Genomic DNA, 139,724 nt, shown 5'->3' with positions numbered 1-139,724 from the left:
CCCACAGCACCACTCACTGACTTGTGCGCATTTCCAGCTAGGAAGACAAGCATGGCACAGGTGTTGCAGAGCACTGCAGTAGCTCCCTTGCCAGCCATGTCTCTTGGCCCTATGCACACTGTGAGACAGCACTTGGCCAGTCCAGGGATGTGGAGGGAGTCTCTCAGAGCAACCGTAGAGCCATTTACAGTATAAGGTAGTGATGGATCCAAGGCTGGTGTTTGTGATGCTGACACAGTTGCCCAGAGAACATGGAGGTGAGCCATGGCATGGTAGAAGTTCAAAACAACTCATTCTCCTTCCACAAGGCCGACCAAAAAGTGTTCATTTTGGAGCTTAGCTGATGCGGTTGGGACCTGCCAGTATCAGCGCTCAGTTTGACACCCATCTGATCTCTAAATGGGATAAAAGGAATGAGGATGTCTTCTTCTAAAATCATCTCCTGCCAAGGAGGTGCCGTTATTTCCTCTTGGGAGAGAGTCAGAAACCACACAAGCCCACTCAGAACCTGCTCAGATGAAGGATGTCAAAACTTGATCTTGATCCCTAGATCCTGGTGTCACCATCTTTCTGATTGGCCAAGTTGAGCCACGTCAGGCAAGCGCTGTCCATCGGGAAGGGGATAAAACTTGGAGGTGCAGGACTCCTCTGGAAGCAGGGAAGTCTCAGTTCCAGCTTGGGGAGAAGAACCTGTGTCTCCTGTCCCACCAAGAGCAACAGACGCTCCTGCAGATCCCGAGAAAGAGAGGCAAGGTAAGTTGAGAAAACCCACTGGATGTGATCTTTGAGGTCTAGAACTTCCTCCGCAAAAAAAGAAGGTCCTGATCCTTATTGGGTAGATCTAAAGCTGTATATTTACTTTTTTAAAGCCTGTTAATTGATTGTTAGGGATCTCCAGCACTTTGGAGAAGGACAGTTCCTACGGCCAGCCTAGTCACAGATTCTGAATTCAGGACTCTTAGCTATCATCCAAGTCCTGCAATGGTGCTAAAGGGGAGCTCCCCCCCCCCATGACCCCATTACTGGATCCTCACTCACTGCCTTCTGTTCTCCCCCTTGCAGGATGATCCTCACTCGGACTTGGCTGCTGGCCCTGGTGTTCCTGGCCGGATGTTGGGTGACCCAGAGCTGCGATTCTGACGTGCAACATTCTAGTAAGACCTGGGGGGAGAGAGGAGAAAGTGGGGCGGGTCTGTGGGTGAAGCTAAATGGTTCCCCTCCCTGTGATCACTCTTATTCCTCCCAAAACCAGTAGCTTATAAGCTGCTTTGTGATGGTGAATAATAATAATAATAATAATAATAATAATAATAATAATAATAATAATAATATTTATACCCAACCATCTGGCTGGGTTTCCCCAGCCACTCTGGGCAGCTTCCAACACAATATTAAAATAAAGTAATGCATCAAACATTAAAAGCTTCCCTAAACAGGGCTAAAAGTCAGGTACTGTAGTTGCTGTTCTCTTTGACATCTTGGCTTCTCACAGGGAGCGAACTGCCAGAAGGTGCTCGGAGCTGGACTTCAGTGTCTGGGCAGAACGATGGGGATGGAGACGCTCCTTCAGGTATACTGGGCTGAGGCCGTTTAGGGCTTTAAAGGTCAGCACCAACACTTTGAATTGTGCTCGGAAACATCCTGGGAACCAATGTAGGTCTTTTAAGACCGGTGTTATGTGGTCCCAGCGGCCGCTCCCAGTCACCAGTCTAGCTGCTGCATTCTGGATTAATTGTAGTTTCCAGGTCACCTTCAAAGGTAGCTCCACATAGAGCGCATTGCAGTAGTCTAAGCGGGAGATAACCAGAGCATGCACCACTCTGGTGAGACAGTCTGCGGGCAGGGAGGGTCTCATCCTGCGTACCAGATGGAGCTGGTAAACAGCTGCCCTGGACACAGAGTTGACCTGCGCCTCCATGGACAGCTGTGAGTCCAAAATGACTCCCAGGCTGCGCACCTGGTCCTTCAGGGGCACAGTTGCCCCATTCAGGACCAGGGAGTCCTCCACACCTGCCCGCCTCCTGTCTCCCAAGAACAGTACTTCTGTCTTGTCAGGATTCAACCTCAATCTGTTAGCCGCCATCCAACCGCCTCTAGACACTCACACAGGACCTTTGCCGCCTTCACTGGTTCTGATTTGAAAGAGAGGTAGAGCTGGGCGTCCTCTTACTTAATGGGTAGGGGTGTGTGATATTTTCCCATGATCCATTGCAAAGCCTGAAGGGTGAACTGAGTCTTGAAGCATCAGCTGACAAGCCATGATGGGACAGTGAAATTTCCCCCTGCGTCAAGCTGTTCCCTCCAAGGGGAGAGCAGAAAGTAAACAGAAGGTTGCCTGAGAGCGCGGGGAGAAGCAGCAATAATTATACTCTTGATCATCTTGGGTTATGTAATCTCCACTCCCCTACCAGGGCATAATTGGCATCCACAGCAAAATGTAGCCACTGGTCCAAAATGGTTGGCGACACTTGATCTGAGAGATCCTTCATGTCTGTGGATGTTTGGGTTACCTGGCCCAAAGGTATTTAGGTCTTTGAATGTTAGAAACAAGACCTTGAACATATCCGCAACCAGAAAGAAGAGGAGACACAAGAAGACTGGAAGAAATTTAAAGAATACTTAGCTAAATATTGTGGTGCAAGATAAATAGAAAATTATTGGAAGTATCAAATAGGCTTAGGGGTAGAATAAGAATAGGTCTTAGTAAGTATTAAAGATTGGAATAATAATAAAGGAGAAGAAGTTTGTAAATGAACGGAGTTAATATTATTAGAAATATATGTGGAGAACTGCTATAAAAGTGATATAATGAAATTCAGTTAGAGGGGATTTGAGGAAGTCACTAATTAATGTGAAGAAGTTGGGTATTAGAAGAAATAATCTTTTTTATATGTGTTTAGTTTATTGTTGTGTTTTCTTTGTTGATTGTTTTTATGTTTGTATGTGTTTATGGGATGTTTTAAATGTTGAAAGTCAATAAAAAAAATTGGGGGGGGGGAAACAAGACCCTGAACATGGCCTGGCAGGTGACTGGCAGTTCCCTCAGCACAGGTGTCTGCATGTGGACCTTCCACTCAGCAACCCGGCCAAAATATTCTGCAGCAGTTGCAGGTTCTGGACCAACATCAAGGGAAGGCCCACATGGGACACATTACAGTAGTCCAGTTGTGACATTCCCAACGCATGAATCACAGCGGCCCAGCTATCCCTGTCTGAGAAAGGGCACAGTTGATGTACCAGCCTAAGGTGATAATGGGTTCTTCATGCCACAGAGGTCATATGAGGCTCCAGGAAGAAAGATGCCTTGAGGAATTTCCCCAAACTCTGTTCCTCATCACAACCCCATCCAAAGCTGATGAATTCCGCACCTGGAAACTGGTCACCCACAAATTGCCAGAATTATTGATTATTTAGTGGGGAGTTTTACTGGCAAATGCAATATAAATTTTGTAAAACAGAATGACATTTATTCCTGGCTTATTGGCATTGCTGTTATCTGTAGGTTAACTGCTAGTTCTTATGATGAAGGAAAAGTAGAAGCATCTGGGTGGCGACTGGGAGAACAGGATTGGCCCTTTTGGCCTGATTCTGCAGTGTCAGGGCTCTTCTTGTGTTCTTACTTCTCCCCGTCTTCTTTCCATCAAGCTGCTGCTCCAGCTCTCAACTTGGCCAAAGGCCGTCCAGCCTGTCAGTCCTCCACTTACCCCCATCCAAGAGATCCGTCAGCCGGCAAAGCTGTCGATGGGAACTCTGACGGGATCTTCTTCCATGGCTCCTGCACCCACACCAACTCTGAAGATGCCCCGTGGTGGTATGTGGACCTGGGGGAGCAGTATTCCATCTCCACCGTGGTGGTGAAGAACCGCATGGACTGCTGCGGCAGTAGACTCCTGGGAGCCCAGATCCGTGTGGGAGACTCCGTGGCTGACCATGGCAAGACCAACCCTCTGTAAGTTCCCGTTGCCTCTTGGGAGACACCCTCAAGATCACTTACTCTGGATTAGTTAACTTCCTATGCATGCGGGTGGCACTGTGGGTTAAACCAAAGAGGAGGAATGGATGTTCTCCCAGAATGTCTGCTTTATATACATTATTTACACAATGGGCCCCACATGATTGGCTAATTCCAGGATTCTCCTGTAGGCCAATCAGGTTGTGGATTCGCTTCCAGCTGGAGCTGGATTGGGTGGCTCCTGCGGACCAATCACACTGCTGCATTCTGAATCCTATTGTTCTAGGACCAATTAGACTGCTGCCTTTTGGATCCTATTCAACTCAGTACATAACACCTATCTTCCTCAGCAAGCAGAAAGCTGAGCTGTTCCCTTTGACACCTCTCCATCCTGCCCCCTGCACCAGTTATTTAGTACATACCCCACTGGTGGGCTGTCCACTTTGACCCTCTAGATGTTGTTGGGCTATAGCTCCCATCATCCATAGCTATCGGCCATGCTGGTTGATGGGACTAGAGCCCAACAATATCCAGAGGTCCACAGATTAGCTATCCTGTCATACAACAACACTGACCATGCGATCCTCCGAGATGGAGCGTGTGGGGTGGAATCTGAGGTTCTGTTCCTACCTGCATGGTCAAGTCCAGAGAGTGCCATCAGGGAGCGCTTTAGGAATCCTGGGCAGCTGTACTACAGGGCTACCACAACCATGGAAATAGAGGGAGTCATTCTGAATTGCTTCCGCCCCAAGGCTGACCTCCCTTTTCCCTCTGCAGCTGTGGGAAGATTACAGATTATAATCGTGGCTCCATCAGCGCCATCAATTGCCAGGGGATGAAGGGTCGCTATGTGAGCGTGAACCACCCGGGAGAGCCAGCTATCCTGACCTTGTGTGAGGTGGAGGTTTATGGGACAAAGGTGGAGGATGAGCCTTTGAAATAAGCAGCCATGCGTCGCGTGGAAAGGGGCACGGGCAGAACTGATGGAATCGGTGTTGGTTGTCCAATAAATATCCTTTGAGCAGCCTTCTTTTGTCTCTCCAGTTTGTTCGTCAGAACCAAGGGGGTCTGATTTTGCCAGAGCCATAGAGGAGGCCAAATGACGCCTTGTGGAGACTGCAAGTCCTATTTGTCAGGGATCCCTCACAAAGAGAACAAGTCACAGAACGAGGGAGGCCAGAGAATTCTGCTCTTTGATGACATGGATGTAGAAATCCCACCTGTGTGCATTATTCTTCACTATTCAGGACCAGAACTCCTGATTGCACCCCACATCTGATGTTAGTGAAGGGAAGGGTTAACACTGAAGATTATCTCTCTCTCCACCCCAACACACAATTTCCTAAAGCTGTTATCATGAACCTTGGTAGAAGTTTAGGACCCATCAGGAAGAGGTTAATTGATGGGCCCTTATTGACTTTGAAAGAAGGAAGAGTCAAGGTGTATATGTAAGACAACACTCTCAAACAAGTTTGTGTTACTGTTGTAGTTAGGAAAAGAAGTGGAGTGGATGGCTTTTTTAGATCAAAAGTGCCCTAAAATCAAAACACCATGAAAAAAATGGAATCCAGACGCTTGAAACGCCTGCCACAAGGGAAACAAGTAATACCGTATTTTTTCGCTCTATAGGACGCACCCGACCATAGGACGCACCTTGTTTTAGAAGGGGAGAACAAGAAAAAAAATTCTCCCCCTCTCTGCTCAGCGCCCCTTCAGCGAAGCAGCAGGAGAAACAGAGCCCCTTCCATTTCTCCTTCTGCTTGGCTGAAGGGGCGCTGCGCAGCTCTCCCTCTCTGCTGAAGCCAGGAGAGTCTTGCTCTCCTGGCTTCAGCAAAAGGAACCCAAAGCCTTTGGAGCACAGCGCGAGTTCCCGGCTATCCCTGAAGCCTGGAGAGCGAGAGGGGTTGGTGCGCACTGATGCCTCTCGCTCTCCAGGCTTCAGTGAAAGTAACGCGAAGCCTCCGAAGCGCGGAGGGAGCGCTCCCTTTGCACTTCGGAGGCTTCGCATTGCTATCGCTGAAGCCAAGGAGCCAGCATTCACTCCATAGGGCGCATACACATTTCCCCTCAATTTTTGGAGGGGGAAAAGTGTGTCCTATAGAGCGAAAAATACAGTATATACAATCTAAGCTGAAACCTTAGATCTTCGAGTGCTCCGCAGGTTGGGAATGGGTGAAGAGCCCTCTAATGTTGAAGTGGGAAGGATTCTGAATCCCGGTGGTTGGAAACCAGGGGAGGGGAGAGTTGCTCTTGCGCTCATGTGCTGCTCTCTGGTTGGCCACTGTGGGAAAAGGAATAGCAGGCCATTCTCCTCTTCTGAACCTCCTGAGCCTATGTCTAGGCCTGCTCTAGCTGGAGGGGCCAGGGACTTCCCCTGAGCCCGCCTGCCTGTGTTCTGGGCTGCGGCCCCTTCCACCTCGAGCACAACACAGTCGGGTGTCAAAACATAAGGGGTGGGGGGGTCATCCGAGGCTTGCGGCTTTCCCGCTGGCACCGGGGGAAGAGGACGCTGGTCTGATCCTGCAGGCTCTGATGCTGCTACCGAGGAGGTAGCAGGCAAGGCTAGCAGCAGCCGAGTGACTCCGCCAGGGGGCAGCAAAGCAGCTTCGTGGGGTTTAGAGTCCCTGGGATGATCTGTTCAGGGGGGTCTGGTGCTGCCTGCCCTGGCGGGCGGGGGGGGAGGCTCAGGAGTCCAAGGTGGGGGGCACAGCTCCCTGGGGTGCACAGCCTGTGGGGTGTGGAAGGGGTCAGAACGCCATCTGAGTCCCCCATCACTAGTCACCACCCTTGCTCTCTGCCCCCCCTTGTGCCAAAGGGACCCCTCCTTCTCTGAGTTGCTCTCTCCTGGCCTCTGCAACTGCCCGGATCTCAGAGACTTTGGCTTCTTTTCCCAGGCTTTGCTTGGCAGAATTTCCCCTGGGCAGAAACTCCCCTGGAATTGCCCGCTGCGATTCCCATTATTCCAAGGCACCAGCCACAATGTTTGGAGCCAGTGATAGCCTTCTAATCCTCCATGCATTTGCCTAATCCTCTCCGATAATGGCCATTCAGGTTGGTGGCCATTACTGCCTCAAGTGGGAGGGAGTTCCACAGGTTAACTGTGAAGAAATCCCTTCTTTTCTTGAGTGCTTTGGTTAAGAACAAAGGAAGAAAATCTCTTCTCTATCCACGTTCTCTGTGCTATACTTAATTTCACACACCTCTTATTATGCCCCCCCTCTTTTTCTCAGCCAAAAAGCCCCCAACACGATGACCAGCTTGACTCTGGAACGGTTTTCAAGCAGAGGTTGGGCGGCCGTCTTTCAAGGATGCTTCAGCGGAGATTCCTTCATGGCAGCGACTTGGATTGGGGTCTCTTCCAACTCTACAATTCTATGATTGGAACCTTTCCTCTCTGGGATGAAGTCTCAAGGCCTGAGTGCGGGTCTAATGGAGACTTGTGGGTCAACCTCAGACGGCAGGTGGCCTGTTCTGTGCTGCAGGCCAAAGGACAGCATCTCTCGCAGGGAGGATCTGAACGATAATCTTGGTCATTTGACGGCCCTTTTTACTCATTGCTGTCTTTTTATTTGTATATATTGCTTGTTTTATGTTGCCCTGGCCATTGGCTGATGCAAATCAAGTTTATCTATCTATCTATCTATCTATCTATCTATCTATCTATCTATCTATCTCACAGGGAGGGATGCGGGAGAGACAAAACAAGCCAATTCAGAGGAAGAATAATTCTTTATTTCCTCACCCCCCAAGACACACGCGCAGAGTCTGCCACTCCCTAGCACTGGTCTTCTGCCTTGGTGCCATAGACCTCCACCTCGCACAAGGTCAAGTATTCGGCCCTTCCCGGGATGTGGATGCTCACATAGCGGCCCTTGAGCCAATTGCAATACAAGGTGCTGACGGAGCCACGGCTGGTGTCTGTGATGGTCCCACAGCTGCAGAGAGAAAGTGGAGGGGATCATAAATTCAGAACAGCTCAGTCTATGGGGACATTCATACATTTATTCATACGTTTTGTTTCTATGCCGCTTTAGATTTTAAAGGGAAAAATCTCAAAGCTGTATGTGAAAGGACTCCCAAATGTCAGCCCCCTCCCATTCGTATCGCTGAAAGGTGGCTTCTCACATTCCCCAATTTTCATTATTAACCGCTGGCGTTGTTTTAAGGGTCCACTGCATGCCCAGGTCTTCACAAAGACTGGGGGGCCAGATATCTGTGCCAAGGCAGGACAAGGGGCGTCTAATGGATCTCCGAGGGATTGGAGGAAGGGCAGCGCCTGGTGGCCAGTGGCTTCTGGCCGAAGAGAGCAGACAGGAGGCGGTCAGGTGGAGTCCGAGGAGGACCCAGGAGCAGGGGGCCGTGGGGGTCAAGGGGGGTGAGGAGCTGATGGCGGAGCAGAGCTTTGGCTAAGGGAAGCACAACTTCACAGAGGAGGGGGAAGCAAAGTGAACTAGCGATGTGATGAAGAGGTCGGGAGGAGGAGAGGAGACCAAGGAAGCCTTGACTCCATCCCTGAAGGAGGGATTGGGGTGGGGGGTGTTTTTATTTATGGCCTGTCTTTTCCCCTGATGGGACTCAGCATGGCTTTGTCAGGTGTGCGTACAGGAGCCAGGCCCTGTGACCAATAGGACTCTGCAGGACTGGGGCCTTCCTAAGTTTGTTCTAAAGAGGCAAGGTGAGGCCAATTGGTAACTCACAGCACCTGGTGGCAAGAGCAGGGAAGGGATATAAGGTCAGCATTTCCCTTCAGCTCTTTGCCACAGCAACACGTTCCCTGCCTTGCTGCATTTGGCTTCTTGCTTCCTGACCCTCGGACCCTTGGCTTCTTGACTCCCTGCTTCCTGACCCTCGGACCCTCGGCTTCTTGACTCTCTTACCCTCGGACTCTTGGCTCCTGACTCCTGGCTTCTGGACCCCCGTTCCTGCTCCCACCCCGCCATCTTGCCCTCGGTCCCGACGGCCCCTGCCGGGACTTTGATCGCCTGTGAACCGGACTGTGACACGCTTACAAATAAAAAGAAGAACTGCAAAACAAACAGAAAAGCAATCATTACCCAAATCCCCAATTAAACGTTGGTAGAATTAAAACTGTACACATCGTGTTTGCTGGGACCTGTGTAGAGGAGGGCGACCAAGATGGCCAAGAGTCTGGGAACCAAGTCTTAATGAGGAACGGTTGATAGAATTGGGGATGTTTAGCCTAGAAAGGGAAATATGAGAGCCATCTCCAAATATCTGAACAGCTGTCACCTGGAAGATGGAGCAATCTTGTTTTCTCCTGGGGTGGAGGGGAGGACCTGAACCGAGGACTCCAAGTTACAAGAAGGGAGATTTCTGGAAAGAGATTTTGGGAAGAGGCAGCTGGAACTTACAGGGGGTTGGACTTGCCATGGTCAGCCACAGAGTCTCCCACGCGGATCTCAGCTCCCTGGAGTCTCTCACCGCAGCAGTCCCCGCGGTTCTTCACCACCACAGCAGAGATGGCGTACTGCTGGCCCAAGTCCACGTGCCACCAGGGCTCCGTGTCCAGCTGCGTGTGGGTGCAGGTGCCCGTTTTATACCAGTCCCCACCGCAGTTCCCATCCACGGCTTTGCTTGCTGCTCCAATAATCTCGTGGGGGAAGACGGAGGACTGACAGGTTGGGCGGCCTCTGGCCAGGTTGCGAGCTGGAGTCAGGGAATGAGAGAAAGAAGGTGGGGACAAGGACAAATAATAATGCAATAAGAGATCAGCCCATCTCATCCACTCAAATACTTCTGGGAAGCCCCCTAGCAGGACAGGAAGGCAACAGCAAGCTCATTATTATTTTTAAATTTAAATTTCTTCCATGCTCAGAACGAGCAGTGACACTAAATAATACAGTACCACTGATGTGGTAGCATTTCTTAATTACACTGCAGCCATGTGCCCTACTTGAGAGAAGGAAGCCCCACGTCCGCACAGAAGCTCAGGGAAACGAGGAGGTGCTTACAGAACAAAATTAGACTTCCTATTGAATTGCACTCGCTTACTAGCAGTACCTGTGAGAAGGATCTAGGGGTCTTGGTGGACCACAACTTAAGATGAGTGATGCAGAAGCAAAAAAAATGTGAATGCTATTCTAGGCTACATCAGTAGACGTCTAGGGTCCAGATCAAGGGAAGTAATTGTTCCACTCTCTTCTGCCTTGGAATACTGTGTCCAATTCTGGCCACCATAATTTAAGGAGGATGTTGACAAGCTGGAAGGTGTGCAGAGGAGGGCAACCAAGATGATCAAAGGTCTGGAAACCAAGCCTGATGAGGAACGGTTGAAGGAGTTGAATATGCTTAGCCTGGAAAAGAGGAGCCTGAGAGGAGATATGAGAGCCATCTGCAAATATCTCAAGAGCTGTCACCTGGAAGATGGTGCAAGCTTGTTTTCCCCTGATCTGGAGGGTAGGACTTGAACTGATGGCCTTACGTTGCAAGAAAGGAGATTCCTACCAAACATTTGGAAAAGCTTTCTGACAGTAAGAGCTGTTTGGCAGTGGAACAGGCTCCCACGAAGGGGGTGGACTCTCCTTCCCTGGGGGTTTTTAAGCGAGGTTGGATGGCCACCTGTCCTGGGTGCTTGAGTTGAGATTCCTGCATTGCAGGGGGCTGGACTAGATGACCCCGGGGTGCCTTTCAACTCTACAGTTATATGATCATATGAGGCTGACCCAGGGTCTCTCTCTCCAAAAACAGCCAGGTCAACAGACTGAAATGGAATCCTATTTACTTAATAAAGTCTGTCTCATGCTTGCTTGTAATAAAACTCCAAAGTGTTGCTTTGACCCATAGACTGGCCCTTGCGTTCCCCATGTCTTACCAATGCCTTGCAGTTCTGGCTTGCAGCTCTGGGCCCCCGCCTGGCCTGCCAGGAGCACCAGGGCCAGCAGCCAAGTCCAGGAGGGGAGCATCCTGCAAGGGTGGAGATGGCAGTGAGGGACAGCCCCCTGCAGGAGCCATGGGGGGTCTGGCCCCCTTAGCAGCCTCAGAGGGCTTTGCTTGCAGCCAGGAGTGCTGAAGAGGCTTTCAGGTGAATCAAGGACCACGTTGGGCAGGAGAACGGTTGTCGTCCTCCAGAGATTCCTAACAGTCCTATATAAGCCCTGAACAACAACAATGCCATTTCAGATCTGCCCATTCAGGGTCAAGACTTCTAGGCATGTTCTAGGCTTCAAGGCTCACATCCAATGGATTTTCCAGACTTACCTTGGCTCTCTTTCTTGGGATCAGCGCCTGTTGTCCTTCTTGGTGGCTTGGCAAGCCCAGGTTTTTCTCTTGAAACTGAGACAGAGACCTCCCTGCTTCCAGCTGAGTCCTGTCCCTCCTGGTTTTATCCCCTTTCAAACAGGCAGTTCCTGTTTGACTCAGAACAACCCAACCAATCAGGAAGGCGGGAATTTGGCTATCAAGATCCACTGTTTACATCCGTCTTTTCACTTAGCTTGTGTGGTTTCTACATCTCTGCCAAGAGGGGGAATTTGCACCGCCTTATCACCAGGGGATCTGCCTTGAGTTTAGCAATATATCCTTGTTGCATTTAGAGGGCAGGTGGATGCTAAAGTGAGTACAGTAATGCCTTTAGTTGAATGTGCTTCGGGTAGAGCGTGTTGCGCTCCGTGGCAACCCAGAAGTAACGGAACCCATGCATGCGCAGACACGCCGTCGCATCTTGCGTTCTGTTCAGGATGTGAACGGGGCTCCAGAACAGATCCCGTTCGCATCCCGAGGTACCACTGTATTGGACGCAGCCAGTCTGGGATTTCCTGAGCCCTGCCATGACCACCACACTCTGTGATCTATGGCAGTTGAGAGCCAGACGGCCACTAAGGCCTTCTATGGCTGCTAGTCATGGTGATGATGTTCTTCCTCCTCTGAAGGCCAATTGCTGGGAACCACAAGTAGCGAGAATGCTCTTTCACACCTCTCCTTCTGGTGGGCTTTCCATGGGCACCTGGTTGGCAACGGAGAGAACAGGATTCTGGACGAGGAGATGGACCTCTGGTCTGATCCAGAAGGTTGCTATGAAATTCTTAAGAGAGCCTCTTGACCTCACATAGGTAGACTTTGTTTACAAAGCTATTGTACTGCCAACCTTACTATATGCTTGTGAAACATGGACCACGCCATGTCCAACTCCTTGAAAGATTCCATCAATGGTGTCTCTGAAAATTTTTACACATCACTTGGGAAGACAGGTGAACTAATATCAGTGTACTGGAAGAAGCAAAGATCACGAGTGTCAAAGCAATGATTCTTCAACATCAACTTTGTTGGACTGGTCATGTTGTGCGGATGCCTGATGATCGTCTTCCAAAGCAACTACTCTATTCCAAACTCAAAAATGGAAAGCGTAATGCTGGTGGTCAACAAAAGAGGTTTAAAGGCTGTCTCAAGGCAAATCTTTAAAAATGTAGCATAAACACTGACAATTGGGAAACACTGCCCTGCAAGTGTTCCACTTGGAGAACAGCCTTTGCCAAAGGTGTCATGGACTTTGAAGACACTCGAACTGAGGACGCAAGGGAGAAACGTGCTAAGAGGAAGGCATGCTTGGCAAATCCACAGTGTGATCAACTCCTGCCTGGAAACCTATGTCCCCACTGTGGAAGGACGTGTGGGTCTAGAATTGGCCTACACAGGCACTTACGGACTCACTTTTAAAACCGTGTTTATGGAAGACAATCTTGCTCAGCTACGAGGGATCGCCAAAGATGCCTCTGAATGGCAATTGCTGGGAATCACAAGTTGCACTGTTTCGCTCTTCTCCTTCTGGTGGTCTTCTCATGGTCACCTGGTTGGCAACGGAGAGAACAGGATTCTGGGTGAGGAGCTGGACCTCTGGTCTGATCCAGAAGGTTGCTGTGAAATTCTTAAGAGAGCCTCTTGACATTGATGTTATCAATGCTTCTTCAGACTATTGACTTTGGGTTTTAATGGGCATGGCTGGGATGTGGCCAAAATAAATATGGCTTTTAGTGTTTGTTGCAAACATGTGTTAAATGAGAAATTGGAGGCTTCATATATTCAAATCACTTGGCACTGCCTAGGGTCAAATATTACTTCCTCTTGCAGGTCAGAGTCTGCGCCCAGTTGGAGGGGACAGAGTCTTAGAGTTCTAGGAGTCCAGAAATTGCATTTTTTTGAAGGCAAGTTCCAGTCCCTTGGAGATTTACACTGCTCAGAATAATTAAGCAAGTCTGGATTTTGCTTAAAGTAGGTTTAAATGTGTTGTTTAGACATGTTAGGCTGCCCAGTGGTTGTCCTAATTCACCTTCGTGCCTTGTCTTTAAACTCACCTCCTTTTTATTATTTTTTGGCCTTGTTATGAAAAAAATTCCGGGGTGAGAGACCACTCAACAGCCCAGGTCATTGAAGTGCAAGTCCCCTGTGGGTCCATGCAGTCAGTAAAAGAAGGAAGTTCCAGCCAAGTACCGTATTTTTCGCTCTATAACACGCACCCGACCATAACACGCACGTAGTTTTTAGAGGAGGAAAATCCGTAGCCATGCCACCCGTAGGCATTCCCTCCATAACACGCACAGACATTTCCCCTTACTTTCTAGGAAGAAAAAAGTGAGTGTTATGGTGCAAAAAATACGGTAATTTGGAACAAAACAGCAGTCAGTAGACCATGATCTTTACTGTTGCGCAACAGCTCCCCCCAGGAGTAAGAACCCCGAGTAAGGGGTGACCTCCTCTTTTAAACCTTCCATCTTTCCCCCAGAATACACTTCGAGAGGCATCACTGATACATAATCACTACATCACTAGCATGTCACAAATGGGGAGGGGGGTAAACAAGTTCAACATTAGGCCACTTTCTCAGACCCCTTTCCCAACACCTCTTAAGTCCCCATCACCAAAAGAACAATAAAACTCTTGACATCTCCTTGCCCTCAGTCTGGAGATGGGCTTTCAGAAGACCTGACTTGCTCAACTGCCTCTGCGGATGTCTAGTGTTGCCCCCCTGGTCGCTCCCTGGGTGGGGGGCCGTGTCTGTGCACTCACGCTTGGGGAATTATGGCGGGATGCCCTGTTCCTGCTGCCTACATGGCTTCCCGCTTCTTGGTTCATGGAGGGAAGTGGAGCCCAAATTCACCTTTCTTTAAGGGTTAAAATGGTGTTGGAATGAGAAGACCCAGTTAAAGTATGGATTTTCTACGAATTTATAAAGCTAAGTATATTCCCTGAGCTGTCAAGTCGAAAGGATGGTGTTGAATAGGATCCAAAATGCATCAGTCTGATTGGTCCTAGAACAATAGGATTCAGAATGCAGCAGTCTGATTGGTCCTAGAACAATAGGATTCAGAATGCAGCAGTCTGATTGGTCAAAGAACAATAGGATTCAGAATGCAGCAGTCTGATTGGTCCTAGAACAATAGGATTCAGAATGCAGCAGTCTGATTGGTCCTAGAACAATAGGATTCAGAATGCAGCAGTCTGATTGGTCCTAGAACAATAGGATTCAGAATGCAGCAGTCTGATTGGTCAAAGAACAATAGGATTCAGAATGCAGCAGTCTGATTGGTCCTAGAACAATAGGATTCAGAATGCAGCAGTCTGATTGGTCAAAGAACAATAGGATTCAGAATGCAGCAGTCTGATTGGTCTGCAGGAGTCATCCAATCCAGGTCCAGGTGGAAGTGAATCCGCAACCTGATTGGCCTACAGGAGAATCCCAGTATTAGCCAATCACGTGGGGCCCATTGTGTAAATAATGTATATAAAGCAGATATTTTGGGAGAACATTCATTCCTCGCTACTATGAGCTGAATAAAGAGCATGAAATCCACACTCGACTCCGAGTATATTTCAGATACATTCAGGCATAATATTTGTAATGAGTGCCTCCTTCCTCCTGCCATTTTGCCTCCCTGAGGAAGGAGACCCCCCAGAGCTGCTGCCCACTGAGATCTGGGCTGGGAAGAGGGAGAGGCCACCTTTATAGCCAGGCAACTGACAGGTGCCTTTGTGACATCATAGACAACCCATAGCCAATGGAAGCAGCCAACCAGCTACAAATCCACCTAACAGTTACCGCATTCAACCCACATTTTACCAGCTTCCTCGAGAGAATATCATGGAGGACTTTGTCAAAAGATCTTACTGAAATCAAGATACACTATGTCCACAGCATTCCCCTGATCTACCAAGTTTGTTACTCCATCAAAAGAAAGAAATTGGGTTTATCTGACATGACTTATCACTGAGAAACCTATGTTGGGTCTTAGTAATCACAGCATCCTTTTCTAAGTTTAGACTGACTGCTGAATTATCTGTTCTCGGACCTTTCCTGGAGTCAATATCAAGCTCACTGGTGGGTAGTGATTTATGTGTGGAAATAAGCCAGATGGAGGTACCCATCTGTTCCATGGCACAGAGCAACTGCATTCCTGCATTGCAGTTGGACTAAATGACCCCTCAACTCTACAATTCTTTGATTAGGCTAATCATGGTTCTTAACTGGTCAGCCAAAGCCATTGCCTGACAAACAGACTGGTTTGCAAGCCTCTTCTTATACATTCCACCCACACAGATGCAGCTTCCAGACTGACCCTGCTAAACCTACATCATATACCTAAACTGACCAGGGCTACCAAGGCCCTGTTGTTTAGTCGTTTAGTCGTGTCCGACTCTTCGTGACCCCCTGGACCAGGGCACGCCAGGCCCTCCTGTCTTCCACTGCCTCCCGCAGTTTGGTCACTCTCATGTCGGTAGCTTCGAGAACACTGTCCCACCATCTCATCCTCTGTCGTCCCCTTCTCCTTGTGCCCTCCATCTTTCCCAACATCAGGGTCTTTTCCAGGGAGTCTTCTCTTCTCATGAGGTGGCCAAAGTCTTGGAGCCTCAGCTTCAGGATCTGTCCTTCCAGTGAGCACTCAGGGCTGATTTCCTTACCAAGGCCCTAGTCCCTAGCGAATTCTGAGCTAACGTTTTCATGATTCACAGTGGGGAAAACTGACACCTTGTGCTTTGGGTTTGGGGCAGGGGGAGACATTTCCATTCTTATTTAAAAAGTTCAACACTGAAGTCTTACACAAGGCTAGGTTTGCCCAAATAAGCCTTGCACACCACTGATAAACAGGTCTTGAGCAACACCTCTGCAATCATCAAAAACCCCAAACGATTCAGGACAAACGAAAGAAAGGTCAGGCAGAGTAGTATGTCGGGGGGGATGCCTTTGGCGGGGGCCACATTTGCAAACATCTAGTCTGCCCCTCCTGGTGCTAAAATCCTGCTTGCTGGCTCCCCAGAGGCAACTCTTCAGCCCCTTTGGGAACAGGATGCTGGACTAGAGGGGCCCGATCCGGCAAGCTATGATGTTGTTGTTGTAAAATATGACCATCCCATAGAGAAAGAGGACTCAAGTCTTCACCATCAGAAGAGCAGCTTCTGGGTCATTGGTTTGGGGAGAAATAGGAGTTCTCCCTGTGTGTGTGTGTGTGTGTTGGGGGAAAAGACATGATTTGGGTTTGTGTCTGACCCACAGACAAGCTCCCTTCTTGCAGCTCTTCCCAACACCTGGCAGTTCAGGCCTGCAGCTCTGGGAATCCCCTTCCAGGAGTGCCTGGACCAGCCGCCAAGTCCAGGTGAGTCACCTCCTGCGAGGAGGAAGGGGGTCGTGCTGGAGCCATCGGGGTCTGCCTCCCTCTTAGCATCAGGAAGAGTAAGAAGATGGGAAAGGTGGGCTCAGAGCCAGCCAGGAATGCTGAGAGGAGGCCTTCAGAAGAATCAAGGGCCTTGTTGGCCAGAGAGCTCCATGCGCTTCCTCAAATGGACATGGCAGGCGAACATAAGTGGCGCAAAAGCGTTCCTGTTCAGTATACACACACACATTTTTATTGGGGTTTTTTAAACATCATTTCCAACAACCATATAACTTAACTTCTTATCTTATACAATATTCTAGACTTCCGTCAACTCCTCTGATGATTTTTCATTCTTTATCACTTATTCTGCATTTCTTAATTTCTCTATTACTCTTAATCATCATTAACTAATAACTCTCCTCGTAGTATTTCTTGCAATATTTCAAATCGTCCTCCTTACAGAACTTCTTGCAGTCCTACTAGCGTGATCTGTTCATTACACTTACTTTTCAAATAGTTCACATATTTACTCCAGTCTTCTAAGAATCTCTGGTCCCACAGGTTTTGAACCTGTTAATTTATCTAATTCTGCATAGTCCATGCGTTCCTGTTCAGCCCTTGTCAGCATGGAAATGGAGTGAGCGGGAGAGAAAGAGAGAGTTCTGGAAAATTACGAAAAAAATGGCAATGCTTGCATTAGCATGCTATTGTTACACGTTAAAGAATATGCGGTTGAGTAAGTTTGGGGAAGTCAGTGAGGTGTGGCAGCTGTGTGATTAAATCTGTGGTTTGGTGACCATTGAAATGGGGAACCTGGAAACTAAGGCAAAAGGTTGAAGGGGGGGCAGGAGACCGTTCAGTTGGCGAGAGCATGGCGCTGATTAGAAACTCCGGCTGCTGAGAAGATAAGAGGGGGGAAGAATGAATAAACATGGAGCCAGTGTAACTGCAGATATGTTCCACGTGGACTCTCCTCCTCTGGAGGCTTCTAAGCAGAGGTCGGATGGACATCTGCCATAGATGCTTTCCTTGAGATGACCCAGCTCCCAAATTCTAGGATTCTATGTAGGAAAATGTAGGAAAGATTTGAATTTTATGCTCTTGGGGTCTCTTGCCTGAACCGTGAGGTTGGCAGGACAGCATTCCTGATCGGAAGCTCCCTGCTTTGCGGAGCGACTGTCAGAGATGTCTAGAGGGGCAGCTGCTCTGGCCAAGGGAGCTGAGGACTCTGGGCCCAAGAGAAAAGGTGGGCAGACAGCCTCAAGAGATACCGTACTTTTCCGTGTGTAAGACCAGGGTTTTTATTTTAAAAATAGGTTCAAAATTGTGGGTCATCTTATACACAGATACAATCTCCCTCCATTTTCTCAATTTGGAGTCTTATATGTGGGCGCGTCTTATACATGAAAAAATATGGTAGCCGCCAGGGCAGGAAGGTGAATTAAGGCAGTCTGTACTGCAAATCTAATTCACATTCAGACTTGCTTCTTTACGCTGAGACCTAACGGACTTTTAACATGACTTCAGGGAAAAAAATACTTCATGGTAGTCAACTAGGTTTTACTCAGAGCTATTATTTAAATTAATAGACATAACTTAGGGTGCACCACACTTTTGCTTGAGCCATATTTTGATTGCATTGTGTACCAATTAATTTCCCTGGGTCTGAGAGCTTTTCATGGTTCAGCAGCCAGTAATTTTTCAAGGAAACTTGTGGAGTATTTTCTATTCTATTCTATTCTATTCTATTCTATTCTATTCTATTCTATTCTATTCTATTCTATTCTATTCTATTCTATTCTATTCTATTCTATTCTATTCTTGCTTATTTATCCTGAGACCTTTTTACATGACTTCAGAAAAAAATACTTCATGGTAGCTGTAATGAGTATGGGTTGCTCGTGCGTAAGTTGCCACCACTCCTGGCTAAGTTGGCTTGTTAAACCTTTTCTGTCCGGACAGCCCTTCACTTCATGGCTGCCTCAGTCGCTAGCAGAATCCGTCAGTGGGCGTTTCTTAAACCTTTTCCAACATAAAAGTTGTTTGACGCCAAGTCTCCTCCTACTCTCCCTGCGTGGAAGTCTTCTGCGCAGGGAGGGTGTGGGTAGCAGAGGACCCGTGCTCTCCCCGCTGGTGTCCAGTGAAGAGTCCTGGAGCCCTCTCGCTGATTCTCCCATCAGCCCCTCTATATCCCTGGTGTTGCGCTGATTTGCTTCCCCAGCTGATGAGCTGCCTCTCTCCCTGCTGGGTCCCTCTCCAGCATCATTTGAGAGCCTTCCCTCCGCCTCTAGCTCTGATGTCAGTTCCCTGACAGTAGCCAACTATCATTTAAATTAAAAGACATAACTTAGGTGCATCACACTTTTGCTTGATCCATATTTTGATTGCATTGTGTACCAATTAATTTCCCTGGGTCTGAGAGCTTTTCATGGTTCAGCAGCCAGTAATTTTTCAAGGAAACCTGTAGAGTATTTATTGTTTTGTTTTATTCTTTAGAGCCTTAAAGCGCAAGCCTTTACTACTAAGTACGGTAAGTCTCACTGAGTTCAATAGGGCTTACTCACTGGTATGCGCCTGATCATTATCACATTTTCTTCTTCTTCTTCAACTACTACTACTACAACTACTACAATATGTGTGTGAGGAGGTGCCAAACTGAGTCTTTGACCTGGGTGAAAGAAAGCCTCGTTTCACCCCTGCAGGAGGGTCATCCTGGGGGTGCCCCGGGACAGCCAGAAAAGTAAGGGGGAAGCTGTGGGCAGGGAAAAGGAAGTAGCAGGAGGGGACAGTGGATAAGTATCAAACCACAATTATCAGCTGGTCAACATGTGTCAGGTCAGGCATAGTCTCAACGAGAAATGTGTACATAGTTATTTACCATATATTCAATCAGCCTTTTCTAGTCTTCTTCAAACATATGTTCTTCTTGTTCTCTTCTTCTATATGTTAAGTTGACAGAATATGCGCAGCTTGCAGACTTAACATACGGAACATGCATTTCCCAGACACAAGGACTGTTCACCTTGACCACGTCCGAAGGCTCCCCTTTGCACACGCAGACACACGCCATCCCGTGAGGAATGTCTGTGGACGCATTCGCTCACCAGCCGCTCTCCATTCATAAACACACACAAACACACCAGCTTCAGGCCATGACTATCCACACAGCTTCTGCCAACTGACTTCCAATGGTGACCTTCAACCAGCTGACATCTGCAGCACCTTCTGGCACCCACTGAATCCACGAATTTGTCCAGTCTTCTTTTAAAGCCATCTACCATAGTTCTCTATCCTTTCTCACCCTGTCTTTCTACCCCCACGCCCTCCTGCTTTTCCTCTCAGCGATCCCTGTCTGTTTGTGACATCACAGAAGTTTTGACATCATCGTAGCCATTACACTTTGACATCATCGTAGCCATTGGCAACTACAGAATCAGCTGCACAACCCCTCATGGGAGGGGGCAAGAAAGAATACTAAACATGTATGCATTTAGAAACTTAGCATTGCATTTGTTTTATATGAAATCAGTCAGACACAGTTTTACTTTTTTTAAAAAAGGCATTTTTTAAAAAAAGGCATGACCTAGTCACTGTGAGCCACCAACGGTCACCTCCAGACTGGATTATTGTAACTCGCTCTATGCGGGGCTGCCCTTGAAGCTGACCCAGAAACTCCAGCAGGTGCAGAATGCTGCGGCGAGACTCCTTACGGGGTCCTCACTGCAGGATCACATTCACCCGGTGCTCTACCAGCTGCACTGGCTTCCGGTGGAGTACAGGATCAGGTTTAAGGTACTGGTTTTAACCTTTAAAGCCCTATACAGCCTAGGACCCTCGTACCTATGGGACCGCCTCTCCTGGTATGTCCCATGGAGGACCTTACGGACTTCAGACAAAAACATCTTGGAGGTCCCAGGCCACAGGGAGGTTAGGCTGGCCTCAACCAGAGCCAGGGCTTTTTCAGTTGTGGCCCCGATCTGGTGGAACGCTCTGTCACAAGCGACTAGGGCCCTGCGGGACTTGACGTCTTTCCGCAGGGCCTGCAAGACTGAGCTGTTCCACCAGGCCTTTGGCCAAGGCACAGTCTGACCCCCTCTCTCCTTCTGTAATCCTCACTGAACTCTAGCCCAATGGTTGCCATTAATTTGATCCTGAACTGATTTTAAAATGAACTGATTTTAGAATGGTGCATTACTTTTATTGTTAGCCACTCTGAGCCCGGCTTCGGCTGGGGAGGGTGGGATATAAATAAATGATGATGATGATGATGATGGTGATGAAAATAAACGGCCTTGCTTCAGTCCTGCTGTTCTCTTCATTACTTTCACGATCGGTCTCGGGGGAAACCTCACCAGCTTCCTGAAAGGCAAACACCACGTTGAGTGGGATGGCCTCTGTCCAGCAGCCTCAGCCAGACCCTCCACTGGCTGCTGCCTGGCAACTTCACCCCGGACGGCCTGGTCAACTTCTGCTGGTTTCTGCCCATGAATATCCACTGGTTCCATTCACCCTGTGCCCAGAGGATGGCATCTGCCACCCTCTGAGCATGTATTTCCCAGCCACAACACTACTTACCTGGACCACGTCCGAATGCTCCCATTCACACACGCAGACACCCACCATTCGAAACCTCCCATTTGCACTCGCAGACACACGCCGTCTGCCATCCCGTGAGGAATGTCTGTGGACACATTCACACCCACACACCCCACACACACAGCTTCAAATCATGAATATCCACACAGCTTCTGCCAACTGACGTCCAAAGGTGACCTTCAGCCAGATGACATCTGCAGCACCTTAGGGCAGTGTTTCCCAACCTTGGGCCTCCAGCTGTTTTTGGACTACAACTCCCATCATCCCTAGCTAGCAAGACTAGTGGTCAGGGATGATGGGAATTGTAGTTCAAAAACAGCTGGAGGCCCAAGGTTGGGAAACACTGCCTTAGGGCACCTGCTGGCTTCTGCCTGCAAACTCCACCAGCCACCAACACCTGCCGGCTTCTACCAGGTGTGTTACCAGACACCAGCCAGCTTCTGACTGTGGAAATTAGCTGCATTCAAGCTGCGATCCCACCCAGCAAGCGAACTTGCCTTCTCCCTGTTCTTCAGCATCCCATTGCAGGATGCCATTTTGCCTCCCCGAGGAAGGAGACCCTCCAGAGCTGAGTGCCACAGCTGCTGCCTCTGAGGTCTGTGCTGGGAAGAGGGAGAGGCCACCTTTATAGCCAGGCAACTGACAGGTGCCTTTGTGACATCATAGACAGCCCCCAGCCAATGGGAGCAGCTGTGGACGCGTCACCACAACCTCTTTGGGCATCACAACTGGGGCTGCCCCTCAGCAGTGGCTTATTTCTTTGTCTGTTGGTTATTAAAAACACTGTTAGTCCCCCCCCCCCAATGCTCAGGTGGGGGAGATGTTTGGCCCATCTGCTCAGGGTGTCGTCACGCCCACCCCACTGGGAACCCGACACGTCCTCCTGGGACAAATCCTGCCACTCACACCTCATCCTGGCTGTCGCCGTGGGGCGCAGGGCAGAGGGGGGCCCCCAAAGTGTGTGAGGCCCTCCCACCTGACACTGCCCACCAGTGGGGACAGGAAAGAGGGAGGTGGATTTGGGAGGCATGGAATCAAAAGTGCCCAGCGGAAGCCGTGACCCACAGGAGTGGGTATTTATGCCCTAGTGTGGACACAGCAGCCATGTCACATTGCCTGTTGGGCACCTTTGGACAGGCTTAACAGAGAGCTTGTCCACTGCAGATCTGAAGCGGCTGATGTCTCGTTGTGCAGCATCCAGACAACATCCTCCTCATCCAAGGGGCAGCCCAGAGCTCCCCACTCACCAGAATTGTTATAGGAATCCCAGGGTCTCATATATATCAATCATATGTTCATAAATTTACAAGGCAAACACATATGTAAGTATATAAACCACGTGTCCGAAATAGTACAGGAGAGCAATCCCAATGCCATATTGGCTCTCCTAAATTGACCCCAAATATTTCTCTGCAAAGAAGGAAGGAAATGGGGAAGCCTCTCCATTGTCTTCTGCTTCCCTGTCTTAAGGGCATCTTTGTGTATGAACAGGGTGAGACTGTGACCTGGTTTCAGGAATTGAAGTATTTGCTATCACAAAAGAATGGCCAGGCTGCTCAGATAAAGCAATCAGTGACCATTGTCAGGTATCCTGGCAGACAGGGTTTCTGCTGTAGACCGCCTCCTTCTGTGATGTATGTATGATGATTTTGGTGGGTGGTCTTGGGCTACAGGGTGGGCAATTTCAAAAGTCCATATAGGAGCTTGTGCACCTTTGTTCTGGGTCCTCCTTCTGAGTGTGAGGGGAGCACCCTGTTGCAACAGATCAATAAAGATCAGGCTTACTAGCTGCTTTGCTTCTCAATATTCTCTGGTTGGCATCTGTTATTTTCTCCAACCGATAGGGAACCCACTTAAGGACTCTTTACGGGCTCTTAGATACCCCATATGGGAAAAGGAGCAGTAGTTTTCTTATAACACCAGTTTTACCCGAGTGTCACATTCATGATGCCACATGCAGGCACTGGGAAAGAGTTGCCCTGGCTTCATGCAATGGGTGTTGGGAGGTGAATTTCTACTCCCTTGAGCCGTGAAGTGTGGCAGTTAATGACCCCTGGAAAAGTGAGGCCTTTGTCTTGCAGTGGAATCAATGTCCCCAGGGTCAGACCAGTGTGATGAGAATTTTAAAGTCTTAGATAAATAATAAATGTTCATAAATGTACCAACCAAGCACGTACATAGATCAGCACAGGAAGACCGACCTGAAACCATTTTTGATTCCCAAACGGACCAAATGTTTTCTCTGCGAGGTCAAAGGAAAATGGAAAAGCCTCCCCATTGTCTTTTCCTTCACAAATCCTGCCTTAAGGGTATGTCTGTGTATGAACAGGGTGAGCCTGTGACCTGGCTCAGGAACTAAGTATTGATCATTACAAAAGACTGGCCAGGCTCCCCAGGTAATCCAATCAAGTGAGCATTAACAGGTAACCTGCCAGATAGGAGATAAACAACACACTCAGATTTCTGTCGTAGACCGCCTTTTCTGTGATGTAGGTATGATGTATCTGGGGTGGTGGTCTTGAGTTACACCCCTTCTGTGATGTATGCATGATGTATGGAGGGGCAGTCTGGAGCTCCAGGACAGGAAATTTAAAATGTCTATATAAGGGCAGGCACACCTTGGTTCTGGGTCCTCCTCCTTTCCTGCGTGTGAGGGCAGCACCCTGTTGCAACAGATCAGTAAAGATCAGGCTTACTAGCTGCTTTGCTTCTCAATATTCTCTGGTTGGCCTCTGTTCTTTTCTCCTACCAATAGGGAACCTACATAAGGGCTCTATATGGGCTCTTGGATACCCCATAAGGGGAAAAGGGGCAGGTTTTTGTAGACAACACCAGCCTGTCCTGGAGACTGGCCTGCCTGCCTCCTTTGTTTTATGTCCTTTGTAAGCCAGGAGAAGGCGTGAGGGGCGTTGCTGGACTTGGCCAAAAGGGTGTATCTCACCCTGTGTCCCTCTTCCAGTAATGGGCAGGCAGGGGCCTCCAGGAAGCCTCTCAGGGGGGCTTGAAGGCAACGGAATCTCCCAGCAACTACCCTTAAGAATCTAGTTACAGATAGGTAGCCGTGTTGGTCTGCCATAGTCAAAATAAAAAAATTCCTTCCAGTAGCACCTTAAAGACCAACTAAGTTAGTTCTTGGTATGAGCTTTCGCGTGCATGCATTGTGTATCTGAAGAAGTGTGCATGCACATGAAAGCTCATACCAAGAACTAACTTAGTTGGTCTTTAAGGTGCTACTGGAAGGAATTTCCTTAAGAATCTGATAGACTGAACAGATTTGAAATTCACAGCATGTTGTGCACTGAAAGAAAATTATATGAAAATGATGTACCGGTGGTATCTGACTCCTACTAAGCTATTCAAAATGTATAGAACAAGCTCCAATATTTGCTGGAAGTGTAAAGAAAAAGAGGCTATCTTTTATCATATGTGGTGGTCATGTAAGGTAACAAAGTCTTTTTGGGAATGAATTGGAAAAATGTTTAAAATAACATTTGTTAAAAAAACAGAAGCTTTTCTACTAGGAATTGCAGGTTTCGACATCCCAAAAGACCAGAAAACACTGTTTATGGATGCGGCAACAGCTGCAAGGATGCTACTAGCCCAAAGATGGAAAGAACCAACAGAACCGACCAAGGAAGAATGGCAAGCCCAACTGTTGGACTATGCTGAAATGGCAAAACCGAATGGGAGACTCAGGAATCAAGAAGATAATGACTTTTTAAAAGAATGGGGGAAATTCATAACTTACTGAGGAGACCATTGTAAACAAATAAAAGCGTTAGCTGGACTTTAAAAATAACTTGTAGAGAAACGAAAGACATGGATAATTTAGAGAGATGAAAGCTGTGGAGAACGTAATGATATGTGTGGGATGTTAAACACAAGAGCAGCCAAGTACAACATTCCTAGAGTGAACATGTTTATACATGGGGAAGAATGTTTGTCCAGCCAACAGGTAAACTTCCTGTTTCCTTCTGGGTTGGGACAGACTTCCTCTGCATGTGACTAGAGGTGGGTGTGGCCTCACCTGTGCAGGTAACGACAAAAGCACAGGGCAGGGTAGCCATCTCTCTCTCTCTCTCTCTCTCTCTTTCTCTCTCTCTCACTACATGCATCGAAGAAGCAACATCTGCTTAGCTAAAGATGCTTCCAGCCAAGAGAGGACAAAGGGACTGTCTTCTTATGAGATAGTTTCCAGGTGTATGTTACTTTTCTAAGCTAAGTCTGCCTGTTGGGATCCAATTGTGAACAGAATGATGTGTGAGTAAACTCTTTTTATACTTTTATAGAAGACTGTGTCGTGTCTTATCTTTTATGAGGGAATAAGGGGAAAATACCAGAACAGTTATTATAGAGGCTTCAGCGAGCCTGAGCAAATGCATCTGCTGCAAGTTTAAAAGGGGGAATGTTACTCTGCTAAATTGTGAACTTGTTAACACAAGTTGGAAAGGCTATAATCAAACAATATGTCCTCTCCCGCATCCCTGAACATTCCCACAATATGTAGTCTGAGAAAAATTATTTTAAGGACCCATGCAGGGGATAGGGGGAAGCAGAGAGATTCAGAGAATCTCATATATGGATATGGTAAAAGTTTTTTCTCTTCATTATTTTAAATTTGTTCTTGCAAAAACCAATAAAAATATTTCACACAAAAAAAGAATCTGATAGACTGTTTCTGAGTCTGGAGATCCCATCGCCATCATGATCAAGAGCCATACAATGAACAAGGATGAATGAAACTGATTAATGCTGCAGTCGCTCTCTCTGGCACAGGCAAAATCCTAGACTCTCTGGGTTTTCAGGGCCCAATAAGTCAACTGAAGAGACGAAGGAAGCCCACTCAATGAAAATTTATTGGAGAGACAACATCAGTTTCATTACTTTTGCCCTCCCCTCAAAGGTGTGGACCTCTAGCACTGGTCTTCTGCCTTGGTGCCATAGACCTCCACCTCACACAAGGTCAAGTACTCTTCAAGGTCAGGGATCTGGACACTCACGTAGCGGCCCTTGAGCCAATCACAGTTGAAGACACTGATGGGTCTAGTGGTGTCTGTGATGGTCCCACAGCTGCAGGGAGAGAAAGAAAGTCACCTGTAGGGTGGGATCCATGTGGAATCTCCATCCTATGCTGTGGAGAAACGCACTCCTAAACTTACAGTGTTTCTAATGATACCACAACAATGCGCTCTCCCTCTAACGCTGGCCTCCTGGGTGGATCTCATATCATTCGCGAATGTTGCTGCTACCTGTAATTGTAGTCTAGACTAAATATTCCAAAATAACTACCACCTGCTTGTTCCGTCTCTGTTCCCAGCCCCAAACGGGGACCAGAGTCACTGTTCTGCCCAGAAGAGCATGGTTTAAAAAGGAGGCAGAACCCTCGATTTCTCCTACTCTCTAATTTTGACTACAAATTGGAACTCTTAAGACGTCATCAGTCCACATATCTGCCAGGGACTGGCTGGATGCAGAGAAGTGGTGGGAGATATCAGCTGGAGAACACCCAAGGGAACCCCCAGGGGAAGAAGGCTCCGGGTCAGGGGACTGGTGGTGGGACAATAATACATGGGGACAGAGAGAAGAGGGAGCAGACTGGGAGCAGGAGGAGGAGGTCCTGGAAACTGAAGAGGCAACAGGATTTTGTGAGCAGGAAGAGGCTGTGGCAGAGAGAAGTCCAGACTCAGAGGCAGGAGAGGAGGGGCCTAGGAGACAGAGATGAAGCCGGCTGTGGGAGAATCCAGGTGTCTCCCCCTCCTCCTGCAACCAGCTCCCCACCCCCTTGGTCTCCCAGAACACACAGAGAAATGAAAAGAGCAGAGGAGAGATTGGTTGTGCACAGACGCAGCCTCTGATTGCTTGGGGAAAACCCTGGAGTGGAGGGGACTGTGGGAAATCAGGGACCTTCAGTCCTCGCAATTGCCTCCTTAGGGCAAGACCTACTGGGCAGAGTTCCTGAGATCACCAGGCCTGCGCTTTCTTGGTTCTTTGAATAAAAGTGGAACGCTCAGGAACCAAGAGGACAAGAACTTTTTTTAAAAAATTGGGGAAAATTTATAATTTATTGAAGAGAGCATTGTAAGCAAATGGGAACATTAGCAGGATTTTAATCTTACTTGTAAGGTAACAAAGATTATGGATAAATAGATGGACACAAAATGTGGATAATGGATTGATGTGCAGTTGCAAGTGTAGGCGTTAGACCCATGGAGGGGGCAGGGGATGTCATGAGATTCAGATAAATCTCTTTATATGGATTTGTAAATGATTTTGCTGTAAAATTATATTTGTAAAATCAAATAAATATGAGAGAGAGAGAGAGAGAGAGAGAGAGAGAGAGAGAGTGTTAACTTCAATGACCGTGGTGGTTTTTTACAAAATTGCTGACCTACTCCTGACACCAGTTCCTGACATCCATCAAATTATATTGGATGTATTCTGGGGTGTCTTTGTTGTCGGAATCTCAGTACGACCGAGCTACCCCTCCAGTTGTGTCTTCAGAATCTCCTCCGACGGTGATTAACGACTAAGCCTTTGATGAGGCTTCAGGCACATCCCCCCATTCCGCAGAGTACCCGGACAGCAGAAGGAGTCGAAATATGTGCTACATCGCTACATTTTATTTCTAACTACACAGGACAGAAAAGAATATGCACCTGCTCTCTGTGAAAGGCAGAGAACCAACTGAAACAAAGAAACAGGAAACCAGTAACATCAACATCCGTCTCCCGTGAGACTTCCAAGAGTCTGGAATGTAAACAGAGTCTTGTGACTCCAAACACTGCACAGTGGCGTAACGGAAACCTAACATTTGTTACAGGGATTGAGGGTGTGGGAAATGGAACTTACAGGGCGTTGGACTTGCTACGGTGAGCATTATTGTTGCCCACACGGATCTCAGCTCCCCGGAGTCTGTTGCCACAGCAGTCCTGGCGGTTTCTCACCACCACGGCTGAGATGGCATACTCATCGCCCAGGTCCACGTACCACCAGGGGTCCCTTTCCTTCTGCGTGTGGGTGCAGGAGCCCGAGCTGAAGGCCCCGTTACAATTCCCGTCCACGGCTTTGATTCCTCCTGTAAAAATCTCATGTCGGTAGATGGAGGACTGGAAGGCTGGGCGGCCTTTGGCCAAGTTGTGAGCTGGAGCATGATGGGAAGGAGATGGAGGGAGAATAAATGGTTAGAGAGTTATACAGCCTCCATGGAAGCTCCTTTCTGGACAAGAACAGGGAGCAGCAGAGACCGGGGGAAGCTTTGCAAAGCCCTTCAGGAGACCCACTTTCAGTGTTCAAAGAAGCTGCAACAGAAGAGGGAGGAATATTGCCACACTGATATTAAAATAGTTGCATTTCCAGATTTCGATTTTTCATGGCCCTCCAAGCAAGAGGTGAGGCTCTGCTGTGTTTAAAGGCTTTTAAACCACCTTGGTAGAAAAGTAAGCTGAACAAGCTCAGAGACGGGCCTTCTGCAACCTTGGAATGGCTATCAAAGGAGGCCAATGTTCCTGCCCTCTTCCCACCTCCCTGCATTTTGGGGGAAGCCCAGTCCTGCAAGAAGCTGGTGGTGCTGAGAGCCAGAGGCCGAGTTTGGTCCTTTCTCCTGCAGCCTGACACACCTCGCAGGGCTCTTGTGAGGATAAAACGGGGGTTGTCATTCTGCAGTGTAAGGGCAGGACAAAATCGCAGTGACAACAAAGAGGTTGCGCTCATTGACTCCCAATGAAAATTACATCTGAACGTGTTGTTGGAGATTTCAAGAGTGTGTTGATCTTCTGCCATCCTTGAGTATCTCCCAGCACCTTCACCCTCATTTCACCTCTACCAAGACAGAGGTCGCATTGGGCAAATCGGAAATGTAAAAGTGCACCAGTTCCCCCTCCTCCTCCCCAAGCAGTCTTGAAGGATAGTGTAGAATATAGTCCTACGAGGACCATCTTGGTACTGAGTATGAAAGCACTCTGAACATGCTTAGAGACTGGTCCTCTCCAACCTTGGCATTGATGTCAAAGGATGGCAATAGTCATGGCCTTCCCTCTCCCCAGACCCATTTTTGAGGGAGCCCAGTTGTGCAATGGGTTGGTGGTTCTGAGAGCTGGAGACAGCGCCATCAGGGTGTCTCTTGGAAACAGCAGCCACCACAGTGCTTCATCCTCCCCTCTGCCTGGGGATGGAAGAGCCTCAGTCTGAACACATAAAGGGAGGAATCGGCTGGATGGGGCCCTTCCCAACCAAAGGAATGCACATGACAGATGGTTAACTCTTTATTATCAAAGAGAACACGGTTGCTGCTGCAGCTCTGGAGACCTAGGCGTGCCAGTTGAGCATCTTAGTGGGTATTTCCAGGTCCGCGCTTTAGGGAGCGATTGCAGCAACAGCAACTGCCTCTGACTCTTGCCTCCTGGTGGGAACAGTTCCTACCAAATCACTGACCCCCTCCCCTTCTCCTGAGTTAGGCAGCAGTCCCTCTTCCCCTGGCTCACGGTCAGCAACATCCTGCCAGTTCCCCGGCACGAAATCCCTGTAAGCCTCTGTCGAAACAAAATAAAAAAATTCCTTCCAGCAGCACCTTAGAGACCAACTAAGTTTGTTATTGGTATGAGCTTTCGTGTGCATGCAAACTTCTTCAGATACACTGAAACAGAAGACGTCAGCAGGTTTACCACACCTATCAGGCAATCACCCATTCCCACCACCCTTCTGAGTGATACCCCTCCCCACCCTCTCACTATATATAAGGGTCTGGTGACTTCTGCTTCAGTGTATCTGAAGAAGTGTGCATGCACACGAAAGCTCATACCACGAACAAACTTAGCTGGTCTAAAGCACGCCAGTGCAAGTAGATAAATAGGTACCACTCCAGCAGGAAGGTAAACAGCATTTCCGTGCGCTGCTCTGGTTCGCCAGAAGCGGCTTAGTCATGCTGGCCACATGACCCGGAAGCTGTACGCCGGCTCCCTCGGCCAATAAAGTGAGATGAGCACCGCAGCCCCAGAGTCGGTCACGACTGGACCTAATGGTCAGGGGTCCCTTTACCTTTACCTAAGGTGCTACTGGACAATTTTTAAATTTATTTTGACTGCGTCAGAACAACATGGCTACCTACCTGTAGCTGTAAGCCTTTGGTTAACTTTTCCATGAATAAATTTGATTTCCCCACTGGATGAGATGTCACCAGTTTGGGGAGGAATAGGAATGCTTTGGTGATGGTGGAGAGAAGTATCTCTTGGGTTGGGGTCTGACCCACAGGTAAGCCCTCCCTTAGCAGCTCTTACCACTTTGCCATGCATACACGCAGTTCCAGGCATCCCCACATGCTGCCAGGAGCGCCAGGGCCAGGGGCAAAGTCCAGGTGATGAGCATCCTGCAAGCGGGGAATGGAGACAGCCGTGAGGAGGAGCCATTGCTGAAGCCATTGCTGAAGTCTCTGCCTCCCTTTTGCACGAGGAGCAGGAAGAAGGTGGGCTGAGAGCTGGCTAGGAATTCTAAGAGGAGGCCTTCAGATGAATCAAAGGCACTCCTAGCCTTCCTCAAATGGCCAGGAGCATTTTAAGGCAAGTGGTGTTTGTGGTCAGTCCTCCTTGCTAGCATGGATGAAGGAGACAAATCCTCTGTTTAAGGGGGCAGATCAAGGGTGCTGGACCAAGAAAGAAGGTTAGCTGATAGCCCTAAGAGGCCTAAGAGGGAATAAGGTTAAAGGCAAGGCAGGCAGGTAAATTAGGATCGCCAGCGGACAGTCTGGCATGTCTACACTACACTTTGAAGAAGCACAAACTCAGGACGGAAGGGAGAAACATGCTAAGAGGAAGGCACGCTTGGCAAACCCTCATTGTGATCAGTGTCCCCACTGTGGAAGAACACATGGATCCAGAATTGGCCTCCACAGTCACTTACGGACTCACTGTGAAGACCATGTTTTCATGGAAGACAATCTTAATCCTCTACGAGGGATTGCTAAAGAAGAAGTATTGCTTTATTCTAGTTCCTTCTTGCTTAACTCTAATAATAATAATAATAATAATAATAATAATTTATTATTTATACCCCGCCCATCTGGCTGGGCCTCCCCAGCCACTCTGGGCGGCTTCCAAAAAAATATTAAAATACTGTAATACATCAAACATTAAAAGCTTGCCTAAATAGGGCTGCCTTCAGATGTCTTCTAAAACTCTGGTAGTTGTTGTTCTCTTTGACATCTGGTGGGAGGGCGTTCCACAGGGAGGGCGCCACTACCGAGAAGGCCCTCTGCCTAGTTCCCTGTAACTTGGCCTCTCGCAGTGAGGGAACCGCCAGAAGGCCCTCGGAGCTGGACCTCAGTGTCCAGGCAGAATGATGAGGGTGGAGACGCTCCTTCAGATATACTGGACCGAGGCCGTTTAGGGCTTTAAAGGTCAGCACCAACACTTTGAATTGTGCTCGGAAACGTACTGGGAGCCAATGTAGGTCTTTCAAGACCGGTGTTATATGGTCTCGGCGGCCACTCCCAGTCACCAGTCTAGCTGCTGCATTCTGGATTAGTTGTAGTTTCCGGGTCATCTTCAAAGGTAGCCCCATGCAGAGCGCATTGCAGTAGTCCAAGCGGGAGATAACCAGAGCATGCACCACTCTGGTGAGACAGACAGCAGGCAGGGAGGGTCTCAGTCTGCGTACCAGATGGAGCTGGTAAACAGCTGCCCTGGATACAGATTTGACCTGCGCCTCCATGGACAGCTGTGAGTCCAAAATGACTCCCAGGCTGCGCACCTGGTCCTTCAGGGGCACAGTTGCCCCATTCAGGACCAGGGAGTCCCCACACCTGCCCGCCTCCTGTCCCCCAAAAACAGTACTTCTGTCTTGTCAGGATTCAACCTCAATCTGTTAGCCGCCATCCATCCTCCAACCGCCTCCAGGCACTCACACAGGACCTTCACCGCCTTCACTGGTTCTGATTTGAAAGAGAGGTAGAGCTGGGTATCATCCGCATACTGATGAACACCCAGCCCAAACCTCCTGATGATCTCTCCCAGCGGCTGCATGTAGATGTTGAAAAGCATGGGGGAGAGGACAGAACCCTGAGGCACCCCACAAGTGAGAGCCCAGGGGTCTGAACACTCATCCCCCACCACCACTTTCTGAACACGGCCCAGGAGGAAGGAGCGGAACCACTGTATGACAGTGCCCCCAGCTCCCAGCCCCTCAAGACGGTCCAGAAGGATGTTATGGTCGATGGTATCAAACGCCGCTGAGAGATCCAGCAGAACTAGGAAACAGCTCTCACCTTTGTCCCTAGCTGGCTGGAGATCATCAACCAGTGCGACCAAGGCAGTTTCAGTCCCGTGATGAGGCCTGAATCCTGACTGGAAGGGATCCAAATGGTCCGCTTCTTCCAGGCGTGCCTGGAGTTGTTCGGCAACCGCTCGCTCAATCACCATAAGAACTGTCCCTCTCCAGAGGAATAGAAATACCTAACAGACTTCTAGCCTGCCTTCAAAAAATACTTTTTTCTGGACTCAAAGCCTTGAAAGTTATATTGGTTTCAAACCAGATTGAACATCCAGTATAGATATGCCCATTCAAGCTCTGGACTTCAGACATCACATCCAATGGGTTCCCACAACTCACTTTGGCTCTCTTTCTTGGGGTCAGCAGAAGTCTCTGTTGTCCTTCCTGGTGGGTCAGCAGCCACAGGTTCTTTCCCCCAAACTGGCTTAAGAGATCTCCTTGCTTCCACCTGAGTTCTGGATCTTTTACTTGGCAGTCCTGGTTTTATCCTCTTCTGAAGGGGCAGCTCCTGCCTGGCTCAGAATTACCCAGCCAATCGGAGAGATGTTGATACCAGAATTGAGCCCATCAATATCAGGTTTCTGTATCCTTCTTCCAACTGGGCTTATGCGGTTGCTGACTCTCTCCCAAGAGGAAATAACATTTTGTTAAGGGTTGTATTACTTAATCCACAATAGCCAACAGCCAAGAGCAAGGAAGAAGTTGCATATTTATGGGCAGGTGAGAAGTTTATCTTGATGCCCTCAACTGCTACAAGGTGTGCATCTGAGTCCACACGCATGTCCAGCCCTCGCGGGTATTCAGCAACAGCTTTGGGAGGACCAAGATCTTTTGCTGGAATTTGTATGTGTGTCCAGTATTAATACGTGTTTGCCATGGACTGGTTGGATGCACGGGAATGGTGGAAGGAACCAGCTGGAGAACCGCCAGGGGAAGAAGGCTCAGAGCCAGGGGACTGGTGATGGGACAATGAGGAGTGGTCAGAGGGAGAAGGCTGAGAAGAGGAGGTGTTGGAAGCTGAAGCGGTAACAGGGTTTGGTGAGCAGGAAGAGTCTGTGGCAGAGAGAAGTTCAGACCAGGCCAAGAGGCAGAGTTGAGTCAGGCTGCTGAAGAGTCATGGGCGTCTCCCCCTTTTCTTGTGCTGGTCCCATGGGTTACCCGAGAGGCGAGATCCAAGTCCAGTCCTTGGTCAAGGTGCAATGGGGAGGCAGTCCATAGTAGCAGAAGCTGGGTGCAGGGCAGGGAGCTGGGTGAAGTCAGGAACAGGCTTGCAAGCAGGGAGCCAGGGCGGGTCAGGAGCTCAGGCAGGAAAGCAGGACAGGGTCCAGGCAGGAACAGGCAACCAACAATTTTGCTCCTGCAACTTGGGACTGGGGCTGGCTGGCTTTTATCTGCCCCGAGGCATAGGGTGGCCCCGGTCCACAGGTGACTCGCCCCTCCTGGCCTGGAGGCGAGCACTCCTCCTGCGGGAATTTAGTTCCCTCCGCCTCTCTGCCCTGAGCCTCTGCAGCTCAGGAGAGGCTGGAGGGTTACTGGACCCAGAGGCAACCTCAGCTTCCTCTGACGGGGCTGAGAGTGGAGCACCTGCAGGCAATGGGTCCTCCATCACCTCAGGAGCCAGAGCACAGGTGAGGACCCTTCAGGCTCAAGCCCCAGCCCTGGCTCAGCTGGTTCTGGAGGTAGGGAATCCTGTGCAGGCTGGGATTCCTCGGGTTCATCTGAATCCGAATCCCAGGCCATCACACTTCTGCTGTGACAAGCAGAACTAGAAGAGGGATAAAAAGGGCAGAGGAGATGTTGGCTTCACAAAGGAGAAGTCTCTCATTGCTTGGGGAAAGCCCTGGAGAGGAGGGGACTTCTACGGCTGGGGGGGGGGACTTTCAGTCTCTGCAACTGATGTTCATGGGAATGAGCTGCCTCTCTGCTCATTGGGCCTGGCATTCAACCAAGTCTTGCTTTTGCTAATCAAGAGTTAACTCCAACTTTGAACTGTACAATTGCTGACCAGCACATTCTGTAACAGTGTTTACCCATCATCTGATAACCATGAAGATGTTGCACTTACCAGGAACTGAAGAAAGCTATCTTTATTACACGAAATAAAAGAGACAGAATATTTGGACACTTCTTCAGAGAGCCCAATGTTGTAAATAATAATAATGGGGTTGGCTTTAACAGCCCATATCCCAATCAAGGTCCGCTACCCATCAGAGAAAAACAAACAGAGGCTACAACCAGGTAAGAGGAAGCAAGGCATCTTATTGGATCTCTTGCAACAGTCTCTTCCTGCCCCTCACTTTCAAGGAGCTGAGGAGCCCAGAGCAAAGTGTGCAGCCCCTTTTAAATCTCAAGAACTTGTAACAGAGAAATTGTAATGCAACAGAATTTGCATGAAGTTCATGTATATAAAAGGATGTCACATAGAGGAGGGAGAAAGGTTGTTTTCTGCTGCTCCAGAGAAGCGGACACGGAGCAATGGATCCAAACTACAAGAAAGAAGATTCCACCTAAACATTAGGAAGAACTTCCTGGCAGTAAGAGCTGTTCGACAGTGGAATTTGCTGCCAAGGAGTGTGGTGGAGTCTCCTACTTTGGAGGTCTTTAAGCAGAGGCTTGACAACCATATGTCAGGAGTGCTCTGGTGGTGTTTCCTGCTTGGCAGGGGGTTGGACTTGATGGCCCTTGTGGTCTCTTCCAACTCTATGATTCTATGATTCTATGATTCTATGAGTATTCAAACAACTACATGATAACCCCACGGCGGGACATTTTGGTCAACACAAAACCATGTTGCTTCTCCCCCGGGAAGGCCCTGGGGTGACACCCGTAATTGGCCATGAACGGACTCATCCCCGTGGACACATGTTCAGCGTTATTGTATGCAAATTCGGCCAGCGCTAGTTTTTCCACCCAATCGTTCTCCCTTTTGTTGACGTAGCAGCGTAGGTACTGTTGAAGTATGCTATTAGCTCTTTCTGCTTGTCCGTTGGTCTCCGGGTGTCTGGCCGTCGAGAAGCTCACTTCGACGTCCAGCAGGCTCATGAGCTTCTTCCAGAATCTGGAAGTAAATTGCCTGCCTCTGTTGGACAAAACCCTCAAGGGGGCGCCATGCAACCTGAAGACGTGATCTACAAACAGCCTAGCTGTTTCCTCTGCTGTCACTGCATGCGAGTAAACGGCGTTTCCGTGCGCTGCTCTGGTTCACCAGAAGCGGCTTAGTCCTGCTGGCCACATGACCTGGAAGCTGTATGCCGGCTCCCTCGGCCAATAAAGCGAGATGAGCACTGCAACCCCAGAGTCGGCCACGACTGGACCTAATGGTCAGGGGGCCCTTTACCTTTTCACAAATAGGTAAAGGAGTCCGTGATCATGTAACACAACCCATGCTAAAAGAAAAGAGAAAAGGGGAGCATGTGAGTATATCTGATTTTGAAACCTAATGGAACACAAAGTCAGGGTTCAGAGATCTGTGCCTCCTGTACATGCTCAGCACTTTGAAATCCTATCCAGCCAAGCACAGAAATCTCTCGCCCATTCTTTAGGTCCATATCCAGCGAGGCATATAGCTGATCCCTGAGGAGAAAATTGGAGGTCCCACTGGCACTTGTGAGCTAGCTGACTATTGAAAATTTGAGGTTTAAGTACAGCAGTCGGGGGTCCAACTCTTCTCTGTAGGGAGGGGAAGGGCTTTCTGAGTAAGCAAATAATGAGAGCCATTCTCCCAGAGATTCATATGTTTGCAGGTGCCACTGTTTGGATATCTGAATCAGACATTCGTGCAGTGAGGTTAGGATACAAATCCTTCATGTTTGGGTAACTGAAGGGTTTTATAACAAGTGTTTTGAGCCAATGCTAGGTTATGGAGGGGTTATAACACAGATTCCTCCTTATCAGCAGGTGATCTGCTTTGAATATAATAATATGTCCTCGAAGGGACACGGGTGGCACTGTGAGTTAAACCACAGAGCTTAGGGCTTGTCGATCAGAAGGTCGGAGGTTCGAATCCCCACGACGGGGTGAGCTCCCGTTGTTCAGTCCCAGCTCCTGCCAACCTAGCAGTTCTAAAGCATGTCAAAGTGCAAGTAGATAAATAGGTACCGCTCCAGCGGGAAGGTAAACGCCATTTCCGTGCACTGCTCTGGTTCGTCAGAAGCGGCTCAGTCCTGCTGGCCACATGACCCGGAAGCTGTACGCCGGCTCCCTTGGCCAGTAAAGCGAGATGAGCGCCACAACCCCAGAGTCGGCCACGACTGGACCTAATGATCAGCGGTCCCTTTACCTTTACTGGGGGTTGAAGGGATCTTAGACAATCTCTATAAGGAGGTGCCTGATACATACAAATAAATGATAATGCGTGAGAAAGATTGGTGCTGCAATGCCTGCTTTCTGGCACAGGCAAAGCCACAGACTCTCTTGGTTTTCGGGGCTCAAGAAGCAAAAGGGAGAGATGAAGGAAGCCTGCTCAATGGGCATTTATTGGAGATACAAAATCTATGAAATCCCCTCACCCCTGAAACAAACAAAAAACCACCACCCACAGGTGCTGATCCCTAGCACTGGTCTTCTGCCTTGGTGCCATAGACCTCCACCTCGCACAAGGTCAAGTATTCGGCCCTTCCCGGGATGTTGACACTCACGAAGCGGCCCTTGAGCCAACTGCAGTACAAGGTGCTGACAGAGCCAAGGCTGGTGTCTGTGATGGTCCCACAGCTGGAGAGAGAGAGGGAGAGAGAGAGAGAGAGAGAGAGAGAGAGAGAGAGAGAGAGAGAGCATCAGCTGTAGGGTGGGTTTAATGTGGAATCTCCATCTAAACTGTGAAGGAATACATCCCTAAATATATGATATTCCTCATGATCTCAGTCAAAGGGTGATGCCCAGTCTCCCCCAAAAGCTGGCCTCCCTGGCATTTATAATGATGATGATGATAATTTATTTATTTATTTATACCCTGCCCATCTGGGCAGCTTCCAACAAAATATTAAAAATAAAACAATAAAACATCAGACATTAAAAACTTCCCTATACAGGTCTGCTTTCAGATGTCTTCTAAAAGTCAGATACAGTGGTACCGGGGGTTACAGACGCTTCAGGTTACTGACTCCGCTAACCTAGAAATATTACCTCGGGTTAAGAACTTTGCTTCAGGATGAGAACAGAAATTGTGCTCTGGCGGCGTGGCAGCAGCAGGAGGCCCCATTAGCTAAAGTGGTGCTTCAGGTTAAGAACAGTTTCAGGTTAAGAATGGACCTCCGGAACGAATTAAGTACTTAACCCAAGGTACCACTGTAGTTGTTTATTTCCTTGACATCTGATGGGAGGGCGTTCCACAGGGCAGGCGCCGCCACCGAGAAGGCCCTTCTGCCTTGTTCCCTGTAACCTCACTTCTTGCAGTGAGGGAACTTCCAGAAAAAGGCCTTTGGAGCTGGACCTCAGTGTCCGGGCAGAATGATGGGGGAGGATGCATTCATTCATATCACTCACTACCTTTCACTGTAGTCCAGAAAAATTACTACAAAATTACCACCACCCACTTTTTCCATCTTTGGTCACTGTCCCTGTCCCACCCTTGTAAAGGAGGCAGGATGGAGGTTGGGGAAAATGAAACTTACAGGGGGTTGGACTTGCCATGGTCAACCACGGAGTCTCCTACATGGATCTGGGCCCCCAGGAGTCTCTCACTGCAGCAGCCCTGACGGTTTTTCACCACCACGGCCGAGATGGCATACTGGTCGCCCAGGTCCACGTACCACCAGGGGTCCTGGTCTTGCAGGAGCCTCCGGCGAAGAACCCGTCACAATTCCCATCCACAGCGTTTTTTGCGCCAGTAAAAACCTGATGTGGGTAGATGGAGGACTGGAAGGCTGGGCGGCCTTTGGCCAAGTTGTGAGCTGGAGCATGATGGGAAGGAGATGGAGGGAGAATAAATGGTTAGAGAGTTATACAGTCTCCTACTTTGGAGGTCTTTAAGCAGAGGCTTGACAACCATAGAATCATAGAATCATAGAGTTGGAAGAGACCACAAGGGCCATCGAGTCCAACCCCCTGCCAAGCAGGAAACACCATCAGAGCACTCCTGACATATGGTTGTCAAGCCTCTGCTTAAAGACCTCCAAAGTAGGAGACTCCACCACACTCCTTGGCAGCAAATTCCACTGTCGAACAGCTCTTACTGTCAGGAAGTTCTTCCTAATGTTTAGGTGGAATCTTCTTTCTTGTAGTTTGGATCCATTGCTCCGTGTCCGCTTCTCTGGAGCAGCAGAAAACAACCTTTCTCCCTCCTCTATGTGACATCCTTTTCTATATTTGAACATGGCTATCATATCACCCCTTAACCTCCTCTTCTCCAGGCTAAACATGCCCAGCTCCCTTAGCCGTTCCTCATAAGGCATCGTTTCCAGGCCTTTGACCATTTTGGTTGCCCTCCTCTGGACACGTTCCAGTTTGTCAGTGTCCTTCTTGAATTGTGGTGCCCAGAACTGGACACAGTACTCCAGGTGTGGTCTGACCAGAGCAGAATACAGTGGCACTATTACTTCCCTTGATCTAGATGCTATACTCCTATTGATGCAGCCCAGAATTGCATTGGCTTTTTTAGCTGCCGCGTCACACTGTTGGCTCATGGCAAGTTTGTGGTCAACCAAGACTCCTAGATCCTTTTCACATGTACTGCTCTCAAGCCAGGTGTCCCCCATCTTGTATTTGTGCCTCTCATTTTTTTTGCCCAAGTGCAATACTTTACATTTCTCCCTGTTAAAATTCATCTTGTTTGTTTTTGCCCAGTTTTGGGCAAGGTCGTTTTGAAGTGTGATCCTGTCCTCTGGGGTGTTAGCCACCCCTCCCAGTTTGGTGTCATCTGCAAATTTGATCAGGATGCCCTTGAGTCCATCATCCAAGTCGTTGATAAAGATGTTGAATAAGACCGGGCCCAAGACAGAACCCTGTGGCACACCACTAGTCACTCTTCTCCAGGATGAAGAGGAACCATTGATGAGCACCCTTTGGGTTCGGTCAGTCAGCCTGTTACAAATCCACTGAGTGGTAGCATAGTCAAGACCGCATTTTACCAGCTTCTTTACAAGAATATCATGGGGCACCTTGTCAAATGCCTTGCTGAAATCAAGGTAGGCTACATCCACTGCGTTCCCTTCATCTACCAGGCTTGTAATTCTGTCAAAAAACGAGATCAGGTTAGTCTGACATGACTTGTTTTTCAGAAATCCATGCTGACTATTGGTGATCACAGCATTCCTTTCTAGGTGCTCACAGACTGTTTGCTTAATGATCTGCTCCAGAATCTTCCCTGGTATTGATGTCAGACTGACTGGGCGATAATTATTTGGGTCCTCTCTTTTCCCCTTTTTGAAAATAGGGACAACATTTGCCCTCCTCCAGTCTGCCGGGACTTCGCCTGTTCTCCAGGAATTCTCAAAGATGACTGCCAGTGGTTCTGAGATCACATCTGCCAGTTCTTTTAATACTCTTGGATGCAGTTCATCTGGCCCTGGAGACTTGAATACATCTAAACTAGCCAAATATTCTTGTACTATCTCCTTAGTTATTCTGGGCTGTGTTTCCTTTGCTGAATCATTTGCTCCAAATTCTTCAGGTCGGGCATTGTTTTCTTTATCGGAGAAGACTGAGGCAAAGAAGGCATTGAGGAGTTCAGCCCTTTCTGTGTCCCCTGTTTGCATTTCACCATCTTCTCCTCTGAGTGACCCCACTGTTTCTTTGTTCTTCCTTTTGCAACGAACATACCCATAAAAGCCTTTTTTGTTGCTTTTAACCTCTCTAGCAAGCCTGAGTTCATTCTGTGCTTTAGCTTTTCTGACTTTGTGTCTACACGTGCTGGCTATTTGTTTGAATTCCTCTTTGGTGGTTTCCCCCCTTTTCCATTTTTTGTACTCATCCTTTTTTAATCTTAATTCAGTTAAAAGTTCTTTAGATAGCCACCCTGGTTTCTTTAGGCACCTTCCATGTTTTCGTCTCATTGGTATTGCCTGAAGTTGTGCTTTTACTTTCTCCCTCTTAACAAACTCCCAGCCATCATGAACTCCCTTTCCTTTTAGTATTGCTGTCCATGGGATCTCACCCAGCACTTCCCTAAGTTTTATGAAGTCGGCTTTCTTAAAGTCAAGAAATTGAGTCCTAGTATGCTTGGCTGCTACTTTCCGCTGTATAGTAAACTTCAGAAGAGCATGATCACTCGCGCCTAATGATCCTTCCACATCTACCCCACTAACCAGGTCATCAACATTGGTTAGGACCAGATCTAAAATGGCTGTTCCTCTTGTTGCTTCTCCCACTTTCTGGACAATGAAGTTGTCTGCAAGGCCAGTGAGGAATCTGTTTGACCTTATGCTCTTGGCTGAGTTTGACGTCCAACAAATATCCGGGTAATTGAAGTCCCCCATTACTACTATCTCCCTTCCTTTTGCATGCTTGGCCATCTGTTCCAGGAAGGCAGCATCTATGTCCTCCGTTTGGCTTGGGGATCTATAGTAATAGATATGTCAGGAGTGCTCTGATGGTGTTTCCTGCTTGGCAGGGGGTTGGACTCGACGGCCCTTGTGGTCTCTTCCAACTCTAGGATTCTATGATTCTATAAGTGTGATTAAATCTGTGGTGAGGTGGCAATGGAAATAGGGAACCTGGAAACTGGGGCAAACTGTTGAAAGGGTGGGGCAGGAGACAGAGAAGTTGGTGAGCCTGTGGGGCTGATAAAGCCACTTCCGCCCTGCAGAGGAGGTGGGGTTGCGGGCTTCATGCCCCCACCACGCACGATTGGGGGAATCCCTGGCTGCGTCACCCCCAGGCCAGCTAATCGGCTGGCTCTGGGGGCTTGGCCTGCCCTATTTAACCAGGCGCGGCCGGGGATTTCCCTCTTTTCCCGCCTACCAGCTGTTCCTGTTTCCCACCCTCCCGCCCTATAAGGTTTTCATTCCTTGACCTTGCTATGGACCTTGGTTGGTCGCCATTGAGGGGCCTGGTGGGAATTTTTCCACTTGGCAAATTGGCACCAGCCCCTTGGTTTTCGCCCACCTCGTAGCAAATCATCACAACTTTCTGGGTATCGGTGGTTAGGCATTGGTATTGCTCTGTAGATGGAAGAGGGGAGGTAGCGCCATCACCTGCCCCGCATATTGAAGGGTAGTCCGATAAAGGATTCCAGGGGGCGTGGCCCTGTCCAAAGCCTATGGAGGTGAGGGCCTAAGGCACGCCCCCTTTTGGTGACCCCGGGGGAGTTCCTAGTTGATGTGCATCAGCAGGACTCCCCCTACTGGTGGTTAACCCTTCCTGGACTTCGGGCGGACGGGCTGAAGTGGGATATAGTCGGTTAGGACCAATGCCTAAGCCAATACCGCTCATCACCTGTAACCAATAAAGTTGTGGCCTTATTTAGCCCATTAACCTTCATAATTGTGCTATGTGTCTTTATTTCCACTTGGGGGGGCAGGAACTCGCCACGCAACTAGAAACCGCTGCTGCTGAGGAGATAAGATGGGGGAACACGGAACCAGTGGAACTGCGGGCATACAGGTAAATGTATGAAAGTTCTGGATTTTGTGTGCTTGGGGGTCTCTTGCCTGAACCATGAGGTTGGCAGGGCACCATTTGTGACCAAGAGCAAACACTGCCTGTTTTGCTACCGCTGCCTGCCTTCCTGACCACAAGGCAATGAACACTTTGGACCGCTGTCCCTTGACAAGAAGGACAAGCTCCAAAGATGCTTGAAGATGCAGGAGGCAGTTCCTCTGGCAACGGGCCTCACTGGGGGTCCCTAACAGACTTTTTAAGATGCCTCCAGAAATATAGGGTGGTAACCAACTATGTTTATCTCAGCGTGGAACAACTGAATACACCTATCTTGGTCATTCTGACTTCTGTGGTATGATAGATAATTATTAGAGAATATAATATTGATGAAAATTAACAAAAGAAAACAAACAAAAAAATGGTGCGCTAGATAGACTAAGTGGTAGGTGCATGATGGGGTGGCTGGAAGCCGTTAGAAACTCAAGAACGACGTATTGTGATGCGAAATAACAAATATTGCCATTTTCTTTTCTTTCTTCTGGATAAGCCTTTTGTTTGTTATTCCTTTTTAATTTCAAAAAGCATTTAAAAAAAATTCTTGGTCATTCTCATTTATTTCAATGTGTCTATTCAGAGTAATGCTACCCATAATTTTCTGGAATTTTAGAACAAAGTCTTGAAAGTTAAATTAGTACTGTAAAGATGCTCCAAGCTCTGGACTTTCTTTGGAAGACGGGGGATATTCTGGGCTTCAGGTTTCACACCCAATGAGACACCTCCCTTCCAATTTTATTCATTTCATAAAACTTAAACCACTCAATTGTAGAAAACCTCAAATCGGTTCACAAAACTTACCTTGCTTCTCTGTGTTGGGATCAGCAACCAGAAGCGTCTTTCTTCAGTGTATCTGAAGAAGTGTGCATGCACACGAAAGCTTATACCAAGAACTAACTTAGTTGGTCTTTAAGGTGCTACAGGAAGGAATTTTTTTATTTTCCCCAAAACGTTTCCTCTCTGCTTCCAAATGAGTTCTGGAGCTCTCAGGCAGTCCTGGTTTTATGCTCTTCAACTCCCCCAATCAGGAAGATGTTGAAACCAGAATTGCATGCCCTTCTCCTAATCGGGCTTTTGTTTGTTTCTGACTCTCTCCTTTGATTAAGGGTTGTATTACTTGATCCACAACTGCCAGCACACACAACAGGTGCAAGGAAGGAGCTTGCATTTATGGGGAAGTTAAAAAGTTGAGCTGCCTCATTTGCATCTGAACATAACCTCCGGTGAGAGATCTTTTGCTGGAGTCCGTATGGGCATCTGTAACGAATACATGTTTACCCTTCACATTATGCCCCATTGCACACACCAGGAAATGAAGAAAGCTTGGCTTGTCAATGAAATGAAAAAGACAAGAGTATTTGCATGCTGTTTCAGGCAGCCTGGGGACAGATATGCAAGCAGGAGGGGGGAAAGCCTGCATAGCTCAGTTGGTTAGAGTCTGGTGCTGATAACACCAAGGCTGCAGGTTTGATCCCTGTATGGGATCCTGCATTGCTGGGGGTTGGGCTAGATGGCCCTCAGGGTCCCTTCGAATATGATTCTGTAAAATCATACAGCACAAACAAATCTGGTATCTAAAAAGTAAAGGAGTCCCTTGATATCAGGTTTAAGAAGGTATTGTTGCTGTTGTTTAGTCATTTAGTTGTGTCCGACTCTTCGTCACCCCCTGGACCAGAGCACGCCAGGCACTCCTCTCTTCCACTGCCTCCCGCAGTTTGGTCAAACTCATGCTGGGAGCTTCGAGAACACTGTCCAACCATCTTGTCCTCTGTTGTCCCCTTCTCCTTGTGCCCTCCATCTTTCCCAACAACAGGGTCTTTTCCAGGGAGTCTTCTTCTCTTCTCCTGAGGTGGCCAAAGTCTTGGAGCCTCAGCTTCAGGATCTGTCCTTCCAGGGAGCACTCAGGGCTGATTTCCTTCAGAATGGAGAGGTTTGATCTTCTTGCAGTCCAGAAAACAATTAATTAATGGGTCTAGATGGGGGGGGGGAGCAGGATACACTTAATTAAAACAATCATCATCATCCCAAGGGGAATATTTTTGCAATATCCGCCACATTTCCCCAAGCATTTCATGTCGCTATTTGTCTACTGTGGGGCTTCGCCGACACACCTGACAGATGGTTCCAGCGAAACGGCCTCAGGGTCAAGCTTTCAGGGTGGTGATTCCAACACAAAAGCACATTCACCCTCTTTCGACAAGGCCCCAGCAGAGTATTTGCTTTGGAGCTTATGGGCATGGTTGGTACTGGCCCAAAACAAATACCCTTTTCCATGTTTCTTTGCATGATAAATTTCTTATTTTCAAATCATTTGGCACATGGCAGTGGATTCTCTTTTTATTTCCACCTGTGGCATGCAGTTGCAGATAGGCTGGAGAACCCACAACCCATAACCAGAGTTGTGGGTTGTGTAACTGGACCCCCACAGGTGTTGGCACCTGGGAACAAGAAAGAAACTGAGTACAGGAAGGAGAAAAGTTGATGTCTTCAGTCTTGGTCTCAACATCTTTCTAACCTGCTTAGGTTTTTCTGACCTAGGCAAGAGCTGCCCATCACGAGGAAGATAAAATCAGCAGGGCTGCTCTAGAGGAGATCCAAGACTCTTCTCTAAGAGCTCACAGACCGACTGTGTGATGATCTGTTCTGGACCTTTCCTGGTATCAAGGTCAAGGTCACCAGTCGGTAGTTCCCTGGGTCTTCCTTTTCCCCCTTTCTGAAGATGAGGACAACCTTTGCCCGCCTCCAGTCTGCAGGGACCTCACCTGTTCTCCAATAATTCTCAAATATAAGAGGCAAAGGCTCTGAAATTACCGTATTTTTCGCTCTATAAGACGCACCAGACCACAAGATGCCCCTAGTTTTTGGAGGAGGAAAACAAGAAAAAACATATTCTGAATCTCAGAAGCCAGAACAGCAAGAGGGATCGCTGCGCAGCGAAAGCAGTGATCTCTCTTGCTGTTCTGGCTTCTGGGATAGCTGCTCAGCCTGCATTCGCTCCATAAGATGCACACACATTCCCCCTTACTTTTTAGGAGGGAAAAAGTGAGTCTTATAGAGCAAAAAATACAGTACATCCGCAAGCTCCTTTAGTACCTCTTGGATGCAGCTCATCTGGACCTGGAAATCTGAATTCATTTAAAGCAGGGGTCAGCAAACGTTTTCAGCAGGGGGCTGGTCCACTGTCCCTCAGACCTTGTGGGGGGGCGGACTATTTTTTTGTGGGGGGGGGGAATGAACGAATTCCTATGCCCCACAAATAACCCAGAGATGCATTTTGAATAAAAGCACACATTCTACTCATGTAAAAACACAGTGATTCCTGGACCATCCGCAGGCCGGATCTAGAAGGTGATTGGGCCGGATCCGGCCCCCGGGCCTTAGTTTGCCTACCCATGATTTAAAGTAGCTAGGTGTTCCCTTACTACCTCTTTTCCTATCTGGGCTGCAGCTCCCTCCTTGCATCGTTTATTCTGTTATCACCAGGTTGGGCATCGCTTTCCTTTTGGGTGAAGACAGAGGCAAAGCAGGTGTTGAGTAATTCCACCTTCTCTCTGTCACCCAATAGCATTTCTCCATGTTCCCCAAGCAGAGGACCTACTACTTGCTTGTTCTTCTTCTTGCTTCAAACATAACCAAAGAACCATTTTAAATATTATTCTTAACCTCTCTTGCAAGCATAGGAGCCAGCTCCCAGGGGCCAAGATCCCTCCAGGCCCTCAATAAATTATTTGAGGGGGCCAGCCCCCACCCCCAGTTGATGGAAATTGCCATTCAAATGGTGTGCGTGTATCATGTTATGTGATTGATTACCTGGAGTGTAATATTTTATTCAAGTTGGAACCCCGGTTTGCAAGCCTGAGCTCATTCTGAGCTTTAGCCAACCTGACCTTCACCCTGCAACTGTTGGTAGCTTGTGTATACTCCACTATTGTGATTTCTCATTTCTTCTGTTTCTTATACATCTTAACTCTCATTTCATCTGTAAGCTCTTCATGCAGCCAAACTGGTTTCTTTTGATGCCTCCCATTCCTTTCTTGTTGGAATTGTCTGCATTGTGCCTTCAATATTTCTCCTTGAAGAAGCTCCCATCCATCTTGGACTTCTGGATTTCCGACCATGGGATCTCACCCAGTGGTTCCTGGAGCCTTCTTTAAGTCCAGAGTGCATGTCTGACTACACTCGGCTTTCTCTTGTATAATGAAAACCAAGAGGACACGATCACTTCCTCCCAAGGTTTCATCGATCCTTCTTCAAGTTACAAGAAAGGATTCCAACTAAACACCAGGAAGAACTTTCTGACAGTACAGCTGTTCATCAGTGGAACAGACTCCCTCATGATGGGATGGGCTGTCCTTCCTTAGAGGTTTCTAAGACAGATGGCTATCTGTCATGTATGATCAGGCTGAGAATCTTGCATTGCAGGGGGTTGGACTAGATGGTCACCCAGAGTGGCTGGGGGCCCCGGCCAGATGGGAGGAGTATAAATATTATTATTATTATTATTATTATTATTATTATTATTATTATTATTATTAGGGTCCCTTCCAACTTTACAATTCTATGATTCTGTTAGAAGAAAGCCTCTATGGCAGGCATCCCCAAACTCGGCCCTAAAGCTGTTTTGGGACTACAATTCCCATCATCCCTGACCACTGGCCCTGTTAGTTAGGGATGATGGGAGTTGTAGTCCCAAAACAGCTGGAGGGCCAAGTTTGGGGGTGCCTGCTCTATGGTCTCCAGGGACGGACAGGTAAACTGGGTGCCCTCTATTATCCCCTCCTAATTATTTGCCTTGGACTCATGGAAATAACTTCTGCCTGTAGACACAAGTATTCTCAAGACAAGACTGGCCTACCCAGACTGGTTGTGTTCAGAAGAGAGAGAAATGCCTCTGTCTCACTTCTGACTTGATTTCAGGTAAGGGAGGCAAAGACATTTCCATGAGTTTGTGGAGACCAGAAGTGCCTCCCCTCTCTCCAGAAGGCTGAAAGCAAAGTGTTCATTCTGGAGCTTGGTGTGTGAGATTGGGACCTGCTAGAGTCAATACTGACATTATCATCCATTTGTCCTCTTTATGAAATAAATGCAGTGAGGACATATTAGGTAAAGGTAAAGGGACCCCTGGCCATTAGGCCCAGCCGTGGCTGACTCTGGGGTTGTGGCGCTCATCTCGCTTTATTGGCCGAGGGAGCCTGCGTCCAGCTTCCGGGTCACGTGGCCAGCAGGACTAAGCCACTTCTGGTGAGCCAGAGCAGCGCACGGAAACGCCGGCTACCTTCCCGCTGGAGCGGTACCTATTTATCTACTTGCACTTTTGTGCTTTCGAACTGCTAGGTTGGCAGGAGCAGGGACCGAGCAACAGGAGCTCACCCCATCGCAGGGATTCGAACCTCCGACCTTCTGATCGGCAAGCCCTAGGCTCTGTGGTTTAACCCACAGTGCCACCCGCATCCCTTCGAGGACATATTATTATATTCAAAGCAGATCACCTGCTGATAAGGAGGTGTGTCTTTCCCCTCTTGGCAGAGAGCCAGAAACCACCTAAGGCCACTCTGAAGAAGGACGTAAGCATCTGATTTTGACAGCCAAAACCCCAGTGTCAACGTCTTTCTGATTGGTTGGGTTATTCGGAACCAAACAAGAGCTGAAAGGGGATAAAACCAGACGGGGCGGGACTTCGCTGGAAGGAGGGAGGTCTCTGTGTCAGTTTCACTAAGAGGTTGGGTCGTTCTGCTGATCCCAAGGTGAGCTGGTGTGATTCCTGAAGCCTGGATCATGTCCCCTACACCAGGGGTCTGCAACCTTTAAGACAAAAAGAGCCACTTGGATCCGTTTCCGAAGGAAAAAAAACCTGGGAGCCACAAAACCATTGTGACATTTAAAACAAATATATCTCCGCAGCTGCGATCTGACAGCGTGCGGGAAGGTGACGTTGGGACGGTGCGTGACTAACGCATGCACCGCCCCCATGCGACGTCACAGCCAGTACAGCGCCTGCCACAATGGGGAGTGTCGGGGCGCACAATGCGCCTCCTCCCCTCGCTAGTATCCACCCCGGAGCCGCGGCAAAGGTGTAAAAGAGCCACATGCGGCTCCGGAGCCGCGGGTTGCAGACCCCTGCCCTACACCCTGAATGGGCATATTGAAAACTGCATTTTTTAAAAAAGATTTGCTGAAGAACTGTTTAGGAGTTCCCAGAATTCTGGAGGATGACTGTTCTCCTGGTCAACCTTGATGGATCTGAATGCCTCTTCAGCACTCCTGGCTGTCTCCAAAGCCCTCTGAGGCTGCTATGGGGGAGCCAGACCACCCCACCCCATGGCTCCAGTACGAGCTTCCCCTCAAGAACCCCTCCATCCAACCACCTAACGCCATGTGGGCAGTTGCAATGCATGAAGGACTCAAAAGGGGCTCATGACTTGGTCCCAACCTGGGTAGCAGTTTGCAGCTCTGAGCTTGGATTTTATAGAACGCATAGTTCCCTGGAGAAAAGCGTTTCATGCTTCTAGGACCCCCTTCTTCATGGTGTTTTGAATTTAAGACATCTTTGATGTAAACCCACCCACTCCATTTGTTTTCCTGACCACAACAACAGCAGTACAAAGTTGTTCTTGAGGGTTGTCTTACAAACACCATGGCACTTCCTAAATAATGGCCCATCTTCCTGACGGGTTGTAAACCTCCACTGAGCTTCATGGTAACAGCTTTAGGAAATGTCAAATTAAAAACAAAACATTAATTATATCTAATTTCTGGTGTTAACCCCTCCCCTCCCAGCACTATAATCAGGAATCGCTTCAAGGAGTTCTGGCCCTGGACACTGAGCAACCCTGAGAACTGAGGGAATTTCTGTATCTGCTTCCTCTTAGAGCAGAAGTCACCAGCATCTCTAGTTGTGTGACTAGTTCCCTTTGTGATAGATTCTTAGCAAGCGGGACTTGCAGTTCCCACACATGGTCAGTTTGCTCTCTGGTTCTGTTTTCTAGCACGGGCAAAACCATGCACCCTCTTTGAGGGCCTGCTGAACAAATTGGAGAGACAAAAGAAGGCTGTTCAATGGATATTTATTGGAGAGTCAACATGGGTTCAACTAAATCTGTCCCCTCCCCCAGTGATTCCTAGCACTGATCACCCAGCTTTGTCCCATAGACCTCCACCTCACACAGCGTCAGGGTGGATGCATCTCCTGGGAGGTTCACACTGACATAGCGGCCCTTGAGCCAGTGGCAGTTGAGGCTACTGAAGGAGCCACGTCTGGTGTCCGTGATGTTCCCACAGCTGCAAAGAGAAAAGGGAGGTCAGACACATCTTTTTCCCGATGCCTCTGCACAGCACTGGGCTCACAAAACCATCCATGGTTGCACTGGAAGAGCCCTGAAGCCACCTAGGCCAGCATCTTGCATTTATGGTGGCCTACCCGGTGCCCCAATGGAAGTCCGCAAGTGGGACTTTAGAGCAGCAGGGCTCTCCATGTGGGAGTCCCAGAAACTAGTATACACCTCTGACAGTGGAGGGAGAACATACCCATCATGGCTAGGAGCCATGGATAGCCTTGTCCTCCAGGAATTTGTCTAATACTCTTTTGAAGCCATTGTGATGGCCTGGGACTCAGGCTCGGACTCGGAACCAGAGGAGACTCAGTCTGCACTGACTCCTTTGCCTCAGGCATCATCTGAACCGAGTCTGGGGCCTGATCCTGAAGAGTCCCAGTCTGCACAGGTTCCCCTGCAACAAGCACCAGCTGGGCCGAGTCAGGGGCCTGATCCTGCCCTGGCTCCAGATGCGGGGATGACCTCGTTGCCTCCAGCTGGGCCACCACTTACAGCTGCTCCACTACCGGTTGGGTCAGGGGAGGCTGAGGTGGCCTCTGGGTCTAGTAACCCACCGACGTCTCCCAAGTTGCAGAGACTGAGGTCTGAGAGAAGGAGAGACCTGAGTACTTGCAGGAGGAGTGCTCGCCTTCAGGCGAAACAGGGAGGTGAGTCGCCGGGGGATCAGGACCGGCCGCTACCCCAACAAAGATAAAAGGCTGTTGGACCCCGACCCAGGTTGCGGGAGCAACACTGGTGTATGCCAGATCCTGTTAGCCCCCTAAAAACTCTGATACCCCATAATTAAATACAATATACTCCCCCAGAGACTACCTTACACTGTATTTAAAACCAAAATCGCATTTGGGTAGAAACTGTTTCTCAGGCGGCTAGTCCTTGTTCTTTATAACCCTGGACTTTCTTCCAGAAGGCAGAAGCTGAAAGAGATCATTTCCGGGATGCGCACTATCCTGCCCTATCTCTGCAGCTTTCTTGTGACACCTGGAAGCATAGATTTGATCCAAGGGGGGAAGAGTGCACCCAATTATTCTCTCCGCAATCTTTACAACCCTGGACAGCATTGTTTTTCCCCTGACTATGCAGCTCCCAAACCACACACACAGACCATAAGTTAATACACTCTCCACAGTACAATGGTAAAATGCCATCAACAGGTCCTTTGAGAGATAGTTTTTCTGGAGGATTCTTCAAAGATGTGCAGGATCCACTTTTCTGCTACTCTCCCTTCTCCTCAATTATGAATGGGGGAGGAACTACAAGTGATCTTGAGGGATGCAGTTGCTGCAGAGCAGGTGGGGAAGGAAGAGGCAACTGGTACTTACAGGGGGTTGGACTTGCCATGGTCAGCCACGGAGTCTCCCACACGGATCTCGGCTCCCAGGAGTCTCTCGCTGCAGCAGTCCTCGCGGTTCTTCACCACCACAGTGGAGATGGCGTACTGCTCCCCCAGGTCCACATGCCACCATGGTTCTTTCTCAGTGCTGGTGTGGGTGCAGGAGCCATGGAAGAAGTTCCCGTCACAATTCCCGTCTATGGCTTTGCTTGCTGACGGAATAATTGGATGTGGGGTGATGGAGGACTGACAGGCTGGGCGGCCCCTGGCCAGGTTGCGAGCTGGAGAAACAGCGTGGTGGAAAGAAGATGGGGAAGAGAAAGAAGAACATGACGAGAGGAGCAGCATTCCGTGGGTTTACTGAGCTTGTAACTGCAGGGGAAAAAGAAATGAGATTTACAGAACTGTAGAGTTGTGTTGTTGTCTGGCAGAACTTGTTTTTGCAAAACCCATGCTGGGTCATGGTAATCACAGCATCCTTTTCTAAGTGCTCACAGACAGACTATGGAATTATCGTTCTAGGACCTTTCCTGGTCCATGGGGTCACGAAGAGTCGGACACGACTAAACAACTAAACAACAACAACAGGACCTTTCCTGGTATCGATGTCAAGCTCACTGGTCGGTAGTTACCTGGGTATTCCTGCCCCCCCCCCCTTTTGAAGATGGGGACAACATTTGCTCGCCTCCATTATCATTATAAAATAATATTTATTAAAAAGCTTTTCCAACAATTTAAACACTACAAAGAAACAAGGAAAAAACACCATACAATACAAAAACACTACATAACACTAACACATTAACCTAACAAAACATAACAAAAACAATTTAAAACACATCAAACAATTTCAAAATCTTATCTTTCATTCACTTGTTTCAACAACTTCCTCACACCTCCCTTTTAGTATTCCACTTCTATTAATTGTTTCAGCAATTCCTTTCCATCTTCCTCTGTTTTCTATCTTATAATTATCTTAACACATTCTAACCTTATTTTTCCCTTTAATCCTCTATTAATCTATTTATACTTAATTCCTTATAACATTTCTACTAAAGCCGTATAACTTCATTCCAACATTTTTCTAACATTCATCAATTTTACAGTATTTCTGTAAATAGTCTTTAAACTTTTTCCAGTCTTCTTCCACCGACTCTTCTCCCTGGTCTCGGATTCTGCTAGTCATTTCCGCCAGTTCCATATAGTCCATCAACTTCATCTGCCATTCTTCACGGGTGGGAAAATCTTGTGACTTCCAATACTTTGCGATAAGTATTCTTGCTGCTGTTGTTGCATACATAAAAAAAGTTCTATCCTTCTTTGGCACCAATTGGCTGACTATGCCCAGGAGAAAGGCCCCTGGTTTCTTCAGAAAGGTATATTTAAATACCTTTTTCATTTCATTATAAATCATCTCCCAGAATGTCTTAATCCTTGGGCATTGTAATTGGTTTAGGGGTTGCTCGTGCGTAAGTTGCCGCCACTCCTGGCTAGGTTACCTGGTTGAACCCTTTCTGACCGGACAGCCTCTAGCTCCGTGGCTGTCTCAGTCGCTGGCAGAATCCGTCAGTGGGCGTTTCTTGAACTTCTTCCAGCACAAAAGTTCTTTGACGCCTAGTCTCCGCCTAGTCTCCCTGCGCAGAAGCCTTCTGCACAAGGAGGGTGTGGGCAGCGGAGGACCCGTACTCTCTCCGCTGGTCTCCGGTGAGGAGTCTTGGAGCCTCCTCTCCGATTCCCCCATCTGCCCCCCTTCTCCATTGGTGTTATGCTGATTTCCTTCCCCAGCAAATGGGCTGCCCCTCTCCCTACTGGGACCCTCTCCGGCATCCCTCTGGAGCCTTCCCTCCGCCTCTAGCACCGATGGCAGTTCCCTGACAGGCATGTTCACCAAAGGTGAAAGAATGTACCTTCAGTCTCATTACATTTCCAACATTTATTATCGGGCAAAGCTTGACTGGTGTCATGTACCACCTATAAATCATTTTCATTAAATTTTCTCTTAGAGCATTACATGCCGTGAATTTCATACCTGTGGTCCATAACTGTTCCCAGTCAGCCATCATTATGTTATGTCCAACATCTTGTGCCCATTTAATCATAGCTGATTTCACCATTTCATCCTGAGTATTCCATTTGCTCGCCTCCAGTCTGCAAGGACCTCACCTCTTCTACCAGCTCCATCTGGTACACTGGCTGAGACCCTTCCTGCCCGCAGACTGTCTTGCCAGAGTGGTGCATGCTCTGGTTATCTCCTGCTTAGACTACTGTAATGCATTCTACGTTAGGTTACCTTTGAAGGTGACCAGGAAACTGCAATTAATCCAGAATGCAGCAGAGCTAGACTGGTGACTGGGAGCAGCTGCCGAGACCACATAACACCGGTCCTGAAAGACCTACATTTCCAAGCAACATTCAAAGTGTTGGTGCTGACCTTGAAAGCCCTAAACGGCCTCAGCCCAGTATACCTGAAGGAGCGTCTCCACCCCCATCGTTCTGCCCGGACACTGAGGTCCAGCGCCAAGGGCCTTCTGGCGGTTCCCTCGCTGCGAGAAGTGAGGTTACAGGGAACTAGGCAGAGTGCCTTCTTGGTGGTGGCGCCCACCCTGTGGAACGCCCTTCCATCTGATGTCAAGGAAATAGACAACTATCTGACTTTTAGAAGACATCTGAAGGCATGATGTGGAATTAGCAGGGGGTGTAATTGTTCTCCCATCATGGCTTGTCAGGTCAAAACTTTGGTTCCCTGTCAGATGCTGGTGATGGTTGCTTGTGAGTAACCAGGCAGGACCTGTCTTTTACAGGTTTTATTTGGTGCAAACTATTTACAGTGCATAACCCCAAAGTCCATGTCTGTCTCAGTCACTTGCAGATTTTGGGAGTGGCCCCTTCTGGCTTTTCCCCCAACATAAGAACGTGGACACCCCTTCATCCAGATTAGATCTCTATATGCTGAGAATCAGGCTCAATCAGTGAAGATAGCTTTGAGACTCTTTCAAATGAAAGTCCTCCCCCTTCTTTTGGTGGGCATCTCTTTAGGCTCCCGTAGGGACTTTTTGAAACTGGATTCTATCCAAACGCGATTCCTTAGAGCCATCCTTAGGATTCCCCCCTCGGTAGCGGGTGAGGTTATGAGATTAGAGGTTGGCTGGCAAGCGCTACGGTATGTGGCCTTGAAGACCAAGCTCTGGCTATGGCTCAAGCTTTGTTTTAAACCAGTGGGTATTGCCCCCTTGATATTGAGGGACGCTTTCCAATCATCGTGGGAAAGGGAGGTCACTAACGAGGTTCAATCCTGCGGATTGTCTCATCTTTACTTTGAGTCTATGTCGTACAATCAAGCTAGAGCTGTGATCTCCCGGAGACTGAGTGACAGTGCCAGACAAGAGGACATAGCCCAGGTAAAACCAGGGATGTTCCTTGTGGACCAGATTTATCGGACCATACCAGCCCCCTACCTTGCAGAAATCCACTATGTGGAATACCGCAGACTTCTTACAGCGGCTAGATTAAATGTCCTTGACTCTGCGATATTGTGGGGAAGGTACAGGGGAGTACCATACGCCCAGAGAACCTGTCATTGTGCCATGGGTGTGGTTGAGTCCACTGAACACATTCTCTTGACTTGCCCTTCTTATGCAGAGCTTAGACAAAATTTTATAGACCCACTCCTATGTCAATCTAGCTTCCTACCTGGAGAAAACCAGGTTTTACACTTGCTGAATAATGTCGCTAGAGCTATACCTTCCTTGGTGGCCAAATTTCTTTTTTTAGCTTTTAAGCGCCGCAAGACTATAATTGATTGTATTGATATGGGGCTATCTGTTTAGCCCATTTTAGTGTTGGCTAAGTTCTAAAATCTTCCTGGAGCTTTTAACTGTGTATTGACAAATGTACTTTTTTCTGACTGACGGTCGAATAAAAGGTTGATGATGGACACCCCTTCACCCGGCTACCCCCTTACCCCTCTGCTTCGCTGGCGGTGTGGCTTTCCCCACTGCCAGACGAGGATGCTTCTGAGAAGCGTTGGAGGCTCTCCCTCCTCCGTTCCAAAGGCAGTCCCCTGACATTCCGCCATCAGGCTTTGCAATGGATCATGGGAAAATGATGCCAATCACCACCCACTGGGTAAGATGATGCCCAGGATTTCATTGTCACAAAGCAGCTTAGAGGCCATTGGTTTGGGCAGAAATAAGAGGGCCCTATGGGGATAGGGGGCACCATTTGGCTTTGTCCACAAATCAGTCTCCCTTTCCCCAGGTCTTACCAGCACCTCGCAGGTCAGGCTTGCAGCTCTGGGCCTCTGCACATTCTGCCAGGAGCGCCAGGACCAGCGGCCAAATCCAGATGGGAAGCATCCTGCAAGGGAGAAGAAGAAGAAGAGTTTGGATTTGACATCCTGATTTATCACTACCCGAAGGAGTCTCAAAGCGGCTCACATTCTCCTTTCCCTTCCTCCCCCATAACAAACACTCTGTGAGGTGAGTGGGGCTGAGAGACTTCAGAGAAGTGTGACTGGCCCAAGGTCACCCAGCAGCTGCAGGTGGAGGAGCGGGGAAGCGAAGCCGGTTCACCAGATTACGAGTCAACCGCTCTTAACCACTACACCACACTGGAGAAGGACAGACGTCAGTGAGCAGGAAGCCTGTACTGGAGCCACGGGGGGGGGGGGTGTTTGGCTCCCCCTTAGCACCATCACAGGGTTTTGGTGACAGCCAAGAGTGATGAAGGGACATTCAGAATCAAGGGCCATGTTAGTCATAATATTCTCCAAAGCGCTAGAGATCCTTAACAGACTTTAAAAAATAAAAGTACAGCTTTAGATCTACCCAATAAGGATCAGGACCTTCTTTTTTGCAGAGGGGGTAGGGTAGGAAGTTCTAGACCTCAAAGATCACATCCAGTGGGTTTTCTCAACTTACCTTGCCTCTCTTTCTTGGGGTCTGCAGAAGCGTCTGTTGCTCTTGGTGGGACAGGAGACACAGGTTCTTCTCCCCAAACTGGAACTGAGACTTCCCTGCTTCCAGAGGAGTCCTGCACCTCCAGGTTTTATCCCCTTCCCAATGGACAGCGCTTGCCTGACGTGGCTCAACTTGGCCAATCAGAAAGATGGTGACACCAGGATCTAGGGATCAAGATCAAGTTTTGACATCCTTCATCTGAGCAGGTTCTGAGTGGGCTTGTGTGGTTTCTGACTCTCTCCCAAGAGGAAATAACTGGCACCTCCTTGGCAGCAGATGATTTTAGAAGAAGACATCCTCATTCCATTTATCCCATTTAGAGGTCAGATGGGTGCCAAACTTGAGTACTGATACTGGCAGGTCCCAACCACATCAGCTAAGCTCCAAAATGAACACTTTTTGGTCGGCCTTGTGGAAGGAGAATGAGTTATTTTGAACTTCTACCACGCCATGGCTCACCTTAATTTTCTCAGGGCAGCTGTGTCAGCATCACAAACACCAGCCTTGGATCCATCACTACCTTATACTGGAAATGGCTCTAGGGCTGCTCTAAGAGACTCCACATCCCTCAACAGGCAGAGTTCTTGACCTTGGGCGAGGTGGAATCTATTGCACAAAGTCAGAAGTCTTATGTTAGAGATCAGCTATCTGTATAAGCTTCATTAATATGTAACCCTGAAATTTTGGATTCCCTCCAAACTGACGCCAATGTTTTGTGCCTGTTTTGTGTCATTTTGTACCCCAAACCTGTATTTTGCACCTCCCACAAACTGAGCAATTGATATTCCATAGGTATCTGCCCCAAACCCAACATTGTCCGGTTCACTGCAAACTGGTGCCAAACTTTTGCAATAATTTCAAATCCTTCCGCACCACAAACCCCACTCCCAAAATGATACTAATCCCTAGTTCATGCCACTGTTAACTGCACTCAAAATCCTACATTGTGCGACTGGCTCCAAGCAGTGCCCAATTTCTGCATTTGTTTTGCACTGTTTTGGAGAACAAACTGCATGTTTTGCATTGCCGCTTAAAAAGCACAGTAAGTGATACATCAAACCTGGGAACTATATCTGTCCAGAGGTCTTAGAGCAGCGCAAGTGGTTCTGCCACACAGGGTGCTAACCGGGGGGGGGGGGAGGTGCAGAGCTCCCACCTCTTTCCCAGAGGGGCCAGGTAAGTGTTGCCATTTGCATTTTCAACTTGAATCTGACATCTCACCATGAATAAATAATTGGATGAGAGTTTGCACAGATGCCAAAAAAGAAAGAGAGGAGCTTGTTTATATTTGTCTGCTGTAAAATCTGCTTTTATTAATCGAAACTCAATGCAATTAAACACAAGCAGATGTATATATAACTATGAAGCAGGCTCTGGCTGGCAATTGCTTATGACATCACAAAAACTGTTTCTAAATTCCCACAGGTAGGTAGCCATGTTGGTCTGACGCAGCTGAAATAAATAAAAAATTGTCCAGTAGCACCTTAGTTCTGGGTATAAGCTCCCCCCCCATTTTATTTATTTATTAGCGTTCTTATGTTACATATGCACACATTGTCATATTATAAAAAATTCTGTAATGTAATATGACAATGTTAATTTCAATGTAAATAATAACGTTAATTTCCAACATGTATACGAAGTATAAATGTATACAAACTTTATATACAAAGTTTATATACCTAAAGAAAGAAAAAGGAAAAAAGGAAAAAACAAAAACAAAAAGCTATTCCAAAATCATATATGTACCAACACTACGGACTTCCTGTCAATCCCTTGTATATTCCTTTTTTACAAATGAATGTTCTCTTATTATTGTATATTTCTTTACATTTTATCTAATACATTCCCATATCAGTCTGTACCCTTAATCTTATTTCTCAACTCAATTTCTCTCCAACGTCAATCGAATGCTGGCATAGATAGTGAACCTTTACTGTATTTTGGAACATATATCTATCCCAGGGTGGTATGAATTCAAAACAGCTCATTCTCCCTCCTAAAGGTTAGGAACCACTGCAGATGTGGTTAGGAACTGCTAGTATCAGTACTCAGTTTGGCACCGTCTGTTCTCTAAATGGGATAAATGGAATGAGGATAACTTCTTATAAAATCATCTCCTGCCAAAGAGGTGCCCTTTATTTCCTCTTGGGAGAGAGTCAGAAACCACAGAAGCCCACTCAGATGAGAAATGTCAAGAGCTGATCTTGATTCTCTACATCCTAGTGTCAACATCTTCCCAATTGGCTGGGTTCTTCTAAGCCAGGCAAGAGCTGCCCTTTGCAAAGGGGATAAAACCTGGAGGTGCAGGACTCCTCTGGAAGCAGGGAGGTCCCAGATTTGGGAGGAGAATCTGTGGTTGCAACCCACCAAGAAAGGCAGCAGACACTGCTGCTGATCCCAAGAAAGAGAGCCAAGGTAAGCTGAGAAAAACCATGGGATGTGATCTCTGAAGCCTAGAACCCCCCCCCCCCCAGATCTGGAATTAGAATACCTGAAACTATATTTTTAATTTTCAAAACTCTATTAAAAGTTCATTAGGGATCTCCATCAGTTTAAAGAAGGGCATTCTCACGGCTGCATGGCCTTTCATCAATCCGGGTTTATTATTATTATTATTATTATTATTATTATTATTATTATTATTATTATTCATTTTTCTGTTTTCCCATCATACATTGTTTCTGTACAGACTTCCCAGCACAGCATTCCATGGAATTCATAATATACCTAATTTTGCTGCATATCTGTTAATTTATCCCCTTCTGATCCATCGTTGTGGATTATAGAATTACCCCTACTTGTAGATTGATTTTACTATCGTATTTTCCCACTCACTCATTATCTGTTTTTCGTCCCTGATCCTTATTTTGGCTGCCATGTTCTGCAAATTCCGTCAATTCCTGCAGCCCAATAGATAGACTTTCCTCCATCTGAACATGATTCCCCCCCCCCCCTTGTCCAGCCTGGTCTCCCACTTGCGGCCATCTCCCTCCCTTGCAGGATGCTGCTCACCTGGACTTGCCTGCTGGCTCTGATGTTCCTGGCAGGGCATGGGGAGGCCCAGAGCTGCAGGCCTGGCCTGCAAGGCATTGGTAAGACCTGGGGGAAGGGAGGGGGGAAAGGGTGGCCAGTCTGGGAGCAAAGCCAAGTGGTTTTTCCAAGTGCACTCTTCTCCCCCCCCCTTTTTTTTATATATATATTTTTTTATTAGTTTTTTAACATATCATTTTCAACAGTAATTAAACATACTTTTACATTTTATTCAATTGACTTCCATCAATCCTGTCTGAAAATTTTCCAATCTAATCTCTTAGTATTATCTTCCCCATTACATTTCAAACTCATAACCAATATCTCTATCTTTTCTTACTTTGTAACACTCCGTATAGTCCTCCTTACAAAACTTCTTGCAGTCCTACTAGCGTAATTTGTTGGTTACAGTTGCTCTTCAAATAATTCATATACTTCTTCCAATCTTCTGTAAATCTCTGGTCCCGCAGGTTTTGAATCCTTCCCGTCATTTTGTCCATTTCTGCATAGTCCATTAATTTCGTCTGCCATTCTTCTTTCATCAGAATTTCTTCTTGTTTCCATTTCTGGGCTAACAATACTCTTGCTGCAGTTGTTGCATAGACACAATTTAACATCTTGCCTATTAATGTCCTGACCTATAATACCAAGTAAAAATGCTTCTGGTTTTTTAAAAAATGTATATTTCAACATCTTTTTCATCTCATTATATATCATTTCCCAGAAGTTCTTTACTTTTTTACATTCCCACCACATATGATAAAATGTTCCTTCTTTTTCTGGTTTTTCCAAGTGCATTCTTATTCCTCCCCAAACCAGTGGCCAAAAAGCTTTGTGACAGTGAAAACAAAGGCGCCATCTTATTCAGTGGATAGGGGTGTTGCATTTCCCCATAATCCATTGCAAAGCCTGAAGGGTGAACCAAACCCTGGACACATGCAATTTCTGGACCAATTGCAAGGGAAGCCCCACATGAATCACAGTGGCCAAGCTGTCCCTGTCCAAGAAAGGACACAGTTGGCGTATCAGCCTAAGGGGATAATGAGTGCTTAGAATCATATAACTGTAGAGTTGGAGGGGCAGGAACCTCAGCTAAAGCATCCATGGCAGATGACCATCCAACCTCTGCTTGAAAACCTCCAAGGAAGGAGAGTCCACAACCTCTCGAGGGAGACCGTATCACTGATTCTCCTCTCACCACAGAGGTCATCTGAGGCTCCAGTGAAAAAGATGGATCTAGGAGTATAGCATCTAGATCAAGGGAAGTAATAGTGCCACTGTATTCTGCTCTGGTCAGACCTCACCTGGAATACTGTGTCCAGTTCTGGGCACCACAATTCAAGAAGGACACTGACAAACTGGAACGTGTCCAGAGGAGGGCAACCAAAATGGTCAAAGGCCTGGAAACGATGCCTTATGAGGAACAGCTAAGGGAGCTGGGCATGTTTAGCCTGGAGAAGAGGAGGTTAAGGGGTGATATGATAGCCATGTTCAAATATATAAAAGGATGTCACATAGAGGAGGGAGAAAGGTTGTTTTCTGCTGCTCCAGAGAAGCGGACACGGAGCAATGGATCCAAACTACAAGAAAGAAGATTCCACCTAAACATTAGGAAGAACTTCCTGACAGTAAGAGCTGTTCGACAGTGGAATTTGCTGCCAATGAGTGTGGTGGAGTCTCCTACTTTGGAGGTCTTTAAGCAGAGGCTTGACAACCATATGTCAGGAGTGCTCTGATGGCGTTTCCTGCTTGGCAGGGGGTTGGACTCGATGGCCCTTGTGGTCTCTTCCAACTCTAGGGTTCTATGATTCCATGATTCTAGGAGCTCCAAAAGAACTCCACATCTCATTCTTCAGAGAGTTCACAACCCCATTCAGAGCTGGTAAAGTCCCCAACTTCTGGACCTGAGAACTGCTCACCGGGGAAGTGATTATTGTCCCTGAGCCAAGGGAAAGAGTGGATGAGGGCCCAGCAGAGTCACAATACCCCCCCCCCCGTGCCCTTTGACACAAGTGTAATAACCATAGTGGGCAGCCCACATCCCCACAATTTTCTGGAGTGTGACTGAAGTCAGGGAGCAGCTTGAGTCTGTCGTGCATCAAGATGAGAAGAACAGGAGGGAGGGAATGTGAAATTGATTATTGATTAGTTAAGTGGGTGTTGTGTTGTGTTTCTGCAAACCACTTGGAGGTTTTATTACAGTCAAATGCAATTTTGTAAAACAAACAAACAGAATGAGATTCATTCTCAATTTATTGTTGCTGCTGTTAACCTACTGATAATATGAAAGAAACATAGAAGCATCTGGGTAGCCACTGGGTGAACATGGGCCCCTCTGGCCAGATCCAGCGGCTGCAGGTCTCTTCTTAACTTGATATTTCTCTTCCCATCGTCTTTCCACCATGCTGTGACTCCAGTCCGCAACTTGGCCAGCGGCCGCCCAGCCTGCCAGTCCTCCATCATCTCCCATCCACTTGTTCCATCAGCAAGCAAAGCCGTAGACGGGAATTGTGACGGGGACTTCGCTCATGCCTCCTGCACCCTCACCAAGTTTGAGAAAGAGCCATGGTGGCATGTAGACTTGGGGGAGCAGTATGCCATCACCGCCGTGCTGCTAAAAGTCTGTCTGCACTGCTGGTGCGAGAGCCTCCAGGGAGTCGAGATCCATGTGGGAAATTCCATTGCTGACCATGGCAAGTCGAACCCCCTGTAAGTTCCCGTTGCCTCTCCCCTCCCCACTCGTCCTTCAGCCAAGGCATCCCAGGAGACGCTCTCAAGATGCCTGCAGATTCGTTAACTTGTAGCTCCTTTGTTCTATTCCCAATCAGGGTGGGGGGAGCAGGGGGAAGTGGATCCAGCCCATATTTCAAGACCTGCTTCTGTGTGGCATGGCAAGGGATAATTCCTACTCCTGGGTGGAACGGCCTCTCTGACTTCTCCACTTGGATGCTTCACTGGTATCTCAAATTCAATAAGTCCAAGACTGAACTTCTCATCTTTCATCCCCTCCCTCTTCTTTCCCTCTCCCTCTTCCCTGACACTCCTGCCTTCTTCATCAAGCATGAAGCTATGACTTTCTCTTTGACTGTTCTCCATCCTTTCTCCTGCACCACATTTTTAGTTTGTTGTGAGATGATGTCTCTTCTCTTATAAACTCATGACAAAAGATTTTCCACAATCTGTTGACTTCCTACTTTGAGTCCTGCAACCTCCTCCTCTCTGGTCTCCCCCAATGGTGGCCTTCCCACTTTCCTCTTGGCCCTGTAGATGTTGTTGAACTACAACTCCCATCATCCCTGAGTATTGATCATGTTGGCTGATGGGACTACTATCAAGAGGACTGCAGGTTAGCTACCTTAACATACAGTAGTTGGGTCTGTGGGCTTGTCATCAAGCAGCGCTTGCCTTAACATTTGGGGTAAACCATGCATGGGTCATATGACATCAAGCATCAAATTTAAGAATTATGTTCAGATCAGGGTTAATTAAGAGAAGCACTAAGCACAACAGCACCAAGATCAGAGATAGGCTTATATCCAGTCTGAGCACTGTGGTTTTTAGCACTAAGATTGGAGACTAGCCTCTGCCTGCTCTTTGACAGTCAGCTTTCAAGAACCAAGTAGCTTTTCCTCTTATGCCCAATCTTAGCGCTGTGGGACCACAGCTCTAAGATTGGAGATAAGACTTCACCCAGCCTTTAAGAGGCAGCAAGCAGAGGCTTATCTCTGATCTTAGCATGGAAGCCTCACAGCACTAACATCAGAGAGAAGCAGATGTCTACTCCTACAGATCATTTTGGGACAACCACATCCATATATCAATCACGTCATGTCAGATGATACTGGGTGCAAAAGTCTGTTGTCTCCAGTAGTGCTATATTTCAGTTGTGGTGCCTGTGGCTTAAAATAATAGCAGTTCATTCACTCATCTCCAGTCTAAGTGTCCCAGTACTAAGATCAGAGACAAGCTCACATCCAGTCTCAGTGATATGGTGCTTTGTGCTATTACTGGCGCCAAGGGAGGCTGTTTTGCTGGCTGACTTTAAAAGGCTGGTGCTTAACAGATCAGAGAGATGTCCCTGCCTGCTCTTTGGTATGAACATGACACGTCTCCATTCTGACAGCTGTGGCCTCACAGCACTAAGATCTGTGCTAGTTCTCCGCCTGCTCTTAAAAGGCGGCAGACAGAAGCTTTTAGCTGACATTTGCACTGCAAATTGAGGTATGGAAGTCCCGCCCCCCCCACAGGAAATAGTGAGTTCCACCAACATGGATGGTTTCAAATGAGGATTGGACCAGTTCGTGGAGGATACTCTCCGTGAGTTCTGTCCCTACTTGCCTGGTCCAGTCTAGATAGTATGAGTCCCTGACACCTGCGCTATTGGGTTCCTTGCAGCATTGTCACATGCAGTGGACACTCGGGTTGCGAACGTGATCCGTGCAGGATGCACATTCGCAACCTGCAGCATTTGCAACCTGCATCTGCGTGTCTGCACATGCGCAGGTTGTGATTTGGTCTTCTGCGCATGCACAACACGCAATTTAGCACTTCCGCGCCTGCACAGCCTCCGAAACCCAGAGGCAACCCGTTCTGGTACTTCCAGGTTTCAGCGGTCCGCAACCCAAAAAAACACAACCTGAAGTGTCTGTGACCCGAGGTATGACTGTACGTGTGCAGACAGAGTTATTTTGAATGGCTTCCACCCCGGCTGACTTCCTTTTTCTCTCTGCAGCTGTGGAAACATCACAGACCCTACACGTGGTTCCATCAGTACCATCTTCTGCCAACAGCTCAAGGGCCGCTACGTAAGCGTGCATCTCCCTGGACGCAAAGCTGCCCTGACTCTGTGTGAGCTGGAGGTCTATGGGACAAAGTCGGGTGCTAAGTGTTAGGAATCGCCAGCCACGTGCTTTTGGGAGAGGGCAGAGCAGATTGTATCGCCCACTCTCCAATAAAAATACTTTGAGTAGGCTCTGTCTCTCCCGTTTGTTCATCAGGCCTTCTGATCCAAGAGGGTCTGTGATTTTGCCTGTGCCAGAGAGCAGGCTGAACGGCCCCTTCTGGAGCTGCGAGTCCTGTCTGCATATCAAATTCTGCTCTACGAGGATGAAGATGCGGAAATTCCCTCTGCGAGCAACATTATGAAGTGGCTGCACCCCACCGTTGTCGTTCATTGGGGTGAGGTAGATAGGGTTGCCATAGGATTGGTTTTCCCCAGACATGTCTGGGATTCCAAGGACGAAATGACCACCCAGGGGGAAATTTTCTCCCCCCCCTTTTTTTTGAATTTGCATTTTATTTATTTGTTAACATTCTTATATCATATCAGTAAACGTTGTCATATTACATTACAGCATTACAGGACTTACTATAATTTCCAACCTGTTTACAAAAATTATATACAAATTTTATATATCGTATTTTTCGCACCATAGGATGCACGGGACAATAGGACGTACTTTGTTTTAGAGGGGGGAGAACAAGGGAAAAAAATTCTCCCCCTCTCTGCCCAGCGCCCCTTCAGTGAAGCGGCAGGAGGCGCTGCACAGAGAGGGGGAGAACTTTCCCCCTCTTGTTTTCCCGCTCTAAAACAAGGTGCCGTTTAAGGTGCGTTCAGGCGGCTACCTTGGAAGCCTGGAGAGCAAGAGGGGTCGGTGTGCACTGACCCCTCTCGCTCTCCAGGCTTCAGGTTCCTTTCGACCTGCTCTTTGGGGCTGGCGGGGGGAAGCCCACCACCAGCCCCAAAGAGCAGGTTAGGGAGCAGCGGAAAGGCGCAGCAGAGAGGCTCCTGCCATAGCCGCGTGTCACCTCTCCAGCTGGGAGAGGGTCGCGGGGTTATGGCTTCTTTAGCCCAGCACGCGCTCTCCCAGCTGGGGAGGTGACGCGCGGCTATAGAGGCTCCTAAATTTGACCGCCCCCACCCCATTTCATGGTCTCGCAGGTCCCCAGCCCAAATCAAACACGCAGGGGGTTACGGTATCCGTCTGAAAAGCCTCTCGAGACGCCCCAGTCGGTGGATGAGGGCCACGCAGGAGATGAACCGACATATTGCTAAGATCAAGCTCAGAAAAAGGGGTCGAGAGATCCTTGAGAGGCAAGCAGGAGACACCTGCAGCAGTCTCTGAGGCCAAGTATTTCTTTTCAGTCCTAGAAACAAGCTCCTGTTTCTCACACGCAGAGAGCGATTCCTGGTTTCCCCCTCCCCGCCAAAAACCAGCCTTCATCTGTTCCAATAGCTGAATTTGAAAACTCTTGTTAAACAATCCGGGACCACAAAAAGCGCTGCAAGTTGTTTTTTTCTAAAACCAAGCGGTATATAAATGTTATGAAACAAAGAAACCAACAAGTCCTAGGAGATCTAACCACGAATCACTCAGTAGATCCTGATCTACCCCCTGCTGCCCCCAACACACCACTTCCCCCCTCCCATCGTCAGGACAACTTTACGCCATCCCTTGACCTGGTGCCAGGAGGGTCTCAACCTGGTCCTCCTCACAGGGTTGTGGTGGAGAGGACGACCACGTCGAGATCCTTGGAAGACATGCATGTAACAAATAAATACAATACAGCGAAAAGGAAAAAGAGTCTAGAAATATTTTTGGAATTCAACATTCTGAGGACCTAACTGCACATGACATTAAGTGTGTGGTGTTGTGAGTGGTTTGGGTTTGTTTTTTTTTAAAAAAAACAGTTGATATGGGGAGGGAGTTTTACAGTAGGACCACAATGTTGGGAGAAGAGAAGTTTCATCTTTTGCACCACAGTTGTGGAAGGATACAGAGAATGTAGGGAACGCCAGGCAGCCCTAGCCAGAACCAAGAGGACCATATAATTATAATTATAATGATTATACTTATACAGTAATTATTTTTGTTTATACCTCACCCATCTGACTGGGTTTCCTCAGCCACTCTGGGCAGCTACCAACAAAATATTAAATATGCAATAATCTGTTAAACATGCAATAATCTGTTAAACATTAAAAGCTCCCCTAAACAGGGCTACAGGTTGTGGAAGAAAGGGGTTAAGTTCACTGCATCCACTGTATTAAAATAAAATATTATGAAAATGATGTATAGATGGTACTTAACCCCTGTAAAGTTAGCAAAGATTTATCAGACAGATGATAATTTATGTTGGAAATGCAAAGAAAAAGAAGGTACCTTTTATCATATGTGGTGGACGTGTCCCAAGGTGGAAGACTTCTGGGAAAAGATTTATAATGAGTTGAAGAAAATGTTGAAAAATACATTTATTAAAAAACCAGGAGCTTTTCTACTTGGAATAATAGGTCTGGAATTGCCCAAAAAGGATGTTAGATTGTTTTTGTATGCCACTACTCTTTCATGCAGAGATTTACTGACCTTTGGGTCCTGAATCTGGGTCAGGAGGGGATTGGAGTTGTGGGGGCCTTTAGATCTGGGGGAGCCTGGAAACATGATTTGAGATATTGTATGGACATTGGTTTTAGCTGTGGAGAGTTGGTTGGTCTGTCGAGAGGGAATGGGGGCATGGTTGGGTCGGGGGCCCCCCAAGATCTGCGCTTCAGCACCCTCAGCATCAAAGAATATGAAGGAAAACTGCAGAAGGGACTTGGAAAAGATTTAAGAGCCTCGGACAGAAGATCTCCAGGTTGATGAACTATATGGAATGGACGGAAATGACTGGCAGAATCCGAGACCAGGGAGAAGAGATGGTGGTAAAAGATTGGGAAAGTTTGAAGTTTATATATAGAGATATTGTAAATTTAATGAGTGTTAGAAAATTGTTGGAATGAAATTTTATGGCTTTAGCAGAAATGTTATAAGGAGTTAGGTATAAATAAGTATTTCAGTATTAATGGAAAATAAGGTAGAAAATATGTTAAGATATTCATAATGATAAAAATAGAGAAAGATGGAAAGGAATTGCTGAAACAAGTAATAGAAGTGGAATACAAAAAGGGAGGTGAGAGGAGGTCGATGAAAGAAGGAGACAAATTGAAATTGCAGAGTTTTGAGAAACTAAAAGACAGAGTGCGAGATTGGCTTCATTATTACCAGATAAGAGAGGTATACAATTTGGATTAAAAAATTGGCTTCCAGGTGGAAAAATCAAAGTTGGAAACAGAACTGTTAGAACCCAAAACTAAGATTTTGTCAAAGATGTATAACTTGCTGTTGAAATGGAATACTCAGGATGAAACGGTGAGATCTGCTATGATTAAATGGGCACAAGATGTTGGACATAACATTATGTTTGCTGACTGGGAACAGTTGTGGACCACCGGGATGAAATTTACGGCATGTAATGCCTTAAGAGAGAATATTATGAAAATGATTTATAGGTGGTACATGACCCCAGTCAAGCTTGCAAAAATCTATCATTTGCCCGATAATAAATGTTGGAAATGTAAAGAAACTGAAGGTACATTCTTTCACCTTTGGTAGACGTGCCCAAAGATTAAGGCTTTCTGGGAAATGATCTATAATGAAATGAAAAAGGTATTTAAATATACCTTTCTGAAGAAACCAGAGGCCTTTCTCCTGGGCATTGTCGGCCAATTGGTGCCAAAGAAGGACAACAACAGCAGCAAGAATATTGATTGCAAAGTATTGGAAGACACAAGATTTACCCACACTGGAAGAATGGCAGATGAAGGTGATGGACTACATGGAATTGGCAGAAATGACTGGAAGAATCCAAGATCAGGGAGAAGAGGTGGTGGAAGAAGACTGGAAGAAATTTAAAGACTACCTGCAGAAATACTGTAAAATTAATGAATGTTGAAGCGATGTTGGACTGAAAATAAGCGGTATTGGTAAAAAGATGAACAAGAATATGTAAATGTGGATTGACAATGGTTGGAAATATATAGTTATAATAGGTTAAGATAATAAGTAAAGATAAATGATAGAGGGTAAGGATTTGATGAACTAACTATGTGAATTGGAATACGGAAAGGGTGTGTGTGAGGAGGTCAGGAAATAGGTAAATGAAATATAAGACATGAAAATATTGATTTTTTTTTAACTTTCTTCTTTACTTTTTATGTATTTTGTCTTCGTATTTTTGTATGTTTTGTCTTTTATCATTGTTATGTTTTTTTATTTTCTATCTATAATTTTGTAACTCTCTATTGTCTGAAAAAGTTTAATAAATATTATTTTTTTAAAAAGAGAGAGAGAGGAGGTCGATGAAATAAGGGAATGAAAGATAGAGTAATGAAATGGTATGATATATGTTTTTAAATTGTTGTTGTTTTGCTTTGTTTAGTTTAGTGTGTTAAGGTTGTGTTTTGTATTGTTTATTGTATTGTATTGTTTTTTCTTTCTCTTTTTTCCATTTTTTTTCTTCTCTGCTCTATTTTGTCTTTTTCTTTCACCTATTTTCTTCTTTCTTCTTTTTTTGTAAGTTTTAAAAGCAACAAAGATTATTTTAAAAAGGGGGGATAGGGATTAGCGGTTAGAGGGGTTGGGGTTAGGGGTTAGGGGTTAAGGGTTAGGGTTTAAGGATTAGGGTTAGGGTCAGGGTTAGGCATCTGGTCGGCCACTGTGAGAAGAGGATGCTGGACGAGATGAGCCCCTGGTCTGCTCTCACCGTCTCTTCGCAGAAACCACAGGAGGGGAGAGATGCTCCTTCGCTCAGTTTTGGTCAACTCACCACTGTGTGCTAACCACACCTGCCACTTAGCTATGCTGCAGTTTCTCTTTGATGGTAGCGTGACATCCAAGTGTGGAACAGGTGAGTGATGCCCACAGCAACCTGGCAGGCACAAAAGTGGGCACTGACAGAGAAACGCAAACAAGACGTACCCTGGCTGCATTTGGTTCATATTATTTACCTTTAATGGTTGGGGTTTTTTACAGGGCATTATTGACAACTGGAAAAGGCACTTCAGGTGTGGTGTGGTGGGAGGAAATGAACGAATTCCTAAGCCCCACAAATAACCCAGGGACGGTGGACCGGCCACGGCTGAAAAATGTTGCTGAACCCTGATCTAGATCAATGGGTATGCTGAAAAATGTTGCTGAACCCTGATCTAGATCAATGGGTATGGCAAACCTGTTGACAACTGTTAACGACTGCAATTAGTCCTACAGGAAAAAGCAAGGGATAGTTTGCAGATGACCAAAAATAGCTTTAGCATGTGTAATGAGACAAGAATCCAATTTTCTCCATAATTTTGGCCCATGTGCTCATGAAGAGTCGGACACGACTAAATGACTAAAGAACAACAATAAGTTGTAATTCAACAACTTCTCTTTCAAATCTGTTTCTGAAATTCTTTTGCAATAATACAGCTGCTTTGAGATCTTGTATTGACTGTCCGGGGAGATGGAAGTGTTCTCCTACTGATTCCTGGTGTCAGATTTATGTCCATTTATGTGCGCTGTGGGTTAAACCATTGTGCCGCTTGGGCTTGCTGATCGAAAGGTCGGCGGTTTGAATGCCCGTGACGGGGTGAGCTCCCATTGTTCAGTCCCAGCTCCTGTCAACCTAGCAGTTCAAAAGCACAAAGTGCAAGTAAGTAAATAGGTACCACTACGGCGGGAAGATAAATGGTGTTTCCATGGGCTGCTCTGGTTCCAACAGAAGCAATTTAGTCATGTTGGCCACGTGACCCGGAAAAACTTTCTGCAGAAGCGGACAAACACCAGCTCCCTCGGCCTTTAAAGCGATATGAGCACCGCAACCCCAGAGTCGTTCGTGACTGAACTTAAATGTCAGGGGTCCCTTTACCTTTATGCTTTGGTGTAGGTAGGGTTTGACCTGTTTATCCAATATAGAGAGCTGAAGGGGACTGCTGGCATTTGATGGCATACACAATGTTAGAAGGCCTGAGATGGTATGTTTGATGTCGTTTGGTCCAGTGATGGTGTTATCTAGGTGTATGTGGCAGCCAAGTTGGCATCTGGGTTTATTGCAGGCTCTGGTACCAGTGTGCATGTCAAGCCTTGTTGCTTAACATGGGTGAGGAGTTGTTTAAGATTGGGTGGCTGTCTGTAGGCAATGAAAGGTCTTCCTCCCAGAGCTTGAGAAAGAGAACTGTCATTGTCCAGGAGAGGTTGTAGATCTCTGATGATGCATTGAACTGTTTTAGCTGTATGAGATTACTAGTGGTGTTCTGTTATTTTCTCTTTTGGGTCTGTCTTGCAGCAAGTTATCAGTCTGGTTTTGTTGATCTGTTGTTTAACTTCATCAGGTGGATATTTTAGTACAGATCTAGCGTGGTATTGCGTCCATCAGGAGGGGTCCATGTGGAGTCTCTTTTTTTGTAACATTTTTCGATGGCAGTTTGTGGTCAATGTTCTGTTCATTGATTGCCATCATGATTTTTATTTTAATTCATTTTTGTATAAGCAGCTGTTAACTTTTTTGTTTCTCCCATTGAGGAGCTTGTTTTGAAGCTGAAAAGCAGGTTGTAAAACAGTTCAAAAGAAGAAAAACCTCAGCTGTGAAAACACCCAAGGTTGACACTGACATAACTGGCTTTTAAGTTGATCTAGCAGAGAAGATGAAATATTTGCCTCTCCCTCCAGCTCAAGAACTGGAAGAGAGCTGGCAGCCCAGGTCAGGCAGGAAGGCCGAGCGGGAGGGCAAGCGCCAGGCTCGCCAAACTCGCTTTTTCCTTCAAGCCAACTGTTTAGTTCTGGGGAGGAAACGTTCCATTCCCCCGCTCCTTTCCCTCTTCCCACGCGCTCTTTTTCCCTCGCCTCCATCCGGGAGCAGGGAAAACGACGGCCGCCGGCCGCGCTCCCCTGACCTTCCACACTCGTCCTGGAGAGTCTGGCAAAAAGTTCTGGCCGATCCCTCAGCCCATGGGCTCCTTCCTCCTCACTGCTTCTCCTTTGGAGCTGTCTGGGTAGCAGAACTAAATGCCCCCCCCCCGCTGGGCGGATTTTTGCACCCCGGCACTGTGGGATGTAAACACAGGAGCAGTCAATGACAACATTCCTAGAGTGTACATGTTAGAACATGGGGAGGGATGTCTGTCCAGCAAGCAGGTAAACTTCCTGGGGACGGACTTCCTCCGCATGTGACCAGAGGTGGGTGTGGCCTCACCTGTGCAGGTAAATGATAAAAGCACAGGGCAGGCAGCCATCTCTCTCTCTCTGCCATTTTTCTTCAATGAGGAAACATCTAAGGATGCTCTCTTGGCTCCCAGCCAAGAGAGGAGATAAGGACTATCTTGCTACAAGATAGATTCTAAATGTATGTAACCTTTTTAAGCTGTCTGCCTTCTGGGATCATATTGTGAACAGAACGTGAGTAAACTCTTTTATACTTTTATAAAGACTGTGTTGTGTCTTGTATTTTAAGAGGGAGCAAAGGGAAAATTACCAGAGTAATTATTATAGAGGTTCTAGTGAACCTGTGCACACGTTACCGTTGCGAACTTAAAGGGGAATGTCTATAAACTCTGCTGATATTTTGGGAACTTGTTAGCACAAGTTGGATAAGGATATAATCCCACAATATATCCTCTCCTGCACCCCAGAACATTCCCACAGGCACCGCTTATGCTAAAGAGGGCCCTGCGTCCAGGCCCCCGGGGTCCCTCTCTCTCCTTCCCGCCCGCCTCCAATTTGAGCGCAAGAAGACTCGAGAGATCAGGGCGAGTCAAGAGCAGGTTTATTGGGGTGTTTGGGGGTCGCGGGGCGGCGTCGAGGAGGCTCCTCTGTGGCGGGCGCGGGCTTCGTGGGGCCTAACGGTCCCTGGAGACCAGCATGACACCGATGCGGTACAGGAACATGTCCAATTCCTCGATGACGTTGCGGGTCGTGAGGAGCCCTGGGTGGTTGGCGGCGGTGGACACCAGGTTGCAGTGGCTCAGCGGCTGTGGGAGAGGCAGAGGGGGAGCGTTAGATGCAAACGAAAGCTCATACCAAGAACAAACTTAGTTGGTCTCCGAGGTGCTACTCCCAAGGTGCGGGAGGCAGTGGAAGACAGGAGTGCCTGGCGTGCTCTGGTCCAGGGGGTCACGAAGAGGCGGACACGACTATAACGACTAAACAACAACAACAAAGGTGCTACTGGACTCTTTTTTAATTTTTTATTTCTTTTGCAGAGGTACTGCGTCAGACCACCACAGCTACCTACCTGACGCTGAAAACGAGTAACAGGCCCCGCTCTCAAAGCGTCCGCGGTCTTTCAAGAGCCTTTCGACAAAGCACCTCACCAACTACTCCCGAGTAAACTTAGCAGTGAAGGAATAAGAGGAGTTGTTTTCCCTGCGGTTCCTGCATCGCAGGGGGTTGGAACAGATGACATCTGAGGTCCCTTCCAACTCTTCAATTCCATGATTCTAAGAGCAGAGAGGTCCTCTTCCGGATCAGGAGTTGGCTAAGTTTCAGGAAGCAGGGAGAAATGGACCCGGCCGCCAATGGAGAGATGTAGAAAGTGGAGTCCCCCAAGGATCGGGACCTGTGCTTTCTAAACGACCCTAGAGTTATAGAAGAGCGGCGAAGTGGCCACGTTTGCTGGAGGCACTAAACTGGTTAGGGTCATTGTAACCAACGGGTTACAATGGAGCTCTACAGAAAGACCTCTCCAAACGGAGCGAATGGGCGGCAGAATGACAATTCATTGTGGACAAGTGTCTACAATACACGAGGGCGAAAAGTCTTAATGTCGCCTATGTTTATGGAGTCTGAACTGGCAGAGACTGGCAGCATCGCGGCTTTGTGGCCCTAGCAGAGATACGGATGAAGATGCGCCCTGCGTGCGCGGCAGTTGTGGAAAAGGCAACCTCCGCGCTAAGGATCATTAGGAAAGGAATTGACAATAAAGTAGCTGCCCATCTCATAATGCCATTATTCAAATCTACGGGGCGACCTCAGGATATTGTAGAGCTGGAAAAGGTTCAGGAAAGGGCCACAAAATGATCAAGGCGCCGGAGCGACGGCCCTGTGGGGGAAAGTTGCGTGTTTGAGGCTGGTTTAGAGAAAAGGCGAATAAAACGAGACTTGGGGGAAGTTTAGATTGTTAAGCACGGCCTGGAGAAAGTGGAAAGAGGAAAGTTTTATTCCTGCTTCTCGCTGCCACAGGAAGCAGGCGATGGGCGCCAGCCTGGACGGCTTGACAAAAAGATCGTATAAAATCATCGAGGAGGAGGAGGAGGAGGTCTATCGAGGGCTATCAGCCACGGCTCTGCCCTCCACAGTCAGAGGCAGCCATGCTTCTGAATACGTTACGGGAAACCACAGGACAGGAGAGTGTCGCTCGGATCCTGCCTGCTGGTTTCCTACGGGCATCCGGTTGGCCACTGTTGCCTTTCTGATGTTCTGACATCCGTCTTTCCTCGCCGACGCCCCCAAGGACAGCTGCCTTCTCTCTCCGTTCCTCGACGCGCCGGACTCCATCCTCTCTCTCCCTCCCCAGACGCTGAACTCGGCGGCTCCCTGGCAAGGAGGCTCCAGGGGGCTGCCTGGGCGAGGCTCGCTAGCCTCTTTGGCGCGGCCCATGGAAGCCGTCCAGCGGCGCCCACCCCCGTCACCGTTGCTGGGATGCCGGCGGCGCCCCCCATGCAAGACCAGGGGAGGCTTACAGCTGCCCCCCCACATTCCTCTCTACCCCCAAACAGGCACTCCAGAGTCCTTGAACTGCGCTCTGCCTGGGCCGCCACATGCCTACTCCTGGTAGTCCTCACAACCCGCTTGCGGAGTAGCTCAGTGTTCCCTAAATATATAGCTACCTCTGGTTACGTACTTAAGTCGTTCTGGAGGTCCGTTCTTAACCTGAAACTGTTCTTAACGTGAAGCACCACTATAGCTAATGGGGCCTCCCGTCGCCGTCGCGCGATTTCTGTTCTCATCCTGAAGCAAAGTTCTTAACCCGAGATACTATTTCTGGGTTAGCGGAGTCTGTAACCTAAAGCGTATGTAACCCGAGGTACCACTGTATTATTTTCGCAATAATTCCTCTTGGTACGGCCGCTTTTTTACGGATCTTCTCAATAGGCTCGCTTAAAATTACATTACAAAAACTTCATTCATACATTCATTCATTCTGATTTGGGGAGGTCATTATTGGGTTGTTTCAATTTTGATTATATACATTGAGGTTTTTATGCTGATCATTTCTGTGAACCGCCCTGAGACCTCTGGGTATAGGGCGGCATATAAATTCAATACATAATCATTATCCTTATTTTGCGTCCCCGCGGCTCGGTACCCTGCGCTGCTCTCCTTCGGTGTTTTGCGCCTAAGCGCCAGAGGAGGGTTGCATAACGCCATTAAAGATGACACGTGTGTGTGGGTCCCTGGGACGTGAGACCTTGGCCCCGTCAAAGCACAAGAGCCGGAGACAGGCGCACCCCGCAACTCCCCGCCCCACAAGCGTCAGCCCCAAAGGCTTTCCAGGGAAGGGTCGTTTGTGCGGACGGGTCCATGCGGAGCCAAGGCGGGAGTGCCTCTGAGCAGTAGGGCGGGTGCACGTGAGCATGTGCAGAGTGCTCTGGAGCAGCTCTGGCGAGAAGGACGGGCGGCCCTCTCGCCCACCGAAGGAGTCATGCTGCTCCATGTCAAGGGCTCGGCGGGGGCAGGAGGGGCGCTGCAGGGCGTCTGTCCTTCCCCACTTGGGGTGCCCCTCGAGGGCGGAGTCCTGGGCCCACGGCTGGGAGGGCGGGCGCCCCCATGCCGAGGCAGCGGCGAAGAGGCCCGCCTCCGTCCCGGGACAGGGCTGGGCTTCGGGGGCCCGTCTGAGCAGGCGGCGGTCGCCCCGGCGCCCTTTCTTAGCTCTTTCCTTATTTGATTCGTATTTTGAGAGAAAACTTTTAGTAGGCAGCGGCCGGGCTCTTCCGGGCACGATCAATTTGTTGTGTTCACTTTGAAAGCATCCGATAATACTCCCCCCCCCCCCAATAAAAGGATGCTTATTCCCAGGTGCATCAGGGCAGCAAATAGCAGCTTTAAAAAGGTGGAAATGTTAGAGGACTGGAAGCCAGTGGCACGTGCACGCGCCTAGGCAGAAACTGGAAAGGAGAGAGAGAGAGAGAGAGAGAGAGAGAGAGAGAGAGAGAGAGAGAGAGAGAGAGAGACGGAGGTGAGGTTGGGGGCGTCGTTCGGGGGAGGAGGCTCAAGGGAAGACCCAAGGCGCGCCCTCCTGGCCCTCCTCCGCCCCGTCGGCGCGCTTGCCTTGAAGTTCAAGGGGTCCACGCGGAGGTTGGAGGCGTGCAGATCGCTGGGATCCATGCGGGTGTTGTCCATGTTCATGATGGCGCTGTCGTTGGAGCCGGGGATAGGGTCGAAGGGCTGGAAGGACCGGTAGATCTTGAACTCCATGTAGACCTGGAAAAGCCTGCGGGGAGGGAAGGGGGCCGTCAGGAAAAGGGACCGGACGGGAGGAACCAGACTGGGCTTCTCTCCCTTGGCCGCCCCGTCCAGCCTACCTGTCCAGCGCTTCGCCGCCCTTATCGTCGCTCGAGGGGACCCCGAACTGAATCACTATGCGCTCTCTAGCAGTCAACACCACGTTGGCAGCAGGCGAGGGTCGACCTGCTCGATGGGTGGCGGGAGGTGGCGAAGCTGGGAGCCCTGCAGAGGCCGCCGCTTTTATAGCGGCCCGCGCTGCCCTCCTCCGCCCGCCCCCGCTTATCTTCTCGCCCCGGGGCTGCCGGAGAGGTCGGCTGCGCGGCGGAGAGGCCAAAGCCACCGATGGCGCAAGGAGCCAAAGAAGCCACCGACGGCGCAAGAAGCCAAAGCCACCTCAGCGAGGGCGGACAGAGCTCAGCTCCTGCCTTGGCGGCCGAAAGAGCCGGTACTGCGGGGGAGAGCCGAGTTAGAGGAACAGAGCAGCATCAGAAGAGACGGCAGGATCCGTGCAGCCTCGTGTTTTCACGTTGTCACCCAGGTGCCTCTGGCAGAAAACACGCACGCGGGATCCGAGAGCAAGAGCGTCTTCCTCCATCAGCCGCTGCCATCCAGAAGCATTTATGCCTCCACCGTTAGCCCTCTCTTCCCCCGCCATCCTACGTGGACCGAGGGAGCCTTCTGCTGGAGCACGCGGCAAGTGGGAAGACGACACGGGACTGCCAAAGTTCAGACGACCAAAGAACCCGGGTGGACGCCCCGACTCTTTTCGCCACGCGGGAGAGGCCGGAGGCTTCTAAATCCGACCGCCCCCACCCCATTTCATGGCCTCGCAGGTCCCCACCCCAAATCAAACACGCAGGGGGTGTACGGTATCCGTCTGAAAAGCCCCTCGAGACGCCCCGGTCGGTGGATGAGGGCCACGCAGGAGACGGACTGGCGTCAGGCTGATGCGTAAAGCGCATATTGCTAAGATCAGCCAGGCAGGGAAAGGTGTGTTGTTGCTTTTTACTTTAGATCAAGCTCAGAAAAAGGGGTCGAGAGATCCTTGAGAGGCAAGCAGGAGACACCTGCAGCAGTCTCTGAGGCCAAGTATTTCTTTTCAGTCCTAGAAACAAGCTCCTGTTTCTCACACGCAGAGAGCTATTCCTGGTTTCCCCCTCCCCGCCAAAAACCAGCCTTCATTTGTTCCAATAGCTTAATTTGAAAGCTCTTGTTAAACAATCCGGGACCACAAAAAGCGCTGCAAGTTGTTTTCTTCAAAAACCAAGCGATATATAAATGTTATGAAACAAAGAAACCAACAAGTCCTAGGAGATCTACCACGAATCACTCAGTAGATCCTGATCTACCCCCTGCTCCCCCCCCCAACACACCACTCCCCCCCTCCCATCGTTGGGGCAACTTTACACCATCCCTTGACCTGGGGCCAGGAGGGTCTCAACCTAGCCCTCCTCACAGGGTTGTGGTGGGGAGGAGGACGACCACGTCGAGATCCTTGGAAGACATGCATGTAATACATAAATACAATACAGCGAAAAGGAAAAAGAGTCTAGAAATATTTTTGGAATTCAACATTCTGAGGACCTAACTGCACATGACATTAAGTGTGTGGTGGTGTGAGTGGTTTGGGGTATTTTTTTTTTAAAAAAAGTTGATATGGGGAGGGAGTTTTACAGTAGGACCACAATGTTGGGAGAAGGGAAGTTTCATATTTTGCACCACAGTTGTGGAAGGATACAGAGAATGTAGGGAACGCCAGACAGCCCTAGCCAGAACCAAGAGGACCTCTGGCACCTCCTGCCCTGCTGTGCTATGCCTCAAGCCCTTGCCATGTGGGCTCTCTAATAACAATAGTAATTATAATTATAATTATTTTTATTTATACCTCACCCGTCTGGGTTTCCTCAGCCACTCTGGGCAGCTACCAACAAAATATTAAAATGCAATAATCTGTTAAACATTAAAAGCTTCCCTAAACAGGGCTGCCTTCAGATGTCTTCTAAAAGTCTGGTAGTTGTTGTTCTCTTTGACATCTGATGGGAGGACGTTCCACAGGACGGGTGCCACTACCGAGAAGGCCCTCTGCCTGTTTCCCTGTAACTTGGCTTCTTGCAGTGAGGGAACTGCCAGAAGGCCCTTGGCACTGGACCTCAGTGTCCAGGCAGAACGATGGGGGTGGAGACGCTCCTTCAGGTATACTGGACCGAGGCCATTTAGAGCTTTCATGGTCAGCGCCAACACTTTGAATTGGGCTCAGAAACGTACTGGGAGCCAATGTCGGTCTTTCAAGACCGTTGTTATGTGGTCTCGGTGGCCGCTCCCAGTCACCAGTCTAGCTGCCGCATTCTGGATTAATTGCAGTTTCCGGGTCACCTTCAAAGGTAGCCCAACGTAGAGCGCATTGCAGTAGTCCAAGCGGGAGATAACCAGAGCATGCACTACTATGGCGAGGCAGTCTGTGGGCAGATAGGGTCTCATCTCATCCTGCGTACCAGATGGAGCTGGTGGACAACTGCCCTGGACACAGAATGTACCTGTACCTCCATGGACAGCTGTGAGTCCAAAATGACAACAGGCTGCGCACCTGGTCCTTCAGGGGCACAGTTACCCCATTCAGGACCAGGGAGTCCTCCACACCCGCCTGCCCCCTGTCCCCCCAAAACAGTACTTCTGTCTTGTCAGGATTCAACCTCAATCTGTTAGCTGCCATCCATCCTCCAACCACCTCCAGACACTCACACAGGACCTTCACCATGTTCACTGGTTCCGATTTGAAAGAGAGGTAGAGCTGGGTATCATCCGCATACTGATGAGCACCCAGCCCAAACCCCCTGATGATCTCTCCCAGAGGCTGCATGTAGTAATTTCACTTTCCATATTCAACTACAGTAATGTGATCTTGGATGAAATAACTGTGATCTTGCGAATTAAGTACGTAACCAGAGGTACTACTGTAGTTTGCACAGACCCAATTCTTTGAAGTCCCAAAGGAAGGAGTCCATTATGCTTTCAAGCGACTCCATTCACCAGAAAATTCTTCCTAAGGTTTAATTGAAATCTCCTTTCTTGTCATCTGAATCCACTGGTTCGAGTTCTCCCCTCTGGAGCAACATAAAACAAGTTTCCTCCACGGGACAGGCCTGCAGGCCTTTGAATAAGACTCTCATGTCACCCCTCCGTGTCTCTTCTCCAAGCTAAACATATCCGATCGTTTCAACAGTTCATCACAAGACTTGATTTCCAGCTCTTCAGCTTCTTAGTCGCCCTTCTTGGCACACCTTCCAGCTTGTCCTTATCCTCTCAAACTGTGGTGCCCAGAACTGGACAAAGGGCTCCAGGTAGGCTCTGGCCAAGGCTGAATAGAGTGGTGCTATGACTTCCCTTAAGGGACGCGGGTGGCGCTGTGGGTAAAACCTCAGTGCCTAGCAGTGGCTTAGCATGGGGGGTGCAGGGGGGGCCGGCCACACCGGGCGCAACATCTGGGGGTTAGGGTTAGGGGGCGCAAATCCACGGGTTAGGGGGCGCAAATCCACGGGTTAGGGGGCGCAAATTACTTGCCTTGCCCCGGGTGCTGACAACCCACGCTACGCCACTGGTGCCTAGGACCTGCCGATCGTATGGTCGGCGGTTTGAATCCCCGCGACAGGGTGAGCTCCCGTCATTTGGTCCCAGCTCCTGCCCACCTAGCAGTTCGAAAGCCCCCCTAATTGCAAGTAGATAAATAGTTACCGCTTTATAGCGGGAAGGTAAACGGCGTTTCCGTGTGCTGCGCTGGTGCTGGCTCACCAGCTGCAGCTTCGTCATGCTGGCCACATGACCCGAAAGTTTCTTTGGACGGTACCGGCTCATGGCCTCTAGAGCGAGATGAGCACGCAACCCTAGAGTCGGACACGACTGGCCCGTACGGGCAGGGGTACCTTTACCTTTACCTTTATGACTTCCCTTAATTGGGACACTAGATTTCTTTTGATGCAGCCTGGAATTGCAATAGCTTTTTCAATCTTTATTTCATGAGATACTATGACAGCGAAGAAGAGAAATGCAGCATGAAAAGCAAAACCGCACAACAAGATACAACCAGGGTTGCCACCTCTGCTCCTGCAAAATACAGGACGGGACTGGGGGGGGGGGGACTTAGGGTGAATTCCCACCCCCACCTGGTGCTGAAATGACTTCAAAGCAATCCATTACAATCCATTGCAGCGTAATAGGAGGACATCTCTGGACTACTTCTCTCTCACACACATTTGTAAATCTCTCCATTCTTTGCTACCCAGAGCTAAGTACATTACCTTTCACACACATGCAGCATTATACAGCAAAGTTGCATCACATAACCTTTCTTTTTTGCATTCACATTCACACAATCATTTTGTGGCCTTCACATGGGATTTGCTTGTGAAAGCATACAAATGCTCATAACAAGATGAGACCGCACCATCCTACTGCCAAAATGTAGGAACAGATTTTTGTAGAGAGTCAGGAATGCTTAGTTTATGGCACAAGGTTACATGACATTATTCAAAACTGTGCACGCATTGTACATGAAATACATATTTCATTAAGAATTGCATAAATCTATGGAGAGTAAATGGTTGAAATATGCTGATTTATTGTTAGAAGACAGTGAAGGTTTTAAATTACTGGTCAACTCACCACTGTGTGCTAACCACACTTGCCACTTAGCTATGCTGCAGTTTCTCTTTGATGGTAGCATGACATCCAAGTGTGGAACAGGTGAGTGATGCCTCCAGCCACCTGGCAGAGGCAAGGAAAACAGAGAAACCCACACAAGACGTACCCTGGCTGCATTTGGTTCATATTATTTACCTTTAATGGTTTTTTATTGCCTCATGGCTGTCAAAGTGACACAATGGCTTGAAGAGTTATAGGTGATTGGTAATGACTGTCCTTGAGCTAATGAGGCTTAATTACTTCAAATTTGCAAAGTGCTTTGAAACAGGCTCTTGCTCCGGCCCATTGGTGGTGGGTGGAAGGTATGAGAGCAAGTTCAGGAAACCAGCTTTAGGGGTTAGGGGTTAAGGGTTAAGGGTTAAGGGTTTAAGCATCAGGGCTAGGATTAGGGTTAGGCTTAGGCTTAGGGGGTTAGGCATAGGGGTTAGGGATTAGGGATTAGGGGCTAAGGGTTAAGGGTTTAAAGATTAGGGTTAGGATTAGGGTTAGGGGTTAGGGTTAGGGATTAGGGGCTAAGGGTTAAGGGTTTAAAGATTAGGGTTAGGATTAGGGGTTGGGGTTAGGGGTTAGGATTAGGGTTAGGGTTAGGGTTAGGGATTAGGGATTAGGGATTAGGGATTAGGGATTAGGGATTAGGGGCTAAGGGTTAAGGGTTTAAAGATTAGGGTTAGGATTAGGGGTTGGGGTTAGGGGTTAGGGATTAGGGATTAGGGGCTAAGGGTTAAGGGTTTAAAGATTAGGGTTAGGATTAGGGGTTGGGGTTAGGGGTTGGGGTTAGGGGTTGGGGTTAGGGATTAGGGATTAGGGATTAGGGATTAGGGGCTAAGGGTTAAGGGTTAAGGGTTAAGGGTTTAAAGATTAGGGTTAGGATTAGGATTAGGGTTAGGGGTTGGGGTTAGGGGTTAGGGGTTAGGGTTTAAGTATTAGGGCTAGGGTTAGGGTTAGGTTTAGGCTTAGGCTTAGGTTTAGGGGGTTAGGCATAGGGGTTGGGGCTGGGGTTAGGGGTTAAGGGGTTAAGGTTAGGGTTTTACGATTAGGGTCAGGGTTAGGCATCTGGTCGGCCACTGTGAGAACAGGATGCTGGGCGAGATGAGCCCCTGGCCTGCTCTCACCATCTCTTCGCAGAAACCACAGGAGGGGAGAGTTGCTCCTGCGCTCAGCTTTGGTCAACTCACCACTGTGTGCTAACCACACCTGCCACTTAGCTATGCTGCAGTTTCTCTTTGATGGTAGCGTGACATCCAAGTGTGGAACAGGTGAGTGATGCCCACAGTGACCTGGCAAGTGCAAGAGTGGACACTGACAGAGAAAACCAAACAAGACGTACCCTGGCTGCATTTGGTTCATATTATTTATCTTTAATGGTTTTTTATTGCCTCATGGCTGTCAAAGTGACACAATGGCTTGAAGAGTTATAGGTGAGTGGTAATGACTGTCCTTGAGCTAATGAGGCTTAATTGCTTCAAATTTGCAAAATGCTTTGAAACAGGCTCTTGCTCCGGCCCATTGGTGGTGGGTGGAAGGGAAGAAGAAGAAGAAGAAGAAGAAGAAGAAGAAGAAGAAGAAGAAGAAGAAGAAGAAGAAGAAGAAGAAGAAGAAGAATTTATTTATACCCCGCTCATCTGGCCGAGTTTCCCCAGCCACTCTGGGTGGCTCCCAATTGAGTGTTAAAAACAATCCAGCGTTAAATATTAAAAACTTCCCCCAAAAGGGCTGCCTTTTAAAGATAGGATATCTGCTTATTTCCTTCACATGTGAAGGGAGGGTGTTCCACAGGGTGGGTGCCACTACTGAGAAGGCCCTCTGCCTGTTTCCCTGTAACTTGGCTTCTCTCAGGGAGGGAACCACCAGAAGGCCCTCGGAGCTGGACCTCAGAGTCAGAGCAGAACGATGGGGGTGGAAAGGAATTGCTGAAACAATTAACAGAAGTGGAATACAAAAAGGGAGGTGTGAGGAGGTCGTGGAAACAAGTGAACGAAAGATAAGATAATGAAATGGTTTTGTTTTTGTTTTATTAGTTTTATGTGTTAGTGTTTTTGTATTGTATTGCATTGTCTTTTTTTCCCTTTTTTTCCTTTTTTTTGTAGTGTTGTGTTTAAATTGTTGGAAAATTAATAAATATTATACAAACAAAGAAAAAAGACACTCCTTCAGATATACTGGACCGAGGCCATTTAGGGCTTTCAAGGTCAGCACCAACACTTTGAATTGTGCTCGGAAACGTACTGGGAGCCAATGTAGGTCTTTCAGGACTGGTGTTATGTGGTCTCGGCTGCCGCTTCCAGTCCCCAGTCTGGCTGCTGCATTCTTGAATAACTGCAGTTTCCAGGTCACCTTCAAAGGTAGCCCCACATAGAGCGCACTGCAGTAGTCCAAACAGGAGATAACTAGAGCATGCACCACTCTGGCGAGACAGTCTGCGGGCAGGGAGGGTCTTATCCTGTGTACCAGATGGAGCTGGTAGACAGCTGCCCTGGCTACAGAATTGACCTGTGCCTCCATGGACAGCTGTGAGTCCAAAATGACTCCCAGGCTGCGCACCTGGTCCTTCAGGGGCACAGTGACCCCATTCAGGACCAGGGAATCCCCCACATCCGCCTGCCCCCTGTCCCCCCAAAACAGTACTTCTGTCTTGTCAGGATTCAACCTCAATCTGTTAGCCACCATCCATCCTCTAATTGCAAGAGAGCAAGTTCAGGAAACCAGTTTTAGGGTTTAGGGTTCAGGGTTTAGGGTTTAAGGTTAGGGTTAGGTTTAGGGGTTGGGGTTGGGGTCATGAAGAGTCGGACACAACTAAGCGACAAAACAACAACAACAATAACAAGGAAAAGCGGGACATTATGAGATCAAATCAGAAACACGGACAGCTTTTCTAAATCGGTGGTGTTCCTGGAAAATAGGGACACTTGGAGTCTGATCTACTAGTCCAGGATCCTGCTCTCTCAGTGGCAGATCAGTTGTCCATGAGAAGTCCGCAAGCAGAAGAGGAGTGTAGCAACACTCTCCTCATTTGTGATTTGCAGTAATTAGAATTAGGAGGATTGAGGAAGGACTTCAGCATCATGGCTAATTGCCACGGAAGGTCTTATTCCCACTCTGACACTCAACTTGCACGGATCAGAGATAATCCTGACAGGAGAACTTGGTAGTCGTGGAAGGACTCAGGAAATCTTAAATTGACTGCTGCCAGCTGGCCTACACTTGGACCTTGTTCCAGGGGAGGGAGGCAGAGATGTTTCTATGGGCTGGAAGAGGCCATTTCAACACAGAAGTGCCTACCCGTTCTCCACAAGGCTGACCGCACAAAGTGTTCATTTTGGAGCTTGGCTGATGTGGTTGGGACCTGCCAGTATCAGTGCTCAGTTTGGCACCCATCTGACCTCTAAATGGGATAAATGGAATGAGGATGTCTTCTTCTAAAATCTTCTGCCAAGGAGATGCCGTTATTTCCTCTTGGGAGAGAGTCAGAAACCACACAAGCCCACTCAGAACCTGCTCAGATGAAGGATGTCAAAATTTGATCTTGATCCCCAGATCCTGGTGTCACCATCTTTCTGATTGGCCAAGTTGAGCCACGTTAGGCAAGCGCTGTCCATTGGGAAGGGGATAAAACCTGGAGGTGCAGGACTCCTCTGGAAGCAGGGAAGTCTCAGTTCCAGTTTGGGGAGAAGAACCTGTGTCTCCTGTCCCACCAAGAGCAACAGACGCTTCTGCAGATCCCGAGAAAGAGAGGCAAGGTAAGTTGGGAAAACCCACTGGATATGATTATTGAAACCTAGAACACCTCCCAAAAAGGAAAGTCTGGACCCTGAATGCCCCACAGAATTTGCATATCTAAAACTGTGGTTTTCTTTTCTTTTCTTGACATTAAACGTCGGTTAGGCACTGTGGCGATCACACAGGGTCCCCGGACATTTAACGGTCTATTGATCCCTGTGCCACCACTGTGCTCGCTTTCCTGCTTCCACCAACCAGTTACTCTCTAGTAAAACACTGAGTCCAGTCAGTTGTTAAAAGTGAGCCAAAAAAACAAGTTTATTTTACAAACAATAACAAGTTTATGGTTTCTCAGATAATATTCCCGTCAGTATTTTAACTTTAGTTTCTTTACCATAGAATCATAGAATCATAGAGTTGGAAGAGACCACAAGGGCCATCGAGTCCAACCCCCTGCCAAGCAGGAAACACCATCAGAGCACTCCTGACATATGGTTGTCAAGCCTCTGCTTAAAGACCTCCAAAGAAGGAGACTCCACCACACTCCTTGGCAGCAAATTCCACTGTTGAACCGGCCTATGTCTTCCTAATACTTTCTGACTGATTATCTCAACTGTTTGGCTGAGGCCTCTTAACAAATTCTCTCCCTCTCTCACACCAGAATAGCCAAACCCACAGACTTATCCTCTCTGTCTCTTCTAACTCCAGACTGTCTTCTCAACAACTCTAACTCTCTCAAAAAACCTATGGGCTTAAACCTTATACACAGTTAACTCTGCCCCCTGGGTTCCCATTGCTTAGTCATTTTACAATTAGGGTACTTAACCCTTTCCCTATGAACATAGTATGATGTCACACACATCGGAGGGCAAACGCCACAGGCACCTCTATCACTTTGGAGAATAAGAGTTCTCCAGGCCAACCAAATAGCGCTTGTTGCAGGAAACCCCCCCCCCCAATCATTCAGTTTGTACAAACACCACACACACATCATACACGACGCTTCTGTTATAAATTCATAGAAAATCAGCCATACATCGGATCTGCACCGTTCCACTTTTATTTTACACCATGAGGGAAGGACTATCAAAGATGGGAGACTTGACACAAGGCAGCCAACATGTCCTACCCAGTTGGCATGCCAACCGTGATGGTCGTAGACAGAAGATCATTCCACTCACAAAGGACCTGCAAATGGGAGTGGATTCAGTACGGACTGAAACACAGGACAGTGACCAGCCCGTCCCTTTGGGGGCAGGAAACAGTGAACTCCTCTTTGTCCTCAGGAATGTAATCATGGGGAGGGGGAAAGGAGGAATGTCTTTTTCACCTGAGTGTCTTGCCAGGTGACAAGACACTCAGGTTACCACCACAACTCCTCCCTGAACCCCTCCTCTTTGTGATGTGTCAATGATGTAGTCGTGATGTAGTTATGATGTAGTCTTAGGGGTGTAGCATGGGGGATTAGCAGCCAATAAAAGTTTGGGGGTTCCGTTGTTCGGGGCTTCCATCTGGTGGCAGGTGGGAGTCCTGTCACAACAGTCTTCAATAAAGACCAAGCCTCCTGGGGTCCTTGTTTTTTGTCCAAGGGAGCCCTCAGATTTCTCCGTTAACATGCTGCTAAGGAGGAACACGACCCCCATGGCTTCCAGCCTAGCCTCCCCTCACTGCCTTCTCTGCTCCCTCCTTGCAGGATGCTCCTCGTCTGGACTTCGCTGCTGCCCCTGGTACTTCTGGCAGGGCGTGGGGAGGCCCAGAACTCCAAGCCTGACCTGGAAAGTACCAGTAAGAGAGGGGAAAAGGGAATGGAAAGGGGTCATCGCCTGTGGGCAAGCAAAACGGTGCCCCTCCCCACGAACAGAGGGCACTCTTATTCCTCCCCCAACAATGGCCTATAAGCTGGTTTCTGACAGTGAAAATCTGGAGGTCACCTTACTCCATGCATAGGTAGGGGGCCTAGGAGTTGGTGGGGGGGAGCAGCAATGAGGAAGATTTCCATGTTGTGGCTGGCATCCACTGCATTCTCTCAAAATTCAAAATGTAGCCACTGGTCCAAAAAATAGGTGACCCTCCAGGTCTATGTCAGGGCTGAAACTCCTTCAGTTCACCTGGTCCCAAGTCGTTCAGGTGTTTACATGTTAGAAACAAGTCCTCGAAGATGCCCCGGCAGGTAACTGACAGCTTCCTCAGCACAGGTCCACTCAGCAACTTGGCCACAGAATCATGCGCCAGCTGCAGCTTCTGAACCCATCCCAAGGGACGTCCCACATAGGGTGCATTACAGTACACCAATTGTAAGATTACCAACGCATGCATCGCCGTGGCCAAAGTATTCCTGTCCCGGAAAGGGCAGAGTTGGTGCAAATGGGAGCTTCTGCCCACAGAGGTAATCTGAAGCTCCATTAAGAAAGATGGATCTAGGAGCCCCCCAAAACTCTGCACCTCATCCTTCAGAGGGTTCGCAATCTCATCTGGCAATGGGGAAGCCCCCAACTTCTGGACCTGGAAACTGATCGCCCACAAAGTCTCATTCTGGCCAGGATGAGTATGATGACTGCAAACCACTCGGAGGATTTATGACTGGCAAATGCAATATAAATTTTGTAAAACAGAATGACATTTATTGGCACTGCTGTTATCTGTAGGTTAACTGCTAGTTCTTAATATGGGTGGCAACTGGGAGAACAGGATGCTGGATTAGATGGGCCCTTTTGGCCTGATCCTGCTGCGTCAGGACTATTCTTACTGCTCCCTTACTTGCAGAGCCAGCATGGTGTAATGGTTAAGAGCGGTGGACTCGTAATCTGGGGAAGAGGGTTCGCGTCTCCACTCCTCCACCTGCAGCTGCTGGGTGACCTTGGGCCAGTCACACTTCTCTGAAGTCTCTCAGCCCCACTCACCTCACAGAGTGTTTGTTGTGGGGGAGGAAGGGAAAGGAGAATGTTAGCCGCTTTGAGACTCCTTCGGGTAGTGATAAAGCGGGATATCAAATCCAAGCTCTTCTCCTTCTTCTTCCTCTTCTCCTCCTTCTTCTGCCCTGTCTTCTTTCCATCAAGCTGTTGCTCCAGCTGTCAACTTGGCCAGAGGCCGCCCAGCCTGTCAGTCCTCCACTAACCCCCATCCAAGCGATCCGTCAGCCGGCAAAGCTGTCGATGGGAACTCTGACGGGGTCTTCGATCATGCCTCCTGCACCCACACCCATAAAGAATATGGACCATGGTGGCATGTGGAATTGGACGACCGGTATGCTATCTCCTCTGTGGTGGTGAAAAACCGTGCAGACTGCTGCAGCAAGAGACTCCTGGGAGCCCAGATCCATGTGGGAGACCACGTGATTGACCAGGGCAAGTTCAACCCCCTGTAAGTTCCCGTTGCCCCTCCCCTCCCCACTTGTCCTTCAGCCAAGGCATCCCAGGAGACGCTCTCAAGATGCCTGAAGATTCGTTCACTTGTAGCTCCTTTGTTCTCTTCCCAATCAGGGTGGGGGGAGCAGGGGGTAGTGGATTCTGCCCATATTTCAAGACCTGCTTCTGTGTGGAATGGCAAGGGCTAATTCCTGCTCCTGGGTGGAACGGCCTCTCTGACTTCTCCACTTGGATGCTTCACTGATGTCTCAAGTTCAGTAAGTCCAAGACTGAACTTCTCATCTTTCCTCCCCTCCCTCTTCTTTCACTCTCCCTCTTCCCTGACACTCCTGCCTTCTTCATCAAGCATGAAGCCATGACTTCCCCTTGGAGTCCCCTTTGGTTTGAATCCTATCCTTGAGAGTGAACAAGCATGTTCCCTCCTCCATGTGACAGCCCTAAGATATTGGAAGATGGCTATCATATCTCCTCTCAGTCATCTCTTTTCCAGGCTAAAACTACCCAGGTCCCTCAACTGTGCTTCCTAAGGCTTGGTTTCCAGACCCTTGATCATCTTGGTTGCCCTTTGTGGCGTTTGCCCTCCTAGGTGGGTCATAAGGAAAGGGTTAAATGAGTGTGAAGTGATTGGCCAGTGGGAACCCAAGAGGAGGAGTTGGAGTTGGAGTTGTTTGGAAGTCAGTTGGGAGTTGGAGAAGGAAGAGGGAAGACAAGTCTGTGGGTTGGTCTCGTTTTGATGTGAGAGTGAGTGAAACTGTTAGGAGGAGTCAGATAGACAGTTGGGATAATCAGTTAGAAGTTATTAGGAAGGTATAGGCCAGTATAGAAACTAAGGATAAGAAACTGACAAGAAAAATTATCTGAAACCATAAACCTGTTAAGGCTTATAAAATAAACTTGATTATTTGTTTTAATGTTAACAACTGTCTGGACTCAGTGTGTACCTGACAGAAACGGGTTGGTGGCAGCGGGATAGTGATCATAGTGGTGGCACAGGGATCAATAGACCGTCAAATGTCCTGGGACCCTGTGTGATGCCACACCCTCCTCTGCAAACCTTCCAGCTTGTCAACATCCTTCTGAGACTGTGGTGCCCAGAACTGGACACAGGACTCCAGGCATGTTCTGACTAAGGCAGAATAGAGGGGTACTATTATTTCCCTTGATCTGGACACTAGACTTCTGTTGATGCAGCCTAGAAGAGCATTGGCTTTTTTTGCTGCTGCATCACACTCTTGACTCATGTTCAGTTTGTGGTCCACCAAGACCCCTAGATCCTTTTCACATGTACTGCTAGTGAGCCAGGGGCTCCCGCAGCCATGGAAATACCTCAGAGGGTAGACGGAGTCATTCTGAATTGTTTCCACCCCAAGGTTGACCTCCCGTTTCTCTCTGTAGTTGTGGAACCATCACAGATGATGGCCTTGGCTCCATCAGCACCATCAATTGCCAAGGGATGAAGGGTCGCTATGTGAGCGTGAACCACTATGGACTAGCTATCCTGACCTTGTGTGAGGTGGAAGTCTATGGAACAAAGTTGGAGGATGAGTCTCAGGGATAACCAGCCATGTGTCGCGCGGAAAGGGGCATGGGCAGAACTGATGGAATCGGTGTTCGTTGTCCAATAAACATCATTTGAGCAGCCTTCTTTCGTCTCTCCGATTTGTTGGTCAGAACCAAGGGGGTCTGTGATTTTGCCTGTGCCAGAGAGCAGAGCCATAGAGGAGGCCAAGTGACGCCTTGTGGAGACTGCAAGTCCTATTTGCCAGGGATCCCTCACAAAGAGAACTAGTTGCACAACGAAGGAGGCCAGAGAATTATGCACTAATGTAGTGATCAGGTGGGATTGCTATGAGGAATTATAAAAAATATGGAGCACGCCATTTATGTCAGCAATGAAAGCATTGCGTTGACTGGGTTTGAGACATTTTGATATGATTTCTGATAATCCATGCCTCTGCGTCTCTGTCCTATTTCTCTGCCTGACAGGCACGTATCAGCATTCTAAACACAGGCCAGTTGTTCATCAGGCATCCTGGGTCATAAAGATAGTAAGCAGCTTCTTTGATGTAGTTATTGTTAGTTTTGTTAATCTTAGGGCCAGGAAGAGAGTTCACAAAGATGGTAAATACTGCCATCCTGCCTTTCCTGTTTACTGCTGTTTACGACCTCCAGAGTTTCCTAAAAGCATTCCTCCTGGCTTCCTATTTTATTTACTCTGAACTATGCATGCTCAAGTAGGAAATAGTTTCTTTGTAGTTAAAAGAATTGCTTCTGATCTGACTTTGTCCCATGTGGGGTTTTCTTGTTCAGAGGAAATCTGATTGGTTCTTACAAACACTGTGTAAAAAGTTCTTTTGTGAATAAAACGACCTGGGCCGAGGGGTGGAGAGGATTATTATTGGCACCCCTCCCAGAGTCTTGCTGGTCAAGCCTCCTGTGTATTCTATTAATCAGAGTCCAATCCTTCCTTGCTTTGGGAATGCTACACACTAAGACAGAGGTCCTCGAACTACGGTCCGCGGGCCAGATCAGGCCCGCCAGGGTCCTGAACCCGGCCTGCTGGCAATTGCCTCCACCACCGCCACCCAGTATCTTCGGGTGCAAGAGGCAGGAAGGCAGGCTCCCCCCAGGCCCAGGGAAAATCCCCGCAGAGCCCAGAGGTTCCACCTCTCTACCTTATTCGTATCTCTTTGGCCTCACTCCCGACGCACATGCGCCCCTTGTCAGTTGGGGAGGTTTTTCTATGGCGCGTGTGACGGGACATACATGGCCAAGATGGTGGCTGCTCCCAGAGGCGGTTCTTGACCAGCCAGGAGCAGCAGTGGGGCCAGCATGGAGGTGGATGTGGCAAATAAGCATGGGAGGCAGTGGGGGGGGGCGCCTGACTGGGGGGGTGGAGGGGAAGGGCAGGGACCCCAGGCCTCCTCCCTTAGTCCTCACACTCCCTCGGTCTCCGCAGTGTTGTAGGAAACGCCCCCCCCCCATCATTCAGTTTGTACAAACCCGACACACACACTCACACACGACATACGTGATGCTTCTGTTATAAATTCATAGAAAATCACCCGTACATCGGAGCTGTGCCGTTCCACTTTTATTTTACACCACGAAGGAAGGACTACAAAATGGTGAAGGTTTGATACAGGGCAGCCATAATCTCTCGAGAGTACCAACACGTCCACAGGAAACCTGCCCAGTTGCTATGCCAACCCTGATGGTCCTAGACAGAAGACCATCAAGATCTCAAAGAACTTGCATATGGGAGTGGATTCAGCACGGACTGGAACAAAGAACAATAATCAGCTCTTCCCTCAGGGGGCAGGAAACTGCAAACTCCCCTCTGTCACCTGGAATGTACTCATGGGGAGAGGGAAAGGAGGAACTGGACAGGTGACAAGACACTCAGGTTACCACCACAACTCCTCCCTCAACCCCTCCTCTTTGTGACGTGTCAATGATGTGGTCATGATGTAGTCTTAGAGGTGTAGTTTGCGGGATTAGTAGCTGATAAAAGTTGGGGTCTTCTTTTGTTCTGGGCTTCCATCTTGTTCCACCTGGTGGCAGGTGGGAGTCCTGTCACGACAGTCTTCAATCAAGACCAAGCCGACTGGCTGCTGTTTTGCCCTGGTATTCCTGGCTGGTGTCCTTGCTTTTTTTGTCTAAGGGAGCCCTCAGATTTCTCAGTTTACAGCAGCGGCAGCGGCGATGATGGTGTTGGGCGTGACGGGGAGTGTGTCAGTAGCCCTGCACCCGCTCGTCATCTTCAAAATCAGCGACCACTGGCTCCGGATGCACTCGCAGGAAGGGCGCCCCCGTGAGTAGGGGCAGGAGGAGGGGAGCTGCACCTGTTGGACTTCCGCCTGCGAGCTGGGAAGGGGCAGCCTCCCACAGGACCCCGGAGTGAAGGAACCGAGCCTGGCCAGGGGGGCCAACATGTCTCCTGCAGCCCCAGGCCGCCCACCTTGCAAAGGCGCCCGGGAAGGGAGCGGAGAGAGAGAAGTCCTCCTCCGCCCCCAGCTCTGGTGAGACTCGAACTCGCATCGCCCTGGAGCCGCACTGGCTGGGGCTGGTGGGAGGAGCCATCCCTGTCCTGAATCCCCCCTCCCCGTGGGAAGCCTGTGGGCTCCTCAGACTGCTCATGGACTACAACTCCCATCAGCCCCTGCCAGCACGACCTGATGGGAGATTGAGTCTGAGAGCTGCCAGAGGGCCACTGGTTCCGCTTCCCTGGAGTAAGGGCCGGGATGCTGAAGGGAGGCTTTGTTTGCTGGTTGGATTTTGGGTTCTAGCTAGGCAGGTCTAGTTGGTGGATTGTCCTCTTCTTCTTCTTTGTATAATTTTTATTGAAGATTTAAAGAAAACATATTATCCAAAAACATGCCATCCTTAATTCTTTTTCCCCATTTTCCTCCCTCCCCCCACCCCACCTCCCACAAAACCCCCCCACCCCCCCAGCTTCCCTCAGTTCCAGTGTTTGATTTCTCTGCGAATGCTGTCCTCTGCATGTTACAAAGTTGTATAAATCCTTAAATTATTTAACTGATTATTGTCAATAAAAAGCTTGTGAATGTTTATTCAAAACCTGCCAAGGACTCCAATTCACTTTGTTGCCTCTTCAAATACTTTGTGAAAGGTTCCCTTCCATCTTTAAAGTCACAGTTATCCTTGTCCCGTAGTTTATATGTCAATTTTGCTAGTTCTGCATAGTCCATTAGTTTTTCTTGCCATGATTCTTTAGTTGGGGTTTCTTCAGTCTTTCAAAGTTTCAGCTTTTTTGGTAGGTATTTCCCTACAACCCCTAACAAAAATGCTTCAGGTTTTTTAACAAATGTTAGATGGAACATTTTCTTCAATTCATTGTATATCATTTCCCAATTTTTAAAATTACATTACAATCTCACCACATATGATAAAATGTCCCCTCCTTTTCCTTACACTAGTTTTGTACATTTTCCCTAACTGCACTAGTATTGTGTACCATCTGTACATCATCTTCATGTAATTCTCCTTCAACAGGGAACAATCAGTAAATTTTAAATCAGTTTTCCATAATTTCCCCCAATCTTCCATCATAATGTTGTGACCTACATCTTGTGCCCATTTAATCATGACTGATGATGGGTTGTCATTCTTGGGAAGGGCTCAGTCTGGGCTGTTTTAGCTTTTCGCAGAAAACCAGCAGAGTTGGGCCTTCTCGGGCTTACAGTGGGGAAGACACAGCACTAAAGGAAAAAGGAGAGGGAGGAGGTGGAAAAGCAAACCTCTTTCTTCATGACTGTTTTCTTGTAATGAGCTGGTGGAATGAGCCCAAAGCCGCTTGCATCCCTCACTATGACTAGCAGTGACAAATATGGAACCGGATATTGACCATTTCATTAGCCAAAAGCAGGCCCATACTTCCTACTGAAATACTTATAAATTTATGTTGATTAAAATTTTAAATATTATATTGTTTTTCCACCACAAATAAAATATGTGCAGTGTGCATAGGAATTCGTTCATATTTTTTTCAAACTGTCATCTGGCCCCCAACACTGTCTGAGGGACAGTGAACCGGCCCCCTGTTTAAAAAGTTTGAGGACCCCTGCATTAAGAGGACATGGATGTAGAACTCCCACCTGTGCGCATCATTCCCCAGGTTGGCTGGGGGAACCCAGCCGGGTGGGCAGGGTATAAATAATAAAATTATTATCATTATCATTATCATTATCAACCAGAAATCCTTGAAGCGATTGCACCTCAGCATTCTTGATAGTGAAGGTGAGGAAATACCACAGCAGATTACATACAATTAATGTCTTGGTTTTTATTTGACATTTCCTCAAGCTTGGCAGAAGTTTAGAAGCCTTCAGGAAGATGGCAATTCCTTCTTTCAAAGTCAATAATTGGCTAAGAGATCCCTCAGGGACACCTGTGCGGCGTCATGGTGGTTGTGGTTCAGGAAACAAATGGAAGGAATGGATTTTTTACATCAGCGGTGTCTTAAAAGCAAAACACCAAGAAGAAATGGATTCCGGAAGCAGCAGGGAGAAATCCAAACTCTTCTTCTTCCTTCAGGTATACAGGGCTGTGGCCGTTTAGGGTATTAAATTCTATAAATTCCTAGGGGGTCATCTGTCAGTATTTTCATCCCTCCCATTGCAAAGGATCACCTGATCCTATTGTCTACTTTCATACTGTGAGAAAGGAAGGGGCGGAAGCCACTCTTCGAGACTTCCGTCCTTGGAACTGTTGTGCTTTTTCTTGCAAGGAGGCAGGATCTCTCCTCCATGTTTGTAATGTTCTTTTATTTGACTAATTGTAGAAATAAATTAGGTATGCTGCAAAACCTCCACAGCTTTGCTTCTGTTGACTCTGCTGAGTTTGGGTGCAAACATGAGCAGCTGTGAGTCCACAGCCACAGGACCTGCTCCTCGTTGGTGTTCCTATGTTCCTCTGATCGGAGGGTCAGAGAAGGAGTTCCGGTCGCCCAGCCCCTGCAGGCGCTGAAGAGGTGGACTAACAGGCATACTGAAATCATCCTGGCTGAGGCCGATGTTTACGACTTTTGTAATTATGTAGATCTTGTTATGCTGCAAGCCGCCTTGTATGCAACTGTGGAAAGGCGGCATACAAATGAAAAATGAAAAACGAAAAAAATGAGATGGGAGCTGTAGTCAAAAACATATGATTGATATATATGAGACCCTGGGATTCCTATAACAAATCTGGTGAGTGGGGAGCTCTGGGCTGCCCCTTGGATGAGGAGGATGTTGTCTGGATGCTGCACAACGAGACATCAGCCGCTTCAAATCTGCAGTGGACAAGCTCTCTGTTAACTCTGTCCAAAGGTGCCCAGCAGGCAATGTGACATGGCTGCTGTGTCCACACTGGGACATAAATACATGTTCCTGTGGGTCACGGCTTCTGCTGGGCACTTTTGATTCATGCCTCCCAAATCCACCTCCCTCTTTCCTGTCCCCACTGGTGGGCAGTGTCAGGTGGGAGGGCCTCACACTCTTTGGGGCCCCTCCTCTGCCCTGTGCCCCACAGCGACAGCCAGGATGTGGTGTGAGTGGCAGGATTTGTCCCAGGAGGACGTGTCGGGTTCCCAGTGGGGTGGGCGTGACGACACCCTGAGCAGATGGGCCAAACATCTCCCCCATCTGAGCATTGGGGGGGGGGGACTAACAGTGTTTTTAATAACCAACAGACAAAGAAATAAGTCACTGAGCAACGGGAGCTCACCCCATCACGGGGATTCGAACCACTGACCTTTTGATCGGCAAGCCCAAGAGGCTCAGTGGTTAGACCACAGCGCCACCCGCGTCCCATTAAAGGAGCTTTAAATGTGCCATTAAATGTATAGGTGTGTGCTGTCAGGGGGTTAGGTTCACCATTAAACAGAAATAAATTATTTAATCCAGATCAGAAGATGGTGGTCTGCCTGGCAACAGGGAGCACGTCAAACGAGAATTCCAAGGATGCTGGGTGTGGGGAGATATGGGGATATTTCCTGGGGAGGTTATATTTATTTAGAAAAGCATATATCCCTGTCCTTCCAGGACTCTTGCATTGCTCAGGGTGGCTTAGACCAATTTATGACTTTTTATTAGTAAGTGAATGAAATATACTTGCAAGTGTTGCAAGTGATTTCATGCTCTTTATTCAGCTCATAGTGGTGAGGAGGAATGAATGAAAGTCCCCTCAAAGTATCTGCTTTATATACATTATTTACACAATGGGCTGCACATGATTGGTTAATTCTGGAATTCTACTGCAAGCCAATCAGGTTGTGGATTCACTTCTATCTGGAGCATGATTGGGTGGTTCCTGCCAACCAATCATACTGCTGCATTGTTCTTGGACCAATCAGACTGCTGCATTCTGAATCCTATTGTTCTAGGACCAATCAGACTGCTGCAATTTGGATCCTATTGTTCTAGGACCAATCAGACTGCTGCAGTTTGGATCCTATTCAACTCAGTACATAACAGTGAACAAACGGTCCATTGGTGCTGAGGTGCAGCCCCAGTTGTGATTCCCAAAGAGGTTATGGTGACACGTCCACAGCTGCTCCCATTGGCTGGGGGCTGTCTATGATGTCACAAAGGCACCTGTCAGTTGCCTGGCTATAAAGGTGGCCTCTCCCTCTTCCCAGCCCAGACTTCGGTGGGCAGCAGCTGTGGCACTCAGCTCTGGGGGGGTCTCCTTCCTCGGGGAGGCAAAATGGCAGGAGGAAGGAGGCACTCATCCTGCAATGGGATGCTGAGGAACAGGCAGAAGGCAAGTTCACTTTGTTATGGAAATGACGGGGGGGGGCACATCTTTAAAGTTGTTACAATGTTACAAATATCATGCCTGGATGTATCCTTTTGACTTGACAGCTCAGGGAAGATACCTAGCTTTATAAATTCGTAGAAAATCCATACTTTAACCGGCTCTCCTCATTCCAACACCATTTTAACCCTTAAAGAAATTTGGCTCCACCTCTTTCCATGAACCAAGAAGCGGGAAGCCATGTAGGCAGCAGGAACAGGGCATCCCACCATAATTCCCCAAGCCTGAGAGCACAAACACGGCCCCCCACCAAGAAGGCATCAAGAGTTTTATTGTTCTTTCAGTGATGGGGACTTAAGGGGTGTTGGGAAAGGGGTCTGAGAAAGTGACCTCATGTTGGACTTGTTTACCCCCCCCCCCCATTTGTGACATGCCAGTGATGTAGTGATGATGTATCAGTGATGCCTCTTGAAGTGTATTCTGGGGGAAAGAGGGAAGGTTTAAAAGTCAATGTCACCCCACGCTAGGGGTTCTTACTCCTGGGGAGACCTGTTGCGCAACAATAAAGATCATGGTCTTCTGACTGCTGATTTGCTCCAAATTACTTGGCTGGAACTTCCTTCTTTTACTGACTGCATGGACCCACAGGGGACTCGCACCCTGATTAAGTTGAGCAGTCTCTCATCCCGGAATTTTTTAAATAACAAGGTCAAAAAATAATAAAAAGGAGGTGAGTTTAAAGACAAGGCAGGAAGGTGAATTAGGACAACCACTGGGCAGCTTAGCATGTCTAAACAACACATTTAAACCTAGTTTAAGCCAAATCCAGACTTGCTTAATTATTCTGAGCAGTGTAAATCTCCAAGGGACTGGAACCTGCCTTCAAAAAAATGCAATTTCTGGACTCCTAGAACTCTAAGACTCTGTCCCCTCCAACTGGGCGCAGACTCTGACCTGCAAGAGGAAGTAATATTTGACCCTAGGCAGTGCCAAGTGATTTGAATATATGAAGCCTCCAATTTCTCATTTAACACATGTTTGAACAAACACTAAAAGCCATATTTATTTTGGCCACATCCCAGCCATGCCCATTAAAACCCAAAGTCAATAGTCTGATTGCATTGACAGCATCAGTCTACCTATGTGAGGTCAAGAGGCTCTCTTAAGAAATTCATAGCAACCTTCTGGATCAGTCCAGAGGTCCAGCTCCTCACCCAGAATCCTGTTCTCTCTGTTGCCAACCAGGTGCCCATGGGAAGCCCACCAGAAGGAGAGGAGCGAAACAGCACTCTCGCTATTTGTGGTTCCAGGAATTGGCCTTCAGAAGCATCTTTCCATTTTAAAGTTCGGAACAGAGTGGTTGCTTTGGAAGACGATAATCGGGCATCCACACAACATGACCAGTCCAACAAAGTTGATGTTGAAGAAGCATCGCTTGGACACTGGTGATCTTTGCTTCTTCCAGTACACTGATATTAGTTCACCTGTCTTCCCAAGTGATGTGTAAAAATTTTCAGAGACACCGTTGATGGAATCTTTAAAGGAGTTGGAGATGACGTTTATAAGTGGTCCATGTTTCACAAGCATATAGTAAGGTTGGTAGTACAAGAGCTTTGTAAACAAAGTCTACCTATGTGAGGTCAAGAGGCTCTCTTAAGAAATTCATAGCAACCTTCTGGATCAGACCAGAGGTCCATCTCCTCGTCCAGAATCCTGTTCTCTCCGTTGCCAACCAGGTGCCCATGGAAAGCCCACCAGAAGGAGAGGAGCGAAACAGCATTCTCGCTACTTGTGGTTCCCAGCAATTGGCCTTCAGAGGAGGAAGAACATCATCACCATGACTAGCAGCCATAGAAGGCCTTAGTTGCCGTCTGGCACTCAACTGCCATAGATGACAGAGTGTGGTGGTCATGGCAGGGCTCAGGAAACCCCAGACTGGCTGCGTCCAATACAGTGGTACCTCGGGATGCGAACGGGATCTGTTCTGGAGCCCCGTTCACATCCTGAACAGAACGCAAGATGCGACGGCGTGTCTGCGCATGCATGGGTTCCGTTACTTCCGGGTTGCCACGGAGCGCAACACGCTCTACCCGAAGCACATTCAACTAAAGGCATTACTGTACTCACTTTAGCATCCACCTGCCCTCTAAATGCAACAAGGATATATTGCTAAACTCAAAGCAGATCCTCTGGTGATAAGGCGGTGCAAATTCCCCCTCTTGGCAGAGATGTAGAAACCACACAAGCTGTGTGAGAAGACGGATGTAAACAGTGGATCTTGATAGCCAAATTCCCGCCTTCCTGATTGGTTGGGTTGTTCTGAGTCAAACAGGAACTGCCTGTTTGAAAGGGGATAAAACCAGGAGGGACAGGACTCAGCTGGAAGCAGGGAGGTCTCTGTCTCAGTTTCAAGAGAAAAACCTGGGCTTGCCAAGCCACCAAGAAGGACAACAGGCGCTGATCCCAAGAAAGAGAGCCAAGGTAAGTCTGGGAAATCCACTGGATGTGAGTCTTGAAGCCTAGAACATGCCTAGAAGTCTTGACCCTGAAGGGGCAGATCTGAAATGGCATTGTTGTTGTTCAGGGCTTATATAGGACTGTCAGGAATCTCTGGAGGACGACAACCGTTCTCCTGCCCAACGTGGTCCTTGAGTGACCTGAATGCCTCTTCAGCACTCCTGGCTGCAAGCAAAGCCCTCTGAGGCTGCTAAGGGGGGCCAGACCCCCAGGGCTCCTGCAGGCGGCTGTCCCTCACTGCCATCTCCACCCTTGCAGGATGCTCCCCTCCTGGACTTGGCTGCTGGCCCTGGTGCTCCTGGCAGGCCAGGCGGAGGCCCAGAGCTGCAAGCCAGAACTGCAAGGCATTGGTAAGACATGGGGGACGCAAGGGCCAGTCTATGGGTCAAAGCAACACTTTGGAGTTTTATTACAAGCAAGCCTGTCCTGCTTGGGGGCTTCCCAGAAGTATTTGAGTGGATGAGATGGGCTGATCTCTTATTGCATTATTATTTGTCCTTGTCCCCATCTTCTTTCTCTCATTCCCTGACTCCAGCTCACAACCTGGCCAGAGGCCGCCCAACCTGTCAGTCCTCCATCTTCCCTCACGACATTATTGGAACAGCAAGCAAAGCCGTGGATGGGAACTGCGGTGGGGACTGGTTTAAAACGGGCACCTGCACCCACACACAGCTGGACATGGAGCCCTGGTGGCACGTGGACTTGGGCCAGCAGTACGCCATCTCTGCTGTGGTGGTGAAGAACCGCGGGGACTGCTGCGGTGAGAGACTCCAGGGAGCTGAGATCCGCGTGGGAGACTCTGTGGCTGACCATGGCAAGTCCAACCCCCTGTAAGTTCCAGTTGCCTCTTCCCAAAATCTCCTTCCAGAAATCTCCCTTCTTGTAACATGGAGTCCTTGGTTCACCCCAGGAGAAAAGAAGATTGCTCCATCTTCCAGGTGACAGCTCTTGAGATATTTGGAGATGGCTCTCATACTTCCCTTTCTAGGCTAAACATCCCCAATTCCATCAACCGTTCCTCATTAAGACTTGGTTCCCAGACTCTTGGCCATCTTGGTCGCCCTCCTCTACACAGGTCCCAGCAAACACGATGTGTACAGTTTTAATTCTACCAACGTTTAATGGGGGTGGGGTGGTAATGATTGCTTTTCCATGTGTTTTGCAGTTCTTCTTTTTATCTGTAAGCCTGTCATGGTCCGTTTCACGGGCGATCGAGGTCCCGGCAGGGGACGCTGGGACCGAGGGCAAGATGGCGGGGTGGGAGCAGGAACAGGGGTCCAAAAGCCAGGAGTCAGGAGCCAAGAGTCCGAGGGTCAGAGAGCCAGGAGTCAAGAAGCCAAGGGCCTGAGGGTCAGGAAGCAGGGAGTCACGAAGTCAGGGGTCCAAGGATCAAGAAGCAAGGGGTCACGAAGTCAGGGGTCCGAGTGTCAAGAAGCCAAGGGTCCGAGGGTCAGGAAGCAAGAAGCCAAATGCAGCAAGGCAGTGAACGTGTTGCTGTGGCAAAGAGCCGAAGGGAAAATGCTGACCTTATATCCCTTCCCGGCTCTTGCCACCAGGTGCTGTGAGTTACCAATTGGCCTCACCTGTGCGGCCGCACCTTGCCTCTCCAGAACAAACTTAGGAAGGCCCCAGTCCTGCAGAGTCCTATTGGTCACAGGGCCTGGCTCCTGTACGCACACCTGACAAAGCCATGCTGAGTCCCATCAGGGGAAAAGACAGGCCATAAATAAAAACACCCCCCACCCCAATCCCTCCTTCAGGGATGGAGTCAAGGCTTCCTTGGTCTCCTCTCCTCCTCCCGACCTCTTCATCACATCGCCAATTCACTTCGCTTCTCCCTCCTCTGTGAAGTTGGGCTTTCCTTAGCCAAAGCTCTGCTCCGCCATCAGCTCCTCACCCCCCTTGACCCCCACGGCCCCCTGCTCCTGGGTCCTCCTCGGACTCCACCTGGCCGCCTCCTGTCTGCTCTCTTCGGCCAGAAGCCACTGGCCACCAGGCGCTGCCCTTCCTCCAATCCCTCAGAGATCCATTAGACGCCCCTTGTCCTGCCTTGGCACAGATATCTGGCCCCCCAGTCTTTGTGAAGACCTGGGCATGCAGTGGACCCTTAAAACAACACCAGCGGTTAATAATGAAAATTGGGGAATGTGAGAAGCCACCTTTCAGCGATAGGAATGGGAGGGGGCTGACATTTGGGAGTCCTTTCACATACAGCTTTGAGATTTTCCCCTTTAAAATCTAAAGCGGCATAGAAACAAAACGAATGAATAAATGTATGAAGATCCCCATAGTTCTGAATTTACAATCCCCTCCACTTTCTCTCTGCAGCTGTGGGACCATCACAGACACCAGCCGTGGCTCCGTCAGCACCTTGTACTGCAATTGGCTCAAGGGCCGCTATGTGAGCATCCACATCCCGGGAAGGGCCGAATACTTGACCTTGTGCGAGGTGGAGGTCTATGGCACCAAGGCAGAAGACCAGTGCTAGGGAGTGGCAGACTCTGCACGTGTGTCCTGGGGGGTGAGGAAATAAAGAATTATTCTTCCTCTGAATTGGCTTGCTTTGTCTCTCCCACATCCCTCCCTGTGAGATATAGATAGATAGATAGATAGATAGATAGATAGATAGATAGATAGATAGATAGATAAACTTAATTCGCATTAGCCAATGGCCAGGGCAACATAAAACAAGCAATATATACAAATAAAAAAACAGCAATGGGTAAAAAGGGCCATCAAATGACCAAGATTATCGTTCGGATCCTCCCTGCAAGAGATGCTGTCCTTTGGCCTGCAGCACAGAACAGGCCATCTGCCGTCTGAGGTTGACCCACAAGTCTTCCTTAGACCCACACTCAGGCCTTGAGACTTCATCCCAGAGAGGAAAGGTTCAAATCATAGAATTGTAGAGTTGGAAGAGACCCCAATCCAAGTCGCTGCCATGAAGGAATCTCCGCTGAAGCATCCTTGAAAGATGGCCGCCCAACCTCTCCTTGAAAACCTCCAAGGAAGGGGAGACCGTTCCAAAGCCAAGCTGGTCATCATGTTGGGGGCTTTTTAGCTGGGAAAAAGAAGGGGGGGGCATAATAAGAGGTGTGTGGAAATTAAGTATAGCACAGAGAACGTGGATAGAGAAGAGATTTTCTTCCTTTGTTCTTAACCAAAACCCTCAAGAAAAGAAGGGGTTTCTTCACAGTTAACCTGCGGAACTCCCTCCCACTTGAGGCAGTAATGGCCACCAACCTGAATGGCCATTATCGGAGAGATTTAGGCGAATGCGTGGAGGAGTAGAAGGCTATAACTGGCTCCAAACATTGTGGCTGGTGCCTTGGAATAACGGGAATCGCAGCTGGCAATTCCAGGGGAGTTTCTGCCCAGGGGAAATTCTGCCAAGCAAAGCCTGGAAAAAGAAGCCAAAGTCTCTGAGATCCGGGCAGTTGCAGAGGCCAGGAGAGAGCAACTCAGAGAAGGAGGGGTCCCTTTGGCACAAGGGGGGGGGCAGAGAGCAAGGGTGGCGACTTTAGTGATGGTGTGATAATTTTAAAGTCTTAGATATATAATAAATGTTCATAAATATGCCAACCAAGCATGTACAAATATCAGCACAGGAAGACCGACCTGAAACCATTTTTGATTCCCAACCTGACCAAATGTTTTCTCTGCAAGGTCAAAGGAAAATGGAAAAGCCTCCCATTGTCTTTTCCTTCACAAATCCTGTCTTAAGGGTATGTCTGTGTATGAATAGGGTGAGCCTGTGACCTGGCGCAGGAACTAAGTATTTATCATTACAAAAGACTGGCCAGGCTCCCCAGGGTATCCAATCAAGTGAGCACTAACAGGTACCTTTCCAGACAGGAGATAAATAACGCACTCAGGTTTCTGCTGCAGACCGCCCTTTCTGTGATGTAGGTATGATGTTTCTGGGGCTCCAGGGCAGGCAATTTAAAATGTCTATATAAGGGCAGGCACACCTTGGTTCTGGGTCCTCCTCCTGCAAGTTCAATAAAGATCAGGCTTACTAGCTGCTTTGCTTCTCAATATTCTCTGCTTGGCCTCTGTTATTTTCTCTGACCGATGGAGAACCTGCAAAGGACTCTATAAGGGCTCTTGTGTCCCCCATTAGGGAATAAGGCCAGATTTTCGTTTATTACAATGGGGGACTCAAATGGAGCTCTGACCCCTTCCACACCCCACAGGCTGTGCAGTGGGCATTTCTGCACCCCAGGGAGCTATGCCCCCCCCCACCTTGGACTCCTGAGCCTCCCCCCCCCCCCGCCAGGGCAGGCAGCCTGACCCCCCTGAACAGATCATCCCAGGAACTCTAAACCCCACGAAGCTGCTTTGCTGCCCCCTGGTGGAGTCACTCGGCTGCTGCCAGCCTTGCCTGCTGCCTCCTCGGTAGCAGCGTAAGAGCCTGCAGGATCAGGCCAGCATCTTCTTCCCCGCGGGAAAGCCGCAAGCAGCCCCAGAGCCCCTCTCCCCCCTCCTGGGATCAGAAGCATGGCTGCCTTCAGCTGCGGAGGCCAAGCAGAGCCAGGCTGGAGATGGTCCAAATCAGGGAAGCCGGAAGGCCGGATTTCTGAGCCCCAAATCCCCGCAAGTGGCACATAAACATGGCCCAAGCAAGACGAAGAAACTCTGTGCAAGCAAGACCTACACCCTTGTGCAAATTAATTGAAACAAAGCATGTTTTCTATCTTACTCGTAATCCTGTACTCAAAACAAGTCAGTTGATCATTATGGTGTTGGAAGCCTGCAGCCAATAGAAGGAATGATGCGTTCGCCACAATATATTGAGGTTCTACGAAAGAGAGTTCTTCCAGAGCTGGAAAAGAGGTGTCCTGACGGTACTGGGATATTGCAGCAGGACCTAGCCCTCTGTCACACATTAAAACTGGTGAAGAAATTGATGACAGAGCAGCAAATACAGGTACAGTGGTGCCTCGCAAGACGAAAAGAATCCGTTCTGTGATTCTCTTCGTCTAGCGGTTTCTTCGTCTTGCGAAGCAAGCCCATTGACGGATTAGAGGATTAGCGCTATTAGCGGCTTTTAGCGGCTTATCGGATCAGCTGATAAGCGGCTTAGCGGCTTAGAAAAAGGGAGGGGGGAGAAAAACCCGCAGGAACTCGCAAGACATTTTCGTCTTGCGAAGCAAGCCCATAGGAGATTCGTTTTGCGAAGCACCTCCAAAACGGAAAACTCTTTCGTCTAGCGAGTTTTCCGTCTTGTGAGGCATTCGTCTTGCGGGGCACCACTGTACTTGATTGGCCAGGGAATTCCTGGACGAAAATCCCATTGAGAATTTGTGGGCTATGTGCAAAAGTCGCCTCCGTGCTGCAGACTGTACGACTCCGGAGAAGCTCCTTCAGGCGCTGATTCAGGTGTGGTGCAGGGATCCAAAAATCAAGAGTGACTGTTCGAAACTAGGAGACTCCACGCCAAACCATGTTCAAATACTGCTTAAAAAGAGCAGAGGGCATATCCATTACTAATGTACATATACTTGAGTTTTGTACATGTATATGTGAGTTTTGTACAATAAATTGCTTGTTTCAATTAATTTGCACAAGAGTGTAGAAGAAGCTAGACCTAGAACATAAGTAGGCAAACTGAGGTCCAGGGGCCAGATCCAGCCCAATCGCTTTCTAAATCTGGCCCACAGATGGTCTGGGAATCAGCATGTTTTTACATGAGTAGAATGTGTCCTTTTACCGTATTTTTCGCTCTATAAGACACACCAGACCACAAGACGCACCAAGTTTTTGGAGGAGGAAAACAAGAAAAAAAATATTCTGAATTTCAGAAGCCAGAACAGCAAGAGGGATAGCTGCGCAGTGAAAGCAGCAATCCCTCTTGCTGTTCTGGCTTCTGGGATAGCTGCGCAGCCTGCATTCGCTCCATAAGACGCACACACATTTCCCCTTACTTTTTAGGAGGGAAAAAGTGAGTCTTATAGAGCAAAAAATGCGGTATTTAAAATGCATCTCTGGGTTATTTGTGGGGCATAGGAATTCGTTCATCCCCCCCCCCAATAAAATATAGTCCAGCCCCCCACAAGGTCTGAGGGAGTGGACCAGTCCCCTGCTGAAAACGTTTGCTGACCCCTGACCTAGAAGCTAGGTGCTTCCTCTAACGGAGCCGTCTAGAAAGGGCCACCCGCCCCCCCCCCACTTTGACCCAGGAACAGGACCAGCCCAGTGCCTTGTGGCCTCCCCTTTGGGCTCTGGGACGCACTCTGCCCTTCTTCCTAGAAGCAGCAGGTCCAAGCCCCAGCTAGTCTCTCGCCAACCGCCGAGATGTCCCCCCTTGGCGTGCCAGGATGCAAGAGGCCAAGGAGTCCTCAGTCCCCTTACCTCATATCCGAGTGCGGTTTGATGGGGCAGAAGCCTGGGCCCCACAGACCAGCTCTTGAGAACATCTCCGTTTCCCCATTTCCAAGCAGTGGAAGGGCCAAACTCTGCCCTCAAGATCAAAACTGACCACTAGCCCACTCCAGGCCTGTTTCATCCTCACTACTGAAGGGGTCCCACCTCTGTCCTTCAAGAGCCTGCTGAACCACAGAATCATAGAGATGGAAGGGACCCCGGGGGTCATCCAGGCCAACCCCCTGCAATGCAGGAATCTCAGCATCCCTGACAGATGGACACCCAACCTCTGCTCAAAAAACTCCAAGGAAGGAGAGCCCACAACCTTCCACTGTCAAACAGCTCTTGCCATCGGAAAGGTCTTCCTGATGTTTAGTCGGAATCTCCTTTCTTGTAACCTGAAGCCATGGGTTTGAGTCCTACCCTCCAGAGCAGCAGAAAAGCTTGTCCATCTTCCATGCAAAGCCCTTCAGCTATTTCAAGATAGCTTATCTTGTCACCTCCCCATATCTGGATCAGTCCAACGGCCCATCTAGACCAGCATGCTGCCCTCTCAGCGCCCAACCAGATGCCTGGCCATTTCACGTTCCCCGAGGACATCGGGACGGGACTGGGCCTGAACACCTTGGCCTTGTGGGACATTGTGGAGGCTTCCGGGGTCAGAATCCACCCCCCACCCCTGAGAGCCTGCTGTCAAAACACTGTGCAGTCCTCTACCTCCCCAACCCTCAGAGCTGGGACAGTCTCAAGGCAGACGCAGCCCTGGCTTTGGGTGGGCGGGACTGTTGTGCGTCACTCAAGGGCCTGGGATGACCCCCCCACCCTTATGTTTTGACACCCGGCTGTGTTGTGCTCAAGGTGGGAGGGGCCGCAGCCCAGAACAGAGGCCAGTGAGCTCAGGGAAAGTCCCTGGCCCCTCCAGCTGGAGCAGGCATAGGCAACCTTCGGCCCTCCAGATGGTTTGGACTACAATTCCCATCATCCCTGACTGCTGGTCCTGTTAGCTAGGGATCATGGGAGTTGTGGGCCAAAACGTCTGGAGGGCCAAAGGTTGCCTATGCCTGAGCCAGAGCATCTTAGGCAAGCAGGACAAGGAAGACCCAAGACCCTCTCATCCCGACGGCACAGAGGATCGGTCGCAGCCCTGGGCAAAATGGGCCCAGCGGTCCGACGCCGTCTGTAAGGAGGTTGCAGAAGTTTGGAGTATTTTGTGTTCCACAATTCAGGGTTACAGAAGAAGGTGTGTCCGTCCTCAGCTCTAACCTCTCCAAAGTCAGTCTTATAAGGGTAGGTTTGAACAATTTGGGGCAATTAAAATGTTAAAAGTTAAATAGACATTGTGGAAGGAGGAGTGTGAAGGTATATAGAAGTGTAAAGGTAAAGGGACCCCTGACTATTAGGTCCAGTTGTGGCCGACTCTGGGGTTGTGGCGCTCATCTCGCTTTACTGGCCAAGGGAGCCGGCGTACAGCTTCTTGGTCATGTGGCCAGCATGACTAAGCCGCTTCTGGCGAACCAGAGCAGCACATGGAAACGCCGTTTTCCTTCCCGCCGGAGTGGTACCTATTTATCTACTTGCACTTTGACGTGCTTTCAAACTGCTAGGTTGGCAGCAGCTGCGACCGAGCAACGGGAGCTCACCCTGTCGCGGGGATTTGAACTGCCAACCTTCCAATCGGCAAGTCCTAGGCTCTGTGGTTTAACCCATAGCGCCACCCGCGTCCCTATATAGAAGTGTACATATGGTTAATTTGAATATGTTATTATTGAATAGGTATATTATTGAATATTGTATACCCAATGTATCAGCCACCTGGGGGGTTTCACTGTTTGTGTTTTGGTGGTTGACAAATATAAAATACATTAAAAATAAAATAAAATACGGGAGTCAGAATTTGAGAGCTGGAAGGGACCCACGAGGGCCATCTAGTCGAACTCCCTTGCAGTGAAGGAAACGCGGCTAGAGAATTCCTGGCAGGCGGCTGTCCAACCCCTCCTTAAAAGCCTCCAAGGAAGGAGAGTGTGTTCCACCGCTCAACAGCTCTTACGGCCAGCAAGTTCTTCCTAATACTTGGTAGAACTCTCCTTCCGAGTAATTTGAGTCTGATCCCTGGAGCAGCAAGGAAAAAGCTTGTTCCATGATGACTTCCTTTTACACACACACACACACACACACACACAACCAGGAACGAGTGTTTGGCCACACTGCCCTGTTAGGGACATAGAAAATAAATTTTATTCTCCGCTTCGGTGCCCACACTGCGGCTGCATCCCTAACCACGACCCCCATGGGAAGAGCGCAGCCGGCATCCCTCGAGACAGACCTCCTCCGCCCGTTGCCAGAGTCCGTGCTCGTTGCCGCAGAGGGGGAGGAGGAGCGATGGCGGCGGCAGCGGCCCAGGCTTGGCTCTTTGACATACTCAACAAAAACAAACGGGGGAAAATAATAATAATATCATATTCCAGAGACAGGACCCCCCCTCCCCGCACCTGCCCACCGCCACGCTGTCCCCCTCCTGCCTGCTGCGGGTGGGGGGCCACGGAGCCTTGCAGAGGCAGGCGGGCAGGCGGGCAGGCGGGCGGGCGGGGGGCAAGGCCGCGGGCTTGGCGGTGCTGGGAGCCAGAGGTGGCGCCGTCGAGGTCAAGGCTGCGCTCCAGCAGTGGCGGGCACCGGCGAGCCCAGAGTGTTCGGAGAAGAGATGACGGGGGAGGCTGCCAGGCTGCCGATGGGCTGAGAGGCGGACATGGAGGCGATCCCTGCGCAAGAGAGGGAGGAAGAGGGCAGAGAGTCAGGGCCCCATCGCGGCGGAAGGGGGTGGGGAGCAGGGGCCCATCAGCCCTCCCTCGGGTCCCACGCCAGAGCAGTGTTACCGTCCTGAATGCAGTCAACACAGTTTCCTTCTTTTAGATAACTTGCTGCTCTGTTTGAATTAATAATAATAATAATAATAATAATAATAATAATAATAATAATAATAATTTATTATTTATACCCCGCCCATCTGGCTGAGTTTCCCCAGCCACTCTGGGCGACTCCCAATTGAGTGTTAAAAACAATACAGCATAAAACTTCCCTAAACAGGGCTGCCTTCAGGTGTCTTTTAAAGATAAGATAGCTGCTTATTTCCTTCACATCTGGTGGGAGGGCGTTCTACAGGGTGGGCACCACTACCGAGAAGGCCCTCTGCCTGGTTCCCGGTAACCTCACTTCTCGCAACGAGGGAACCGCCAGAAGGCCCTCGGCGCTGGATACTTAGATTAGCTGCTGAAGATTCTGCTTTTCTCTGTATTACTTCCTTGTTTTCACTATTATTTTTGTCACTGCCCAGATAGCCATTTACTTCATTTTCAAAATCCCGTAAAGCCTTGGCTGTCTTTTTTTCAGGCCTGGAAAAAACAGTTCTACTTTGCTCCCTTCCACTGCAGCAACACTGAAAGCTGAAGGAAATGGATTATTTAAAAGCGGACAATTTGGACAGGCCGTCCTCAGATACTCAGAAGCAATGGAAAATGTAATTAGTTCTGGAATCCAAAGTCCAGAGGATCTAAGTATTTTGTATTCAAAACAGAGCAGCATGTTACCTAAAAGAAGGAAACTGTGTCGACTGCATTCAAGACGGTAACAGTGCACTAGAACTGCATCCATATTCTCCAAAAACTCTTCTGCGTTGAGCCACACCAGAGCAGGGCAGAGACGGGCACCCCTGGCTCCGGAAACCTACCTGCCAACATGCTGGAGGAGCTGACGGGCGTGTTAGCTGCCGAGAGCACCGTAGAGGAGCCCATCCTGGCCGGATCTTTCACTATTGGATCTGGACAGGAGAGCAGAGAATGAGAGGGAGGTAGAGTTGGAAGGGGAATCTAGCGTCAGGGTCTGGGTGGGTGCAGAGAAATGGTGGGGGGCACCAGGTGGGGAACCAAGAGAGGAAGAAGGGTCAGAGCCTGGGGATTGGCGGTGGGGTGACTCTGAGTGGTCAGAAGAAGAAGAAGAGAGTTTGGATTTGATACCCCGCTTTATCACTACCCGAAGGAGTCTCAAAGCGGCTAACATTCTCCTTTCCCTTCCTCCCCCACAACAAACTCTCTGTGAGGTGAGTGGGGCTGAGAGACTTCAGAGAAGCGTGACTGGCCCAAGGGCACCCAGCAGCTGCATGTGGAGGAGCGGAGACGCGAACCCGGTTCCCCAGATTACGAGACTACCGCTCTTAACCACTACACCACACTGGCTCTGAGGGAAAAGGGGGAGAGGACCGCAGGGAGGAAGCGCCGGAAGCTGGAGCAGCAACAGGGTTTAGTGAGCAGGAAGAGGCTGTGGCAGAGAGCAGTCCAGACTCAGAGGCAGGAGACAGAGGGGAGACCGGCTACTGAAGAATCCAGGGAGTCTCTCCCTCCTGCTGCAACCAGCTCCCTTCCATCTTGGTCTCCCAGAACACACAGAGAAATGAAAAGAGCAGAGCAGAGGTTGGCTGCATGCAGACACAGTCTCCGTTTGCTTGGGGGAAAACCCTGGAGAGGAGGGGACTGTGGGAAGGTGTGTGTGTGGGCGGGTGACATTCAGTCCTCACAACTGCCTCATCGGGGGGAAACCTGCTGGGAAGACTTGCTGTGATCACGAGGCCTGTGCTGGTCCCCACCGCCTGCCAACCCAAAGAGCACCCCAATAGCTACTGGAGCAGGAGGGAGAGCTTTGGGGTCCCCAGAGGGCAAGGGGCCCTGGGGAAAGGGGGGCACTGGTAGGGCCTGCAGAGTTTGGGTAGAGCCCAAGGCAAGACCAGGAGTGCACGTTGGGTGCTTGAAGACACCGCCGCAGGGTCGTGGGCAAAGGCCTGGGAGAAATGGCCTGGCACCCCTCATGGCAGAGTCGTGCGCTGGGCCTCAGGCAGGTAAGCAAAAGGACAACGGGCAGGGTGGAGCAACTGGCCAGCTAGAACCTGGTGTCCGAGTGTGCCATTGTAGGGGGAGGCAGGGGGGTCCTCACCTGGAGGGCTGCGGCCTGATCCGAGGTGGGGCGCAGCAGCAGTGTTCCCACCAGGCAACCATTCAGCAATGGCTCCCCAGATGGATGGGCACCCAGGTGCAGGTGGCCCTGGCTCTGAGAAAGCAGGGAGCCAGGGCCCAATAAGGAGGGGGGCAGGAGGGGAGAGTGGCGGGGGGGCACGTACAGAAGTAAGGGTGCTCCATGGCCTCGCGGGCCGTGAGCCGGGTCTGGTGGTCGTAGCGCAGCAGCTTGTCCAGGAAGTCGAGGGCCTCCGTGCTCACCAAGTGCTGGTTCTCGCTGTGCACAAAACGCTCCCATCGCTTGCGAGAGTGTCTGGGCGGGAGAGAGATGGGCGGGGGGAGTCACAGGTCTGGCGCTCAAGGGCCCCGAAGCCACACGCTGCAAGGCCAGGGCCCCGGGACCTTAACCCACACACCCCACGCACAAGGGAAGGGACTTTGGGGGGCAGCGCAAGGTCCTCTGTGTCTGATTGGAAGCCCCTCTCGCCAAGAAAGAGTGACTCTGGCCTGGCAAGGAACAGACTCACAGAAGGGTCCCCCCAAGGTCATCCAGCCCAACCCCCTGCAATGTCCTGGCAAGGCTTCCGGGTGCCCCGCGCTCACCTGCCCAGGATGTCGTTGAAGCGGGGGTCCAGTTCAATGTTGTACTTGTCAATGTAGTCATAGAGGTCCTCTGTGCCCAAGACCTTTGCGATCCGCACCAACTGGGAAGGGAGGGGGAGGAGGTGGTGAGAAAGCACAGAATGCGGGGGGGGGGGGAGAGGAGACAGGATCCCACCCACGCACCGAGCGAGGGGAGCGGACAGGGCCCAGCCCGGCTAGAACTGAAGCAGGTGCATAATTAGAAAATTCTTGGAAGTAATAAATAGGCTTAGGGGAGGAATATGTGCTAGTAAATATTAAGGATTAGAATATTAATAAATTAGAAGAGCTTAGTAAATGTTAGGAGTCAATATTATTAGAAATATGAATTTGGAGACCTGTCATACAGGTGATATAACGAATCCAGTTAGAGGGGATGAGAGGAAGTCAGTTATTAATGTTATGAGAATTAGATATCTGAAGAAATAATTCTTTTTTGGGTTTAGTTTACCGTATTGTAAAGTGTTTTTCTTTGTTGTGTGTTTTGTAATGTCTTTCTTTGTCATAAATGTTGAAAATCAATTAAAAAATGTGGGGGGGGGAATAGAACTGAAGCAGGTGTAGCCTCACCTGAGCAGGTCTCCCACCACAGTCCTGCTGACACCACACTCCCCAGACAAACGACCCGTTTCCTCCTCCCCCTTGGGCAAAAGCGAGAACCAAAATGAGAGTTTCCCTCACCTGGTCGTAGTTGTCGTGTCCGTGGAAGAAGGGCTCCTTGCGGAATATCATACTGGCCAGCATGCAGCCCAAACTCCACATGTCCAGACTGTAGTCATACATCTGCAGAAGGAAGGAGGGCCGGGGGGGGGGGGGGGAGAGAGAGCAGTGAAGCAACTGGGGGGGGCGCAGGGGGAGAGCCACCAAGAGATAGGACACCTTCCCCCGCCCCTGCCCCAGAACCAAGCTTTCAGAAGGCTACAAACACCTTCGCCCCCTGCCCAGCCTTGCCCACCCCTCTGTTTTGGTCGGCTCAGACCATCTCCTGCTGAACCCACTGCCGTGGGCAGGCCCCCCAGGGACACCGACCCCCTGCCCCTCTGGAGAACCAGGTGGCACGGATGGTCCAGCCCAGGCCTGCCCCAAGCAGCGTCTCCAGCAAACACCCTCGTTTTCAGGTGTCTGGGCAGAAGAGCGCCCTCTTCGCACGCAGGCGACCGCAGGCTCTCTCCCGAGGACAGAGAAAGGGCCCTGGGGTGCCCTCCTGCTCTCCCTCCGCCTGGAAGGGATGGGCTGGGCGCCAGGCAGCGCTGCGGAGCAAGGCCCTGGTCTCCAACCTACCTGGTAGTCCACCAGGAGCTCTGGACCCTTGAAGTACCGGGAGGCCACTCGCACGTTGTACTCTTGCCCCGGGTGGTAGAACTCGGCCAGCCCCCAGTCGATCAGGCGCAGCTGCAGGCAGGGAAGGGAGAGGCCAGGGGGGCCCTGAGCGCCAGAGGAAGCCGGGAGGGAGGGGGAGGGGGGAGAGGACCCCCACCCTGGTCCCAGCAGCCACGAGCAGACAGGCTGCCCAAGGAAGCCTGCTTTCAAGGAAAGGGATCCGAAGAGTGCGCTGTTGATTACTATGTGCATTTCAACAGATTGTTTTTTCACTGTTTTTTCATTGTTTGAATTCGACAGATCATTTTAATTGTTGTTGTTTTTAAAAGAACCCTTCTACATCTTTTAGCTCTGTGTGATTTATCTGTATTTTAATTTTTTGCAAGCCGCCTTGAGCCCCGCTTCTGGCAGGTGGGGTGGAGAAGGGGCATAAATACATACATAATCTGGGGCAGGTGGGGGACCTTTAAAGCCCTAAACGGCCTCAATCCAGGATACCTGAAGGAGTATCTTCACCCCCATCATTCTACCCAGACACTGAGGTCCAGTGCCGAGGGCCTTCTGGCAGTTCCCTCACTGTGAGAAGCAAAGCTACAGGGAACCAGGCAGAGGGCCTTCTTGGTGATGGCACCCGCCCTGTGGAACGCCCTCCCACCAGATGTCAAAGAGAAAAACAACTACCAGATTTTTAGAAGACATCTGAAGGCAGCCCTGTTTAGGGAAGCTTTTAATGTTTAACAGACTACTGTATTTTAATACTTTGTTGGAAGCCACCCAGAGTAGCTGGGGAAACCCAGCCAGATGGGCGAGGTATAAATAATAAATTCTATTCTATTCCACTGAGGTGCAGAGCTCGATGTGTCTCCAGGCCATGACAAACGCTCCCTAGCTGGACACTGCTGGACCGGCCGACTGGCCTTGAGCCAGCTGGCTGTGCCAGGCGAGGAAACCTCCATGGCCCCTCTCAACACCCGCCCCATGATAGCCTTACCTTCCGGTGCTCATGGTCTATCATCACGTTGTGAGGCTTGACGTCCCGGTGCATGACGCCCATGCTGTGGCAGTAATCCAGCGCCTGCAGAGAAAGAGGGAAGGAGAGGTGGGCAGCGGCAAACAGGTCTTCGCATTGGGAAGAGCATCCTTGCCTTGCCTCAAAAGCAGAGCCACGCAAGGAAGCAGCTCTGGGCTCAGGATCCGGCCCCTTGGCCAGCCTACTCCCCACGACCACACAAGTTCTTTCCCAACTCTGGCTGGAGTCGACAGGGGGTGGATCTGGTGCTTTCTGTGTTCTCCTAAGCCACAGGCTAAGCTGGAGAAAGACTGGATGCCACCCATAGCGAGAAGCATGCGCACAGCCTCTCTTGAGCTCCTGGGTCACAGGTCAGGAGCCCCTGCTCTGCCCCCCAACCCGGCATAGTCACTGTGTGGGGCTAACCAAAGCACAGATCGGCTCATCTCCCCCACCCAATTCCCCTGCGCTCAGTTCCTTACCTTCAAGATTTCATACATGTAGAATCGGATGTCAAAGTCCGAGAGCGTCTGATACAATTGCTTGGAAGAAAAGAGATATTGCAAAAGTGCCATTAGCAAGACAGCTCTCAGAGCTCTGGGCCTGATCTGTTTCCGGCAGCAAGGCTCTGCCCTGCCATCTGCAATGCGCTGCCAGCACAGCACCTCTCGACTTATGCTCAGAGCACCTCTCTGCGCATTGCCGAGGGATCACAACGACCTGCCTGGTCTGGAAGGATGCTGAAGGGTTTCAAGGTTAGAGGGCTTAAAACGGAGGCTTTGCAGCCCACCCTGCTCACAGCAAAGCTGGAGGATGACTTTCACGCACGTCCCCTCCAAACGGGATCACAGAATTGTGGAGTTGGAAGGGACCCCAGGAGTCATCTAGTCCAGCCCCCTGCAATGCAGGAACAGCAGCTAAAGAATCCCTAATCCAGAAGGTCACCCAACGTCTCCAACAAAGGAGAATTCCACCACCTTCCGAGGGAGTACGTTCCACAGCCGAATGGCTCTTACTGTCAGAAAGTTCTTCCTAAAGTTTAGTCAGAATAATAATAATAATAATTTACTATTTATACCCCGCCCATCTGGCTGGGCTTCCCCAGCCACTCTGGGCGGCTTCCAACAGAGTATTAAAATACAGTAATGCATCAAACATTAAAAGCTTCCCTGAACAGGGCTGCCTTCAGATGTCGTCTAAAAGTCTGGTAGTTGTTGTTCTCTTTGACATCTGGTGGGAGGGCGTTCCACAGGGCAGGTGCCACTACTGAGAAGGCCCTCTGCCTGGTTCCCTGTAACTTGGCTTCTCGCTTTAAGGCTCCCTCTGGCTTTGTCTCACCACCTGAAACCCCAACACTTCCAGGGCCTGAGCCCAGGGCGAGGGATGGGTCTGTAGGAGAAGGGAGTAGCATCGAATCCATCCAGGAGCTGCTGTCTTGCCTCATCTCCTGCAGGCTGCCTGTGCTGCCCCCTTCCCCTGACGGCACATCACCATCTCCTGCACTGAAACCATCTCCTCAAATGGGAGAAGAGCCAGCCACTGCCCAGCTGAGAGACGGCTCTGCCGTCCCTCTGCCTCCCTGGCACGTCCAGGAGAAGAAGAAGTGGTGTTTGGATTTGATATCCCACTTTATCACTACCCTAAGGAGTCTCAAAGCGGCCAACAATCTCCTTTCCCTTCCTCTCCCACAAGGTGAGTGGGGCTGAGAGGCTTCAGGGAAGTGTGACTGGCCCAAGGTCACCCAGCAGCTGCAGGTGGAGGAGCAGAGACTCGAACCTGGTTCCCCAGCAGCTGCAAGTGGAGGAGCGGGGAAGCGAACCCGGTTCCCCAGATTACGAGTCCACCGCTCTAACCACTACACCACACTGGGAGGAAGTCGGCTTCCTAGGACTAAGAGACCGAAGAAAGAGTGGACAGAAAAACCCATTTGACTGCTCTCAGATGGGTTTTACGGTGGTGGCCTAGGAAAGAAAGCATCGCACACATGGCCCAGATAAGGACAGGGCTCTTTAATCTCTCCACACCATTCAGGTGGTATTTCTCTCTCTCTGTGTGTGTGTGTGTGTGTGTGTGTTATGGGCAACGGATAGAAGGAGGGGCAACAGTGAGGAGCTGGAGGGGGGAGACCTGAATGAAGCTGACACCACATCCCTCCCCCAAGTCAGCCCACCACTGACTCCAAGTCAAAGACGGGTTTTCCAGCAGCCCTGGAACAGAAGGGTGACATTGCGCAGCCTCTCCAGGACTTTAGACCCATAGTTAAGCTCCACCCCACCCAATACACATGCACACACATCAGAAAGTGAGGAGGCACCCAGAGGCATCGCATCACCCAACCAGCCTCCACTCACCTTAAAATCTGTATTGTTGACATGCTCAAAGACCAGGGCGGGTGTCCGGGACTGCAGAGCCAGCGCAGAGCGTTCCAGGGCAGGAGAGAGAAAAAACAGAGAATGACGAGAAGGGTTTAGTCTCAAAGCCCTGAGGGGGGACAGAGAGGAGCAGAGTCTTCCTTCTCCCCTAGCCCCCCAAAAGCTACTGTAGCCACGCTGCATCTACGGAGCAGGTGAGCCAGGATGGGGGTGGGCCGAAGGGAGACAGCAGCCCCCTGGGAAGCCCCCCGACTCAGTTCTGGGGGATCACCAATGGCCAGGATTCTTGAAAAGGAAGCTGGGCGGGGAAGACCTGGTTTCTGATGCAGAGAGGTGCCTGTTCCCCTCGCAAGCAGGACCGCAGGGTCAAGGTGGGCAAGGGATGTAGCTGAGTGGCAGAACACCTGCTCTGCGTGCAGAAGGGCCCAGGGTCCACCCCAGCGGCATTTCCAGGAAGGGCTGGCAGAGATGCTTTGCCTGGAATCCTGGTCAGGGTAGACAGTCCTGAGCTATGTTCCTAAGGGGTCCAGAAGCACACAATTAAACTGTCCTAAGCGGCTCTGGGCCTGGGCTCCTGCAGCCAAGAAAGAACAGCTAGATTTCATTTCACTTTCAGTTTCAGTTTGTATACTGCTTTTCTATATTACAGTGGTACCTCGGGTTAAGTACAGTGGTGCCTCGCAGGACGAAATTAATTCGTTCTGCGAGTTTTTTCGTCTTGCGAATTTTTCGTCTTGCGAAGTACAGTCAAGTCGCAACTGCACCTCTTCAAGCGGTTTTAAGAAAAAGGAAACAAACTCGCAAGCCCATAGGGAAATTCGTCTTGCGAAGCAACTCAAAAAACGAAAAACTCTTTCGTCTTGCGAGGCATTCGTCTTGCGAGGTACCACTGTACTTAATTCATTCCGGAGGTCCGTACTTAATCTGAAACTGTTCTTAACCTGAAGCACCACTTTAACTAATGGAGCCTCCTGCTGCCACTGAGCGATTTCTGTTCTCATCCTGAAGCAAAGTTCTTAGCCTGAGGTAATATTTCTGGGTTAGCGGAGTCTGTAACCTGAAGCGTATGTAACCTGAAGCACATGTAACCAGAGGTACCATGCACAAGGCAGTTTGCAGTCTGAAGAAACAGCAAAGTAGATGGCAAAGGTCACACACCTAATGACCATCTGAGCCAATGCAAGAAAGGCAGAATGGAAGCATAACTTTAAAATAAACAACTTATATCTGGATACCAGGGAGAGGCCCTGCACAAGCTGCCCTGCCACACTCTGCTGGCCTGGAGCTTGGAACAAAGTAGGCTATGGATAAAAATAAATACCCCACATAGCCTGATATATATAATAATAATAATTTATTATTTATACCCTGCCCATCTGGCTGGGTCTCCCCAGCCACCCTGGGCGGCTTCCAACAAAGTGTTAAAATACAGTGGTCTGTTAAACATTAAAAGCTTCCCTAAACAGGGCTGCCTTCAGATGTCTTCTAAAAGTCTGGTAGTTGTTGTTCTCTTTGACATCTGGTGGGAGGGCGTTCCACAGGGCGGGCGCCACCACCGAGAAGGCCCTCTGCCTGGTTTCCTGTACCTTGGCTTCTCGCAGGCAGGGAACCGCCAGAAGGCCCTCGGCGCTGGATCTCAGCGTCCAGGCTGAGCAATGGGGGTGGAGACGCTCCTTCAGGTATACTGGATTGAGGCCATTTAGGGCTTTAAAGGTCAGCACCAACATTTTGAATTGTGCTCGGAAATGTACTGGATCAGGGAGCCAGACCTGCCCTCTGGCCAAAAGGCAGCCCCCTCCAGGCAGAGCTTGAGCTAGGGTGGCCCACCAGGAGAGAGCAGCCTGGGGGTCCCAGAAGGGCGCAGGCTCAGCAGGCAGCTCCAGGTTCCAGGAGGAAGGAACATGGCGGGGAGGGGGAATGCTCTTCCCAGCCACAAAATGACAACTCCCGGTGTTGTTTTTTTGCCCAGCACGGCTGCCTTGCTTGAGGCAGGCCGCGTCTCTGGGATCCAGGTGGAGAGAAGCCAGGGAGGTTTCCATGCCCCACTTACAAGAACTTCCTGCCTCTTTTGAAAATAAGCTTGAAAGGGGACCAGCTGCCTTGCGCTTCATCGAGCGCTGTGCGCATGAATGCTGCCACACACACACACACACACACACACACACACACCAGCCCTTACCACGGGGTCCTTGACTATGTCTAGAAGGCTGATAATGTTGGGGCCTCCTCGGAGATTTTCGAGGATCTTGATCTCACGCTTGATTTTCTTCTTTTTTACTGGCTGAAAAAGAGAGTGCAACACAGTCGTTGTCGCAAAGGTCCGGAATCAAGGCAACCAGCAGCACAGAGCACTTTGCACACTCAAACGCACACTGAGCTCAGGTTTTGCTTTATGGTTCTTGGCTGAGGATCGCAGCACCTGCAATTCCACGGCAAAGGTGAGAGGATGGAGGAGGCGGGGGTCCAAAGGCCCCCCGAGGACACAAACTCCACCTGGGACTTCCTCAGGTTTCCTAGCCTTTAGGAGACGAGGCTGTTCAATGCAATTTCAAGCTTTGCTTTTGCAATTAAGATGTATAAACACAAAATCCTCCTCTTTCTTTTGTAATTTATATTTAATTCTGGGTTTTCCCCCCCTGCCAGATAAATTTAGACAATGCTTTCCACCATTCTTTAAAACATTCAATATTATCAATAATTGGTAAAGCTTGGAATAAAAACAACATCTTTGGCAATACATTCATCTTACCCACCGATATTCGGCCCATTAATGACAATTTTAGACTTGACCAGATCTCAAGATCTCTCTTAATTTCATTCCATAATTTCTCATAATTATCTTTATATAAATTCACATTTTTCACCGATAAATTCACACCCAAATATCTCACTTTCTTCACAAAAACAAGGCCTGCCTTTTCTTGAAGGATTTTTCTCTCCTCGTTATCTATTTTTTTTTGCAACACTTTGGTTTTGCTCTTATTTAACTTGAATCCTGCTACTTGCCCAAACTCCTGAATCAGCTCCAGTGCTTTTCCTGCCTTACTGGAGTCTGGATTTTGTAAAGTGAACACCTAATCATCAGCAAAGCAGAAACACCACCTTTCAAGAGGTTGTAGCACTTCACGTCTGCCCCCTCAGCAGCCTCTACAACACCCCTGCGAGGGAGGCAGCTGCTGTCCCCATGCAGGGGTTTACCCGCAGCTGCCTGGCAAGTGCCTGCCAGGGATGAGATTTGAACTGGAAACCTCCCAGCCCAATCCCTGGCCAAAGAGACACCACCACACCCCCACCCCCGCCAGGAGAAAGGGGTCACAGGCAAGAAATTCAGGACCTCTTGCTCCCCACCCACCTTGAGGATTTTCACCACGACTTTCTCGTTGTTGGTGATGTTGATGGCTTCGAAGACCTCGCTGTATTTGCCACGGCCAAGCTTCCGAACAAGCTGGTAGTCATCTTGATTGCTGTTAGAGAAGAAGAAGGGTTTTTTTGAAAGGGGTTGGCATGCTCAGGTGGGCTGCCTGTGGGCTAATCCAGCAGGGCTCTGCGGTTCCCCTACCCCCATTCCACGACGTGCGACTCGTAGTCCCAATATTCACGGGGCCTCTGTGTGTTGACGTCCGCATAGACCCTCGCTCGGCTTGGCACCGGGCCCGACATGCTCTCCCAGCCTGGAGGTCAGCGCCTCAATTGCTCTGGGGAAAAGGAGGAGGAGAGGATAAGCACAGGGGCATTAGAGAAAGGAACCAAAGGTCATTATTAGGCACTAAGATAAAAGAGAAGAGGGAGGGGAAAGGGGGTATAGCAGTTAGAGTGTCAGACTTGGACCTGGGAGACAGGGGTTCGAATCTCCCCACTCGCTCAGCCATGAAGCTCGCTGTCTCTTGGCCCAGCATGCCTCGCAAGGTTGTTGTGGAGCTTAAGTGAGCAAGAGGCAGAACCATGTTTGCCACCTCAAGCTCCTTGGAGGGAAAAGACGGGGTGTAAATGCAGTAAGTAAATGAGAAATGAAAGCTCTTCTCCCCAGCCCTTTTGCTCAAAACAGCAAAGCAAACCCAGAAGCCGCCGAAATAGCTCTGAAGGGTCTCCTCTAAGTTGGGGCACTTTGTGAAGCTTTGGTCAAGGGTTGGTGGCAAGAGAGAGCCCAGGAGAAGAGGAGGCAGCAAGAAGCACCAGCAATGGGAACCTGGAAGGCCCACGTGCCCATGCTCACACAGGGGCACACGCCTCGCTCCGTCTGCCAGCCTCGCCCTTTGGCTGCCCAAGCCCTCAGGATGAGACCTGCAACAGCAAGCGCAAGAGGCCTGCACACCTCATGTCCTCAAGGAGCCAGCATGGTGGATGGATGCAGAGATTGCATCCATAGTATCACGTCACAGGGGGTGAAGTTCTGGGGATGGCGTGCATATGCAAAAAAGCTCTCTACCTTCTGCACATTCAATTTGTGCAATTTCAATCGGTCAGCCTTCAACCACGTAGTTGAAATCGTTCACGCCAAACACATGTAATCTGTGATCGTAAACTGATCTGGGAGCAGGGGTGGGGTGCCTGATAGCGCCTCAGCTCATTGCCTGCTGGCAGGGAACTGCCATCAGCTCAGAGGCGAGAGGTGGAAGGGCAGTTGTGTTATAGGGAACCTCCGAAAGTCTTGCGAAGCAGCTCCTCCTCTGGCCAGGAGGAAAGACCCACCTCCAGTGGGGAGGAGGTGGTGGGACCAGGGGATGCTAGGGAGAGCCTCAACACCGACCCTGAGCAAGCCAGAGAGGAGGGAGGTACCCCTTTGCCAGCGCCCACGTTGCGCAGTAGGTTTCGGCGCAGGGAGGGGAGGAGAAGGTTGGGGGTCAAGCGACTGTTATGCTGGGGGAGGTACAAGGACCGGCCACTCCCAGATTCTGCTAGCGACTGCGCCAGACATGAACATGCAATGCTCTTCACTGTAAATGGTTTTGCACTAAGAATAAAGCCTGGAAAAGACAGGAGGCGGGACTATCTGGACCACTGGCCTGATCCAATAGGCTCTTCTTAGGTTCTTATGGCAGGTCAGCCCGGCTCCGTGAGCAGGAAAGTGTACCTGCCTAGAACCCCACAATGGAGGCAATGCAGAAATCAGCAGAAATACGTCTTTGCCTGTGGCTTCTGCATTGCAGGGCATTGGGCTCCCAACTGATGACTCCATTTTAATGCCTCCCAACCTGAAGGCCTGCAGGAGCTCCAACCAACATCCCAGGGGGAGCAGAGAGGAAAGCAAAGCACCTCAAGGGAGTTTTGTCCTAGCACAGAGGAGACCTTCAGACCATGCTTGCCATTTTCCAGCTTCCCCAACAGCCAGCTGCAAAAAGGGCTTCCTCTGAATCATGTGAGAGCTTGCACATAGTGAGATGATAGCAATGTGTGCGCGCACACACACACCCCTAGCAACTTAGCCAGACTCTGCTGGTTGAATACTATCGGAGCGCCTGGAAATACTCAGGCTGCAGGTGGTCTCCACCTGTAGGCAGGGAGCTTCAGAGCATCCCCTGGCAGACTGTGCAACAAAAGGCTCACCCGCTCCACCATCCTCTTTCCCGCAGGCACCAACAAGAGACCTCCAGGAAGTTCACAAGCAGGACCAGAAGGCGTGCTTGTCCCCAGCACCGGGAATTTCAGCCTCCAATTCACCACCCTGATTAACGCCGTCTGTGCAGACACTAAGAGCTGAGCGAAAGGGACCAAGCTCTGCCCATGGAAAACAGCTTCCTGTGTATGACTCTCTCCTGAGAAAGACACCGGAACGCTCCCTCTGACAGCAGAGCCAGACTAGGATGCTCATTCTGCTTTAAAGGGGGGATCCAAGCGAAGGAAGGCCCCCGAGCCACACCTGCTGTCGAGCGAGGCTCCTCCGAGTAATCCCAGCAAAACTCTGCTCTCCTGTGCACCCTGCTCCCAGGCAAATGGGCCACCTTGCTAGCAAGCGGAACGGCAGTTTCTAAACAGAGGCCAAGCTTGGGACGATAGCCTGGGGGGGGCAACACTGCCTCCCTTCCCTGGGATCTCCTTTTCCTTGCAGGCTCGCTTGCCTGGACACCCACCTCGGCAAATCAGCTGCAAAGCTGTCCATAGGAACCGGTTTCAGCAGCTTCCCAGGAATCGAGGCTCTCTCTCAAATGAGTCTTAGCCACCTGGGACTCGGATTTGCATCCCTCAGAAGTCCTGCTGGGGGAAACCAGCAAGCGGGGGTGGGGTGGGAGGCAGCTGGATCCCTGGACTCTGCCTGCCTGGGCAGGGGCAGCGCCATCCCTCCTGGAGGCTGCAATGTGCAGCTTCAAAGGCGAGGCTCTGAGCGAGCGAAGGAGGGAAGGCTGGCTCAGAGGAAGGCGGCTGAGCAGTGTCTCTAGAGAGCCTCCCCCTCTCCGCCCGTTTGCTTCCAGGAGGAGGAAGAGAGAGGGCAGGCTGGCACACAGAGAACAGGAGAAGCAAGCAGCAAAGGCCTGCTCAGCAGGAGAAAGAGGAGGAGGAAGGGACTGCCAGCGAAAGGGCTTGGCCAGGAGTCCCACTAAGGTCAGACCCTCCAAGTGTCCCTATTTTCCAGGGAGGCCCATGATTTAGAGAAGCCACCCTGATTATTTGATCCCAGATTGTCCCACTTTTCCTTAAAGGTAAAGGGACCCCTGACCTTTAGGTCCAGTCGCGAACGACTCTGGGGTTGCGGCGCTCATCTCCCTTTATTGGCTGAGGGAGCCGGCGTACAGCTTCCGGGTCATGTGGCCAGCAGGACTAAGCCGCTTCTGGCGAACCAGAGCAGCGCCATTTACCCTCCCGCCTATGTCAAAAGCCTTGCTGAAATCAAGATACACTATGTCCACAGCATTTCCCTGATCCACCAAGTTTGTAATTCTATCAAAAAAAGAAATCAGATTGATCTGCCATGACTTATTTTTGAGAAACCCATGCTGGGTCTTAGTAATCACAGCATCCTTTTCTAAATGGTCACAGACCGACTGTTGAATTATCTGTTCCTTCCCTGGTATCGATGTCAAGCTCTCTGGTTGGGAGTTACTTGGATCTCCCCCCCCCCCCCTTTTTGAAGATGGGGACATTTGCCTGCCTCGAGTCTGTAGGGACCTCACCTGTTCTCCATGAATTCTCATAGATAATAGACAAAGGCTGAGAGATTACACCCGCAAGCTCCTTGGATGCAGCTTATCAGGCCCTGGAGATTCGAATTCCTTTAAAGGAGCTAGTTGTTCCCTTACCCCCACTTTTCCTACCTTGGGCCCCAGCTCCCTCCTTATATCATTTATCACCAGGTTGGGCACTGCTTTCCTTTTGGGTGAAGACAGAGGCAAAGTAGGTGTTGAGTGGTTCCGCCTTTTCTCCGACACCCAATAGCTTTTCTCTGTCTTCCCCACTGCATGTTCAGATCTCTCCCCACCTTTAAAACAACAACAACTTTACAGCTTAAAATAAAAAAAATTTCTTCCAGTTGCACCTTAGAGGCCAACTAAGTTTGTTATGGTATGAGCTTTCGTGTGTATGCACACTTCTTCAGATTCGTGCATGCACATGAAAGCTCATACCAATAATAAACTTAGTTGGTCTCTAAGGTGCTACTGGAAGGATTTTTTTTATTTTGTTTCGACTACAGCAGACCAACACGGCTACCTACCAGTAACTTTACAGCTGTTTTCAACCTCTGTATTTTAACATCTTTGGTTTTTTTATATTGTTTCCATTCTAATGTATTAAAGTTTAATTATTTTTAAAATGATGATCTTCTATCTGTTTTTAGCTTTTAGTATTTTATCTGTCTTGTTTTAATTTGTGTAAGCAGCCACGAGCCCCAGTTCAGGAAAAGGATGTAAATATTAGAATCAGAGAATTGGAAGAGACCCTGAAGGATAGTCAGTTGTCTCGGTTATGACAAACATTCTTCCCTTTAACATGCTACCTTCTCAGAATCACTTCCCGAAAACAACGGAGGAATCCACTTACTCCTAAACCACAGGCTGCTTTGGGCACTTGGCCAGCGGATTACGAACGCAGCCGTAGGAATGCACTTCTCCACGGCCTCCGTCCCGTCCGGCTCCAGCCCATTTCAGACACAACAAGGAACCCGGAAAGCAGTGCAAGGAAACTGAGCCGGGCCACTAATATCCCCAGCTGACCTCTGTTGACTGGCAAATGAGCACAACACTGATCTAGCGGAGATTGCCAGTGCCGAGGCTGCCTTTCAGTTGGAAGCAGCGGCCACGCTGGGTAACCCGCAGGTCAAAGATATCCTCTGGAGCCGCAGCGGAGGCCCGTGGCAGACACAGCCCGCTCTGCTGGGAGCCCAAGTCAGAGCGGCTTCGATGCTTGGCTCCAGGAAATGGCACTGCCGCCCCGCCTCCCACAAGCATGGGAGTTGCAAGGGGCCCAAAGGCTCACCCAGGGCAGCCCCCTGCAATGACCAGGAACAGGGAACCCCAGAAGCTGCTCGACACAGAGTCAGTCTGTTACTCCACACTGAGCGACAGCAACTCTCCGAGGTTTCAGGCAGGAGTCCTTTCCAGCCCTGCCTGGCGGTGCAGCAAACTTGAGGCTGCTTCTTTCTGTGTTCAAAGCACCCCTGTGGGATGTGCCCCTCAGCCGCTGCCCTTCCTCAAGCCGGCACTGCCCAGCAATTGGCCCCAGGATGGAGCAGAGGGTGCCAATCAGCTGCCAAAGCTTATAAGTGACCACATGGATCTGTGGAACTTGTACCTTTGCAAGTACCCTATGGAGTTTGCTCCACGTCTGTGAGGAGCAGATCTTTCAGTGTGGCAGCCCCTGTGAACTGGAAATCTGCCTAGTCACATTCAGCAGACAGCCTTGTTGTGCTCAAAGTGTTGGTGCTGACCTTGAAAGCCCTAAACGGCCTCGGTCCAGTATACCTGAAGGAGAGTCTCCACCCCCATCATTCTGCTCAGTTGCTGAGGTCCAGCTCCAAGGGCCTTCTGGCGGTTCCCTTCCTGCGAGAAGCCAAGTTACAGGGAACCAGGCAGAGTGCCTTCTTGGTAGTGGCACCCACCCTGTGCAACACCCTCCCATCAGATGTCAAGGAAATAAACAACTATCTGACTTTCAGAAGACATCTGAAGGCAGTCCTGTTTAGGGAAATTTCAAATGTTTGATATTTTACTGCTTTTTTATCATTATTAATATTCTGTTGTGAGCCACCCAGAGCGGCTGGGGAAACCCAGCCAGATGGGCAGGGTATAAATAATAAGTTGTCGTTGTCATTGTTGTTATGCTCTTTCAGACACCTGGTCCAAACTTTTCTGTTTTGACAAACCTACCTGGAAACGTGTGCAAGTTTTACTTGGGCTAATAATAATAGTGATGATGATGATGATGATGTGGCTGACTATATTTGTATATTGACAATTCCTTTATATAACTGCCTAGGGTCTCTTTGACTAAGTGGTTGACAAATTAAATAAAAAAAATAGAGCACTGATTAGATTTTTCTCATGTTCAGCTGCACACCTGAATGCTCATTCTCTGCCCCTACACTTCCTGAATACTCTTTGTCACATAGGACAGCCGAAGCTCCAGAGCAGAATTTGGCTCGCAACAATCTCAGCATGTTTGCAATCCTCATTGTTGCAGGAGAAAACACAAGTGCGTGCACATTCAGACAGCATCCACTGAAAGCTTGAGCAAAAGAGAGCTTTTCCCACCCACCCCTCCCTGACCACAGTAATCCCTCCCAAAATATTTCAAAGTCTCTATATAGGCAGAACCCAGCAGAAAAGGTCATGCAGGCACAACACCCAAATTTGCATAACCTGCCTTGGTTGACCAGGACTTCTGTACAACGGGGTGGTTTTAAACATGTAACTCGAGGCCTGTGTTTACAGTGCTTCAGTGCATTAAAAAACAGAGTGGAGCCTGAGGTAAGCCTCGCACCAAGGTTGTGTGCATTTAAGTCAACACAGCACTTATTTCTGGAAGTGGAGTTCAGCTGGAACTCTGAGAAATGTCTCCTGTCTGAGGCTCCTGCACGTGATAAATCACTGCATTTCCTCCACTTCTCCATGCGCAGGCCAAGTGTGGCAAGCACCCTCAGCGCCAGGCCCTGTCTGCGCATGGCGAAAGAGAGGAAGGTTACCACCTTCATGTGGTTCCCCATGTACGCTGCGCAGACTCTCTGAATTGAGAGCCAGTGTAGCAGTCAGAGAGTCAGACCAGGACCTGGTAGGCCGGGGTTTGTGTCCGCATTCAAACACGAAGCTCACTGGGCTAGTCACTCTCTCCGCCTAGCCTACCTCACAGGGTGGTTGTGAGGATAAAATGGGCCGGGCGAGGGACCTATGTACACCACCTTGAGCTCCTTGCAGGAAAAGGTGGGCTATAGATGCTAGAAATGAATGAATACGGGACCCGAGAATCAGCATGCAATCCTTGACAACAGCCAGACAGAAACGCAGGGTGCAAACAGGGAGCAGGGACAGCAGCAGAGCAAGCTCTCCGTTCGCACCAGCACCCATGCTTGCCTCCGCACCGGCTCACGCTTTCCCTCTCGCCCCGAGAAAAGAGAGGGTGAGCCCCAGGTCACCGGCAGAGAGTTTGCCTCTCTTGTCGCCTCCTCCTACCTTGAGCCTTGGTTAATCTGCAGCTCCACCGCAGCCTCCGGGAGCCGTCCTGCGAGACGCAGAGCAAGGCACGTGCAGCATTCCAGGCAGGCGGGAGTTTGGGGGGGAGGAAGGGGGTGGGCGGCCGGGCAGAGCTCAGGAGGGGCGGTCAGACGCTTCCACGTGGTCAGCAGGTCTCCATCGGGCCCAGGAGGACAAAACGCAAAGGAGATTCCCAAAAACCCAAGCACCTCTTCACAGCATCGCCCTGTGCCTGGAAGAACAGCAAAGGCTTAGGCAGCTCGTCTACATCTCCACCGCAACACACACACTTCACCAACAACACAAGCAACAATGCAAAACCTCAGCCGTTGTGAACGGTGTGCTAAAGTGAAAGAGTATGGACCAGTCTTCCTCAGCCTGGTGCCCTCCAGGTGTTTGGGGCTGCCATTCCCCATAATCCCCTGCCAGCATGGCCGCAGGATGCTAGGGCTGATGGGAGTCGTAGTTCAAAGCATCTGGAGGATGCCAAGTTGGGGGAAGGCTCTGGTAGAGGCAAAATCCCAGCAGATAAGCCAGCAACCATCAACTCTGTCCTACTCAGAGGAGACCTCACTTAGTCAGGTTCATTCATTTCAGCGGGTCTACTCTGAGTAACAGTGAGCTGCCATATTACCTGCAGTTTAAATGGAGGAGGGAAAGGGTTATATTAGAGATAGAAACTAAAAGAACAATTTCCTAAAGTAAAAAACATGTAGGGTTCATAAAGGGTTTTGATCATAGACTCGCAGAACTGTAGAACCATAGAATCTTACAGTTGAAAGGGACCCGATGGTAATCTAGTCTCTTGCAATGTAGGAATCCCTGGGTGGGCTGAAATCGGCGATCTTCTCGTTAACAACAAGCAGCCCTGACCCACTGCGCCAGAGAGAGCATTGATTGGAAATACTCCCGTCTGCTCCAGTGCCAAGGAATCAAATTCCACTTGGAAAACAACACCTTCTACTGAGCAGTAATGGACGAGATATACTTTTCTAAATAAGCAAAATAAATATTGATGGGGTGAGCAGAAAGCAGAGACACACAAAGCAACCGGCCCGGGCTGAGGGGGGCGATTTCTGCAAAGATTGCCTGGGCCTGGTTTGATCCAGCCATTTTTACAGGATCAAGAGAGAGTGTGCAAAGATGGCTCGTCACAGATCAGTTATGCCTTGATTCAGGCCTAGCCAGCATGGGGGTGACCTCCAGACTCCCACCAGCCTCAGGAAACAGGGCCAGTGGACAGGGATGGTGGGAACCATATTTGAGACCCCTGCCTTAATAGTCCAGCCATCCAGACCAGGCCTGCTTGCTCTGAAAGTTCAGCACATTCTTACAGATCTTGCACATATATATCAGGCTCCCAAGCACAACGCAAACCAACACAGCAATGGGAAGGGCCGCAAAACATCTCTTTTGGATGCAAAAGGTCCCAGGTTCAGTCTCTGCAAATAGGGCCAGTAACTCGAAATCCTGAAAAGCCATTACTATCAGTCGGTGCAGACAATGCTGAGCGACATGGACCAATGGTCTGAGTCACAGAGTCGGAAGGGACCCTGAGGGTCATCTAGCCCAACCCCCCGCAAAGCAGGAATCTCAACCAAAGCATCCATGACAGGGGGCCATCCAACCTCTGCTTAAAAACTTCCAAGAAAGGAGAGTCCACCACCTTCCACAGAAGATCGTTTCAGCATAAAGCAATTCCCTGTGTTCACACCTTGGCAACCCTGCGGGTGGGGAGGACGGAAGAGAAGAGCGAGCTCCAACACCCTGAGAGCCCAAAATGCTGCAGGCGCCATCACTCAACTCCCCGCCTGTCTGCACCCCAGTACTGGCCAGGCTCACTCACAGAGGCAAGAGGCCCATGTACAAAGATCTCCCACTTAGATTACTGCAATGTGCTCTACGTGGGGCCACCTTTGAAGGTGACTCGGAAACTACAACTAATCCAGAATGCGGCAGCTAGACTGGTGACTGGGAGCGGCCGCCGAGACCACATAACACCGGTCCTGAGAGATCTGCATTGGCTCCCAGTACGTTTCCGAGCACAATTCAAAGTGTTGGTGATGACCTTGAAAGCCCTAAACAGCTTTAAAGGCCCAGGACACCTGAAGGAGCGTCTCCACCCCCATCATCCATCCCGGACACTGAGGTCCAGCTCCAAGGGCCTTCTGGCGGTTCCCTCACTGCGAGAAGCCAAGTTACAGGGAACCAGGCAGAGGGCCTTCTCGGTAGTGGCACCCGCCCTGTGGAACGCCCTCCCATCAGATGTCAAAGAGAAAAATAACTATCAGGCTTTTAGAAGACATCTGAAGGCAGCCCTGTTTCGGGAAGCTTTTAATGTTTGATGTATTATAGTATTTTAATATTCTTTTGGAAGCCGCCCAGAGTGGCTGGGGAAACCCAGCCAGATGGGCGGGGTACAAATAATAAATTATTATTATTATTATTATTATTATTATTATTATTAAAAGACATCTGAAGGCAGCCCTGTTTAGGGAAGTTTTCAATATTTAATGCTGTATTGTTTTTAACACTCGATGGGAAGCCCCCCAGAGTGGCTGGGGGAACTCAGCCAGATGGGCGGGGTACAAATAAATTGTTGTTGTTGTTGTTGTTGTTGTGCAAAGGGCAGAGTGCAGAAGGCCATCTAAAGAATGGCTGTGCTCAACGACTGAGCACAAGACACCCCTGCTCCAATCCCCAGCATTGCCTTTGAAAGGATCTCTGGAGACAGGGCTGGAAAAGGCCATTGCCTGAGAGACTCCAAGGCTCCGCAGCCGGCAGGAGTGGACAGCACTGAGCTAGTCCAGTTCTGCATAAGGCAGAACATCAGCAGATGCAGCACTCGATCCGAGGTGGTCTAATGAGAACGGTTTCCCAAAACTCATGGGTCCTTCCCGATTCATTTCAGCTAAACATCAGGAGAAACTTCCTTATGGCCAGAGCTGCTGGACAGCAGAGGAAACGGTCTCCGGAGGTGGCAGGCTCTCCTTTGCTGGGGATATTTCCGCAGAGGCCAGGCGTTCATCCGCAGGGATGCTATAGAGCTCAATCAGAGACTTCTCGTCAGAAGGAACATCAAGGGGTCATGTAGTCCAACCCTCTGCAATGCGGAAAAGTCTGGCTCCTGGTACTGGCCAGGGGACCAAAGCCGCACCCCAAAGGCTGCTCCCACTGTCCCCAGGAATAATGTCAAGTCAAGGGGAGGCCAGTCTGGCCCCACCCATTGGTCAGAGGAGGAGGAGCAGTAGCAAGGGGCTTGTTCCTTCATCCCCTGGTGGAAAGAACACTTGGCTCCAACTGCCACTTCTCTGCCCCAGGACAGCAGAAGCAAAGGGAGAGGCCACTCTGACCACTCACCCACCCCCCACCCTGTACAGGGAAAGCCGCTGTGGGCAGCTGTTTAAGCAAGACCACCGACAGGGGAAGTTTGGCCTGGCCAGAACTGGGCATGAGCGCCCACTTCCGGCTCACCACTTTGGCCTGCCTTTCACAGAATTGAAGGGATCCCAAGACCCTGCAAATTGCAAGAGTCACAACTTGGAAGAAGGGGCCTCGCCTCCATCTTTCCCCTCTGCTTCCCTTGCCTTGCGTGAGCTGCTTTGGGAGGCTAGAGCTGTCAGAGAACAACTCCAGGAGATACAAGCCGGATCTTGCAGGGAGCAGCAGGCGGCTGGAGGACAGGACCTTCCCAAGGTCCTTTCCAAGCCAGCGACTCCCATTAAGGGCTCAAGGTAGCGCTCAAACACACACACAAAGGGGACAGGCCTTTCCGGATCACCTGGTTGGGCTGTTGAAAGAGCACCGTTCCGGCACCGGGCTGTTTGTGCTGAGGACTTTTTATCCGCAAAGGCCAAAGGCAGACCTGCTTAAATCAATGTGCTCCTCCCATGTCACCCAGGCGGCTTATCACGGGGCATGATCTTGCGCTTAGTGGGCAACAGCCTCCAGCCTGATCCTAAACCGATTAGAGCAGCATTTTCCGAATTCCAGCTGTTTTTGGACTACAACACCCATCATCCCTAGCTAGCAGGACCAGCGGTCAGGAATGATGGGAACTGTAGTCCAAAAAACACACAAAGACCCAAGTTTGGACACTGGATTAGAGGAACGCAGGAAGAAGCTGTCAAACCATTGCTCCATTTAGCTCAGTATTGTCCACACTGACAGGCAGCACCTCCCCAGGGTTTCAGGCAGGGAGTTTGGCCCTGTTCTCTCAGGAGACGCCCCTGGGGTTTCAACCCGGGACCTTCTGCATGCAAAGCAGGTGTTCCGCAACTGAGCTCCGGCCCTAAAATAAAAACGCATCTATGCAAACGGAAGAGGTGAGAGTTAAGCAAAGAATTGATTCTGGTCTCGGAGTGTGTCTTGTGCGTCTCAGAACTTGTCGTTCTTTGATGGGGGGTTATAGTGTGCCCTCGGGATGCGGGGACCAGATGTGGGGCAGCTACGGAGACAACCGGGAAGGTTGGGGTGGGGAATTTGTGGGAGCCAAAGCCCCCCACCACCATGCCCACCTCTCTCTGCAAGCTGCAAGACCCCCAAAGGGAATCTGATGAGCAGGCACCCTCTCTGCACACCCCCTACAAGATGGGCACCCCACTCCAGGGGGGCCAGTCACAGCTGCTCAGTATCTGGGGCCCCATTTCACTGGGGGAGTGGGGGAAAGGAGAGAGAGAGGACAGGAAGGGCCTCCCCATCCAGAAGGGACCCTTGGCCACCCAAACCTATCCTGACCCCACCCCCCCAAGCCCACAGATCGTATCCCCACCCCCCACAACTGCCCCCCACACTTGACAGGCGGGCAGAGGAGCCAGCTCACTCCTGGGGGAAGAGGTCCCTTCACCTGCCCCCCAAATTGATGGGCATTCCTGTGTGTGTGTGTGCCATGTCATGTGATCGATTATGTGGGGCAGAGCTTACCTGGAACACCCCCCCCCTCTTATTTGATTCAAGTTCGCACCTCTGGAAGGGGGGGCTCTCTCTTTTTCTCTCTCTTTCACCCCCTCACTCCACGTCCGGGTAGGAAGGCCTCTTTCCCCCCCCCCCAATTTCCCTCTTCCCCCCACAAGTCGCCCCCCCGCCCTGCAACAAGGCCCCCCCCCACCCATATCCTCCACCAACACCCCCAGGTCCGCCACACACACACAGCGTGACCCCTTCCCCCCCCCAAATGAAGGACCCCCCCTCAGAAGAGGGTCCCCCTCCGCCCCCCCCCATTTTCCCTTCCCGGCGGCGAAGGGGCTTCTCTCCCCCCCCCCCGCTTCTTTACCTCGGCCCGGCCGCTGAAGCGGCGGCGGCGGCGGCGACCGGGTCGAGCAGGTCTCTCCCGGGTCCGCTCCTGGTGGGAGGAGGGGGGCAGGGAGGGGGCTGGCCTCTCCCGGGTCCGCTGGGGGGGCGACAATATGGCGGCGGCGGCCGCGGGAGGAGGAGGAGGAGGGAGGGAGGGAGGGGCGAGAGAGGGTTTTTCCCGCCGGGCCGAAAGGGGGCGCTCGGCCAAGACTCGCCGCTTCCGGCGCAGGGCCATAGAGAGCGCGGGGAGAAGCCGCTCTGGCACGACGGCCGCACCATAGAGGCGGACATTCGACCGCTGCGCTGACGCGCCGGCCTCCACGCGCACAGGGCGCACGTGTGAATGGAGGGCGTCTTCACGTGTACGATCCGGGTATGGGGCACCAGGCGTGTCCCGCTCGCCTGAACTCCCTGGGAGGGCGTCGGAAGAAAACACGTGTATGCCCAAACGTGGGGAAGGTGGAGGTGAAGAAAGCACACGTTTGTGTTTGTGTGTCCCGGCCCGAGGAGCAGCGTGGAGTTAACCTACGGAACTCCCTCCCCCAGGAGGCAGGAGTGGCTTGAAAAGCCTTTTTGATGTATGGAAGTGAGAGCTGGACCATCAAGAAGGCTGGTCGCCGAAGAATGGATGCTTTTGAATTCTGGTGCTGGAGGAGACTCTGGAGAGTCCCATGGACTGCAAGAAGATCCAACGTATCCATTCTGAAGGAAATGAGCCCTGAGTGCTCCCTGGAAGGACAGATCCTGAAGCTGAGGCTCCAAGACTTTGGCCACCTCATGAGAAGAGAAGACTCCCTGGACAAGACCCTGATGTTGGGAAAGATGGAGGGCGCAAGGAGAAGGGGACGACAGAGGACGAGATGGTGGGACAGTGTTCTCGAAGCTGCCAGCATGAGTTTGACCAAACTGCGGGAGGCAGTGGAAGACAGGAGGGCCTGGCATGCTCTGGTCCAGGGGGTCACAAAGAGGCGGACACGACTAAACGACTCAACAACAAGTCCACTGAAATCCAAAAGAACTATGTTGTTGTTTAGTCGTGTCCGACTCTTCATGACCCCCTGGACCAGAGCACGCCAGGCCCTCCTGTCTTCCACAGAACCATCTTTATATATGCAACTACAGTGGCTAGAATTTTAGTAGCAAAAAACCTGGAAATGTGACTCAATTCCTACAAAGCTTGACTGGCAGGTGAAGAAGATGGAAGACGTGGAACTTGCGAAAATGACTGGGAGAATAAGAGGAAACTCAAAACCAGAAAGTGTGTAAAGAATGGATAACATTTAAAGAATACCTAAAGCAATATTGTGAAAAGGCAAATCTCCAGACAGGTCTAGATTGAATCTTGAATATTCAGGAAAAGTATAAACATTGAAATTTTTCTGGATATTAACAAATATAACCGGAAATGCGTAAAGGTTAAGAATGTAGAAGGCACAATGAGGTTAATTGGAAGTCAAAAGTGTGTGATGTTTGACAATGTGTTGTTAATGTTTAGTTGTCACTGAGGCATTGTCTGTGTTGTTATATGTAAATTGTTTTGCAATAAAGTTAAATAAAAGAGGATGGGCAAATTCATGGAGGGCCCTTGAGGGCTCCTAGCCAGGATGCGGCAGCAATGCAGCCCTTGCAGAAAGCCTTCAGGCGTCCCAGGGCAGGGCAGGGGCAGCGCCTGCCTCTTGGGCTGCTGCTTTTACGCTGGAAAATGGATGCGGATCTCTCCCACATCAGCCACAGCAGGTGCTGCAAGTCTCCCAAGGTTTGGCCACTCCCCGAGGTGCATGCTTCACTTGGTCTCCCAAGACAGGCAGGTGCCAATCAAAACTAGATGCAGGTACACGCTAGGACTCCCGCAGTTCTTCCGACGACAATCCCCCTTGAGCTGGTGATGAATCATAGGACGGCAGAGTTGGCAGGGACCTGAAGGAGTCATCTAGTCCAACCCCTGCAATGCGGGACTCTCAGATAGATCAAACATGATGAGACCGGATTTGCAAATGGTGACCCAGTGGCTGGCACGCGAAGAGCAGGGGGCTTATGGTCACCCCAAAGCACAACCACCACCTGCTCTCCCGTGAACGTACCTGGCTATTAGGATCTTCCCCGGAGGCCCTACTAGAGATTCCCCACAAAGTTGCGCAGGATTTCAGGCAGGGAATATTCAGAGATTCCAGATTCTACTTGGGTCTTTCCTCTGGGGCCCTAGGTGTTGCAGGAATTTATGTATAGGTGGTGGCGGAGGTTTGCCCCTTGATACGGAATGGAAGGGGGGGGGCTCCTTTCCCCCTTCCTTCTAGGAACATCCGAGGCCCCGCTTATTCCTATGGCCCCGCTTTAGCCAAGGACCTCCTGTTACAATGTATCCACTCTGTTTCTGCTTTTTTGCTATAGTACAGAATGGGTTTGAAATCATTGAAATCTTTAGAAATTGATATAAAATCAACCGTAACTCCGATTTCTTCGCTCTCAGTGTCATTCAACTCAGTTCCCCGTGGACTCCATGATGCTATCCCTACTTCCATAATCCCCGAAGCGGCAGGTCACGTACGCAGGAACTTCTTAATTTGCCAAACCTTCCCTCTAGGCAATATTAGGTGGCAGACGATGCATATCTCTGACCCATTGTCTTGCCACCACCGGTACTCAATAAATGTGTATCTATGTATATTTCCCGCTCCGCATATCCCCCCTCCCTCATCCGAAAATGCTAATTAATGTAATCCCACCTTTTCATAATGTATTCATGACGTGTAAAGTATATTCATGATGTAACTTGTGAAACCCAACCTTCCCATAATGTATTCGTGACGTTTCATGCACTGTATTCTGGGATATGGAGGAAAATTTCAAAAGTTCATGTCACCCCTTTCTCTGGGTTCAATCTCGCCTTGAACCTGTTGCGCAATAAACTTGGATCTTCTGCAGTTTGCTCCTGCGTCCGGCTGAGCTCATTTTCTTCCGCAGGGACCCACGGACTTAGTCCGATGAGCTGGGTGGCAGAGTAACACTGCACCCAGATTTTTCCGTAACAGTTGGCGCCGCAACGTGGGGCTTGCGGTTCTCCCAAGCTGCTGACTGGGGGCCCCGAAATCTTCAGCCGGCTCCGGGCCATTTTGCCTGGGAAGATCCTTTTGGACCCCCAGCCATCTTCTGGGCGGTAATCGAAAGCCCTAGGAGTTCAGCCGGGGAGCAAAAGAGGGATCCAGCCGGCTTATTCATCGATCCCGGGATCATCATAGAAGACGCGTGAGTATAAGGAAAAAGGAAAATCCAGTGCACTGGTGGGAAGGGGGTGGAATCTCCTGGCAACTGAATTCTCTGCCCTCCTCTCTATCGCTCCTTCTTGCCTTTCTCTTGGTCCGGTTAGTGAGAGAGACCGTGGACCGCTGCTCAACCCGAAAGGGGGGTTCTGAGCTCTATCTCTTTTCCTTAAAATTTCCAGCCAGCCGCACCAATTGGGAGCCCGAAAGTAAGACGGTGAGACCCGGCTTGGAAAGACAGCCGACTCTCCGCAACGGGCATCTCAGTTGAAAGCAAGGGGTTGGAGTTCTCTTTCCGAACTTCCCGAGCGTCCTTGCTAGGGGGCAGGAAGTGGTCTTGCTTTCTATCCCAATCCCAGCCGCACTGGTCGGTAACACGTGTATCGTGCGTGAGCCCGCTTCCAAAAGCAAGGGGGATTTTCAGTTCGAAATTCTATCCAGGGATCACCCGATCTGGCACCGCATGGCGCGGGCGTCCAGTAGGGCCCCTTTTCCTGAGATGTGACGATAGGTAGGAGGTTGCCAGGAGGGATAGCCCATGAGGAATTGGGCAGGACCGGCAGAGTGGAAAGAGACCCCAGGTTATAGGAAATAAGGAAATAAGGAAATAAGGAAATAAGGAAATAAGGAAATGGAACGCAAGGAACCGGATAGCTAGAGCTCTCTAAAACCCACTAAGGAAGTTGCCAGGCAACTAGAAGCCCCTTCTCCTCTTTACTATATGTCCCTGTACTAAGCATACCAAACCCCTAGACATACCAATCCTAATCAACCCCTCTTTTTTCCCCTTCTCTATCCCAGACACCCCCCCCCCAAAAAAAGGAAAAAGCAAAAAAGCAACAACAGCAACGCATGCATCTATAAAGGGGTACCCAGTCAACCAAGCGTTGTGAGCCCTACCAGTTTGTTTAACTGGTGGTGTGTTTGAAGAGGCAAGGAGGCTCATAAAACCATGTGGGACCTTCCTACTAATTTCACTTAATGAAGCCAAAGGTAGTGGCCCATCTCCTTGCAATAACCAACTAAAGGATGAGAATATATATGTTTACATGTTGTCTGTTATGTGTGTTGTCTGTTAATACATATATGAGAATATGTATGTTTACATGTTGTCCGTTATGTGTGTTGTCTGTTCCTTCTGTCTCTGGCAGACTGCCTTTCTTAAGTGTGCATAGTTTAAACTGCAAGCTTGCTTCAAAATTTAAATCTAAGGAAGCCATGCTGGATCTTAGCAGTCCTAAATAAGAGAAAATGAGAATGAAGTGTGCAAATGTTTACCCCACCTCTTGCCTTGCCCCAACTTTTGAGATTGTGAGTCTACAGTCTTATTTTGGAAGGTGCTGATAACCTAATGTTTCTACTGCAAAAGCCTAGTTGAGCCAACTGCTCTCAAGCTAAAATGCAGTGTATGTATTTCATTAAGCATATGCCTATGAAAGTATGGTGTTCCTCCTAAGAAAAATACCTGAGTCCAGTTTTAACTTTGATTTGGTTGGACAGAAGAGTTATTGTAAGGCTCCTGATATCAGTCTCTATAAGACTTCCTGGCCTCTTTTCTTAGAAAATGCCCCCCCTTGTTTCATTCTGTCTCTTTCAGGGTTTTTTTTTCCCCTTCTCCTTCTTATTCTGTGCCAGGTAAATTTACTCCTGAGTAAGCTTCCTTTAAAGGAAACTGCAAGGGGGGGCATAGATTAGGCTTACTATTGCTCTGCAAGTTCAACAAAATTGTCAAATCTATGGCTGTTGTAATTATTTGTGAGTGGTCATATCAATTGAATTAACTTTGCTTTATAAAAGATCCTCTCCCTATCTTAGGAAAAATGTTAACTTCAATCTTCCTTTAAAGATAATTTCTATAGGTATGTGTGTGTTTCTGGTAGTACAAATCTTGCTATGAACCCTGTATTTTAGGGTTGGACTAGATGACCCCAGGTCCCTTTCAACTTTCCCAATTTGTGGCTGATGAGTTGAAATTCAGCCCAGGTTGGCTCTTTGTTTTTTAAAAGGTGTGATGAGAGGTGAAAGCCATGATGTTTGAAGCAGAACTGGTGATATCAGGCATTTAAGTGATTACAATGTTTATCATTTTGTCTATTATTTACAAAAATCAGACTTAAAAGTCTACTCAAAGTTTAAGCACATACAAATGGATAATCAAGTAGAATTAGCCTTGACCAATCCATTTGTCTGCAAATGGTAAGGCCGAAATGACTGAGAATGTTTAAAAAAAAAAAAAAAATTCCTATGAATTCTAACTCTCTGGCCATTTTTACTCATAAATAAGAGAGCGGTTGATTGTTCCGCGAATGGCCAGAGGGATATTAGCCCTTTCCTGTACATAAAGGAAGCTTGGGCTGAAATCGCTAGCTTTGGTGAATACTTAAATTGCTGAGTTTCTCTTTTTTGTTTAAAATCAAACCCTGTTTTCAAAATCTACTCCATACCCTTCCCTTCCCTTATTCAGATGTTAATTTAGCCAAAGGATGCAACATTTTCAATAGTACAAAAGGTTTGCTGAGACATGAACTCTGCACATGCACAGAGGCTAGATCAGCTAAAGAAGAGAGAGAGAGAGAGAGGACGGGGGGGGGGACTGTAAGGAGGGAGAGGAGGTTTCTTCCAAATGTAAAAGAAAAGTCAGAACCATTGAGGGAAATCACCCTTAATCTGTCTTTGCTCCAGGGCTACTTAAGACAAAAGGCTACAAAAAAGAAAAAAGAAAAAAAAACAAACAAACAAAAAACTAGCCCATCAAAAGTCAAGAGCTTTCCAGGTTCCAAATCTTAACATGCCAAATTCTTTTCACAGGTAAATATCAAAGCATTCCCCCCTCAATGGGAATTTTAGGAACAGCATTTCCTGACAGGCTTCTCACATGAAATAATTTTCCCTTTTAACAGGATATGTGAACCCCGATAACAAAGTGTTTGTCCCTTTTTCCTCCCACAGCAACTTTCTTTCTGTTCTGTGAAACACGTCTGAGTGACTTCCATCTCTTTGTGGCTTTGACACTTTTTTTTAAAGTTACAAATAATCTGTTTTCATTTATTTAATCCGTTTCTCCATGATGTCTATGAAGTTAATCAAAGCACAATCAAGCATTGTTCGTGGAATGGTACTTGTTTACCTTTGGCCTGAGCATCTCTTATTAATTCTGTCATTTTGGCTAGTGCAAGGTACTTGCACAACTTTAAATTGCCATTCATTCTTTCCTTGGTATTAAGTCATTTTCCAGTATTGTCCTATTAATATTCTAGCCGATGTTGTCACATCAAGAAACACTCTTTTATTTTCATTGTTACTTCAGATTTCTTAAAATTGTGTGTCTTAGCATTTATTTATTTTTCGTTCCTCATAAGTCATTGTGTGTGTTTCATTATTATTTTAACCTTGTATTTTTTTTTACAGTTCTCTTTCCCTCCAAAGTGAAGGAAAGCAAACAAACTTGGCAGATAATAACAGTAGTTATAGGAAAATGTGATAATAAGATTGGAATGAATGAAACGCTTAATTCGCTAAGATTTTATTATTTGCAACTTCCAACAGAAACCGAAGGACATCCTTTTCGCCTTTTGCCCCCTCCCTTTTCTAACTGTCTTTAAGCCCCCAAACCCTGCCCCTTACAGGATATCACTTCTACAGCTGTGCAATGATGAAAAGCAGCAACAACCCCTCATGGCTAAGGGGAGGAGTTGAATTGCAAGGACATTCTCTCACTTTTGAACCTTAAGACTGTGCTCCAGGATTCAAAAGATACATGCATAGAAGATCACAATTGTGTCAAGATATGTAACTGATATTTAATTAGTTTGTTTTGTACTATGTGTTATTATGTAAGAATGTTGAAATGTGTCTGACAGTGTGATTTCCACAAAGGGGGGCAATTTTTGTGTGTAATTGTTTTTATGTCTTATTGCTTACACACCAATGGAGAATTCTCATGCATTTTATACTTTCTAATAGCTCACACTATTGTGTAGTCCAATGTTTAGATCAACTTATAACCACATTTAATTGTTCCACCTGGCACCCTGCCAACTTTCCCTATCCATTTTAAAATGTGTTAAACCTCGTTTTGCCAAGGACAAGCTTCTGGATCCATAAAACACCAGGTACATGAAGGTGCATATGCTTTGGTTTAGCAGGAATGATCCCTTATACAGCTAAATTGACTTATTTGGACAACTGCCCTTGTTAAGAATGGTTTTCTTTTAACAGATTGGTTTGAAGAGTTGAGAACCATGGGGCAAGATAAATTCAAATTGGACTCAGTTTGAATTGGGCACGTGTATCCAGGCTGCAATTAGCCTTTTGGTCCTTTAAGTGCAAGTGAGCAACCCCCATGCGTGCAAAACCACAGCCTATAATAGAATCCCATAGGAAGGCCAAGGCCAAGGCATCTCCCTCACGAGATGCCCAACCTGCGCCAGCTATGGTGAATGCCAGGCAACATGGTTAAATGAAAGCCCCAAGGGGATTCAACAGACAGGATGTGTTGCTGTAGCACTATGTCAGTGTGAGACCACAGAAGAGCTAGCTTGACACCTGAGAAATACACAAAAATGGCGGAGGACAAAAACACCAACTGCATTTTTCAGTCAATTAGACCTTCCTGCTAGGTGTAAAGCATAAAACACTATTGAGAATGCCACAAGTAATTTAGCAACAAAATACAAGAGGTGTTCTTTATATAATACCCTATATGCAGCTACCTGCACTGCTATACTTGCAAATGACCGTAAGAGGCATGGCTTGCAAGTCCCTTTCAGGTTTGCATAAAGCCACACATCCCATTCACCGAGATTTAGGGTGCGGAGAAAAGATTTGCAAGTTCTTACAGAACTTTAATGCAAATCTATCTCCGAATGGGGGACTGATACGGAATGGAAGGGGGGGGGCTCCTTTCCCCCTTCCTTCTAGGAACATCCGAGGCCCCGCTTATTCCTATGGCCCCGCTTTAGCCAAGGACCTCCTGTTACAATGTATCCACTCTGTTTCTGCTTTTTTGCTATAGTACAGAATGGGTTTGAAATCATTGAAATCTTTAGAAATTGATATAAAATCAACCGTAACTCCGATTTCTTCGCTCTCAGTGTCATTCAACTCAGTTCCCCGTGGACTCCATGATGCTATCCCTACTTCCATAATCCCCGAAGCGGCAGGTCACGTACGCAGGAACTTCTTAATTTGCCAAACCTTCCCTCTAGGCAATATTAGGTGGCAGACGATGCATATCTCTGACCCATTGTCTTGCCACCACCGGTACTCAATAAATGTGTATCTATGTATATTTCCCGCTCCGCATATCCCCCCTCCCTCATCCGAAAATGCTAATTAATGTAATCCCACCTTTTCATAATGTATTCATGACGTGTAAAGTATATTCATGATGTAACTTGTGAAACCCAACCTTCCCATAATGTATTCGTGACGTTTCATGCACTGTATTCTGGGATATGGAGGAAAATTTCAAAAGTTCATGTCACCCCTTTCTCTGGGTTCAATCTCGCCTTGAACCTGTTGCGCAATAAACTTGGATCTTCTGCAGTTTGCTCCTGCGTCCGGCTGAGCTCATTTTCTTCCGCAGGGACCCACGGACTTAGTCCGATGAGCTGGGTGGCAGAGTAACACTGCACCCAGATTTTTCCGTAACACCCTTCAGCAGATATCATGCACATGCAGCCCACTACCAAAATCAGCAGAATCACTTTTGTGACTTTTGTGATTTGTCCCCACAAAACACTTCATCACAGATTTTTCCTGTCTATTCAAAGGGCATTTGCTGCATGATCCCAAATGTAAGAATTCACTGATAAATGTTTCTATGAACTGGCTCACTGGGAAAACTTCAGAAATTCCTATAGACAGGTGAGCTCAGCCACTCAGCAGCCCCTCTGCCTGAGTGATAATCCCTGGCCTCCTGATACCTGAGGGCCAGACAGGTACCATTCCAGGAATAATAAACCCAGATGAAGACAAAAGGGTGGGATTAACTGGGCTGGGAAACAGGGAAATGTAAATATCTATTTTGTTTCACTTGATGGGTGTTTGGTGGAGGGCAAGGGGAACCATGGGGCAGTGTCCAGGATGCTCAGATTACGGCCACCAGACCTCCCCTTTCATGATGTAACCATGATGTATAGTGATGTAGTTGGGGGGGGTGTAACATGGGGATTGGCAGCTAATAAAGATGGGGGTTCTTTTGTTTGGGGCTTCCATCTTGTTCCACCTGGTGGCAGGTGGGAGTCCTGTCACGACAGTCTTCAATCAAGACCAAGCCTACCGGCTGCTGTTTTGCTCTGGGATTCCTGGCTGGTATCCTTATTTTTTGTCCAAGGGAGCCCTCAAATTTC

General features: G+C 49.1%; 8 protein-coding genes across 8 annotated transcripts; 3 read left to right on the top strand and 5 right to left on the bottom strand.

The window, feature by feature from the left end:
• Nucleotides 1-663: 663 nt before the first annotated feature.
• Nucleotides 664-4,978, top strand: LOC310713190 (fucolectin-like). The gene is made up of 5 exons (XM_083517060.1): nucleotides 664-753; nucleotides 1,063-1,154; nucleotides 1,493-1,570; nucleotides 3,646-3,949; nucleotides 4,730-4,978. The coding sequence occupies exons 2-5, from the start codon at nucleotides 1,064-1,066 to the stop codon at nucleotides 4,893-4,895; spliced, it is 639 nt and encodes a 212-aa protein (XP_083373186.1). The 5' UTR covers nucleotides 664-753; nucleotide 1,063; the 3' UTR covers nucleotides 4,896-4,978.
• Nucleotides 4,979-7,671: 2,693 nt separating this feature from the next.
• LOC310713198 (fucolectin-like) lies at nucleotides 7,672-11,364 on the bottom strand. The gene is made up of 4 exons (XM_083517070.1): nucleotides 11,171-11,364; nucleotides 10,785-10,876; nucleotides 9,325-9,619; nucleotides 7,672-7,887 (listed from the first exon to the last, which is right to left on the bottom strand). Exons 2-4 carry the CDS (start codon nucleotides 10,873-10,875, stop codon nucleotides 7,728-7,730), a joined length of 546 nt encoding a protein of 181 aa, XP_083373196.1. The 5' UTR covers nucleotide 10,876; nucleotides 11,171-11,364; the 3' UTR covers nucleotides 7,672-7,727.
• Nucleotides 11,365-26,018: 14,654 nt separating this feature from the next.
• Nucleotides 26,019-32,842, bottom strand: LOC310713203 (fucolectin-like). The gene is made up of 4 exons (XM_083517081.1): nucleotides 32,749-32,842; nucleotides 30,423-30,511; nucleotides 28,000-28,291; nucleotides 26,019-26,220 (listed from the first exon to the last, which is right to left on the bottom strand). The coding sequence occupies exons 2-4, from the start codon at nucleotides 30,508-30,510 to the stop codon at nucleotides 26,064-26,066; spliced, it is 537 nt and encodes a 178-aa protein (XP_083373207.1). The 5' UTR covers nucleotide 30,511; nucleotides 32,749-32,842; the 3' UTR covers nucleotides 26,019-26,063.
• A 16,203-nt stretch (nucleotides 32,843-49,045) lies between these two features.
• On the bottom strand, nucleotides 49,046-55,705 carry LOC310713201 (fucolectin-like). The gene is made up of 4 exons (XM_083517073.1): nucleotides 55,581-55,705; nucleotides 54,926-55,017; nucleotides 50,651-50,942; nucleotides 49,046-49,275 (listed from the first exon to the last, which is right to left on the bottom strand). The coding sequence occupies exons 2-4, from the start codon at nucleotides 55,014-55,016 to the stop codon at nucleotides 49,116-49,118; spliced, it is 543 nt and encodes a 180-aa protein (XP_083373199.1). The 5' UTR covers nucleotide 55,017; nucleotides 55,581-55,705; the 3' UTR covers nucleotides 49,046-49,115.
• A 2,312-nt stretch (nucleotides 55,706-58,017) lies between these two features.
• LOC310713199 (fucolectin-like) lies at nucleotides 58,018-100,044 on the top strand. The gene is made up of 4 exons (XM_083517071.1): nucleotides 58,018-58,037; nucleotides 97,759-97,850; nucleotides 98,036-98,330; nucleotides 99,829-100,044. The coding sequence occupies exons 2-4, from the start codon at nucleotides 97,760-97,762 to the stop codon at nucleotides 99,986-99,988; spliced, it is 546 nt and encodes a 181-aa protein (XP_083373197.1). The 5' UTR covers nucleotides 58,018-58,037; nucleotide 97,759; the 3' UTR covers nucleotides 99,989-100,044.
• LOC310713698 (uncharacterized protein) lies at nucleotides 71,341-75,602 on the bottom strand (the record flags this gene model as incomplete). The annotated part of the gene is made up of 5 exons (XM_083518127.1): nucleotides 71,341-71,472; nucleotides 74,771-74,933; nucleotides 75,025-75,261; nucleotides 75,341-75,395; nucleotides 75,482-75,602. 5 exons carry the CDS (start codon nucleotides 75,600-75,602, stop codon nucleotides 71,341-71,343), a joined length of 708 nt encoding a protein of 235 aa, XP_083374253.1.
• On the top strand, nucleotides 83,204-88,365 carry LOC310713196 (fucolectin-like). Its single transcript, XM_083517067.1, has 4 exons — nucleotides 83,204-83,379; nucleotides 85,053-85,144; nucleotides 86,416-86,719; nucleotides 88,120-88,365. Exons 2-4 carry the CDS (start codon nucleotides 85,054-85,056, stop codon nucleotides 88,280-88,282), a joined length of 558 nt encoding a protein of 185 aa, XP_083373193.1. The 5' UTR covers nucleotides 83,204-83,379; nucleotide 85,053; the 3' UTR covers nucleotides 88,283-88,365.
• Nucleotides 100,045-106,078: 6,034 nt separating the features above from the next.
• LOC310713109 (casein kinase II subunit alpha-like) lies at nucleotides 106,079-130,304 on the bottom strand. The gene is made up of 14 exons (XM_083516899.1): nucleotides 130,095-130,304; nucleotides 124,802-125,054; nucleotides 117,766-117,901; nucleotides 117,559-117,670; nucleotides 116,386-116,487; nucleotides 114,186-114,236; nucleotides 112,317-112,376; nucleotides 111,817-111,900; nucleotides 110,787-110,897; nucleotides 110,187-110,288; nucleotides 109,467-109,567; nucleotides 109,028-109,176; nucleotides 107,588-107,677; nucleotides 106,079-106,622 (listed from the first exon to the last, which is right to left on the bottom strand). Exons 3-14 carry the CDS (start codon nucleotides 117,864-117,866, stop codon nucleotides 106,507-106,509), a joined length of 1,179 nt encoding a protein of 392 aa, XP_083373025.1. The 5' UTR covers nucleotides 117,867-117,901; nucleotides 124,802-125,054; nucleotides 130,095-130,304; the 3' UTR covers nucleotides 106,079-106,506.
• Between the last annotated feature and the right edge of the window lie 9,420 nt (nucleotides 130,305-139,724).

The sequence above is a fragment of the Podarcis liolepis genome (assembly GCF_965112155.1).
Source record: "Podarcis liolepis genome assembly, chromosome: 8".
Lineage (NCBI taxonomy): Eukaryota > Metazoa > Chordata > Lepidosauria > Squamata > Lacertidae > Podarcis > Podarcis liolepis.
The sequence above is the reverse complement of the archived record's forward strand: the minus strand, read 5'-3'. Positions and strand labels throughout refer to the sequence as shown.

Excerpts from the sequence above, each read along its gene's own strand:
- LOC310713190 (XM_083517060.1), top strand. The coding sequence starts at position 1,064 with ATGATCCTCACTCGGACTTGGCTGCTGGCCCTGGTGTTCCTGGCCGGA. Across the intron at positions 1,155-1,492 it reads TTCTGACGTGCAACATTCTA|GGAGCGAACTGCCAGAAGGT; the intron begins GTAAGACCTGGG and ends GGCTTCTCACAG. Across the intron at positions 3,950-4,729 it reads CATGGCAAGACCAACCCTCT|CTGTGGGAAGATTACAGATT; the intron begins GTAAGTTCCCGT and ends TTCCCTCTGCAG.
- LOC310713198 (XM_083517070.1), bottom strand. The coding sequence starts at position 10,875 with ATGCTCCCCTCCTGGACTTGGCTGCTGGCCCTGGTGCTCCTGGCAGGC. Across the intron at positions 9,620-10,784 it reads GCCAGAACTGCAAGGCATTG|CTCGCAACCTGGCCAGAGGC; the intron begins GTAAGACATGGG and ends CCCTGACTCCAG. Across the intron at positions 7,888-9,324 it reads CATGGCAAGTCCAACCCCCT|CTGTGGGACCATCACAGACA; the intron begins GTAAGTTCCAGC and ends TTCTCTCTGCAG.
- LOC310713203 (XM_083517081.1), bottom strand. The coding sequence starts at position 30,510 with ATGCTCATCACCTGGACTTTGCCCCTGGCCCTGGCGCTCCTGGCAGCA. Across the intron at positions 28,292-30,422 it reads CGTGTATGCATGGCAAAGTG|CTCACAACTTGGCCAAAGGC; the intron begins GTAAGAGCTGCT and ends ATCATGCTCCAG. Across the intron at positions 26,221-27,999 it reads CGTAGCAAGTCCAACGCCCT|CTGTGGGACCATCACAGACA; the intron begins GTAAGTTCCATT and ends CTCTCCCTGCAG.
- LOC310713201 (XM_083517073.1), bottom strand. The coding sequence starts at position 55,016 with ATGCTTCCCATCTGGATTTGGCCGCTGGTCCTGGCGCTCCTGGCAGAA. Across the intron at positions 50,943-54,925 it reads GCCTGACCTGCGAGGTGCTG|CTCGCAACCTGGCCAGGGGC; the intron begins GTAAGACCTGGG and ends CTGTTTCTCCAG. Across the intron at positions 49,276-50,650 it reads CATGGCAAGTCCAACCCCCT|CTGTGGGAACATCACGGACA; the intron begins GTAAGTACCAGT and ends TTCTCTTTGCAG.
- LOC310713196 (XM_083517067.1), top strand. The coding sequence starts at position 85,054 with ATGCTCCTCGTCTGGACTTCGCTGCTGCCCCTGGTACTTCTGGCAGGG. Across the intron at positions 85,145-86,415 it reads GCCTGACCTGGAAAGTACCA|CTGTTGCTCCAGCTGTCAAC; the intron begins GTAAGAGAGGGG and ends CTTTCCATCAAG. Across the intron at positions 86,720-88,119 it reads CAGGGCAAGTTCAACCCCCT|TTGTGGAACCATCACAGATG; the intron begins GTAAGTTCCCGT and ends TTCTCTCTGTAG.
- LOC310713199 (XM_083517071.1), top strand. The coding sequence starts at position 97,760 with ATGCTCCCCTCCTGGACTTGGCTGCTGGCCCTGGTGCTCCTGGCAGGC. Across the intron at positions 97,851-98,035 it reads GCCAGAACTGCAAGGCATTG|CTCACAACCTGGCCAGAGGC; the intron begins GTAAGACATGGG and ends CCCTGACTCCAG. Across the intron at positions 98,331-99,828 it reads CATGGCAAGTCCAACCCCCT|CTGTGGGACCATCACAGACA; the intron begins GTAAGTTCCAGT and ends TTCTCTCTGCAG.
- LOC310713109 (XM_083516899.1), bottom strand. The coding sequence starts at position 117,866 with ATGTCGGGCCCGGTGCCAAGCCGAGCGAGGGTCTATGCGGACGTCAAC. Across the intron at positions 111,901-112,316 it reads ACATGTATGAAATCTTGAAG|GCGCTGGATTACTGCCACAG; the intron begins GTAAGGAACTGA and ends CTTTCTCTGCAG. Across the intron at positions 106,623-107,587 it reads CTCCTCCAGCATGTTGGCAG|GGATCGCCTCCATGTCCGCC; the intron begins GTAGGTTTCCGG and ends TCTCTTGCGCAG.